A 117,997-nucleotide genomic window follows, 5' to 3' on the forward strand; every position below is an offset into this window, starting at 1 on the left:
AGTTTTATCACCTCAAACACGACCGGAAATGTCACAAAATTTCATTGATAAAATACCCAGTTTTATCGGCATAAACAAAGCTGGAAATGTCACAGCGTACCGTCAAAAAACACCCCGTTTTATCGGCACAAACACGGCTGGAAATGTCCTGACATCTCATCAAAAATAACCACATTTGTTGTCTCGAACAGCAGTCTGCTGTTTGGCAGCTGTCTTGCCTTGCTGTCACTTATATATATGTAATCTAAGCTATGTCTCTTTAGAAACACTAATATGATACATAAGAAATGCACAAATGAAACATATTTGTGGTTTGCAGAAACATACAATGCCAACATGTAATTCTGGCGACGGGGGTGGAGAAGCCACAGCATGTCTGACACAATAGAAGACTAATCAACTGTCAACTAATCTGTTTTTTTTTTTTTTTAAATTAACTGATAAGTGTATAAGAAGTCCAAAAAGTACTGCAAAAATGTGCATCACAAGTGTCAAGGTGACGTCTTTAAACTTGTTTTGTGTGAAACCCAAAGATGTTTAACAGAGAAAAGCAGCAAATTCTCACATTGGTGAACCTGCAACTGCAAAAAATGTTGAAGTTTTTCCTTCAAATATTATTTAAAGGAATACTTCACCCACAAAACGACCATTTGTATATCAGTTAGTCATAATGTTCTACCTTTCATTTGTGAAATAGCTTTGTTTTTCTTGCAACTATATGAAAACATCACTAAAAAAAACACAGTACTGGAGTCTGGGTTTAAAGAGAGCATAGAAACGTTTTAAATAGTGTTGTTTTGGGAAGTACGATAGGACACATGAGACTCGGATTAAACTGCACTAATTGTGTAAGAATTTGTAAACAGACGCTTTGATATAGTTTCGCTGGTCTCCGATCAATCATTAAATAAAAATGCTGGCCCTTTTCCGTGGAGGCATGAGAGATAAACAAAGTTCTCTCCACAAACTCAAGGTAACACATTGTGACTAACTGATTTACAAATGGTCATTTTGTGGGTGAAGTTTTCCTTTAAACTAATACACTGACAGCTAAGTTAGTGGATCAGTTAATGGACTACTTGTTTGAACATTCAAATTGTTTAAAGGGACAATCACATTCAAAGTACCCCAAAATGTAGACACTTTATGTTACCAGCAGAGACAAGCACAGCACACAGCGTTACGTAAAATGCATTTTGTATTACAAGTCTTTCAAACTGACAGGTGGATGGCAGCAGATTTCGTCCAAAGGGAGAATTACAATTACGTCAAGTCAAAAATGTCACTTGTTTTTTTTTTTTTTACAAAAGAAAAACCTCTAGATAATACAGACAAACATGGCTTGCCATTCACTGAACCAAAATCCTAGTAGGTTAAAGTTACTCTGTTGTTCACGTCGGACTAGTACCTCGAGAAACGGCCTGAATCTGACCCTGAAACAGCAGGTTTGATACAAGCTCGGCTTCCTGACAGTAAAATAGGAAGAGGCTCTTCCCACTCTGACACCAAACGAAGCTAGAATGTTCACTGAAAACTGCTAAAAAGTTCTGATTGCCATCAAGACGCACTGCAGAGGAAGTAGGGCTCATCAGTTGGCACAGTCACAGGAGTTTTCTTAGGGAAGGCACTTGACATGGGGGTCGTGGGGGTTCCCCATGCAGCGACAGAAATGCACTAAGGTCCTCGTTTTGTGCACACTGAGGAGGGACATCGTCAGCTAAGTGCAAGTTCCATGATAAATCCACTTTCACCAGCTCGGAGAGGGGAAAAGAACAAAAAATATAACGTTGTAACACAACTCCAACACAGTCCACAAATACAGTATCTCTGCGCCTCTGGGGTCACACTTGCGCTTTTGGGGAAATAAATTGTGGGGATCTGATTTGAGTAACCTGTGCAAGGCTTGAGCGGTGATTGATACGTTTATGAGCGATATTTAAGCGCCTCCTGCCCTTTCACTTCAGCACAAAAAGACCCTAGAGGTGCCCTAGAAGCACCGCCACCTCCCCAACACAGATGGACCCAGCCCAGAAGATAAACAGTACAACAAATTAAACCGCAAAAAAAAAAAAATAACAACCAGAGAAGAGGTGTCTCTTAGGTTTCACAATAAGACATTCCCATTGAGGCACATTTCCAGAGAAGTGTCATATACAAAGCTATAAAAAAATCCCAAAACATTCAAGTACTTTGTCATGTAAACACTTTTCCAGACTATAATACATAATCGATTGTTGTCGTCGTCGATTTGTGTTTGTGTGCAACAATAAGACAACAGTGTGAGGAGAGAGAATAGTTTTGCAAAAAGCCTGCAGGACAAGTTAGAAGCTCAAATTCAGCCCGGATGCACTGTTTGACTATGTGTGTTTTAGAGCAGGACACATGAGCAGCACTGGTCGCCACCACTGGGAACAGTGGAATAGTTCATCTGTCTGACTATCTCTGCAAACAGCTCATCCACTGATCCTTTATTTTTGGCTGAGGTTTCCATAAACGGGCAGTTCCAGTCCTGGGCCAGCGCCTTGCCTTCCCCGGAAGACACCTCTCTCTCCCCCTCCAGGTCCACCTTGTTTCCCACCAGGATCATGGGCACCCTCTCGTATCTCTTCACCCGGATGATCTGGTCTCTCATGGGCTTGATGTCCTGGAAGCTCTGCTGGTTCACCAGGCTGTAAACCAAAATAAAGCCTTGGCCGTTCTTGATGTACAGGTCTCGCATGGAGGCGAACTGCTCGGTCCCCGCCGTGTCCAGGATCTCCAGCACGGACGGAGAGGAGTCCACCTCGATCTCCTTCCTGTAGAAATCCTCTATCGTGGGGTCGTACTTCTCGATGAAGGAGCCCGTCACGAACTGGACCGTCAGCGCGGATTTCCCGACTCCACCCGACCCCAAAACAACCACTTTGTACTCCCTCATGACTAAGGGGTAAAAAAAAAATAGGCAGACACCTCCTTTTTTTTTTCCAGCGACGAAGCCTGCTCTGCTCCCACCCGCTGACCAGCCCCGATGTTTTCAAACCCAGCAGGCTGGGAAGGCTGCGCTCTCGCTCGGATAGGAGTCAAATCCCACGCCGGCAAATCCTCCTAACCTGCTGTGGAGCGCAGATCCGAGGAGAATGACCGCTCCTGGACATTAGCGTGGAAAATTAAAGCACATTTTGATGGCGCTGTATTGTGCAACGCTGCTGGGAAGCGTGATCGCTTCTCTCCTCTTGCATGGCGTTTCCTGCCCACATCCTCAGCGCGTCAAAAGCCGAGGCTCAGTTCCGTTTTCTTAAAGGAGCCGTCACCCGAAACCCTCAGTCACAGCCGTCAGATGACCGCACAGATACTGCAGCCGTGTGCATGTCTGACTGCGGCCCGGCCTGCTGACCTCTGTCCTCATGTAGCCTGCTTCCTGTGTGCACCAAAGGTCACTGCTCTCAGCCGACAGCATGTCCCTGTAGTTATGATCATTAGGGAGCATGTATGAGGTCATTCTGTAATTTGCATATGTCATCTTTTCCTCACAACATGGGCAGGGGAGTAGCACCAAATTCTGGGCCCTGTGCATAAGCAGTCTCTGTGGCCCCCCCAGCCTTCCTCTCTTGATCCATGTCACTCCCATCCAGCTTTTTATTATTATTATTATTTAACAAATTTCTTTCTTTCTTTCTTGGAACTAGGGATGTTCCTGGCGACTAATTTCCTGTCGAAAATTTTAATTAAGGCCAGTCGACTAGTTTAAAGTGCAACTTGCAGGTACATTTTTAAAAAAAATATATACATAACCTTGTCTGAACATTACCATATGAGAAGTTAGTTCAGAATTTATTATGGTTCACACGACATAAGGGCACAAATTCAGAGGAAAAAGTAGCTCTTTTTTAGCTCCTCTTCTTAAAACGCTTTTTTTTTCCACATCGCCTGATACTACGTCACGAGAGGGACTCTGCGTCCTTGACCCTGCCTCTGTCCAATGCGCAGTAGTAGGTGGTAGTTAGTCTGAGCAGTAGTAAACTTGTGAGTTAGTATTTTTTCGGTTGTTAACAGTGCATTTCACCATTTGTGATTATGCCGAATTATTGTGTTTGTGCAGGTTGCACAAACTCGAGTCTGTCAGGACATCGAGTCCACCGTTTCCCGGTCGTGTGCAGCGCTCATTTTGGACAGGAGTATTATGTTCCTGGCGGAGCCCGCCCGCCCGCCCTCACACATACNGGAGTATTATGTTCCTGGCGGAGCCTGCCCGCCCTCACACATACCCCCGAGGCGCGGAGAGGGAGACCCGAGCCTCGGGGGTATGTGCAAGGGCGGGCTCCGCGGAGAGGGAGGCCTCCGTGTTTGAGACGGGAGCGGGCAGCGTGAGAATTGATGGGCAGTGTGAGGCATGTTATGTCTGGTCTGGGGGTCAGATTCTCCACCAGAGCCCAGAAGGCATCCACCTCCCTGCAGCACATACTCTCCACAGCTGAGGACATGGGCTGGCAGTTCCCACACAAGCACCTATCACACAAAAAATTTTCAGGAAATCTTCGTATCTCTCTCTCTCTCCCTCTCTCCCCTGCGGACATCAATACACCATAATGCGGAGTTATAACACGCATAACAAGATACGTCTGATACAAGCTGATATTTGCGCATTAGTTGCTGTTATGGTTAAGTAGCATTAGTTATCTAATACTGGCAGAACTATTGGTAGCTTTGTTATAACCTAATACGTGATGGCAAACTTAATGTTGTGATGTGAACACAGCGTTAGACATCTTTAGCTGTCGTTAGCTAACGCTGGTCGCTCACCAAGACACCTGCCCAGTTCTCCACTGGTTCTCCTCAAACCACAGCTCTATTTCTCTCCTGTGGCCGTTATTTCTCCTAACCCTGATCTGTTCCTGGTCTCTTGGACGCCTAGCAGGCTCATAATTATAAGCCTGTGGGCCGTCGTATGCATATGAATGTACATTTTCAACCTCTTCAGTCCGTGTGGTATGAATGTGAACATGACGGCAACTCAAAAGTTAACCACCAAAATAACATCTAAAATAGATAAATTGCCTCTGAAATGTGGTGCACATTGATCCTTGCAGATTATCCGACAGAAATGTTTGCAATTCACTTTAAAGTTCATAAAACATCTAAATTATAATTAAATTTCAGCTGAAATAAGAGGCATTTTGCGCTGTGCAGTATGAATGTAAACCCTGCACATTATCTGACAACAACTCACTGAAGTTAACAAATAATATAACCCTAGCATTTTAAGTCTTGTGTGTGATTTATCCTGGCTTCATATGAGCAGAGGAAATCTCTGTTTGTCTCTAGGCTAATTTATACAATGTAAAATGCCATAGGCTTGTGCTAATAACATTAGCATGTTGTATTTGTTTGGAAAACGTGTTTAGTAAAAGACGGTTGTTTTGTCAGTGAACCTTGTGAGTTGTAATGGAGCAAAATTTTGTAACGTTACCTTTGTTAAATGTTGCTGTTGTCCCTGATTTTATATGAGAAGAAGAAAAGATTGCTAGCTGCTAGGCTAATTTATACAATGTAAAATGCCATAGGCTTGTGCTAATAACATTAGCTTGTTGTATTTGTTTTGAAAACATGTTTAGTATAAGACAGTTGTTTTGTCGGTGAACCTTGTGAGTTGTATCAGAGCCAAATTATGTGCCGTTACCTTTGTTAAATGTTGCTGTTGTCCCTGGTTTTATATGAGAAGAAGAAAAGATTGCTAGCTGCTAGGCTAATTTATACAATGTAAAATGCCATAGGCTTGTGCTAAAAACATTAGCATGTTGTATTTGTGGGGTAAATGTGTCCAGATAAAGACAAATACATTGTCTGTGAATGCTGCGAGTTACAGTGAAGCTGATTTGTGTACTTGTGTTTGAAATTGTAGCTATTAAGCCATGTTTAATGTGTGTTTAATGTGCGTTTTGGGTGTGTTTTGAATCAACTAAACTTTACAGCACTTCACAGAAACCCTGCCGCCGACTAGGCTATGGCGGTACGGTAGGCTACACACTTTAAACATGGCGTAATAGCGACAATTTCAAACACAAGTTCACTTTCACATAGCTATAGGTGAACTTCAACAACGTAGCCAACAGTCAGTGTGGGTCAAAATGCCATAACAGGCTAATAATAAATTCAGGGTCCCTAACATCACCATTATAAAAGCAATTAAAAGTCAGAGTGTCTTGCTGCAGGGGGTGTGGCGCACCAATCTAGAGGCCGGTGCACTGGAAGTATACTATCTGTGGATAACCACAACTACACACAAAATAAACCCCTTTTCCAACAGAAAATCACCCAAATGAACTCCCACAGCATCAGCCACTCCCGTAACCGGAGGCCAACACCAACTGCAGCACCAAAAGATAAAAACATACGTTAATAAGTTCAATATACTTAAATACAGCTAAAACAATTTACAATGAAAAACATAAAACATAAAATATAAAATAAATGTCAGTCATCACTCTGCCTTCGTCCAACCACAGGCAAACATTGTTTAGTATTAAAAACACTCATACCTTTCCTCTGTCACTTTCCCTGGACTGTTAGGACCCTTTACAGAAACAAACAATAAGCTGTTGGCAGACCCATATTTTGTAAATGTCATTTTTGTAATAAAAAAATACAACAACTTCAATATTTACACTAAAAAATACTTCAGGGTGTGTTTGCTACCGTCACAATGAAATCTATGTAAAACACAAGGTCTGTTCAGTTCACCAGGCGAGCATGTGCACAGGAGTGCTCACAGATCAAGAATGAAGCTCTCACACCTGTGCTCCATGAGTCTCTTAACAACTCAGGTGCTCTCACCTCGATTGGCCAAATTTCTCCTGGGTCCTAGTCATATAAAACCAGGGACAACAGCAACATTTAACAAAAGTAACGTTACAAAATTCGGCTCCATTACAATCTCACAAGGTTCACTGACAAAACAACTGTCTTATACTAAACATGTTTTCCAAACAAGTATAGCATGCTAAGATTATTAGCACAAGACTATGGCATTTTACATTGTATAAATTAGCCTAGTGAGTCTTTACATTATTGTTTCTTACCTGTGAAATCAAAGTAAATAAAAGCCTTGTTTCCACTGAGGGAAATGGTTTCTCGTTATGGCATTAAATATTTGCAACAAAACCACACTTTTCATGGGCTACTGGTGGAGGAGGTACTCAGACCTTTTCCTTGTGTTAAAGTAGAAATAGTTTAATTTTATTTATTGTATTTGATATAGACACCATTGTTGCACTAGACTTGCTCATTTCTGCACAGGAACCTGATGCACTCTGTTGTAGCAAAATGCTGATCTGCAACACTTGTTCACAGGAGGCTTTTTAAAAAAGTTAAAATAGTAAAAAGAAAGAAACATCCACAAGTACATAGCCTACACAAAAATACACCCACAAACTGGCAAGGACACATTCACAAACACACAGAGATACGTCCACACAAAATACAAACTACTGTTGTGTCTGCTGTAACATTAAGTGTGAGAACAATGCTGCTTCTCTTTCAGCCACGATTTAACACCTCTATTAAAAATATTGTGTTACATTGCAGTTCAGTTGGTAGACAGTTCCAAAGTTTTACTCCTTGTAATACTGCAGTATAAAAGTGCTCCTTTGAAATCCATTGCATTGAAAATGTAAACGGATCAAAAGCAGAACCCATAATGCAGATAAATGGCCCCTGTACTGTGTGTGCCTGCTATTCTGCTGTCTGTTGAGCTAATTATAGCTAATTTTATATACTGTTGGGTAGTTAAATCTATGACATATTTTGCATCACATTTTATAAGATATTTATTTTGTGTGTAAAATCTTAACCCTTTCCTCAGTGAAAATATATTTCTATTTAATACTTGTTTTATTCACAGGTTTCCAACTTATCAAACGTCCTCCTACAACCAGACGGACCCTGCATCAGTTTCATTGTAATTGCATTTCAAGAGCATTTTCCATGTTATATTTAAATTGTTGCTGAATAAATACAGATTTAATGTAGCATGTGTCACATGATCTTCTTTATCTTTTAAGTGGAAGCTGTAAAATGTGTTAGTGTGACTACGTATGTAATTTGTAAATGTTTTTTCATTTACTATTTTAAGACGTTGATTGAACAGTTACATTTAGACAACACATTCTCACTCCGACCTTGTCACATATTGACATTTGGTCATGGACTATCCACGTGCATATACGACGTCCAAGGTACCCTGGGTGTGTTGGTTGTTGACACTCTGGGACACCATGTCAAGTTCTGCCTGTTACATGTGTTGTGTTCTTTCAAAATACACTTCTGTTTTCACAGGAAATTTACCATTTACACACAGTCTCTTTCAAAATAAAAGCACTACGTCGGCACAACAACATAAATTGACATTTTTTTCTTCCAGTAACAAAAACATGTGGTTAGGTTTGGGGATAAAAGAGCAGGGTTTGGCTTTATAATCTTACAGGAGGTGAACAGCGCTCTCTTGGGTGAAAGTTGGTGTTTCTTGGACCCATCTGCCACTCCTCCCACCCACACCAGTCGAACTTTCGCCGCCTTAACTTTCGTTTTTCCCTGACGCCACCGGGCGCTGTTAAACTATGACAGCAACCAGCTGCCTATCATGCTGACGTTAGAGGACACCTTTTTTCGTTGGTTTCTGATGCTGCAAGTAACTGCCCATGACTTAAGAGTGAGACCGGGCTTGTTTAAATCACATTTCACCGGGATTTGCAATATTGACTTTCACCTGAGAAATTTGGACGTGATTTCTTAGTTCGGCTTCAAAATGACAACAGACTGTTACTTCTCTATTCAAATCTCACTATTGCAGATCTCGGTAAAATATGATATAAATGTATACGTTCATGTCTTTAAATAGTTGGTGAAAAACGTTGAACCATTTCTGAACGTCTTTTTACCGGTGACCCGCACTATTTAATGTATGTTGCATTCCTCTACTGACACGGGCAAAATGTTTTTTACCTTAATTTTTTCTTTCTTTGACGAGGGTAGGTGAGAATTGGTAGGCAATTTTGGGCGTGAGACAACCTTGGTTTACGTCTGGATTACAGCCTGGCAAACACAACTGACAGTATGAATAAGATACACATGCCTGCTGAACCTTATACATGCTGTGTTGCACTTATAACACCTGTCAGCAGCTTTAACATAATACCCATCATTTATTTTATTATTTATATTTTCAACTGTGCAATTCTGACTTACTTGTGCAATAATTACACTGTGCAATACTCATACTTATTACAACATTTATACTGTACATTTCGACTAATATTTAATTCTTATACAATCTCACATTTGTAATTAACACACTTATAAATCCCATTTCTCAGCATTTTCTCTGTGGTTATATTTAGTGGTACAATGCACACATTTTTACATATTTCTTATTTTTCTATTTTCTCTCTATATATTGTATTAGGCTACTTATTACAAAATGCACACATTTTACTTCTAATTTCTCTATTTTCTATTTCCCTATAACTTCTCTATGCTTATATATATATATATATATATATATATATAAAAGGGCAACAGCAACACACAATTTTCCCACCAGGAATCAAAGTATTCCTGATTCTCACCCCTGATGTCTCACACGCAGTACAAGGGAAGGCATGTTGTGAGTTCATGTGGACCTCATTTAACCTTTTATTATCACTTCTGACCCACATATTGCACGCAATGTCATTCAAACTGCCTTAAGCACAATGAATTTAACCTTGCACATCTGTCACACATCAGTCTCTGTGGAGCTGCTCCAGTCTGTACCCTCAAGGTGACGACAGTTGTTCACGAGGTTGTCGCTCAGATACAGTGTCACATACGATGTCCTAGATTGTCCCCTTCTCATATGAATAAGATTGAATATAATGGGAAATAAACACCTGCATGAGGGCATCAATGTTTATGTGTTAATAAATATTAAAGGGACAGTTCACCCCAAAATCAAAAATTCATATTCTTCCTCTTACCTGTAGTGCTATTTATCAGTCTAGGTTGTTTTGGTGTGAGCTGCCAAGTGTCGGAGATATCAGCCATAGAGATGTCTGCCTTCTCTCCAGTATAATGGAACTAGATGGCACTCGGCTTGGGGAGCTCAAAGCGCCAAATAATAGATTTGTAAAAAACTCAACAGCAATGTCTCTTTCCAGAAATCATGACCTGGTTACTCAAGATAATCCGCAGACCTTGTTGTGAGCAGTTTCATTCAGGAACTACTGTCTTTCTACTGAACCTCACCTGCGACTGTATCGCAGTGCAGAAGGAAGCGTGCATCTACTCCTGGACGAGGGGTTTGGCTCGTGCAACATGTCCTCATTGGCTGAGCTGTAACGTTAGCTAGCTCAGTGGTGCTGGGTGAGCTAGCAGTAGATGCAAACTTCCTTATAAGAAAATAGTTCCTGAATGAAACTGCTCACAACAAGGTCTGTGGATTATCTTGAGTAACCAGGTCATGATTTCTGGAAAGAGACATTGCTGTTGAGTTTTTTAAGTGTATTTCTTTAGCGCTTTGAGCACCACAGACATCTCTACGGCTGATCTCTCCAACACTCGGCAACTCACACCAAAACAATCTAGACTGATAAATGGCACTACAGGTAAGAGGAAGAATATGTATTTTTGATTTGGGGCTGAACTGTTTTGTGTAGCTCGTGACAAAGTTTTGATTTGCAGGTATTGATTTGTTGAGGGCCTCAAAATTGTTTCAACCTACTGCTGTGGCATGATTATCTAACCACTGTCAGCTGTGTAACTGATTTGCTCAACCTAATGGTGTAGCGTGATCACCTAATCATCATCAGGTGTGTAACACAGGTGTGGTCCATATGACAGATCAGTGTACCTGTGTCTCAATATGCTTGTTGAAACATCATCAAATAAAGAAATGGATATGGAGCCAGAGAGTGGGACACCTCACACATCAGCACACACAGACGCAGTGACTACACACCTGTTGCATGAGCAAATCAAATATTGTTTTATTCAGATTTCAGATTCAGATTCAGAGTCAATTATGGCAACAATAAAATGTGCATAAACAAATCTGAAGACAGAATAGTACATTATTGTGTGGCAACTGTTAGCAAATACATAACTGGTGGTTGCACTTACAAGTAAAAAGCAGTCAAAGCGTTACATGTGCCCCCAGCAGGGAAGAGAAACCATGGCTCCAGCCAGGAGACTGAACATCTGGTTTGGAGAAAATGGTGCTTTGGTTTTGTAGCAACTAAACACAGCAGCCGCGAGTCAAAAACACGTTGACCAGTTTGACTGTTACATTCATGTCAAAGACTAATTTGCCAAATACGCATTTGGTGTGGTGAGCCTTCACCTGCTGAGTGCACAGCTATGATAAGCAGGAACAACTTTCCGTGAGTCAGTGTCGACTGTAATTATATGGCTATGAGAAAGTATCTGGGGTGGATGAGTGCTAATATTTGATCATTCTATAAATAACATGTTTGCTTGGAAAATATTTTTTTATCACACAAGAGTAAGATGACTTGTTTTTGAAGTATTATTTCTCCCCACTGTGTATGTTATCTACTGTATTTGAAATAAAAAACATATCTCACTGTGTATTCTGTAATCTGAATGTGTTATCGTTCTTTACATAACTACGCAGTTTATTTTGTTTACATGTTTGTACTTTTACATGCAGTCAAATCAAACTATAATAGAAGACAAATTTTTTGAAAGTTTTATGTACCATGGGAGCAGCAATACTGCATGACCAAGTCTAACAAATGATATATGGATATTATTGGATATGTCATCCCACAGGAGGGGTGGAGTTAGCATGACACGGGGATATCTATTCCCCAACGACATTCCCTGGCAATACTAGCCACTGATAAAATAAGACAAAAAGCGCATAGCTTTCTCTGAATGCATTGGCCAAGAAACTAGTGCCCTTCTTTGCAAGCAATTTTTTTAGCTGGTCTTCTAATTTAAGAATTTAAATTAATCTAACAAAATTCCTTATAATTATAGATCTTTTTTTATTCAAAATAATATCTCAATATGATACACATTTTTTTCTCTGTTCATTTGACTATATACAGAAGTGCAAAAAGTCAACCTTCGTCCCTTAGGTTAGAACTCATCATCTGCAGCATTTCAGACCTCTCCAGTCTGGAGAAGTCTTCGCTTTCTCGCTCCTAATCTCACTACTATCCACCAAACATCCAAAGACCCGTCAATCTCACTGCTCGTTTTGGCCTGACATTCAGGGCAAACTTAAGAAATATTCAAACAAAAGTACATATCTTTTTTTTTTTTGAAATGGATACAGTAGAAAATAATTTTTACTCTAAAACATGGACAATCTATATCTCAATACAATATATTTTCAAACATGATCTCGACATGTTACAAGGAAAATTTTAAGTTGGTTAAAACATTAGTTTTTCTGTTTGTCTGCTCAGAGATGCTGCGGTGGCAGCAAATTAATTGATCTCATTCCTTGTATCAAAAAAGTCTTTCATCAACAAAATTAACTGATAATGTAACATCATCTGAAAAAAGACATCCAGCTATATGAATGAAGTGAATATTTAAAACTGACTCAACACATTATCATTTATATGGTTTGAAAAAGTTATGAATGTCATATTACCTCAAAATCTACAACGGCTATATCAATGTTGTCAAGTAATATATAGTAAGGCAAAAAAAGAAAAATCTACAACTACATACCTCAAATAGATTCAAATCCTTAAGTAGTACATAACACAGAAGTTCAATGAAATTTAAGAGAGTAATTGTTACTTTTACATAGAGAGAAAGAACATAAAAAGATCATAAGCGGCATGTGAGAGAACTATAAAACATCATTGGTGTTCTTTACCTGCATGGTGATTGAAAGTACATTTGATTGGGCTGGGACCCATTAATTGTAATCTAAGGCTTCTTTAGGTACATTACAATCGGTAAAGACACACTACACACCTCTGTGAGAACACAAAAGGGATGTGATCATAAAATTGACAGATGAATGAAAGGTAATAAACATGTTTCCTTAGTTAAGCCTCGTGGGAGATGCTTCTGTAACCCTTTGTGAAGATGATTGAGAGGAAAACTGTGCTTTGGTTTCTGTAGTCAGATCTACAAGTGAATGAGAACCTTCGCGCTTTGCTCGGAAACACAAACACACAACGTGTCGCATTGCCTCAAAAGCGAAAGTTCACTCAGGATGAAATTAAAACAGGGTGACCAGACAGACAATCATTCAAGTGCACATGTGGTTTTCAATGACCTAATAGACCTTTGGGCCTGTTGTTTTTAAATTCCCATCGATACATGGCTCAACAGTGCTTCTTGGAGACACAGTTTTAGAGTCGCTCCTCTTTAAAAGACGGAGAACAAGGTAACGCAATGTCAATTGAAGCTACACCCTCTACTTCACCAGGCTTTAGAGTCAATGGACTTGAGCAACAACTTAATCCCAAAACACAAACAACACTAGTCTACGAGAAGAGGTATGACAAACTTTAGAAAAAACCCTCCATTTTTGATTTGAAAAGAAAAAACAAACAAAATTAAAAACAAAAATTTGGCAAGAACCCCACTTCTAAAACTGATTAATTAGAGAAAAGTAAAAAAAAAAAGAAATCAAAACAAAACACTCACAATGGAGATTCTGAAACCAAAACAATACAAAAAGAGCCATACAAAACTTTTACCTTCGGTAAACAAATAACACTGCTGAGATAACACTCTGGTTTTAGCTGTATGGCCTTGATGGCACATGACAAGGTGAGAAAAGCTAGCCTGGCTGTGCTTTCAAGGTACACAGGTATGTTGGTTTACCCAGAACATTCATATGTCCAAGACCCTCATTTCAACATCTAGTTTCACTAGTAGCCGTAAAAAAAAAAACAAAAAAAAAACCACAATACTGTACATGCCTAATTCTTTTGGCGAATAAAATTCCTGTTAAAATCATTGTGCCTTTCAGATTTCAATTCAAATTCAAGGTGCATGTTTGCATTACACTTGTAAACTATGAAATATGGCTATCAATTAAAAACAAAATAAAGCAGAACAAATAAAAAAGGAAAGACAGATCTTGGTCTAACAACGTACCAGCACTGGATGTTGCTGTTATGCAACCACGCTCTTGACCTTCTGTGCGTGCGGTAATGATAATAATTAGAACAAATTGAGTGCTATGATTTAGTCAGACACAGAGGTGTTATGTGAACGCTTCCCCGCAGAGGGAGAGACACACTGACCCCGGCACCAAGATATCCTCCTCTCTCGGCTGGACGTTGAATTTGACAACAAATCCCTCTTGACGTTGATATGTGGGGAGATGGCACAGATCATGTGTTGCACCCTTGATGTTTACACGTGTGATGAGACCATTGTCGTGGACCGGCTAAGAGATGGCAGACCCTCCTTGTCGTCCCATTGCTTGACATTCTGAAGGTTATGTACATAAAGGCTGAACTCTTTTGGCTTGGACGGTGCCAGCACACATTCATTTGATCTGTAAGACATGATGGATTTCTCTTCAGTAAAAAAAAATGCATTAAAGCTTGTGTTGTACTCTGTGTACACGAACTGCAGCTAAAATGTTTCACTCACAATAAGCAAACTTTGTAATGAATGGAGGGAATGTGAGGATTGAAATAGGAACTCACTGTTCTTGAGAGGAACTACATTTGAGTCAAGTACTTGTGACTACTCAGATGATCTGCAGATATTATTGGAATCTGGGGGTAGAAAACAGACAGGGATCAAATGAAGCATCCCGAACCGAAAACACTCAAAGCGGACGTTGGCTGGCAACACAAAACACAGATCAACACATTTTAACCACATCCTCTCACATTAAGAGTTCATTACTGAAAGATGAAAAAATAGAAAAAGCAATTTGGCTACAGTTTCAGTTGTGACATGTCATTAAGAATCAACTTCTGTACAGCGGGGTGGGGAAGAGGAGGGTTGAAGGGAGGGAGGAGATGAGGTGGGGCGAAGGGAAACTGTCAGTGAGGTGGCTCCCCCATGCAAATCTAAGTCCTCCATGTTGTTGACCTGCACACCTCAGTAAAATGCAGAAAACTGGTCCTGGGTCAAGGCTAGTAACATGATGATTCATCCTACATTTTCACAAGTCTTTTCTCCCTGGTATTGTGAAATTGTGCAATGTAACTAGCTGCTTACAAAACGCCTTCAACAGAACTGAAAGCAGAAGGTTGCAAATCTTGTTTGACTGTAATAATAATGAATATGTCCAGCTTTAAAACACGAGGAACATGGTAAAGCTTTGCTTTACAAGCTGGGAGCAGCAGCGAAAAAAAGAAGAAAAAAAAAAAAGCCAAGCACCAAAGGGCACAGATAGCGACTTTTGCACAAGCTGTGCGAATGGCTCTAAAAATTTTGGAAAAAAAACTACCTCATACATACCAATTGCATGTATTCGTTGGTAGTCAACTTTGATAAGGAAGAGTCCTCAAAATGGGAAAGGACAAAAATCGAGGTTACAATGAGGACAAACATTAAATGCAGTACAGTATGTTTTTTTCAGAAAGACAGATAGATCTGAGAAATGTATGAATATTGTGGTTAGAGTTAAAACTTGTCACAGCATGATATGTGTTTACATGTTGGACTCTAGTGTAGGCCAACAAGAGGGAGTACCGCCTTTTACCCAACCCACCCCTCGCTGTGAGACACAAGCATCCCCAGATCATCCATGTGCATTGAAAGACAGAGATGAGTGAGAGACAGACAGAGAGACAGACAGAGAGACAGACAGAGAGTAAGAGAGAGACATAGAGAGATACAGAGAGAGATAGAGTCTAAGGCGGTAAAGGTGCAAACCTGATTGGTGGAGGCAGTTGCGAAGGGGCTTGTGGCAGATGTGGTGGCTGCAGACACAGTGGCTGGAGTACCACCGTGCATCATGGGAACTTTTTTGGAGGGAAAATCATGTAAGCAAAAATACACGGAGGAGCAGTGTAGCCACATACACACCAGGCAAATGAGGGAAGGAGAAGGAGCAAGAGAGAGGGGGGGGGGAGTCAGCAAGGGATTCGATTTAACTGGTTCCCTTTCTTCCCTCTGCCAACTCTGATAACAAGTCTTGTGATCTGAGAACTTGATGTGACACAGTGTAGCTGCTGCAGCAGCAGCGACTTACTTCCACATTTCTGTGTTTTATTTATAATAAAATGACCAACACTGTACTTTCTTGGTAAACTCAAGATGAGTGCAAACTTTAAAAAGTTCTACGGTAAATAATATAAATAAAAGTGCTGTCACATGAGTCTTTAAAGGGATAGTTAAGATCTTCTGAGATGGGATTGTGTGAGGGACTTACCCATAGTCAGTGTATTGACAGAAGCAGGCTCGAGTGCTGATATGAAAGCTTAGCAATGCACTGCTATGGGTCAGGGGTCAGCAATAAAACATATTTTAGCCCCCTAAAGAGAGTCCCACCTAAAAGAAATCTATATCAGTTTAAGTGTGCACTATATCAAAAATATTTTCACTGCTTATCTGTGCCGGCAGACAGTTATTTCCAGCGGGGAACTGAAGCTGTAACATCAGTCTCTTCACAGCCAGATTGACAGTGATTTAACATTGCTGAACACAGGAGCTGCTGGTCTACCTCTGCCTCGATCAGTTATGTTGTTTGTGTTATTGTGTGACTTTGGCATTTAAAAGGGTTAGTTCAGAGTCACCGAAGTCACACAATAACACAAACTAACTCACTAATCGAGGCAGAGGTAGACCAGCAGCTCCTGTGTTCAGCGATGTTAAATCACTGTTTTTCTCAATGGAGTCTGGTTGGTATGACGTGAGCATAGATGTGAACTGAAGACATTAACGGGCTGTCTGCTGCAAGCTAAAGTGGAGAAAATATTCTAAATATAGCATACACTTGAATTGTTATTTATTTTTTCCGGTGGGATTTTTTTAAAGTGGCTAAATACTGTATGTTTTGCTGCTGCCCCCACAGCAGGACACTCCTGCCCCTTCTCCAAACTGGGGGCATGCTGACAGACGTCACACAGACGTGTGTTATACACTGACTATGGATAAATATTCCATAAAACCCCACTTTAAAAATTCAGAACTATCCCTTTAAGGCAGAGAAGATAAGGGGGAAGGTTATAATTGAACTCCCTCCATTTTTAAAACCTTTTTAGAAGGATTTCAATAGGTGTCAGGTTAGACCAGCCAAAAGCCAAGTTAAGAGCGGGCATGAGAACGACAGTGGTCAAGCAATATATAGTAGGTGTACACAGAGAAATTAACAGTATTATATATCAGTTAAATTGATTATGAACAACATTAGCTGTCATACAGGTTATAAACAACATTTAAATGTCACAATATTTGTCTTTCCTTATGTGGACTTTTGCTTATGCTTCAAATCACAAAAAGTATCTTCACGCAACCAAAACAGCAACTCTCAGGTCACCAAAATCTGGCTATAAGTACAAAACAGTAAATCTGGCAGCAGGGGTCAATTTTGATGACGTGCGAGTCACAGACATGAAGTTACAGACAACTGAAGAAGGAAAGCTGGAACCTACCAACGCTGGCTGCAGGTGTCATGCACAATATTGAGCCTGCCCATCATGCAGTGCAACAGGAAGTGGATTGGATAGGGAAGAGAAATCAAAACAGCCCGTCACAAGGTTCGTTAGAGTGAGGGGGGAGAGATAAGGTGGGAAAAAAAAGGTTAATATCTCTTGGACACAGTCATCAGTGATTGGAAAAAGGCGAAGTGGTGAACTCATCGTATCTGTTAATCAAATGAGAGTGAGAATCTGAACTTTTGTCTCAAGTGCATTGCATATGAATGTGTAATAGAGTGATAGTGCGGTTGAGATTGTAACTATCAGGTATTAAACATTATATACACACTCTAGACAGAAGTGCGGAGAGCAGCAGATGTGTACAGAAGCTGGACTCTGCAGCCTGCTGTTTGGCGCCATTAACCAACCCATCCAGCCCCGTTCATCCCAGCCCAAGCCAAAGCCCCAGCAATGGTTTCTCATCAAAATATGAGTAATCACACCATGAACACTTTAACCTGACAAACTATAACTAAGTTCTGTCCTTTCTCTCAAACATTCATGCCTTCCTCATTCAGCCTGCAGGTGGAGCAGGTAGCTATGTGGAGTTTTAATAAAGCATTAGTACACAAAACACAGTCTAATCTATCTGAACAACTAGTGGCCATGCAGTGCCATACAAAGCATAATGCAAACATTTGTTGAAGCATTCTAACTGCACTTTGAGACCCAAACTCTGACTGGCCTAGAATGAAGTCTTTAATGGTGTGTGTCTATATTTGTAAGTCTACTCTATCTGAAGACAAAAATAGTCCACAACCAAACTGCTCTGTACTGCAATCTACCACATTGCCCAACCCCAGACAGGCAGGAGCCAGGTTAGACTGATCCAGGCATCCTCTGGGCAGTCAGAGCACTAGTGGCGGTTGCTTTGGGAGCCATACCTGATGGGAGGAAAGCAGCCTGTTGCTGAAACTGCATGCTGGCCAGGGCCTGTTGGTACTGGAGCATGCCGGTGTTAAACACGGCAGAGGCCCCGTTGGCCTTCTCCAGGGCTGCCCGCTTGGGCAGGGGAGCCATGACACTAGGGGCGATGCCCTGCCCAGCCAGACGGAGGGAGGTCAGTGAGAAAGAAAAAAAAAAGCAGAGATAGAAAGAAAGAGAGAAAGGTGCGTGGAAAACAGAGAGAGAAAGAGAGAGAGAGGGTGTGTTGGAAAGAGGCAAAAACGGGAAAGAAAACAAAAAAGGTACATACGTTAGAGGACATCATATAAACAGCATCACAACATCCTTGTGTGTACAACAACAACAACAATATCATCATATCATCAGTAGCAAGCAAGCAGCAGTCTGACACAAGTACTACACAAGCAGGAGCATGGTGCCTACTGGAGCTACTGGCTAACAAGCATTCATATATTCATTATTTCATCAGGAAGCTTACTTGGATTATTAACTTTGTACTCTTAGGGCTGACTAAATGCAACATGAGCAAGCATTAACTATTAAAACAATAAGGCTGCTAACAGGAGGTGGAACAGGTAGGAAGCACAGAGAGAGGGAGGCTGCACTGCTAGCTCCATGATAAACTGTGTAAGCCATGTTTAAGTGATGGTTCACTCTCAGACAAGTGTCAAAAATGGTCTCAGGCCAAAGGACTTGAGTCAAATGTTAAAACGTATTTTTTTCGGGTGTGAATATTTACACCGTAAAGCGCTCTGTGTGTGGGTTTTATCTTGACATGAGGCCATCCTTGAGGTCTGAATATCTGTGACAAGATCTGATGATGGAGTGAACTATCATTTGAACTGTAATCATCTGTTATGGTGGGATCACTCCCGTATGGTTTTAAAGACTGTTCCTCTTAGCCCCACCCTTATCCATCTGACATGCACTAGCGACACAGACATGCACACATTTGGTTGAGCTGCTCCACAACACTGACCACTGACTTGGACGTAAGACTGAAGCCATGCCACCATTATAGAAGCTCTACTTCCCTAGCCCTCGCTGACTTTTGTTAAATAGGCTACAGGTGATGAATTGATTGTGGCTCCTGATCACAAATTCTGCATTTAAATTTGTGTTTGAGGTGATTTCTACGTAGTCGTTTGGTGCTGGATGCAACCTGAGCCCAGAAAGCCACAATCATTTTATCACGGGCAATAATGACAGATCAACAGGAGGAAAAAACAGACATTGCACTGAGACAACGACAAACAAAAATAGCTAGGTATCTTTGGTTAAAACACTGCTCTACAACAAAGCCACATGCCAAGCTAAAAGGTGAAAGGTCATAGTACCAGGTCAAAGGTTGCGTCGAGGGGTCGCTTCAGTGATTTGACAGCCGACTGAGTCTTAATTAGCAGGCAGCGAGCACATGATGGCAATGGGCCAATGGGGTTCAAGCGCATTAACATAAACCAGCAAGCAGAGGTGCATCATGGGGGCAGCAGTGCAGTTTGGGTATAGGTGAGAAAAAACAAAAACAAATAAAAAACAAATCATTGGAATGCAATATACAAGGGGATAACAGGACTAAGGCATGCACAGTGTGGACACTAGATCTACTGCTCAACAGTTAAAATGATCATCAATAATCAATGATAACTACCAATCTACATTAGTTATTGTCACACAGAGATGGATGAATATAGCGGTGAGAATATTATTCAATCATTTCTTTTTCAGTGGGTCTCAGTTATCGTATATATCAGACAGAAAATTACATGGAAGCACAATTCACAGGTTTCTGTTTCACTGTGCACATCATAGTCAGTGTCACATGACAACAAAGCTCTCAGCCTCGCTATGTCAATAAAAGCATATAGAAAACAACAGACAAGTGTGGCTGAACAAATATTCACAGGCGCTGTTACTGCGAGACAGCACAATGAGTTGTTTTTTATAACGTCAAGAGGAAGAGAAGTAAAAGATCGGAAGTACAGGAACAATGGTGTCACAAATAAGACCTGGCCGTCAGAGAGAGACAGAGAGAGGAACTGCTCCTCTGCTTGTGGTCTTGGATGAGATGAACAAGGAACATGACTTTTTTTTGTTCCAGATCAGAAAGGAGACAAGCTAATTGAGAGTAAAGCACCATGGTCCGATCCTCCTTCATATCATCCTGCTGTGAGCAGATTTTACCCTAACCAAGTTGCACCTTTACAATTTGACGTGGCAAAAGCAGAACGGAAACAGCTAAATAACACCAACCAGGAAGGTGAGACACTTTCAAACAATAATATGAGCCACAAAACATATTTCCTACTGGGTGACTGAACTTATAGTAGCCCTGATATAAATGTAAGAACTAAATTGCTCCTTAAGCGTGGTGTTTGTGTGTGAATGAGTGTGGCCACAGTTGTACAGACTGCTCACCATGGCCGCGGCGGCTGTGGCCTGGTTCACCTGGTGCTGGGCTGCCTTAATTTTGGCCTGCAGATGGGCCGGCGGGTGGAAGTACTTGCACTTTTCCCGAGAGCATCGACCCTTGATGTAGTCCATGCACACGGTGACGGTGTTGTCGTTGGTGTCTATCATGGTGCTGTCTGCGGGGTGGGCGAAGCGACAGTCGTTCTCCCCCCGAGAACAGTTGCCCCTCTGATATTCCCGACACACCTGGAAACAAGAGGAGAGGAAGGGCGTCAGGAGAAGACCTGAAGTTACCTACCAGCATGTGGATACAACACAAGATCAGTCCCCACTGAGACAGGATGGATTACTGAACAGGCCTACTGGGCACAGGCCCAAGGGCCCAAACTGTCAGGGGGCTTCCCTGGCCTTCACCTTTAATATGTCACTCAAATGAACACATGGGGAGCTGACCAGGAAGAGACTCAAACTGACCACAAAGAGTTCAAAAAATATAAGAAATTACCTCAAAGATACAAAATGACTCCAGAGACAAAAATGACCCTAAGGAGACACAAAATGACCCTAAAGAGACAAAAATAACCTCAAAGAGACACTAAATGACTCTAAAGAGACAAAAATAACCCTAAAGACACACAAAATGACCCCAAAGAGATAAACATATCCTCAGAGAGCCAGAAAATCACCTCAAAGAGACAATAGATTAACTTCAAAGAGACACAAAATCACCCAAAAGAGTCAAAAATAACCTCAAAGGGACACAAACTGACTCCAAAGAGACAAAACAACCTCAAAAAGGTACAAAATGACCCCAAAGAGTCAAGAAATAACCTTGAAGAGACACAAAATTACCCCAGAGACAATAATAACCTCAAAGATACAAAAATCACCTCAAAGAGACATAAAATCACCCAAAAGAGTCAAAAATGACCCAAAAGAGACAAAAAAAACCCTCAAAGACATACAAAACAACAACAAGAAAGAGGTAAAATCACTGCAAACTCTGTGTATCTTGTTCCTGTGTAGAAGAGGTGGTAGGGCCTTTTGCAGATCTGTACCCAGGGGCCAATTATTCGACAATCTGCCTCATTTATAAAATATTTCCTGCATTGTGCATTTGCGTCGTTATGTAGAATACATCAAGTATGACTCATCAAGCCTTCACTCTGTCACAATAGAGTTACAAACATCCATTAAGCTTAAAAATGCATGAGATCTGCAGTCCAATAAATAGATTAAAATGCTTTGCAAGGTCACGTTCCTCTCGCTGTGTATGCCATTTTCTATGCCTTCCTCTGTGCTGTAGTCTTTCACACCGACCACGAGATCTGCACAGATACATACACACTGTACTTCCTGTTTAACTAGAACTGTGAAATGTTGAGTTCCTGTGCTTGGTCCTGAATAAACATCACACTAAAGAAGGTGCTGCAGCTTTAGCACAGGAATAAAATGTCATGATAATGCTTTTTTTAATAAAGACCTATGATGTGTTTGTCGGAGCTGTGAGTCTCAGACATGTTTCAAAGTCTATATGTGAGACACCAGAGGGCAGCACCTTCCTTTATATTACATGTATCATGAATGCATGGGCACTGGTTACCTCCTATTCACCCTGCTTTTCTGCAGTGTGTCAGCAGTGTGTGGTTGACAGATAAATGTGTGCTTTTTAATTTTACTGACATAATTTAAAAGAGGAAACCTGTTCTACATCAGGTACGCTCTGCTGAACACACACAACTGATTTTTGATGATGTACAGTATTTCTGAGTCGACCCTGATTCTTTTTTTTTGTGAACAAGTGATATTGAGATATTTCCAGTGCAGCAACAACAAAGTTTTATTTTGGTGGAGGTCTCAAAAGGCTTTTTTCTAGACAACACTTGGCCATGGCAGAGGAGGACGACACAGTAATTTCTGTGCTGACAGTAGCCTTGATAGACCTCAATGCAATGCTGGCGCATCGAATGTTATGCTTTGAGTGGGAGTTACGGTTTTACTTGACTAGAAAGAACGTGTTTCTTTGCTGTTGCTGTACTATTGCCGGTGCTGTGGAAATCGTCACTGCTCTCTCTACTCAAATAAATATTCAACAAGTTCAGGCTCATCTCCGGTGCTTGTCTAATGGTGTTTTGTGAAGCGTACGGTGTGAAAGCACAAACTGTACTAGAACTAGATGAGGCAGATTAAGTGGGAGTGGGTTCATGGAAAAAAAGTAAACAAGTCTTAATTACAAATCATCTCTTGGAATTCACTCGGCATCATGAGCTGGTGAAAAATTACAACTTATGAGCTTCTGACGGTTTTATTTGCATTTCCCTTTAATTAGCTCCTACTTTACATAATGGTACCTGCTATTAATATTACAATTCAGTTTCTGAAACAATTTATGCATGTCCAATAAAGGGTGCCGTTATTCTTATGCTTGTTAAACAACTTGTTAACAACACTTGTCTTGTTTACAGGCTCATTATCATCCTGGGCAACTCCACTCCCACTAAGAAACACATCATGAAGTAGATTTTATTAGTTTTCCTGGAACTCTTAGGGGGAGCAGGTTGATTGTATGCTCCATAAAATGTTGAGGAAACCAGGTTCTTTTCATCAGTGTGTCTCTTACCTCAAGTCTATCTGTTCTCAGCAGTTTCTGGGCCGCAGCAGCGGCAGCGTTCGGGACTTGGCTGACGGTGGGGCTGGAGGCCATGAGGACAGGGGTGCTTTGCATGATCTCCTGGGGCATCAGGCCTGGTGACACAGGGCTCAGGTAGGGATTAAAGGCTGCGGCTGCAGCTGCTGCTGCTGCACTGGCGTTGGTGGCCAGGCCTGGCGTCATTGAGAACATGGGCTGGAAGAGCGCAAACAACAAGCAACGGAATTAAAATACTACGGATAAAATGTACACATAAACCACAAGCTGTGAGCTTTTGGTATGGGAATAGAGACGGACTGACGGGGGACAAATCGAAAGACGGCAAGAGCCACGCACACAGTGAGGGAGCTGTATATGTGTGAGCCTTTAAGTGTATGTGGTCTCACCGTGGGCAGTAGCTGTGGTATGTTCATACGTGTGTGTCCTCTCACCATAGGTGGTAGCTGCGTGCCAGGCATCATGGCATTGGCAAGCTGCATCTGTTGAGCGAGCATGGCCATGTTCTTCTGCTGGATCAAGTTGTTCCTGCCATTGATCTCCAGCTGGGTCTTTAGGTGGGGAGGAGGGTGCAGGTACTTGCAGTTCTCTCTGGAACAACGGCCCTGAAGTGACAAAATGGGGCAACAGAGTGAGAATGACACGTACTGTATACTGCATTGGCTGTATTCACACAGGAAACATGGTAACCATCAAATTAATGGACAAGTATATGTTAACACTACTGGGGTGAAGTTCTTTTGGGAGCATCTTAGATACGAACATCACTGACTGAGGATGTTTGTGGGTTTGTGAAGTTCACCTGAGCTTGTGAAAAGGACACTTCACCCTTATAAACACTATTGAGGAAACTGTGACACTGTATGCTAGGATGTAAGTGAAAAATGTACTGTGATTTGACCTTGTAACACCCATGACGACCTTAGGTTCTTTGTTTCTTACAGAAAAACAAAGTAACAAAAAAAAAGGATACTTCATCCCCAAATGATCATTTATACGCCAATTACTCGCCCCATGTTATGTTGAATTTGTAAAGAAATTTTGTTTTTCCTTGCATGCCTCTACAGTGATGAAGAATCCAAAAAGGCAAACATTCTTAATAAACTGAAGTCATAGGGGACCACTAGATCACAACATCCATTTACAAAATCTCGCACAACTCATGCAGTATAATCCAAGTCTCATCTAGCCAGTCGTATGCTCAGTACTTTCAAAACACATGCATTTTCGCTAAAACATTACCATTTAAAACATGTCTGCAAAAACAGAGCATCCACACTAGTTGTCCTTGTCTTTTAAGTAACACCATTTTAGTAAAAACGCACGTATTTGGGAACTACTGAGCATACGACTATGAGTTGTGTGAGTTTGATGTTTTGATATAGTTTTGCTGTTGTTAATCGCAGACCCCCTCTACTTCAATTTATGAAGCTCTTTTTTTCATGTTTGGATTCTTCGCTCACCCGAATTCAGTGTAACACAGAGTGAGGATTTGACATACAAATGGTAATTTGGGGGGTGAGGTATTCTTTTAAGCCATGGATGGCAATGTTGGTCTGAAACGTCTCAACAAATGTAGCAAATGCTAGCATGCAAACCTGCTAAACTAAGATGATGAACATGATAAATGGACTTAAATTTTTATAGTGCGTTTGCAGTCTTCTCACCACTCAAAGTGCTTTTACACTACCCATTCACTCACATTCACACACTGGCGGCCAAGGTTACCATTCAAGGTGCCAACTGCTAAACATCAGTTAAGCATTCACACACTCAAAAATCAGGGTTCAGTATCTTGCCCAAGGATACTTTGACATGCGGTCAAACCGCCGATCTTCCAATAAGTGAACAAACTGCTCTAACTCCTGAGCCACAGCGACCCACACCTGCTAAACATCAGCCTGTTACCGCTGTCACTCATGTTAGCATTTAGCTCAAACCAGCATTGTTCCCACGTCTATGGCATGGCCTTTCTCATCTCATCGTACTCCAACAGTCTGTGCTATCCCTCAGTACTGACTAATTAAAACAGCATATTGAGCATTAAGACATTACACTATGGAAATGGCAGACAGTCACGTTTTTGTTACGTGCAACATCTTAACATCAGAAATGGTGTAAATGCTCAATGTCAGACACTCTAATTCTCATTAGGCCCGGGCTGAGTCTTGCACTAATTGTTAATGGCTTGCTATTTCTGTTAGTCCCAGCAGGGACAAGTGTACGTGTGTGTGTTTGTGTGTGTGCTAGCCCCAGTAGGTCGTGACGGACACTGTTGCTGCTCTCCAGACGTCCATCTTAGCTACATGTCTAACTAACGCTATAAATACCGTCCCCTCATATGATCCGTGTATATATTGTATCAGCAGTCACCCGGAGGTCACACTTCAGAGTCTTCGAATAATTATCTCAGACAGGGATCCCTTTTTGCTGCCAGCTGTGAGTATCCAATTATACCTTCAGTCTGGAGAGGAGGAGTCTACGAAGATGTCTGACACACACACACACACACACACGCACATTCTCATGCAAGCAAGAATGCGTATACGTCGGGGGTCATGTTCGGATAACAGGTGGCAGACACACGTCACACAAACACAAGACAAACACACACACACAAACATGTCCACAGTTTAAGAAAGACGTGTATTTACTTTCAGCCCTGCGGCACAGCTGAGCTGACTGTGGCAGCCTGTGCTTTCCCTCGCTGACAGAGCCGTGCCCACTGGGATTCATCCCTATACCCCGTCATGACTTCATTCCCCTTTCCCATCTCCTTCACTTTCACTGACACTGGAGCACCGGACAGGTGCGAGGGGAAGGGGGTGGGGGATAAGGAGCAGAGAGAGGGGGACACTTCGCTGGAGGGGGGAGGGGGCTCTTAAAGATTTTTATGTCCACTTATCTGAAGTTGCTATCTCAAGTTCTCATTGGAGCTCCTTTTAAAGTGATTCACTGAGGATTGTGTTGCACAAGGCAGGTGACAGTAATGCAGAATCCATGGAGCGGGACCACAGCCATGTCTCCTCTACTTTGTGTGCCTGTTATCTTTCCTACTGTCTCAGCAACAGAGGGGAGAGCACAGATGAAGAGTTTGTCACTGGTCTGCTTCCATGTGACAGCTGGGGTGAAGAGTTAACTGATATGAGATATTACGTCCTACTTTTAGATGATAGTGGAGGTCTATATTCAAACTCCTCAACGACGTGAAGCAGGAGGTATTTTCCTTTGATGGAGTATCAAACAAAAGACAAAGCGCACACAGACACATACGTATGTATGGCTATAAAAATGGCACATCTGGATTTTTTAATGACCCCTCAGAGTGTGAGTGATACACCTTCAGTGAATCAGAGATACAAGCAGATATGGAATATATCACAGTTTTTTGTGAAGTATGGAATAAGGCTGTGACGATAACCGCATCACAGCAATGCCGCGGTCACGTTTTTTTGTCCTTTTTTAAAGTCGATATAATACAGTCACTGAAAGATGCACTACATTGGCTCTGATGCTGCCCCTCTTTCCGCAGTCACCACTTTGTAGCCTTGCTCAATGTCTAGCCCACAGCAATATCACATCACAATTGCTAGCCTATCAACACAGAATACTGCTGTGCCACAGACGGCAAAGACGGAGACTGGAGCTGCTCTGGTCAGTGAGTGGACTCGGAACTGTGTGCAGGATGTAAAGCCTCGATTTTAGCGATCTTATAAGTTAAGTTCAAGTTACACTGTGCAACATGGATATGAAAAATTAGGTCCAACATCAAGTCTGATGTATGCAGAGTGTACAATGACAGCGCCTACTGAATCGCAGACTACAACGTACGTCCATCGATGTCAACACGCAAGAACAAAACGTCATCATCCATCTACGCCGCTGCAATAGTAAGGGAATCATGAAAACAAGTATGAATCAAGCCCTCGTTATAGTGGCATTTATGTGTCTAGAAAAAAGTCTGAAGAAGAAGAAGAGAAGATATTACAGAGGTTGTAATGACCATCACAATCTCTCACACTAGCATGTAATAGCATGTAATTTTAGCTGAATGAGTCCGAGAACTGCAAAAGGAGGAAGAGGGAGTGAGACTGCGCCTGGATGCAGGCAAGAAACCAGATTATTAAAGTTTGGAAAAATGCAACGCAGGGACAGTACGATCGCTTTTTCATCGTGGTAAGAAAAAAACCGTACTGTCACAGCCCGAGTATGAAATGAATAATGTTTATAAAACTTACAAACCTATTCAAAAGGAGAATTTATGTTCACTGTTAAAAGATTAAAGTAAAATTCAACAGAAGCATAACTTTCCATGCTGAGGTGAAGATCTCCCGTTAACTTCCAAGAATGACCATGAGCTGAGCTGGCATTCAGAGGAATTCTGACACTGACAACACTCAGAGGTGTGTGCGAGTGTGTGTGTGTGTGTGTGGAAAGTGGGCGAGTGTGTTGCACATGTGTGTGAGCAGAGAGGAGCTGAAAGCAGGTTCTAATAGCACTCATCCAGAGAGTGACAATGGCATGCAGCGAGGGGAGGGTGAGAGCGTGTGGAGCGAGTGTGTGTTTGCGTTACGTGAGTTTGAGTGTGTGTGTGTGTGTGTGCAGAGGGGGCTGCAGAGGCATGGAGGATCATGTTGCGTTCACCCCGCATGACCCGGCCCATCGACCGCCACATTTACAACTGCAGCAGTTACTGTGTGGGTTAAGGTGGGAGGGCAGTGTTTGAGAAAGAAACACGTGGCTTTGACTTTAGCACATTTGCCGTTCTGTCGAATCATGGAAAGAAAGATAGCATCGACTAACACCGGCAGCCATTTTGAATAAAGAATCAGGTCCCAGAAGAGGAAACGTCAAGCTGCATAAGTGGAAGAGGGAGAGAGACATAGTGAGTCTGTAGCGAGAGCCGGGCTGCGTCAGGGAAATTTTAGAACTTGCAGAAGAAGTGATTAGTGTGGGTCAACGCATGCAGCGAGCAGAGAGAGAAAGAAATGGAGATGCAGACGGAGAGAAGGAGAAGAAAGACGCTGCCTCTCTCACATCATGTTTGTGGCTGTTATTGTGACATCAGCGGCCTTGAGGAGCAGCTAGAGACGGTGTCCACGGCAACAGAGCAGCCAGACACTCCTGCTGTAACCACACAGTGATTCCTGGAATCTTCCTCATCGCTGGCAGAAACAGGAACTAAGCAAAGAAAATACTACGGATACAACCGACCCTGAAACTGCAACTAATCCAGGAGAAAAGGGCAAACAATCATCACCTCTCTCTGTCCTGCTGTGTCCTGGCCTTTTTTTGTGTCTGTGCTGCTCATACAATCATCACGAAAAAGCTGATTCTCACTGCAGATAAATGATAAAGACATCATCTTTAACATCTCTTATCGCTGACTGGCTTTTTTGTCTCAATCAGGGTTTCAAAACTGGAACACAGAATTACATTATCTCATTAGGCGAACACAATTTAAGGGTAATTATGCAGATAGAAAATTGGATGTGCTACGGAGACCCATAAAAGGTTTAAAATCGTATTTTTCATGGCACTGTGAGAAAATACCTGATGAGAATGTGATTAATAGTGAATAAACTGATTTGTCACTGCTGTGTGATTATGCCAGAAATGAGGAAAACAACAAAGTGAGCAGCTTCAGAGCGATTCATCCACATCATTAGTTGATTCCCCCGTGTCACTGCAGGTTGATGAGCAGAGAGTTGTTACATATTTGTCTTCATCAACCAAACAGTGGCGCTCACAGATTTTTTTTCATAGGGGTGGCCACATGGAGCCACTGGAAATCTTCAGAATCAGAAAGCCAGAACTGAATTTCAGAAATTTGATTCTGCTGTTGAAATGCAAAGGTGTCAGTGTGCAAAATACTTTGATTTCTCATTTTTCAGTTTATAGACTAATACAGGTACAGTTAACATTTTGAGCTCCACAACAATCCTGTTTTAATGTGTTTTATACAACAGTTAGTTCCGGCCCTGCAATCTGATTGGTCGAGAGACAGTAAAACCGTGATGATATTGGAGTACAACATCACGGTTATTTCACTGTGTATGTATCACTCCGCCTCACAGCTGACTGCAATCAACAATCAAATCAAAACTGACGGTTAGTGTCAGTTAGGTCAGCAGTTGCGTTGTAGGCTAATTAATTCATCCACTGTCAAACAGCCAAAAATATGGATTTATTTCCTAAAATAAGTTTTGAATTGAACTATGAATGGTCATCAGAGGAAGATGAGGGAGAGGAGAAGCTGAATCCATCTGAGCACACATCCAGGTTTGTCAGTGTTTCATCAGCGGAGCTCAATGACTTGGAGAAAAGCAACATACTGTCAGATCAGAAGGCAGAGTCGGCTGTGCCTGTGAAGCGACAGTCCACCATGCAGTCACCAGAGACTTATTTCACCGGCTGCACAATTAATGGAAACGTGCAGATAAATGTGTATAAAGAGTAAGTGCCTGGCGCACCATGTCTGCGTTACATAGCAACGGTGACAGCGGAGTCCTGAGGGAACTATTTTTGTTGGCGGAAGACAAATAAAATGCTTAAATTATCTATTTTGTCCTCATTTTTCAACATTTCTTAATCAGCCTTGCTTATTTAACTGTTGAACTGCTGTATAAAAGCAATATCACACTCGAGCTCGTGATGTTGTACTGTGATATCGTCACGGCTGTGATTCGGTCGTAGGCACAAGGCCGAGGCTGCTAGGTGATTAATTGTTCTTCAAATAGGCTGGTTTTCCTTTTCCATATAAAGAAATATGCAGCTTTAATTTAAAGGAGAATATTGACTATAAGGAACAAAACATTTACTGGGAACTAGCCCTCTCAAGTTTAGAGGAGAGCCGTGAGTACAACCAATTTTCATCCAGATATCTTGAGGTGACAGTTCAACGGACATGAACACAGCCATGCCAGTGGTTCCCTCACCAAAATTTAACCCAAATTTGGTGCATTACTTAGCCCCCTCCCTAACAAAGCCATGCCGACGAGGCTGTTACCAATGGATGCCTTGGGTTGTCTAGTTTCACAACATACAACTCCCTTTGGGCTAACTTAAAAAATAAGTGCGCCACCGTTTTGTAAGTACAGTTACATCAGCCTCTAATTATTTTCACCAGGAGGGACCAGTGGGAGGGCTATGGAGACCCATAGAAGGATGAAAATCTAATTTTTCATAGCACAGTGAGAAAAAAGCTTATGAGAATGTAAATAAACGTATCTGTCATTGCTCTGTGCCAAAACATCACCTGTGGATGTGCCAGTAAATTGCACTTAAGGGAGCCAGAGTGTGTGGAATTTTTTAAAATTGTTTCTGTGCTTATGCCAGGAATTGTAAATAAGTTTTGGAGCAATTTGTCCACGTCATTATGTGATTCCTCGCTGTCAGTGTAGGCTGACCCTGAGCATTTGTGTCATGGTGGTCATGGCCCTCCCTGGTCCCCCCTTTGGGACGCCACTGCATCCAAAGTGTGTGTCAGGAATGTTTTTTTCAGAGCTGCTACCATGCTAAGCATGACAACAAGTATTTCATTATAATAGATCCTGACCACATTGTTTTGGTTTGTTTTACGATGTGCTGTTAAAAGGGTAGGTGTTATTAGCTGTAGCCTCAGCCGGCACCTTTTTCAGACTGCAGAAGTGTCTAAGTTAGGTTAATTTACTTTACTGTAATGTTTTGCATTGTACTATTTAAGTATCTGGCATTTTCTGTGAGAGGCTGTGACTTTATCTACATGAATTTGTAGATTAATACATTATGTTCTTATTACTTTATGCAGTATGAAATAAATTCTAAATTCTTAAATTCTTTTTGTTTCATCAAGGGCCACAATTCCAAAATGACAAAACTAAAATACATTAGAGAGAGCAACATACATACATTACTAACTATTGATTACTGATAACTGTTTCAGATCACATTTTGTAAAATACTGTACTTAGTATTTGCTTGTCATATATACTTATGATAACAGAAGTGCGGATGATGGATCACAAAAAATAACTTCATGTAACAACTTGATATATATTTTTTACAGCTATTTAAAAAGGTCATTAAGGATGAATCCAATTTATTATCAAGCTCTTTAAAAATGTAATGATATATATTGTGTTGTTATATTTCCAACTCTTTAGCAAAGCGAGCCTTGCTTTTCTCCGGCTGCACAAGTGAACTTCCCCTCCTCCTTTAAGTTCAGTCCAGGCTGTGTTTTGTATTATTAGTGGGGGTCTGTGTTTCTCCTGGTGAGATCAGACTTGCCAAACTCCAGGCAGAACAGGGAACAATAATCCCACTGGCTACCGTGCAGTCTGATTGATGATAAATTGTAATAACATGTCCCACCCTGATCGCTCTCTCCTCTAACCCTCTGCCTCTCGCCTGTAGACACACACCCTGCTTTTGTGACTGTGCGGGATTTAAACAAACAATGAACCAATGTGTAAAGAATGCTGGGTGGGGCTGCATCCCATCCTTTTGAGGAGAAGCGATGAGGCATGCAGCAAGATGTGTTCATGCGCATGTGTGTGCAAGAAAGGGAGAGTGAGGCAGTGGAAAGGTGAAGAAAAACTTGCCTCTACTTAAGGGTCAGAGTAAAATACGCCCAATACACCAGTGGTTCCCAGCGTTTTTGACATGCAACTCCTCAGTACTGTCAGTTTATAGTGCGCTGAATGACTGAGGGCCAAAATACCTTTTTTGTTCTGTACCTACACTTTGACCCGTCCAGACCTCTTGGGTGGTCCGGTACAGGTTTGTTTACTGACCTCAGGGTTAAAACAGAACATGGAGAAGCATCTCAGATTGTTTTATTTGAATAATTCCTAGAGGTCTGAAGAGGTAGGGCTGCCTAGCTTTTCATATAAACACAAAAATTAAACAAAAAAGTAACACAATTTTGTATAGCAGAAGTATTTTTCTTTCCTGTCCTGTAAAATGTCTCAAGACCCATCAGACCTATCTTATGGCGATCAATCTAAATTTCCTATGGGCTTCAAAGTTCAAATTCTCACTTGGAAAATAATTTTTGTCACACTAATAAACAGATAGTGTTTGTCTGTTTAATATCACTAATCTGAAGCATCGCCTCTGCATATGTGTCCTGAATGTCATAATGTTGATCATATCACGCAGTTACAATGTATCCAAACCTACTTTCCCTCTTATGTTTGATGCCCCCGTGTTGTGGTGCCATGTTCGGGTGTGAGACTCAATTGTGCTGCTTTGTGGTGTGAAGCTACCCTGTTCTCTGCCCTGCGTTCCAGTGACTTCTGTCTAAACATACGCAAGAGATGAAAGCCCTTTCTCCTTGCACACACTGTGAATGAAGCTTTGTTTTGCTGGAGAGCAGCAGAGACTCAAAGGGCCGAGCTCGGCGGTTGGTCTCTTTGTCTACTGTGCGCTCAGATATGGCATGAAATATAAAACATATCAAGCCAGTCAATAATCTGACGACGTGCAGATCGTCTTTACATTGCACCGGAATTTCCTGAGAGGTCAGTGAGGCAGCATGCAAATCACTGGGCCGAGAATATTCAGACGTGTTGGCGTGGTCTTACTGTTTGTGTGTTTGCAAGTATTGAGCCACCAAAAGCAAGGAGCAATTCACAATCGATAACACCCTTTTACAGTAAGGTACAATTGATTTTCTTTTTGTTTTTAGCCACTTAATTCTGCATTAAATTAGCAGTAAAGTTTTTAAAGAGGGCAAAGAAGACATTAGAGATCTGCACAGTTTTAACGTGATGCGGTGTTGCATCTCGCTGTGACTTGCATTTCTATATCAGACCATGAACGCACATTCATACCCTTGTGATTATGTCTCTATATCTCCCTGCTGGGACTCAGTGTACACTGTGATCCATGCTGCACAGCTTAGTGATCAGGGAGTTTATGTGACCTGTGGAGCTTATTGAGATATGGAGGAGGGAGGGAGTGTTAATCTATGATAATAGTTACAGTATGCCCCCGATGACGCATTACCACCCTCACCAAACAACGACGGAGAGAAAAGGATTATAGGCTACGACACACAGACCACACAGAGAGTGATAAGGTCAGCCAAATAAATGTACGATTCTGTGGACGGAAAGTTTGAGTGGATTTTTTAAGTTTTCGGACATAATTTAAAGAAATGCTGCGCAAACTGGAGATGACAGTTAATGTTCCAGTATAAATACACATATGCATTAGACACAGTGGTAGCCGGACAAACCTCACTATTTATATAGACACAAACAGAGAGACACACACACAGCAATGAGTTATTCACACTTGAGAGGGTGTTGGTTCTCAGAAATGCCTCAGGTCAGATGTCACGTACACAGGAGCCCTGGATCCAAACTTAGACCTCTCTGTTTTTCTCCTGACATGCCCCCCTCTCTCGCTATCTCTCTATATCTTATCACACGAACATGCTTTCATGTGACTTTATTTACACCGCTGTTTTCTCCACAGTCTCTGTTCAATGCAGCGCTGCCTCTCCTCCCGTTAGGGCTAACAAGGTTAGTTCCGTACTTTTCATTATCAGTAATAACAGAGCAATCTCGCAGGTATCGATTTGAGCTGCAGCACTTTATGAAAGCCATCCAGTACTCGCAGTGTGAGTGCGTGAGGAGGCCTGGGAACGTTCATTTAATCATCTCCGAGCTCCGCTTCCCAGTGGGAGAGAGAAAGAGGAGTCATTGCGCAGAAATCACAAGGTCCGGGTGGCGGCGAGGCGTCAGTAACGACACTATTGTTTCTGAAATGACTGAGGTGCGCTCTTTCTCAGTGTCTGGGGGCCTCTCCGGCTGAGGATCAAAGTCTGACATGTATCTCAATCAGCCATTTCGAAACTTGAAAGATGAGTAATCTGGTGATATGCAATACTAATGATTAAACACTGCTTCTCGTGCCTTAGCAGAACATCTACATCAACAGCAAATGAACTTATATGACTCCCCACCACATGGACATTAATAGTGTATTTATTAAAATCATTAAAGCTACTAATATGCTTTAAGATGAGGATTAGGCTGCCATAACAGCCCTACATAGCACTACGAATCACATTTGTTAGACAGATAAGAAAAAAGGAAAAAGAAAAGTGATCATATAAATCAAAAGTAACACAGGCACACAGAATAAAAAAAAATCCTTTGACCAAGATAAGAAAAGTGTACTGTATGCCTTCCCGATCTTTCTCATCTCTTTCATGCAGACTACACCCTTGTTTCCACCTCTTCCGAGTGGCAGCTTAGCAATGCATCTAAAAAACTTCAAAAGCTGAGAGAAAGTTTAGAGGCATGTCACTACTCCTTTTCTCTTTTATACGCTGTTCTTTGATCCCGCCCGTTTGTTCTCCCTCTCTAACCCTCACCACTACCTCCATCATCTGTACAGGATTCATTTCCCTCTCAGTTTTGTGACACCTGGATCGCAGGAACACGCACAAAAAGTCTCTTCCATCAATAGCAGAGTAATAACCATCAGGCAGATGATTAATTTGGTTTGCAGCACTAACAGATTTAATCTGTCATGTATTGTGCTAATCTGATTTCACAGACTGTAATCCTATCCACAGCTCTAATCCCACTGTCAACTGGCCTAATCCTGTTTCTGCGTGCGATTATCTCTGTCGAACTTGGCACTAGCACAAGCAGGATGCTTTCACTCTCTTTCTGTCTCTCTCTCGTTGCCTTTCAAGAAGAGATTTTGCCTCACGTTAACTCCTCAAATTGATTCCCTCTTGAAAAGTGAGAAATAAAACCGACAGTGGAATAGGATGATTCAATTTATTTCTGAGGCTTGTTTCTTGCTCCACAAATTCTTTACCTGTGTTAATGTGCTATAATAAGGCAGGAAAAGCATCAAGTGGAATGATTCTAGTTTATTCTTTCCTTTTCAATCACTCAGTGGCCACAGGTCCTTAAAAAGTATTAAACTGTGTTAAATTCAGATTGGATGGGTTTTAAATGTTTTTTAGTCCCATGACTGTGTGGATTTCTGATGTTGGCACTTCAGGAAACATCATTTTAACCAGAGGGAAACACTATTCAACAGGGGAACAGACTTAAACACAACACCTGCGTGCACTCAATGCCCCTATTTTCACCCTCCTCTATGCATTTAGATCATGCAATAAATATGCATCATTAAACTTTGGTCTTGCTAGCAAGCCTGCTGTTTAGTTTACTCTTTCTGTGCAGATGCAGATGTCATCAGTGTCATTTTACCTTACTGTTAATTTTGAATTGACGTCAATGTGTTTACTTGGAAAGAGCTTGTTTTACTTTTGGCGGGCATTTCCTTCGCAATCTTAAGTGCTACATCGTAGGTAACTGGACGTTCCTTGAAGAAATTTCGACTCTCATCCAAGACGCTTCTTTAGTTCTGATGTTCCTGGCTGAGAGGCGAAACGTCTTCAAGAAACGCAAGCAAGTCCAGTTGCCTACAATATAGCACTTTTTAACCATGACTTGGATGACTGAGAATATTCACCGACATTTCCTCTTAAATTTAATCTGAAGTGGTATGAAAAAGGTCTTAAATTTAACTTGTATATATATGTAGAGACCCTGTATAAGGGCAAGTTTTTTACCAAAATAAATGTACTCTTTTCCAATAAATAAAGAGTCTGAATTAAGAGTGAGTCAAGTGAGAATAGCTACAACAACCAATCATATCTGACCAACAAATCAGCCCAAAGTCCAGTCCAGCATCATGTAAATGCAAGTAATGCTAATGCAAGTGCTACCAGTACTCATGAGATATAGATTAGCATATTATCTACCAGGTGCCAGTATGAGTAATAGACAATGAGGATGCAGTGCAGTGTGAGGGAGTGTAAACAGAGAGCCCAGCAGTCCATTCATGTCACACAAAACTAATCAGGGCTAACACTAATTGGACCTCAGGTGGTGCCCCTGTTTCAGGTCAAAAAACAAGGACACATGATGGATCACGACTAGCCAAAATGGAGACATCATCTGTGAGTGTGCTGGTGATGTGCTTCCTCCTCACTTGTTTCACTTCCCAGAGTTTGAGCTCAATGTCAAATAAAAACTTTGTACAATGAGTCTGCTGCAATCAGCAAAAAGGGAAAGTAATTAAGACCAATGCCTTGGGTTTGACAGGCCCAGACACTGTGATTCTGGGAAGGAATGCGTTTAACAAAAAAAACCCAAGTTAGACACAGAAAGAGCAATTGAGCAAGTAAAAAGCAGATGGACAGCTATCAGCTATGCTTTTCCTTGTTGCCTAACGTTCTCGTGCCTTTCACCACCAGCGGGCATTTCACCGTGTAGCTTCTCGTTCATGTTTTGGCATCAACGTAGAGATAAGGGGGCAGGGTATAGCTGACTGATGGACCTAACAGCTGGCGAGAGGGAGGAGCGGCGTGAAAAGGTGTTGAGAGAGCTGAGTCTAAGTGAGTGGCTGTGCCCTCAAGCTCCTCTTCTCCACTCTCACCTGTCTAATGGGAGGATAATGGCTGCGCTGACTGACTGGCTGTGTGACTGTAAGAGGTAATGAAAAAGTCGACAAGAAAGAGGGAGAAACAGAAAGTTTGAGACGGGGATGGATAGAGGTAATTAGGAAAAGCAAAATCAGTTTTTAGGCTGAAGGTACATTGAGACTAAAACTATTTCACCTTATAATATTCAGTTTTATTTTGAAGGAGCTTTAAAGTCCCTTAGATTCCCTTGAGAACAAACCCCATTTTTAATACTAGTTTTGTTTGACCTATGATATCTGCAATTAAATCAATTCACATCCAGACATTTTTGATTTTTAATTATTGGTGGCGGAGTCTGCCATTCCTGTGCTGGATTTAAACTACCTATCTAAAAACAGGGGATTCACAGGAAAATCATGCATGCATGTAATCTTGGAAACGCTAGGTGTTTTTCAGTGCCGTTAGCCTCAAAACCACAAGCAATAAAAGCGCTGTTTTCTGTAATATTTTCTTTAATAAAGCAATGTGAGTTTGTTTGGCTGCACTGTAAACCGATACACCTTTTCGTCCTCTGTTGTCGTCAGTAGCCCCTTTTACACTGCCTCTTCAAGGCAGGAATTTACCACCGTTATGCCGCCTTGCTGTTCTGTAGAAAAGGTACAATCGCTGAATGGGGGGACAGAGTTGTCCTGCCTTTAAAGTGGCATCAGAGGTAGTAACAATGTCAAAACAACGTCTGTGTTAACGGGACAGCCAGCAGGATGGGATCATGGGCAGCACTTGTGTGACGTTTTGATGATGCATTAAATGTGCAGCCCACTGCAGGAGAATTAAAAGGTAGCTGTTAGCTGTTAGCAGCTAACTCAAAGAAGAAGAACAGCGGCTGAAAATTTGGGAAAACAATGAGGTGCGGGAGCTCTTTACCCTCCGAGCAGAGAACGATATCAGCTACTATATTGACAAAGATGGTAAATAATAGTTATTGTTTAGAAAGTGCTGCCAACACGTATGTTACATGTCACACTAGAGGTCATCTACATATCACGCCTGTCAACGCCTCTTTTGCTTCCATGATGTCGGCATGCAGTCTAAAATCACACATTGGAGCTGCATGATTCGGCCATGGTTTGGTGCTGTGTAAAAATGCAAAGGTGGCATAAAGTAGGGACTTCGTAGTGGCCCTATAGCACAATCTCTGTGTTAAAAGCTTTTATTGCAATGCCATTTTACTAAATGAAAATACATGTATTTTAGATGTAAGTGGCTGCATTTATTTTCCTTATACATTTTTTTTAATTCAGTGAGATGCAGTTATATTGAAAACTCTGGGCTCTCCACCTGAGTTTAAAATTAAGTTCCACGGGTTTGAAGAATATGTGGCTGCATAGGGGTCATTTCTGGTGAAGACAGAAATGTTTTCATGCTTATGTCTGCAGGACGGAGCCAACCATAACATCTGGCTTGAAATTCCTTTGTCACAAGCATTAAGAAGCTACGCCTATGCAAAACTGGTTTAAAAATTAGGCTTGATGAGGGCTCATTCTTTTCTACAGTATGTATGGATATAAATAGCTTTTAATTTGATTGTGTAAAAGTTTAAATAAATGTTAATGTTTGCTCTGATGTAGTTTCCTGCCTTTAATAGTTGCTTGTAATCCCATTTTATACGTTTTATCCAATAAACTCCTGGAATCCATCAATACAAACCGAGTGACATCACCAGTACCTGCGTGTGCATGCATGTTGTTGGAGTTTAAAATTATGTAGAACTGCAATCTCGGCTTTGATCTGTCAATGTTTGTTAACTGGTGAAGCAAACAAACCCTCAGGCTATGTGAGGTTTTATGGTATGTCTGTATGTTGAAGAGAGAGACAGAGAAGCGAGAGAATTCATCATTGTATCAGTGGTGTTATAAAGAGGCCCACTGTGATGGAGGGACAGGGACGGCTGACACTGAGAAGAAAAGACAGGCTGTTGTCGCTGATCTTCCGTCACATAAGCTCACAGAGAAGACGCGCAGCCAAACTGATCTGACAAGGATGCACACACCATGGAATGAGCAGACCAAAGAATGTCTCTGTGTATGTGTCTATGAGTGTCTGTGTGTGAAGGCCTGGATTAGACTGGTCCAAACACAAATCGCTCTAGCATGAAAGTGAGACATACGAAAGAAAAAACCCCTCAACACCAGGACACGGAGATGTAAAAGATCCTACTTAGTGAAATAAAAGCCCCTGCAATGTGACTCAGCTCTTATCAAGTGAAACCTGCTCATTTTAATCAGAGGAGACTGAGCACAGCCAAACAGATGACACTGTGATATGAATAGCTCTCTTCTAGTAAAAGCCGAATGTTATGGATGACTGAATCCTAGCCTTGTTAATTTAAAGCAGAGAATTTTTCATTGTGGATGCACCCACAGATATCCCATTAAAAATCCAATTAGGATGGAGATCCCGTGCGCTGACTGCAGAGGAGAGGAGCCCATATGGATCCAGGAAAATGTCTGTCTGAACTATAGCTTCACTGCAGTACCCCGACTTGAGATGAGCACGGTGCTCCTGAAAACAAACCTTGCTGATCAGAGATGTGACGAAACTTTCATCCCGATAACACATTTGTCTTGGTCAGACGCTGACATTATAACACTCTGCACAGGTGTCCTATTTCCTTTTTTTCCCTCAGTCTCGTCTTTGGGCTTGTAACTTTTGGCGAGAAGCCAGAGAAGCAAGCAATGTGAGGATCACACGTCTAGAAGTGGCTTTGGATTCCACACGCCCATCTGCGGCTTTTGTGCAGATAAACAGTGCAGTGGGGTTGTGTCTGAATGTGGCACAGAGCTATTTAGACAACAATCCGCGGAGGGAGTTTAATCTGTTTATGTCATATACTGTAGACAGTTTAACGTGTCTAATTATTTCCTCACAGGTTTATTTATTATTCCCACTTGTGTTTATTATGTGTTGGACAGGGTTCCCACAGCTTAAAGCAAGTTCACTTTAAGCCTTTTTAAGCCTGTACAAATGCCACTTGGAATAAAATTTAAGACCAATATTACAATAACAAAAAATAGAGACGAGTTTTCTTTGTGATTATTTGCTTCTCACTCTGTATGTGGTATTCCACTTAATAGATTTTCGAGTCTGAAGAACTTTTTGCATAAACTTTTTTGATCTCTGTGACATTAATGTGAGAAGCATTTAGTAAATTCTTTAAAAAATAATAAATAAATAACATAGATGTTACCAATTATTTCAAGATGTTACAATCCAATGTCAGAAAAAAAATCATAAAATCCTACTTCCCATGTCTGTATTTTTAGGTTAATTAATTAATTGCCTTTTAAGACCTTTTACGGATCCACAGGAACACCGGTTGTAGCATCCAGAAAAAAAAAACATATAACTTTTTTTGTTAAATAGTAATGGACTTGCGCCTGTATAGCGCTTTTCTAGTCCTTCGACAACTAAAAGCACTTTCAAGACATGCATATCATAACAACATAGGAATTTTAAAATGGGCTTTAAGCTAGGATTAAAATGAAACTATACTGAGATAAATGACACACTTAAACTAAACTCTGCTGCTATGGTTTTTGTCACTGGCTACATAAATGACAACTGTTGCCTACACATGGCCATGTGCAGTTTGTGACAACACTGTCAAATATACATTAGCCTTCTGAACTCATAACCATGTGCTTATACACACACAGACACACACACACAAAACATGACGTGTTGATTTTACTGCCCAGAGATTGGCTGGATAGTGTGTTTAAAATCATAAAAAACACTGTCGACTAGCAACGCAGCTAATATTTACCCCACGTCTGTCTGGCCAGCCACCTCTCAGCGCATGTGTGTGTGTGTGTTTAGCCTGACTGTTCCATCTAACCACTGAACATAAACATGCTGTCAAAATATGGTCAGCAACATGAGAGGAAAGACAGATAGAGACACAGACAGCAAGAGAGACAGAGAGATAGAGACACAGAGAGAGATAAATAAGAGGTATTTGCCCGCCCTCTGCTCTGCAGGAATGTAATCTTGGCTCAGACCAGTGTGGTAACACAAAGAAACCCGCTGCAACAGCACTACTAATACAGATACAACACACACACACGCACATGTGCATGTGCGCACACTTGATCTCTTTCTCTCAGACATGATGACAGTGGGTGTGTCACACTGGCAGGTACACAAAGTACAAGGTCTATGCTGTGTGAATGTGTATCCAAACTGTTCTCTACGGTTGACGGTTACCACTCCTTTTTTATGCCACTGACAGCAGTGTTGGGGGGTAAACAAGGACCTGCTGCTGCTCCTGGGTTCAAACAAGGTCGACTGGTAATACCACTGCAGACCCTAAACTCATGCCACATAAGTTTATGAGTGTGTGTGTGTGTGTGTGTGTGTGTGTGTGGGTATATGGGTCTGACAGGGTGTAATGTGAACCACCCAGTCCAGGGATGGGTGTGGCCTGGAGTAAATGAGGCAAAAACCAGACTGAGCGGGAAATCAAGTAGCTACCAAGATGGGCGGAGAATGAAAACAAGCAACGCGGACTAGAATAGGCTTGCATCAAATGAAAATGGGATGGTACAGCACTTGAAATAAGCTGGCAGTTTACCTCTGCGTGGGTGGGGTAGAGCTGCAGTGTTACAGTTCATTTACTGTAGAGAGCACTCTATATTATTTCAGACTCATTCTAGTATAAACTAATGAGGGAGGCATTAGTTGGCTTGCTTCTGCAACCTGAGCTGACTATTATACGGCAATCTGATTAGGAATGCTTTAGTGAAGCAAGCAGAGAACTCGAGTGATTACAACTACTGAAGGTTAAAAGTAGGTTACTTCCTCAACACATCATGTACCTTTTAAACTCTTCTTCCTGTAGTTTTGTCAGACACGCTAAAGCTCAAAGGAGCATATGCTGCACCACACTTTCACACCTGCCTCATCGGTTATTCTGTTTGCATTTACATCAGAGCAGATCTTAATATTTAGCTGTAAATACAAACCGTTTATACAGATTTAGAATCAGCATATCTTACCTAGCCTGTCTGCTTAGACGTTAATCATTAATAGACAAAGTTACAAAGCTGACTTTAAATCAGGGAGTTCTGGCAGCTGCTATCCTTCTCCAAATATTTACCCCGCTCTGACATTGCTAAGCTGTCTGTGCTGCACCAACCAGATACACAGGCAACGGAAAGCGCTGCGCTCTGAGGTTAAGGCCTAAGTTTAAGGCCAGTGAACACCCACACATGCATATTGTAAGTGCATGGACACATACACACACATCGCACACAAACCACAAATTGGTTTAAATTCTGTGGCCTAGATGAAAACTTGGTTCTGATTGATTGTCTTGCTCGGGGGTATATGATCCACATCTGATTACTGCCACGAACATCTTCCCATGAAAAATTGTGTTTTAACTCTTTTTACTATTTCTGGTACAAATATATTCCCTACTCTGAGTCCCAAAGCATGGACTGTACAAGCATGGTTTAGTGCAGGACACATGTTTTTTGTGTGTGAGGCTATCTGTGTGTGTGTGTGTGTGTGTGTGTGTGTGTGTGTGTGTGTGTGTCCATGTAAAAAGGAGGCCAGAGAGAAAGAAAAAGAGAGAGAGAGTGGCTGTTGGGAAAATGACTGGGTTTGGGTGTGACCTGCTCAGCTATGCACTGGTGATCATGTGAGACCTGTTCTAATTATACACTTCTCAAGAAGAAGGCCGATCCTCTCTCATGGGCAGAAAGTGTGTGGGTGCAGTGTGTGTGTGTGTATGTGTGTGTGTGTGTTGTGGGTGTAGGGGGTGCAGGACTAGTAATGGGGCATGATGTGGCTTCATGTTACACAACTAAATTGAGAATTTGTCCTATTTCAACCGCTGAACGTGTGTGAAAGTAGAGTAGGACATGTGATTTTTCAGTGTGTGGGTTTGTGGGTCTATGTAAGAGGAAAACCTTAACGATGCGGTGAATGTGTCACTGCCTATGCGTTTGTATTTTAGGTCTTATCTTCTGGCGTATATGTGCAGCTAACAGCTTTCGCTTCTAATTTCCTCTATCCTTTTTTAAACTCTCTCTCTCTCTCTCCTACTGTTTCCACTGTGGGTTTCAGAGACCTGCTCTGTTTTTCATTACCAGTGGAAAAAATGGGGCGCACGGTTAAAAAAAGTATCACCCATCTCCATTAATACACAAGTCCTAGTGGAAAACGAGTCCGAACTACGAAAATAGGCCCCTTGGTTCCCTCAAAAAGCCTCCATTTTTCTGCCAGCTACTCCTTTCCAGTAGCTGACCTTTACCTCAGCGTGAACGTCAGTTTAAACATACGTATCTAGAGCCCTCCGCCTGTAGAGAAAAGCTCTACTGTGTTGTCAGTGAATGTCGACATGTGGTCACCGTGTCAAACTGAGGGGGGCCTACGACATCTAGATAGTCAGGAGAACATTTGTGTTTCAATATCTTGCACCTTGGGGCTTCTTTTCATAGCTTTGACCACCATTTCTATTGGTTAACATTTAAATAAATATTTGACATCTAAAAAACAATGCAACATAACTTCAACTAAGTTCAACGGGGAAATAAATGAGCATTCAGGTGATCACAAGTTGTAAAAAAAGCCAACAGTGTAGCTGCTTCTTTAGGCGAAACTGAAAATGAGCGCATAAGAATTGTTGGCCATAATCACTTCCTGCATTGGAAAGTTGTGTGCGCACCAAGCGGCAGCCTCCGGGGCTGAAAAATGAATCCCAATAGGCAACCATGTTAAAATGCCCAACTTTACAACAGAAATAAACATGTTTACAGCCTGATAGGAAAAACAGTTTTGGTCTCCATAGCTAATATCCTTATTAGTGACAACTGTATGGGAGATGAATTTATACATAACTCACCCGTTTACATTTTATCAAGGCTTAAAGTTAGCATTATTAAGGGTGGGGTCGCTTTGAGTGTCAGGCTGTCTGCTAGGTGTCACTATTGTCTATAAATCAGATCCACTCATTGCTCCTCCAAAACCTCCAACCTCCTGTCCAAATATGGTCACTTCTGGATCCAAAGAAATAAGATGGTGGCGGCCAAAATGCCAAACCTGAGTCATCAAACCAATGGGTGACGTCACAGTAGCTACGTCCATTATATTTACAGTCTATGGTGTGCACACAACTACGACAAGCATGGTGCACCAAAGCTGAACTGGGAGGTGGGTCTATAAACTGGGTTGGATGGTTACAACATATGGTTTGGGTATTCATTTTAACACCTTTGTTTTCTCTCCCTACTCAGTTTGTCTAAACTAGGTTTATTTAAAACCTGTATGAGCATGTGAGTGCGTGTGTTTCTTGGAAGATCCCAGGAGATTGAAGACAATGATGGTGGAAATCTCCATCGATAGGAATGATGTCCAAAACCATGAAAACAGTACTTGAGATTTAATAAACAAGAATGACTTAATTTGGCCTGTAATTTTGAAAATCACTCACATACATGCACAGGCGTTAGCACATTGTGAGGAAACTTGGGGAGAGTTCAGCCTGGGCTTCACAATGTTCCTCTGTCCACATCTGCCTGTAAACACTGTTCTCTGAGTCGACTCACACATGCTGTCCTCATCCTAACCCTGCCCTGTTCACACACTGCCAATGACCACGAGTCACCAATGTCTGCAGGGGCAGAACACAAACAGAAATAATAAAAAAAAACACACACAGCCAAACCTGTGAGGGTGTGTGTCAAAGCTGGAAATTTTGGGTTGAGGTACGCCCATCTCTAGAGATCTCGTGCTCCGATAAAAGACAGATTGTGAAAGAGAGAGAGAATGAGCTGGAGACAGAAACAGAGGTGTTTGCTTTTCTGCTTTCCTGCTGCTGCCTAAAAATGGAAAATTACTGCATACGCTGCCCTAAATTTGCCCCCAACTTTGCTCTAAAATACACACACGTCTATAGAGACACATACATACAAACCCCCTCTAACTGCCCCTAGGCCTCTGCACAGGAAGTGGTTTGAGTGAGTGAGATCTACATGATGACGCTATCGCTGTGTTCCTCTCTAGCTGTTGAAACGTGTTGTGCTCAGGGCATCCATATGTGTTTGTACATGTGACAGCCTATTCATCTGTGTTTTCCTGTTCAAACACTGGCACACAGCACAGTTTTTCACTTCCAGAGAGACTGTGCTGATTTAGTAAATTCACGCAACACTGTTTATGTACAGTGTAATCAGTCGGAAATGAGGCTGACTTCTACATGACTGCTGAAATAAGTGCAGTAAACACCACCAGCCAAAACACTTCAGCCTGTCCTAGAAAATTCCACAGTGCAGTGTTACAAACGCCTGACTTCTGCTTCCCGAATCGAAAAAGCTGCAACTCCCCCCTCCTCCTCCTCCTCCTCCTCCTCCTCCTCTCTACTCTTGATCACATGTTCCAGTCACCTGACCAGAAATAGGTGGGCCCAAGGAGAGCACATGCCATGGCCAGATGGTGCGCTCTGGCGTGATATAGACTGTAGACAACAGCTATTTCCAGTTTGTAACTCCATATATTCACTCAAATTGCCTGTCAGACTGAACGTGCTCAGTCTCTTATCCGTGGCCAATCTGTCTGTCTGAGATCTGACCTCCAGACTTCCTGTTCAGCACTTCTCCTTCCTTACCTTGAGTGAGTCAAAGCAGGCGATGACCCGTCCGTTGTCCACCTGACAGCTCTTGGCCGGATGAGCGAATTTGCACTCCTGGTCCGAGCGTGAGCACGTGCCCCTCTGGAACTCCCTGCATACCTCGAGCGTCAGCCACTTTGTGTCACGGATGTGTGCCATGTTTGCCATCGCCATGGTGACACGCTGGCAAAAGTTATTCCGAGCTGAAATCTGTTCAAGCGTGAATAAAGTACCTCTTGTGTTTTAATCCACAACTTAAAGGTCTTTGTTTATTTATTCGTTGTTAAATTCTCTTATACGTGTATGTGACCTTGAAATGAAACATTCAAAATAAAGTTCCTATTGATTGAGAGGGCTCCTTTTCCGAAGTGAAATGTTGCAGGACGAATGTTATTGGATGAATTTCCTGATCAATCAACCAAAGAGAAAGTGTTTATATCCAGGAGACGATAACCTACAAATGAAGTTGCTGCTCTTGGCCCGACTTTGCTTGCCGAACATACAACATTCACAAACAGATGAACAGGCCAAATCAAGAGCCCTCTGGTTAGGCGCAGTGACGCAGGCAACAAAGGTGATAGTCTGGGTGTAGCCTGCTACAGGAAGGTTAAGGACACTGAGGACCGAGTGGAGGCTTAGAGGGTTGAAGGCGAAGGTTAAAGGCAAGGTGGGTGAGATGCTGCGTGGGCCTGGTGGTGTGTTGCGCTGCTGTGGTAAGTGGTGGAGGGCAGTTGGCAGCGGGGCCGTCTGGTGAGGAGAGCTGAGGCTGGAGCCCGACTGCGTGGAGTGGATGGTAATGGCGGTGGATGGACGAGCAGGTCGGAGCGTAGGCTGCGAGGTGGGTACGGCTGCTGTCCTTGTACTTGTGTTACTGTGGCAGCAAGCGAGCGAGGCGGGGGGCAGGGAGGGTGGAGCTTCAGCTGTAGAAGCAGGTCGAAGCTGCAGCAGACATCAGGGAAGGCACTTCCTCTGGAGGGCAGAGAGACACAGAGAAGGAGGGAGAGAAACATTAGGCTGATGATACACATCCAAAGAAAACTTTCAGGTTTATTTCTCTTTCATTCATCTTTCATAGGAGGTTCTGACCTGCCGCATTATTTAATCTGCCGCTAAGCTATGCAGCTGTGGGAATGAAGAATATGTAAAAATGTCAGAAATGCAGGGGTGTCAGCTAAAACAAATAAAACGTTCACCCGCCCTGCGCTCTAAACACACATGGCGCGCACACACACGCTCATCACGCCACACCACACACACACAGAAATGCACAAAGCAGCCATTCACAACTTTCCACCTCTTCTGGTCAACGCTGGAAAATCAGATCAAATCCTGTATCGCTTACAGTCGAGCACAGTAAAGCCGGCCATTGCGAATCTGTTTAGAGGTGAAAGAAAGGAAGAGAGTGAAAGCAGAGGGGAAGTCGAGGCAGGGCAGGAGGGAGAAGAGGTTAGTCATTTCCCTTCTGCGAAGCGGTGTGAGAGTGGGGACCAATGAGAGTTTGCAGAGTTGCAGCAACATTCTGGGCTGAGCGCCAGGTGAGAGCAGGGGGAGGAGCAAAGAGGAGGCTGACCTGCCCGCTGCTAGAGGAAGAGAAAGAGAGGGACAGGCTGAACTAATCACTCCACTCGCTATTACTATGACTACTGATTTATCATAAACAATAATTTAAACAAACAGCCTTTCATGAAAGATCCTAACTAATATTCTCCATGAGCTAAAGCATTTTTAAATAAAAAGCACCATCATGATCACAGCAATGCTGCAATGACCTCACACAGACATGTCTGCTGTGATCATACCATGTGTATTTCCCTCATAAACAAAACTTGCCATTCATCAAATGCAGAGAGAGTGTTTTTTTAATACTTATTCGGCAGTGGTTTCTATTTTGAATCCGTTGTACAGCATTTGCTCTGGGATTTTGAATGATTGGGCTCCCGTGGGCCCAGTCGGCTCTTATCGCACAGGCAGGGTAACTCACCACACCCTGTGTAGAGAAATCGCTTTTCCCAGAACAGCATGTGCACCTTCAGCAAAGCTACGAAGAGCTTCTAACTTTACAGCACTGCAACACTGCAACACGCTATATCAGAGTCCTGCAGCAGTACAGCCCAGGTCATGATGACCCAGCAACATGGATATATGTTACAGAGTGAAGGGGGAAACTGCTCGGTTTCACCTTGGGTGACCCCTACGCTAGCAAAAGTAGCATTACTGCTACAAATGACCTTTGGAGTGCAAGCATAATCATAACACAAAAGCTACAACTGCCCTGCCCCCACAACACACATACCAAGCACACACACACAGAGCAAATGATCTTCCATATCATGCACTTTAGAGACTAAAATAAATGAACTTTTTAATTAAATTTAAAGCAAAAAGATATATCTCCTCACTGCTAAATATTTTTAAATGACAGATAACATTTTATTAAAAGCTGCTGTTTCTTTTAATAACAGGCAGTAATGTTGTTTTTGTCAGTTTAGAGGTGTTTTCATGCCAATTTTTTTTTTGAATAAGCGTGGCTAGATTAAATGTCTTGTTATGGAATAACAATTCATAATTTTATCTTCATTGCTGTGTAAGTGTCAAGTCAGCCAAGTCTAACCTCTCTATGTAACCCTATATGGCCCAGGGCTGTGTTTTTAATATCATATAATGCTGATGGTACATGTATTTATTGCTACAGCTCAGCCTGACAGGACCGATAGCAACACACCTTTACTACCTAAATATACTTTGTAATAAGTTGAGTTCCAGTGAGGTCACATCTGAACACAGCTGGACATGAACTAATGAGGTAGAATACAGATATCCATTATAAAATGTTTTAAAATTGAAGGTGCCAGGGGCTGTCTTCAATCAAATGAGAGAATGTGATGACTTGGTGCATGAAAACGCCCCCTACGTTCCGTCTGGCTGCCTAATCTGTTTCTATGGTTTCTATTAGTGTCAGATGAGAACGTATCTTTGAGAAGGGGAAAGGGAGAAGATGTAGTATGGCGTAAGACAGTGCCAGAGCGATAATGAGCGCTCATTATGATCCATCATGTCTGGACATGGGTGTCCTTACCCTATTGATTTCTTCATCTCTGTGGTCTTTCTTGTCAGTATGCCACTCCCTCTATCTAATTCCACTTTAACTGTCGGTGCTCTTTGTCTCCAAAGCATCCATTTCAAACAGATGGCTGTTTAATAGGATCTCTTCTCTAACCAAAGAATTGATACGGTGTTAACGAGTGGATACTGTACTTTGGTCTTCCTGATTTTTTTTCCACCGTCCCCATCTCCATCCATGCCTCTGCCTTTGTGCCCTCAATGTGACAGTCTGGCCTGCGTTCTCTTCCAGCATCCTCAGCAGCACTCCCTCAGACTCCAAGGTCTTGGAAGCTGGTGCAAGGTCAACCACAGTGGAGGAAGAGAAGATGGCGAGAGAAAGAGAGAGACAGAGAGAGAGAGAGAGCGCAACCGTATGCTTCCTATCACCCTTTACAACACGTGGCAGAAACACTCCATGGCTGCAAGAAGAGGAAGTGTGTGTGTTTTCAATATCGGAGCATCACCATCAGCTCATGGTCATGTGACACCAGCATATGCCTCAACGGCACAAACGGTTTCTGACATGAAAAGCAAGCCTGCTCCGTCTTTTACTTTCTATTGGTTATGAGTCACAAAACAAATCTGTTCTCAACGAGTCAAACACGCTGTCAAAATATGGACTGTGATGGATGGCGCTCAGCTATATGAGGTCTTCTTGAACACAGAGAGCTGTTTTGAGGCATGTCTCAACTGATTGAAAAGGTTCGAGCAATCAAAGCAACATGCTTGTTGCTAACCTGGACTGGTCTTGAACTTGTCATTGTGACTAACTGCTAGAGAAAAGAGGGAGTGGTTCACAGTTGTGGTGAGACTTCCTGAAAAACGGCCAAGTGGCACACTATTAGTTTACTTTAGCATGCTTAACACCATAGGTCAAGAGCTGCCCAAGGCTCTATTCTGAATAATCGCATATGAAATACTACACTGCTAACTGCTGCAGTATGACTGGAGATTAAGCGGAAGCAAAATGCTACTTATTATATTGCAACATCTGCTATGACAACCTCACCAACAAACATAGCTTCTAGCCGGGGCTCCTATTTTCAGCTTTGACTGCAGAGGAAGAGGCGTTCGTCTCTTTTGGTTCGCTGCTGTTTAGTAAAAGAAGTGGTTTCAGCACATTGACAGAGGTGGAGTCAGGGTGACAGTGTGCTGAGACAGGTCATCTCAGTGGAGGACGCCAGAGGAAATGCAACACCCCGGGCCTCGCTCCTGCTGCTCCATGTGCTCAGAATATAGCATGTCAATATTGCCCTCGCTGACCTCTATCCGCACACATACACACTGCTGCACATATGGACACGCGGACATGTTCTCCTCGCTGTCTCTTGATCTTTCTCCGTCAGACACACGCACGCTGAGAGGCTGAGGGCTGCTATACACTGTAGCTCTTGCAAACAACATACTGTACATCCCTGAGTAAGATGCTTTGTTTTGGGGTGATGCTATGTTGGTGGAGAGATCGCACCCAGTAAGGTCTGAATAAAATAAGTATAAGGGCTCGGGCAACAGCACATTGCATTAAAAAGACATGATGGATACACATATACTGTATTTCTTGGGTTTGTTATGAGTAGAGGGTATGGACGAAAAGAGCTCACACTGACCAAAATCCTCCACAGGGTGTTGCAAAAATAAAATTCATCATGTCTTGCTAATTTGAGTATCACCATTGTTTGTATTGTTAGAGCCTTTTAAAGTTTTTTTAAGATTATTTTTGGATGTTTTATGCCTTTATTGTTCCTACAGCCGAAGATTGGACAGGAAATGTGGGAGAGAGGGGGGATGTCATGCAGCAAAGGGTTGCATGTTTGAATCAACCCTGGGCCACTGCAAAGCACTGAGCCTATGAGTCGCACGCTCTACCCAGTGAGCTAAAAGTTTGTTTGGACAATTTGCTGATATCACAAGTACAATGACAATAATTTCGATGCAATTCAACTCAGGGGCCCACAACTGATACAAGACAATATCAGTAAATATCCTCATTGTCTTTTTCTTGGCTGCTTGCAATTATCTGCTGGCACTAGGTGGCTAGCACTGTTTGAATCTTTAGGAAGGAGGTGCGCCTGGATGGAAATGAAATTCAAAATAAAGGCTTGTCTTAAAAATGATAATACAAATTGATGTTTTCACCTTGCATCAATATTACTGGCTCCTTGATTATTGAATCAATATAGTGTTCCAGATCAGTGTATTGTTACACCCCTATTAAGAAGCTCCTTATCGTCATCGGTATCAGGTCGTCATCTCCCCTCAACTATTAGTTTAACTGACTTATTTGTCATCAGGTTAAATAACGTGGTTCTGAAAGTGAGTCTTAGGCCAGGAACGAACAACAAACAATGCCTATTGATTCCTCTGAGAGCAAACCTCCAGAGACAATTAGATCTCTTGTTTAGCATACATGGACAGAGCTATCCACACACACACACACACACACACACACACACACACACTGACAAGACACACAAATGCAGACCTATACAAACACACAGACCTCTGTATATCCTGACAGAGGGTATTCTTAAGCTAAGTGAATATCTGACTGTGTGTGCAACACTGCATCTTTGTGTGTGTGGATGTGTGTAAGGATGTGGTGAAGTCAACGGACAGTGAGGATAATGGCCGGCCTTATGGTTTAATGAGTGGCTCATTGGCTCACATTTATGTTGTCTATGTCAATGTGCTGGGGACGTGGTCAGGGTGATTTCCACATGTACAGGCAGGTTACAAAATTTAAGAGAAACTCAAATAAATGAGAGGAGGAACATCTCCAAATGCAAAGGATAAGTGGTCTGATGGGTACTAAAATTATGTGAGTCATATGCCATGACCTTAGCAGTCACCAACTGAACACCTGTGGGAGATTTCAGACAGGTCTGTTAGATGAGGGAATATCTTTCAGAGGAATGTTGCTCATCCCTTCAGTAGAATTCAGAAATGTGTAAAATCTACGCCAGGTTTTACTGAAGCTGTTCTGGCAGATCATGGTGGACCTTATTAAGATGCCTTATGTCGTTCTTTTCCTCTTATATTTTCATCCATCTGTGTATACGGCATAGTTGTTATCCAATATATGGACATAAATATAAACAGGAGGCTGGGAGAAATCTTATATTGTTAACATAATAGTTGCTGTGGCTTGTTGACTTTTCCAAACACACTAAAGCATTTTTTCTTTTTAAGACAACAGCTTTGCACCTATCTATATAATACTTTTGTGTACACACATAGCAGAATCTTTTTCAGTCCTGAGCATACGCCATCATGACTAATCACGTATGCCACATGCACAATTAGATAAGTTGGTTTAGCTTCTTTATCAGTACCGGTACATTACATGCAAACATACCTCACCAGTGACCAATTTTATCTTCTGCACTAGTTATAATTCTAATCGAGTCAGTCATTTTCATGGAGGGCAGGCCATGCTAATGTAACCACATCCACTGGCTCTTGTTGCGGCCTGCTTCTAATATACCGAGGCAAACAGACCCAGCTCAGTCACAATGATAGAAACAAAGGCAGCCATGTAGTTAGAAAGAGACTGTGAGTAGGAGAATGTGACCATTGGGGCCGGCGTGTGTTATTAAATGTTACAGCCATCTATCGCCGCTTCAGAGATGGAGAGGTTTAAGATGTCGAGGCTGTAAGCAGGAGCTGATGCAACTGGGGTGAAGGAAAACAAGGACAGGCTTGTGTTGACATGTGTACCTCTGGACAGAAAAACAAAGAAATAACTAGACGCTTATTACTGACTCCACGAGCAGCAGCTTCGACATGCTGCTCGCTCTGCTTATTATTGCTGCTGTGTGGTTCAGATGCAGGTGGACCCTGGCTTTGTTTCCTCTTTACTGCAATATCTGATAAACAATTATAACTGGCTAACTAAAAGTTATAAAAATAGGTGAATATTGGGACAAGTTAACGAATCACCCGTGTCTCTGACAGGAGGTTGAAGTTGATTCATTTTACCGTAGCTTAGAATTAGCTTTAGTGTCAAACTGTTGCTCAGAGGGGTTGAAATGTGGTCATAACACAGTAGGAACATACAGAGAAGCCCTCGTGTAATAAAGGCTTAACCTGTCAGCACAGATTCAGCCATGCACGTAATCCTGTCTGTGGGGCAGATCCTAGATCACAGGAAACACACATAAATCCACAGCAATTTGCACCTGAGTTCACACACACATGTACAACCTTACACAGAGTGACCAATGTCATCTCTGACATTATTAGCCATAATATTCACGTTGCCAACAGCACGTTCCTCAGGCTTCTGCGAGACAGAAATTGATAGCAGCGGAGGTACCATGGGGACTTAGAAAGTCTTGACAATGCAATCTGCCACACATCTGTCTGTGTTGCGCATGCTTGCGTGTGTATACATACTTGTGTGTGTGCTACTGTCTGAGCCACCCTGAATCCCTCCAAGTCACAACAACAACATTCCTCATCATCGCCCCAACCACGGACACACCACCAAGAGGAAACCCAGAGAGGCGAGGGGGAGGAGGGCAGAGGTGGTGAGGAAAGGGACAAAGAGGGGAGAGAAGGAAGCCTAAAGTTTAAGCTCTGAAGATCCTCTGGCTTTCACAAACCATATTTTACCAGAATCACGTCCTGCTGTTATTCAGACAGTTTTTGGACTCTCCGAAAGAATCAATGCCTAAAAAAACATTTGAAATTATTGTTTCGGACAAATAGCCAGATATTATCGCACGTAGGCAAACACTTTCAGTCCGTTTACCTTCGCTTGATCCACACAGACAAACTTAACTCCTGAAAGAAAGAAAAACATTATGGCTCAATCTCCCGTTATCTCCTAAAGCCTTAATAAAGTACGAAGCTACTTACTTTCACTCCAGTTTAAACATCGACAAGTAAAATCCCTCCATTTACTGGGTCTCCTTCGCCCTGTCTCTCTCGTTCTTGCCCCTCTTTCCTTCTGTCTTCAACTTTCTTCCTCTCTCTCAGTTACTCCCCCTCTGTCAGACGCATGAAAACACTCACTTAGTCACACATACACACACACACTAACACACACACACTCCCACAGACAGAGTCACCCTCTAACACACTCTCTCCTCCCGCGACCCGGAATGCTTGGCAAGATCCAACTGTACTGAAATACTGTGCTCGCCATATAAGGTAGCAGCAGCTTCACATGTCACACGTAATTTACATGCGGCGGGGCGGGAGTTTGCCTTACACAGCACACACACGTAGAGACACACATACACACATGCAAAACCATGCTTCCCCCTTTAGGCTGACGCAGCAAGGGAGGGAAGAGGTACAAGGGAATCAAATTTTACCATTCCCCTTGTTAACCAAGCCCTGCAGGATAACTCCCAACATGTCCAATGTTGAGTCAGACGAAGGGAATGAAAGCTGAGTGGGCGATCTATTGATCCTCTCCACTGCTTCCTGGAACAACCGTGGCCCTCCAAACACACACACGCGCGCACACACACCAGCAAATTTTCTTGCTAACTAGCGCTACCCTCAGGAAGTAGCTATTGTGTGACTGTCTGCTTTGAGCCAAGAATGTGTCTTACTGTGTCTGTGTGTGTACGTGCATGTGTCTCTATCTATAAAACAAGCCGTAACAAATCAATGTTAACCCTGTGGCCCACATACTGAACACACACACATGGCAGACACTAAGGCAAACAATCCCCATATCTCTACCAATGTTCCAATGCACAGGCGCTTACTTTGGAAAGTAAAGACTGCAGCACACACAGGAGGAAAGATCTAGATAGACCAATGAGACAAGGAGGAGGGTTATGAACCAAGCTCTTACCTCTCACATTGCTCTCCAGTTTGTGTGTGTGTGTGTTTGCTTCCGCGTGTCGATTGACTCTGTGTTTATGCGTGTGTTCAGACAGGCCGCGACAGCAGACCCCCAGGCACCGGCTGGACCATTCTCAGGCAGGCAGGCAGAGCGCAGCAAGGCAGAGCGACTGGCAGAAGACAGGCAAGCGAGTGAGCGAGTGAATCAGCAGCGAATGAGTGGAGGAGCTGTGCGGAGCCGAGCACCAGAGTGAGAGAGAGAGAGAGAGAGAGAGAGAGAGAGAGAGGGAGAGAGAGAGAGAGGAGGAGTGTTTGTCTGTGTGATTGTGTGTGTGTGTGTGTACGTTGCAGCGTTGGCTGTGTGCGCTAGTGTCTCCCCTCCCCTGCCTCTTGAAGTGGCTGAGCTGGGCTGTGCTGAGCTGAGACGGGCTGGGCTGTGTCTCTACTGACTCCCCAGCCTCTGGATCGTCTGTCTGCTGCCCAAGGAAAGTGGTGCTCGCTGGGTGGCAGTAGCAACAGCTGTGGAGGAGGAGGAGGAGGAGGAAGAGGAGAAGGAGGAGGAGGAGGAGGAGGAGGGAGCCCTGACTGCACTGGGCATACAGATCCTGCAGTCCCCTCTCCCTCCCTTTCTTCCTCACTGAAGTCTAGCCACGCCCCCCCTAAAACAACACCAGGAAGTGCTGGTTCAGTTACAGCAACACTGCCCTTGCCTATCCAGTGAAGCTGAGGACAGAGAGAGGGAAGAGGGAGGGAGGAAGGAAACATTGGGAAAGCACAGCAAGAAGATAAAGAAGGGAAAATCATAGAAGCAAGGAAATGCCATGCAGAGTGATGAAGGGTATCAGAAATAACAGCTGGGATTATTAAATACTGCCAGTGAGGACAGAGAGAGACAGAAACAAGTAAAACAATGTATTTAGTGACATATGGACGAAAAACGAGAAACACAGCAGTTGGAGAGAGTTAATAGTTTAAGGGATGTGCAGGAAAGAATAGTGAAAAGGAATTTACGCGGAGTTTGCTGCAGATTAGGCCTGGCTTCTGTCAGGATCCTCTCTTCTGCTGTGGCATGCAACCCTCAGACACCTCAGCTCAGCCTCACACTTTTTCCACACTAAAAAAGCAGCACCGATTAAACTGCACTAAATCCAGCTGGACTACGCCAGTAAGTGGTTATACATTGAGAGTAACAAAGAGCGCATAAATACTCTGGCAATTCCTATTCACATAGATGCAGACTGATGCAGTTCGGTTGCAGGTCAGCAACATATTACAAAAAGGCTTACCAAGACAACACTGAGGCAACTGCTCTTGCCAACTTTCCTGTATTGTTGTTGACCCGAGGTTTCTGCCGCCACAACCCCTGCATCCAGGGAAGAGCCAGCGAGGCTAAAGAAGCCTCCAAGAATTTGATTTGGACCTGATGCTGCAATATCCGGTAGCCATGGAGATAGTAGCCTTGGCATCTGCAGGAATCTTTGCAGATTTTGAGCTGTGTGCTGACGCCAAGTTTTCTGTCTGATCCTGCATATTGTCTGTGACTCACTTCATTTGATTGTGATCAAGGAGAGAGTGCATTCATAATGCTGCCTGGACTGAAAATAGCTCTTTAATGTAGCTTCATTTACAAAGAAAGCTAATTTCACACACTGCAGCCGAATTCAGTTTGACTGAGATCGCACCTGCATCCGTATTCGTAGGGAGATGGAGGAACCTTCTCTTCCTCTGCTGTATTTGCATATACATGTGCAGTATAGTGCTGCAAGAAATATGCCAGTGCTTCCCCTATGTAAAAGTGTCACGCCTGTCTTTCCACTCCATCCCTTCCTTCTCTCTTTGGACCGGTTCCTATTGCTGCACAGCTCTGTTTAATACAAAGCTGGTGATAAGTCATCTCTAATTTACACAGCAGGCCCTTAAACCCAAGGTGACAATCTGTGGTAGAGCCCCAGCTGCAGTGCTAACCCTTTACCTAGCCAGTGTCATGGTGCAATGTGCCTGCATACTCAAAACATGTTGTATATCGTGAACAAAAGAAAGATGTCACGGGATGCCATAGTACTACTTTTCTAAGTTGACCACATTTTGATGGACAGTGCCATTATTAGCTCCACCATCAAACTGCATGCCTTGATCTATTTCCAACCGTCATTCATTAGTGATGGAAGGAGATCTATTTTCAACCATGGAAACAGCCCCGCTAGAACACATACAGTATGTCTTTTAGATTAGCAGAGCAATCTGTTTGACTGCTGATCAATGGAAGCAGCAGGTCACTCTAACCTCCAAATGGAGTTTTCCTTGACCCATAATGAAGAAACATGGTGATTGATGCTGCTCTGGCTCAATAGGAGACACATTAGCAACGCCTCCAAAGATCTGGGCTTTCTGCGAACCTCAGACACTGACGTGGAATTTCCCCTCTTGTGCTGCAGCTGAGTGTACGCCAGTTGCTTCTGCTCCTTTCTGTCCCTGCGTATTTCTTAAACTCCTCTGCCCTGCTGGTCCATATTTCCTATTCATTATCATTCTTCATATGTTCCCTGTGAGTGTTTTCATCACATTCTCTCACTTAATGACTACATCTCAAGTCCACTAAATTTCCCCTCAAACAACCACAACCACTTGTCTATGTGTCACAGCCCGCAGAGCCATATACAAATATAGAGCCGAGCTTTGCAGTTACCAGATGGCTTGCTCGTTCAGTTCCACGAGTTTTATTCTGCATATAATCTGATCAAATGTACAACAGGAGCCTATTTCTCCTTTCCTACTTCTTTTTTCTTTATCTGAACTGAAATCAGCCATACATTTTAACTTCCTGCTCGCCATGTCTTGTGTCTCACACAGATAAGAAGATGGCGTGACCGTTGTTCTCTGTAGGAGATCAACAAGGCCGTAAAGCTGTTTAGATATGAGCCAAGCGCGACAAAAATCAACATCCTGGGGTTGAGCAAACTCTTCACACATACTCATGTTAACCAACTGAAAACAGGAAGAGGTGTGTGTGTGTATGCGGTCTGTTAAAGGGGAATTCCACCTATTTTACACATCGAAATCAGAACTAACTGGAGAACGTCTGAGAAAGTAGGTCTAGATTTTCTGTTGCATCGCTTTTGATGGCTCTTTTTTATTATCTGTCTGTCATGAGTTCTACAAATTTATGAAAGTGAAACTGCTAAAGAGCAGAGTAATTTTACAAGGAGGACATGAATATTCTGGAAACTCCCTAACACTATTCTACATCAGTCACACTGACCCTAAACCAACACAGTGTGGCATGAGTGACCCCTCTGCCTCTGTCAGGCCACCAAATCCTAACCCTTCACCTTAGTCCGCCCCATTTTCTCTCCCTCCTCCCTGATGAATGCAACTTTCCACCTTAAGCTTCCCTATCATCTCAGCGCTCTGCTATTTCCCAGCACTCTGTAAATGACACTGGCTGGCTGATGTGAACTCTCACTCCACTGAGGAAATGTCCCAGAGCTTTCGTGAGCCAAACTCTGACGGCTCATCTATCACTAAGGCCGCAAATACACATTACACTCCCATTACAGACCATCACAGCAACAACTGCAACAGTACACAGTCCTGCGGAAAGGCCCACAGCAGGGAGCTGCACTCAACGTCAGCCATTTTACTATGGCTTATTTTGGAGGCTGCAGAATGAGAAAGCAAAATATTGCTTTGAAGTAAACAACTTCTGCTTTTGTTAGGTATCACTTTAGAATACAGGAGGAGTATCCCACATACACGAAGATGTTAGAAATATGCCGCTAATTACTATAACTATACATGAAAGTGGGACAAATTATGACAAACTACTTTTCCAGTGTGCATACTTGCAGTCATATTTCACTGCTGCATATTTGTGGTTTCTCTTAACTTCTCTCTACTTTGACGCAGTGAGGGGAAGCAGGTGCAATTCAAGCTGTTGGGTTTGAAATACAGAGAGGAAATAGCACACTGTCTTGTCCCCATCTGACACCATTGTGTGTGTGTGTGTGTATGCACCGTTCAAGCTTGAAGCTTATCTGGGAGATAAAATGAAAACGAATGGAAACACCCTTTGCAAAGAGGCCTTTCACTCCAGCTTCCAGCTATTTTTCTGTCTAAATGTAGCCTGCAGATATACTGCTGCAAATATCAAATAAACTCCACTCACATCCCAAACTTCTTACAAACCTTGTATCTCTACGCAAAGTTACATCAAGAGTAAAACACTGCAAATACTGGCTTTCCTAGAGCTGACAAACTTCCGTCTTTGCAAAACATTTGACGTGTTAAAAAGAGGGAATTATTAATATTTAGACAATTACAAAATCGTATAAAAACAAATCAATAGAAAACACCAAATAAAACCTAAAGTTGTTGATAGACATTAATCCTACAGAAAATGATATAACAGCTAGTGAGCTTACCTGTGTGTGTGTCTGTCTATCGCTGACGTGCCACTGGGACAGACGAAGCCACTTCAACACAGGTCACACAGACGCAATGCACTATGGGATGAACTAACATCTTCATTTCTCTCTTCCCCTACTTCTCTCACTCTCATCTCTCTCACTCTCATAATAGCACCTTCTGCTTGGCAACGGCCATACCACAAATGTGGTCAGGTTTACAGCGAACCATCACTGCGCAACATCAAGTCTCCATGACAACCACTCCTTATCTAATTTGCATCTTCTGCTTGCATTATCTACTGATGCCAAATACGGTCACCTTGTTATTTTCCCCGCCTCTCTCTGCATCCCCTTTGTATAACTTCCTCTTTCCCTCCATTTTCACAACTGTGTGTACTTTGTGTTGAATGTTTCAGTGCACACAGACATGTACGCATGCGTGCAGCCTGTGAGTGTGTGAAAAAAAGGAAGTGCCTGTGACATTAGACCAGTTTGCAGCCCGAGAGATAAGCAGTGAAGCGGCTTTTTAGATCAGGAAGTGGGGTGTTGTAAAGGTTGCTGTTGAGGGACTTAAAAAAGAAAGGGGACCTGCAGTATGTTATCATAATCCTCACACAGCAGGTACATCATCACAAGATTTCACTTACTCCCTCGGTTCTTCCTCTGTGAAGTCGGCACGGGCATTTGGCCTCCTCCTCTTCCTCTCCCCAAGGACTGTGTCTATCAAACTATCGCTGGAATGTTGAACCAGGCCCCTGGAGCCCACACATACAGCAACACTCAGCAGCACTCAGCACCTGTCTCTGACTGCCAGCAGAGAGAAAGAGACGCGGTCAATCACACTGGACAGCACAGCAAAGAGGAAAGAGCAGTGGAGAGTGGGAGGCGGACAAGCATTTTATCAGCAGAAAAAACCCCACACTGAGCAGGTTGCATGTTGTGTGGGACAAATCAAATGACGGCTTAATTTCTTGAATGTAATATGTTATAATTAAATCAATTATGAAATCTTGGAATATTTACCATAAACAAAAAAAGTCGAGACAAATTGCAGCCTCCTCTGTCACCACTGTTATTGTGTTTTCCAAATACGAGACCACATATTGCACAAATACTGCATGTTGCTTCCTGTTGCAAACATAATGTTACTGTCACACTACATACTTCAAATAACTAAGCATACACTGAATATAAGGAGGTTTTTCAGAGCAAACTCAGATGAAATTCTCTTCAAAGATGAAGTTGACAACTTCAGGGACCTTATTTCTGGTATTTTGGCGCCATTTTATGCTTAAAACAAGACTAAAAATGTATCTTAAAAAGGTGCATCTACACTACTTAGCGACATTTCACAATTAAATTTGATACCATGAGGCAATAGTTCCCAACTAGGCATCTGGACCCCAAATTCAAACCTAAGGGGTCACCAAGATGATGAAAAAGATCCAAAGATACAAAATCATGTCTACTTCCTTTCTGTGCTTTTTTTTCTTGTGAAATAACGAACAGTTAGACCCATTTAGGCCTCTAAAATCCCCAAGAGGAAACTATCTGAGAAGAAAATAATTTATCTTTAGTTGGTTGGCTGATACACATAGCCTTATTTGCTAAAAGAAAAGATTTTTGCACACTTGTGTTTGACTTAATTCCAAGCTTTTCAGTCCATCAGGCCTTCATCAGACTCAACAGAAAGGTAAAGGTAACCAATCCCATTCTAATTATTGGCATAACGCAACACACACGTGCAAGATGCTAGTGGTACAAGCTCCACCTCTTGGGAACTGTAGTATTTTAAGTACTGAAAGGAGTACTGTAAAGCAGACAAATGGAAGCTAAATAAAAATACATATATATATATATATATATATAAATTATATAAAATACAAAAAAATTTATATAAAACACAAAAATACAAGAAAGGGTGGAACACAGCAAAGAAAAAAATAAATACAATCAGGAATCACCTTATAATCGCACCATATATACAACAGGTCACAAGCCAAAAAGGTTGGGACCCACTGCCATGCAGCAATATAGCAGATTAATTTATGGAAAAACCAACAGAGCATATTGTCTTGTTTGTTTAGAGTAGTTATACTTTCATTATACTATTCATATTTCTTTCTATTTACTCAAATATTATCAGGAGATGTAACCTCTCATCCCAAGCTTTCTAGACATATCATCTCTCCATCTGCCACTTTAACTTACCCAGGCAGTGTCTGGAGAAGCTCCGAGGAAACATCAGAGGCCCTGAGCACCAGCCGGCCTCTCCTCCTCTGGGCTGCGGGGCTGCTGAGACTCTGGGGATTGGAAGTCAATGAAACCAGGCCTAATTTAGCCTCCGCTGCTCCACGAGCTGCCAGGAATCAGAGTGAGACTCCTTCCCTTTTTAGGGCTCCCTGGACACTGCAGTCTGCAAGTGGCACTACAACATTCCTATCTGCACTAAGAACCTGGAGGGAGAGACGGAGAGAGGTGACAGTCAAAATTGTTATATGGAAGCGCTGTTTTAATTATTAACTAGGTCTACAAGTCATAAACGTGCACTGTGGGACCTATGTAAATTTAAACAACGCTCCTAGTTATTGACTTTACTCATGCTGTACACTTTTTTTAACCTGCCAGTTTGGACACTTTTACAATCACCTTATCTTTACACCACTTTCACTTGATATGTGTGCAGCTTGGTCCTGTAAATGACTGAGACACGTTGCCCACTGTCACAATAGCTTGCCATAAACTCACACCAGTAATTAGGTGTGAAAAGGGGACTAATCAGATAATCTGTATTTACACAATCCACTCAGCCAGGCCCTGACACTGTGTCATGTAATCTTTAATAACCTCGGTCTGCACTGAAACTAGATGCTGCTGGCCAGGAAGTGTGTTGTTTTTTTCTCCATCGTGATCCTGCTGATTTTCATGTGACAGAGAGAGAAAGAGAGTAGACACTCATCTTCCACTAACACAGGATACATAGCATTTTATTTTAGTGTCTAAGTTCAGACTGTTGCTGTGTGGTATACTGTAAATAAGCATGTAACTAAAGAAAACAATTATAAATAAATTAAATAACCATGAGATGCAACTATTTGCTAAAAATAAAATTCAACGTGTTGATGTTAGTTACGCTAAAAAGTAAAAAGAGACAGTAAGACAGCGGCACTCATGAAAATGATGGACACGTTGCTATCTATTAACCATGGCAGCCCTGTGTATTTGAAATAAATGGATTAGATGAGGATTACTCATTGAGCCTCTACTCCCTTCCCATCCTTGTGTTTTCTTCTTGTGATATGACTGCACATGTATTATTGAAGACAGTGATCACATAAGACATGCTATGGAATACACAATAGGATTATCTATGGTGGAGAGACTAAGTCTCATCTTCACCTCCCACCTCCTATGGGGAGCACACAAATACAAGGCTGCCGTTTTTACTGCAACTCTGTGAAATGGCAAACGGCAAAGACCAATTCAAACCGACACAATCCCATTAGTCTATTCAAGGTCCCTGTCTGACCACCCTGCATAATGAGGAGATAAAGGCTACTGGGGCAATATCCATTAGTAACTGTTTTTATAAAGAGAATTAATCATGTCTCTTGTGTCATGGACAACTATTAATTCAATTAACCTCCCCTTGCAGGAATTGCATATTACAATTTTCCAAGGAACTTTAGTGATTTAGTAAGTCTGTGGCTCGAAGTCAAGCCCTTTACTAACTGTTACAATGGTTGTTGAGAGACCTGCATGTTTATACTGCCTCCTCCATATCTGACTCCAGCCTTCTCACTCCCATATATAGTGCAGTTAACTGGAAATTTTTGCAGCTCCTTGGAAATCCTTCTGACATCATCTATTTTTTTGTGAACAATGAGCTCACTAACTGTCATCACCTCATCATGCAATTAGATCATGACTAGCGGCTATTATGTGACAAGTGATTTCAATAAAACATCAAATTATAGTCCTCTGGTGGTATTTAAGTTGTGCATGTCATGCCAGTGCATTCAGATAACAGCCAGTGGTACAAAAGTGAATTAATGATATACAACAAGTCCTGTATCAGTCATCCAACTGCTCTGGTAAATATCAATTATTGTAATAGCTGAGGTTTGCTCATTTCTTTTAAGATAACTTCAGATGCAAACCTGGGTTCCATTATGTTTTACAGTGCTGTTTGTTTTTAATCTGGGAAAAAAAAAATCAGGATTATTTTCATGAATTTACTGCATCTAAAGCCGAGGTGAACCGTTTTCTTTAAATGAGGTATGCAGTGTTGATCACATATCAGTGAAATTACTCTGCCACGTACACTGAAAATGTGACAATATTTAGATGATGCATGATGGTCCCTCAGAAGATATTTATGAACAAATTTGGAGATGTGATCAATTACATCACATCTGCAATGCACCCTCTGGGGTAGAAAAACAATGTCCATGCTATATCAAGAGTTTAAAGGACAGGTTAACAATTTTTCAAGTCTTTCTTAAAAGAGCAGTCTGGTGTCCATGTGAACAGTGGTGATGCATTTACGTGTATTCTGAAAAAAAAAAATCCTACTAAGCTCTAAACATGGCTAATGAAAATTAATATTCCACTAATATTTACAATTACATGCAGCTTTGCATACTCAGATTTAAATCAAACCCTCAAACTATGGAAAAGTAAAATGGCTGGAGCCAGTTTTCCACTGGTAGCAAACTTATTCAACTGTGCAAACACAGCCTCCCTCTTTCATTCCTCCAACCACCTTCTTTAAAGGTCAGCGTTGTGATATTTGTACATATCCAAAAACCTGTTAATATCCAAGTCTTTCATAATGTTTAAAAGTCGGTGTGTTTCTCCTTCTAACTAGAAATGTGTGCTTTTCTTTTGGGCATGCCTCTCTACCCCAGCCTTGCAAACTGTTGGCTGGTTTGTGTGCAACGCAACTGAATTAGCTGTATACATGCCCAAAAAATGCTCCTAAAACCCTAATAATACTGGCAGATCTCACATCTTTTAATTGGAAAATGCTTAATTTGAAAAAAGCCCTACTTCTCAACTCAATATCCAAACTGACCTGTATCATATCAGTGGAATATTAGTGTGTATGTAGATGGAGTCATTGAAATAGTTTAGCTGCAATCATTCCTCCTGTTCATACTGGCCTTTGAGATGCCTAAGAGATTCTTTCCTAAAGTGCTTTCAGTGGAACAAAATTCACAGTCCTCGTCCGACACAAAATTGTGACCCTATCCTTGAACACAAACAAAATCCCAGGCAGTATCTCGTCTAATATGACAATATCAGTGATGAATAATTACATTTCCCAGTGCTGAGTAACTCCATGTGTGCCTCGCTGGGCTGAGGGTAAAAACAGAAAAAGGGTTCAATCACCAGAATATCAAATACATTTTCTATATAGTAAAGACCCTCCACTTGGTATCATAGCAACCAGTGAACTCAACATGGCACCTATTGTAATTCTAAAACTAGCTAAGCTGAGCGCCAGACATAATTATATCTCTCTTCAACCAATCACAGAAGCCTGAGCCATAAATAACAGACTGCTCCCCTACAGAGCACCAGTCTGTGCTGAAAAGTCAACAAACACTTTCTCCAGTAGCGGCTCTTGCTCACTACTGGATTGGCCGTGCTCAGAAGAGGACAAACAAGAGAAGGAGAGAGACAGAGGCCCGTAGGTTTACAGAAAGAAAGAGCAAGAGATATAGAGTAGAGAGGAAAAGAAAAACAAATGTAGCCTATGATTACTGAGTCATAATGAGGGCTGTTGAATGGGACTGTGGCTATGAGCTATGTCATTAAAGACAGTGCAGAGTGGCTGGAAAACCTACAGGTCTCTATTTGAAACACTGGCATGCTGGAAGACAAGGACGCATAGCAGAGGACTCAAAAGTCCTTTCAAACAGCTTCTTCAAAGTTATTACAGCATTTCACAAATATTGCACTATGATCTCAATAGCAGAAGCTCTCTTGTAAGTGGCAATGGCTCCACTTTCAAGCCTTATTACCCTGTGTGTGTTTCTGCCAGACAGCTACCGCAGCGCTCTGCGAAACAGCTTAGTCCCCGGGGCCTTATATTTAGATTTTACGACCAATATTGAATTCTGACCTAAGATGTTTTCACCAGGGTGATTTAAGGTGTCACCTCGATGGGGCAACAAGTTATGGCTGCAATTACGTTCAGATCACATCACATCACATGGCTGGAGGAGGACGGTGGTACATTTGTTCCCTGTGGGTGATGAGTGATGGGATTGGGAATGTGTCCGCACATAACACATGTTACAAATGAACAGAACACTTGTTTTACTTAAGGGATTTGAGAATTTATCTAACCTCTCAATGTAATGTCATCATTGTCATTGTGGTGATGAGTCACAATGACAAAATGGCTGCATGGACGCAAAATGACCAAGCAGTTTGTGGAAAGATCAGATAATGCCTCATTTTTAAACTTGCTCCAAGGCTTTTCGAAACACACTCGGTTTTGAAGGAATGTGATAATGCATCAGAATATCACGTTTGGTCACATATCTCCTGAGATATGTAAACACAGCAAGATAGACGTGCCACGAGACATCCTTGGCATGTATCACATAATAAAAGCAGAGGTGTCCTACATTTCTCCTGCCCTCCTATGCTATTTGTTTTATCTCGCACCTCTCATACTGGGAGGTGATACTTTCTAGACTTCAGTGTGACATATCCAGTGAGTCATAATCTTATCCTTGTTGGTGACATATATTACGTAGGTGCACATGGTTGACTAGGATTAGGTGTACTTCGGCCAGTTGTATCATATGTTGCCATGATGGGGTTAACTCCCTGTCACAGCTAGTCTTTTCCACTGTGAGGGGGGCAACATTTTGGGGAAGCAAAAAGCTCTATACTTCCCACTGTTCAGACTTTATACCATGAAACACATTAAGAGCACAGTGTTGACCTTCAAAGCCCTCACCTTACCTGTGATTCTAAGATTTTTATCATTATGATGTTGTTATTACGAGATTTTGATGTATACAATAATTGCAGTTAATAATAACTGCTTGGTAACATTATCACATGATCTGTCACCCCAGTACCTTAAAAATAATATTATTTATGCAAACCTGAAGGACAAAAGTGTTCCTGCAGAGGTGAGGAGACTGTGTGCGATGCTACAGGCAGAACAGCCTGACCCCTCTCTCAGCTCCCAGGACGTTTTCTTCAAGCCTCCCTATTGGGATTCTGGTAGCCTACATTCCCTGCTTCAAGGTCGGCAGCAGTGGCAAATTAAATTACTTGTCCTGTTTTGTGGTGTTGGCGCCGGGTCAACAGCAACTTGGCTAAAATGATGAGTGCGGGATTCTGAAGGGAGCCGCATTTGTCCTGAGCCTCTGGTGTCATGTTTGCAAAGCAAGTAGCAGCGATGAAAAGAGCTGAAATCAAAAGCAGTATATTAAATTCTGCTTCTGTAATCACTTGCAAAAAAAAAATCAATTACCTCTGCTTTAAAATGCACCACTTTATACTGTTGTCCTTTGGGTTTACCCTGCTCTGGAGGATGCCTTGTGCTTGCACATGGAGTGAAGCTAGACTACATTAGGCCCAATTTGTTAAACTCACACAACAACTCACGCCACCTGCTGGGCATCTAGGGTAGGATATGTGACAAAGTAAACGTTAAATATATTGTTTATTGATGCTGTTGTCATTGTGGTTTGTGTGCGTCTGACCACAGTTAATTTAACATCAATTTACATAGATGTCTTTCACTCAGCAGGGTCTTCTCTCCACAGTCAAAATACATTTCTGTCATGTGGACTGTCAGCATTTCGTGTTCGCTGTCTCTACAGCAGCATGCAGAGTTTATCTCTCAGTTGCTGAGGGGGTTGTTATCAGCAGACAAACAGCTTACACACCACACTGTGGAATGGGAGGAACTTAGAGTATGTAATGTGGTGTCAAAACACGACACGAGCAAACAGACGACTTGATATTATGCTACCCTGGGCTGTTCAAATGTGTGTCACAGGGGCCTGTTTGCAATGGACAAATCAATGAGGAGTCCACACATCACCATATATTAGATATAGTTGTGTGTTTTATCATACCACTGTAGGCTGATGTGTAATTTGCCCATGATATGAAATGTGCTCACTTTCACAATAACAAGAACATGACCTCTGAAGACACATTAGGGCTATAGCTGCAGCACTTCTGTGTGCAAAACCACAGTTCACATGACACCATCGTTGTTGCCAATATCAGAGAGGATGTGAGCTATGCACTCCATTTTCTCATCCGATATATATATATATATATACCCAACACTGTAAGTCATTTTCTATTGTTACATGAACAATGGCTAGGCTGAGGAGAAATTGTGATGGGTGGTCAGGCTTCAGCTCATGAGTATTCCAAAGAGGAAAAGAGCTAAACATGAAAACTAAGAGGACAAGTACTGCAGGCTGGAGTAACATCATGTACAATGTGTGGCCATACTGTATGGAGCAGAGGGTTTCTTGGCACTTCTACAGGAAGTTCAGTCCCATAGTCATCTCAGACATCCATAGTATGTAGAAGACATACTGATAAATACAGATAAATTCACTGAAGCAAAAAACCGAATCCTAACAATCAGAAAAACCCACTGTTGATGTGTATAACTACATCAGAAGGTGCATTAAGTTTAAGTTTAAGCATTGTATAAAACTAGAAAGCCTCCTAGTTGAACGCAAAAACTTTGACATCCTTGGAGTATTATGATCTTTCAAATTTGTCACTAAATATGACATTATACATCCAAACAGTACTGTCTTTAAGAGCACATCCCCTCAATGATTAAACTATTGCTCTTAAAGTGTTTATGTGTCCATGACACACATTTATAAGGCGATCTAAAGCAGAGCTAGTGATATAGTAGGAGTAATATTGAGGTGTAATCAGTTAGTATGCCTTGACATCACTGTTGCAGTTAGTGCTCCAACAGACTTGACAGTTTCAACCAGAAGAGGTCAGTAAAAACAATGGTTTTCTACTTGGTGTCAGGTTCCTCTTTAAGCATGTTGCTGGGGCACTAGACACTAGAGAGCAGCAGAGCAGCACCAAACAGACACTCAGTGACTCATGCGCTCTCCTCTTAACACCACACATAGGTGTTCTCACTATGAAGTCTCATAAGTACACACAAACAGCAAACATCTATGTATTCATTGCACTTACTATCACTGTGTTATGAGCTAAAGTGAGTGTTTTTAGATTTGTGTGAATGTTGTAAGGAGGATATTGGTGTGGAAACTGAGTCTATTTTGAACCTGTTTGGGTCTCTATGTCCATTTTAACCACAATGAGAAGTACTCTGAGTTAAAAGAAGAAGCTCACCCTATCTCTTTGACACAGACTGTTAGACCAAGGACTACGCCTCTCCCAAGTACCTATTGTTGCTTTACGTTGAAAGACTAGATGAATATTTAACAGGAGGAGGGAAAGTGGTAGGCATCAGATCACTAAGAAGAAAATAACACTCTCCCCATCATGTGACCAGACTATCAATGGTCTGATGAAAGACTAGATTGCTGCTTTTGATTGGCTGCTTATTTCTCTGCTGGCCCAATGCTGAGCTTTGGAATCAACTTTGAATGAAAAAAGGACATAGGTGTATGTCTACTCTGTGTGTTCACAGGTCAGATGGGGTCGTGTGGTGGGTTGTATGGCTTTGATGCAGGCAGGGTGGTAAGGTGTGCATTTGGCACCATGGACAGCGAACAGAGGCTGATACAGGTGATCAGTGCGATGCGGATGGAAATCAGAAAACTGGAGCTGGAGAACATGGGTCTGAGGAGGACAGCTGGAGCTCATCTCAGAAAGAATGCAACTGTTCCCATCATGACACCAGAATGCAGAGGTATATATGCTATTATTAGCCCTATGTAGCTTTGGCTGGACTAGACTGTAAAATGTGCATATGTGGTGATTAATTTTGAGTTTTTGTGGCTTCAATCTAAGGTAGATTCTTGGTTTAATAGTCTGATAGCCTGATAGTTATTAATCCCATTTAACTTTTACAATAATATCCTTAAATTTAAGTGTCTTACTTTTTATATGGACTCACCTGCTGTTATATTTTCCTCATCCTGTCATTCAGAGAGCATCGTCATGAAGGTGAGAAGATACTCCATCTTCCAGCCGCTGGTCACTCATCGGAATTTGCAGCTGGACGATGCTAAAACAGCAACTGGAAAACAGAAAAGATGAAATTTAGCATGATATTAAACTGTAACTTACCTGACACTGACACAGAATGTTCGTGTAACGTTGTGCTGTCTGTTTAAAAAGTAACGTTAGCCTGCTAGCTGTTGTGGAAGGCAAAACTAGCTTAGCGCTAACTCTATTTTAGCACTTGAAACCGTTAAACAAAATAGTGCATCACTGTCACCAAATAAAGATTTTTTTCTGCCCTCGGTGTGTTTTTGTGAATAATTCTTATGTTAAATAATTCAATTTGACGCTGAAAGTTTCTTAAGTTCTTCGATACTTACGGCTTTTCATCGAAATATTAATATCAAATGTACTGTCAACGTAACCGCTATGATAGGCAGTTATCAACCTGTGGAATGCACCTGTCAGTAAACTGACTTTACTCTCGCGAGATTTCGGCGTTGCGCAGTGGAGTACAGCCGTCCGCCATCACTGCATACAAGCTAACATTAGCCCAAAAACACTGAGAAGAGAGCGAGTGACAACAACACAACAGACACATAGACCGACCTAATTCCTGAAGGGGAGGTCACTGAGTTTCCCTGCCGCTTTCCTGGCGTAGAAAACAACCTAGCAACTGCCTTTCATGTAGTCTTTAAGTCAACTTAGCAACGAAAGTCGTTCTAACTAATCATGTCCAACCTCAAAGGCGGCACCAAGAAGGACACCAAGATGAGGATACGAGCCTTTCCTGTAAGTATTTACCGGCTCCGTGAGCGCTGAGACGCTAACTATGACACTCGAGTACCGGGGATGACAGGTCTCAGTGCTAGCAACTGCCTGCTAGCTAGCTGGTCAAACGAGAAAACATGTAATTGTCACATAAAAACTGATATTAGTTGGACAAATTACCCCGAAGAACATTAGCTGTGTTATCAGTTCAGTTTATTTAAGGTTAGCTAGCTTCTTGCTCTGAAATGCTATCGTCATTTGACACGGGCTAGTGTTAGCATATGTAACGTTAAGGAAACTTCCTTAGTGACATATTAGCAAACGGTAGCTAGCTAAGTAGCAGGCCTGGTAACGTAAGCTAACCTGGCGCTAGCTAAGTTACAGTCAGTCAGCAAGTATCATTACGCTATAGTAACGGCTAGCTCTTTTGGCTGTTGGTGTTTTGTTGCACCACGCATTTGGTGTAGGCTGTTACAGATGGCAATTATCACATTAGCATGTAGTGTTAGCTTGAAAGCTAAAGCAACTTCAGCCTAACGTAAGGGTAAACATACATGCCTAAGATAACTTGAGTAGTTAATGTTGATGTCAGCCCAGCTACCTACTGTTAGTACTAACGTTTCTGTCACACAACATCTGCTGGTCACTGGGCTTAATGACACATTCACCCACTCAGTCAATCTCTAATAATGAATGCAGTTGTCATGTTGGAAATGCAGTCTTGTCTAAGTTGCCTAGCCCTTGCAACATCATTCAATTTCTTGTTAAGATTGCTGGTGTGAAACACAGACAAATGCTTTTTCTTCTGTTAGATATCCAGGGTTATGAGTGGGTGTATGGCAGAATGAGTCAGTGAGCAGATGAGTGAGTGAACACAGTTAATCCTTCCTCAAACATTGAGCTTAGATGCAAGTGCAAGACCAGCCAATTGGACCACAGTGTAGCCACAACCAGGTAATCTTAGTCAATATGATAAGAAAAATTAATTATGGGATTAATATTGATTGATCCCGTTACAGCTGTTGTAATTTTTGTTGCCATTGAGACATGCTCATCTTGTGATGTGAAAAAACTGACTAATAATTTGAGTTGAACTGGAATTTGGCCTGGTCAGCTGTCAAGCTAGAGTTACTGTTCCCTACCCACCCAACATTTTGTTTCCCAAATCTAATTCTATTGATTGCTGATCTGACACTAGTATTCTCTTTCCCAAATTTTAAACATGTATACCTCAAATGTATCAGGATCATTTTTATGTAAAGTAAACATGAGGCTAAAGATTTAGTTGGCAGACATGACTGATTAAATGAATGCAAAGGATGTAAGCTGAAATACTGAATTTATAATGACAGTGACACAAAACTGTATAATATGGATCAATCACATCTGGCTGTCACTCAGTTGGCTTATTAAGATCAGTATTGAGGCAGACAATGTTGAGGTCATCCCTTCAGATGTATGGTGGGAGACACAGAAAGTGACCCCCACCAGGGCTTGGCAGTTTTGGCAGAAATCACAATATATCATGGTTAAGATAATAACTGCATGCTTACCTTTTGCCCTCAAATTAAAATTTAAGATCTGGTTGAACATGTCAAAGGTTGTAGAGAGGTTTGGAACAATTCACAGCTTCTTCTCTCCATTATCTGTACAGCTTTTGTGGTACAGTTTGGGAGAAATTGTAACAATAAGGTACTTTATGTCTTGGTTTAGCATCTTTATTTACCTTCTTCAATCCATCATCGTGGACACTCCAAAAAAGAGAATAATTTGTTGCCAGGGTGTTTGGTAAGCCCACCTGTTTGCTGGGATCAAACAGCACTTGCTTTGTTTTAGGATTGTGAAGCTTTTCAAGCAGTGTGGTCAGAACAATAGGACAGTATCACAACCTACACATTAGGACGAGTGGCTAACTTTCTCCATGATAGTTCCTCAATTTGTTTGTTATGGCTCTGTTTCTGCCACATGATTGACAGAAATGACATCAATGATGATCTTGCTGTTGCTGCTGACAAGACTACACAAGTATAAAACGGTGATATGATTGTGGCTTTCTCTTAACCAAAACTGTAGTTGCTATGCTGCTGCATTTAAGAGATGTTTGGTCATATTGCTTTTATAAGCTTGCAAAGTTATCTGAAGGCACGCAGAATCATCGAGACATCACCTGCATTGTATCGCAGAGGGAACTGCAAGTAACAAATGTGGCTTACTTCCATTCCTGCTGTACTTGAGCACCTAAGCTTTACTGTGAAATCATCAATCGGACGTGTGCTTTCAAAAAGCTATATCTTCTCTGTCCACACTGCAAGGTAGAAATTGCCTGCTCAGTGTGGAAGTATGTCTGTACATATGTTATTGTATATGTTTTGAAATCTTCATGGACATAGCTTTAGAAAGCTTCAATACTTTTATTCCTTTACAGTGCAGTACATATACTGAACCTGTATTATGGATCTTTTTCACAAGTGGTCTACTATCTTGTATTCAGTGATATCGCAAAGAATAGTCCGTGGCTGGCATGACTGTCGTCGTCTACTTATACTATGTGGAAATAATAAGGAATAGACATTATCCAAGAGAACACACTGTCGTCTTTCTCCCTCCTAGATGACAATGGATGAGAAGTATGTGAACAACATCTGGGACCTTCTAAAGAATGCCATCCAAGAGATCCAGAGGAAGAACAACAGTGGGCTAAGCTTTGAGGAACTGTACAGGAACGCCTACACCATGGTGCTCCACAAGCATGGGGAGAAGCTCTACACAGGCCTGAGGGAGGTTGTCACAGAGCACCTCATCAACAAAGTAAAGAAACAGTTTCCTTTCTAATGCAGCTCTTTTTTTTGAAAACCGAAAAGAAACTTTGGATTGTCAATGATAATTCATTAACGTGCCTCTTAAAATGACCATTTGTACCGCGTGTTGCTTGAATTTGTGAATGATACTTTGTTTTTCTTGCTTGTTGCAAAGACGAACAAAGAATCCAAAAACAGGGAAAAATTTTGATGAATTGAAGTCATAGGGACTTTAACAACAGCAAATCTGTATTAAAACATCCATTACAAACTCAAACAACTCATGCAGTGTTATCCAAGTTTAAGTTATCCAGTCGTATGCTCACTGCTACTCAAAGATGCTTTTTCGCTAAACTTAACTATTTAAAACACTTGAGCATAAACAGTCTCAGGTGCATATAAGGAGTGAGCCTGGACATGCATCTGCATTTGAATCCTGCTCAACAGAATGTACAAGCAGAGTTGAAACACACACACTTGCCATGCGCATTATGAAAGTGTTTTAAATGGTAAGGTTTCAGCGAAAATGCATGTGTTTGGAAAGTAGTGACCATATGACTGGAGATATGAGACTTGGACTATACTGCAAGAAATGCGTAGGTGTTTGTGAACGGATGTTATGATAAAGTTTTGCCTTTGTTAAACATGGCCCCCTTTTACTTTAGAGAAGACAGAGTAGTGCGCACATCCAATCCTGCTTTAGGTCAGGTGCTGGATAATAGGGGTCCATGCAGAAAGAAGAAGAAAATCCACACACTGAATTAGAGCTCCCAGTAAGTTTTTAATGACTAAAAAAGCAACGTTTCGACCCAAGACCATTTGGGTCAAAAGTTTTTAATGACTAAAAAAGCAACGTTTCGACCCAAGACCATTTGTGTCGAAACGTTGCTTTTTTAGTCATTAAAAACTTCTTCCCCCCTTTACTTTAGTTCATCTAGAATGTTCACTGTTTTTGGATTCGTAGTTAACCATTAAGGCATATGAGAAAAACAAAGTTGTCTTCACAAATTCAGTGTAACACAGGGTGAGTAATCGGTATACAGATTCTCACTTTGTGGGTGATGTATTCCTTTAGGTCTCAAGTCTTAAGGCTACTGTCACTGATAAATTAAAAAAATAGAATTGCCCCTTGTTGGCAAACAAATAGCGGTAAAACGTCTAACAGTAAAGAACATGTTTGCAGGATGTTGACAACAAAATAAACAAGCTTAGACACACATTGTTTACCAAGCATAATACACAGACTGTGAATGGACTTTGGTTACTTTCCAGACAGCAATGACGTCCAAAGCTGTTGTAAACTCTCCATTTTCCTTTCAATAATTTCGCCAGTGCTCTTGTGACCTAATGATGATCAGTCACACAAGAGATAACTTGATGTGACCTCAATTCTGTCAATCTGTTTGTGTTTTCAGGTCCGGGAAGATGTCTTAAACTCTCTAAATAATAACTTTCTGCAAACACTGAATCAGGCCTGGAATGACCATCAGACTGCCATGGTTATGATCAGAGACATCCTCATGTACATGGTAAATAAGCTGGTTTGCTCTCTTGTCATATCCATTTTGTATAGTTGTTCTGTAGCTATAGATGCATTGCTGTACAGAAATATTTAACATTTCCCAAAGCAGTGTTGGCTCTTTTTTTTTGGTCACTGGGACCAGAATTTCTATGTTTGTCCTATGGGTTATGTCGCTTTGCAAGGGGATTATGGTGCTTGTTTCCTGTCATGAATAATTTTGTGCTTTTAAATAAACGGCCTTTTGTTTCCAACTCTGGCCAACCTTCACCTCCGTCCTATTCTGGACTTTGTAAGGTGCTGTTTTATTTGTGGTCCTAACAATAAGCCTCTGTTGCTGTATTTATTTGTTTTGTTGGAAAACTGGCAGGACTAGTTCATTTGCTTTAGCAGCAAGTCCAAAATGTTAGCGGGGGTGTGTGTGAGTGAGTGAGCCCTCGAGATAGGCACAAGTGTAGGCTAAACAATGGCACAGTCAGTACAGAGACTGCAAAGCTCTCCTGGGGTTCTTTTGTTCTGCACTCTCCTTTTTCCTGTCCTGGCCTTACCCCGGACAGTTGGCTTTCCGGGGTTTGACTACGACAGGCTCCCCACGTCTGTGCAATGAGAGCAGCCTGCTGTTGTTACCTGCCTGCTGACCTCTACAGGAGAGCCAGACAGATGCAGCAAGTGTGACTTTGCTTTTCTCACCTGGTGTATTTACCTTTTAGAAGCCACTGCCTGTGTTTAGGCCCTGGAGACACTATTTGTCTAGGAGAGGTAGGGCCATTGTAGATTTCCACGCAGTATTCATTCATTTAAATGCTGAGCACACGTATTATATTTCTAAAACTTTTTAGCCTGTTATCTGCTCTCTATATATTTTTCATAGTAATCTAATCTAAGAAATGCAAAGTCATTCAGTAGTCAAATGGAAAAAATGGAGAGGCATCAGAAAGCCAAACCCCATAAGCTCATAAAACAGGCTTTTGGAAATTGGCAGGCTTGACAATAAGCGCTCTTATATGCAAATAAAAAGACAAACAGCCACGCAAATCACATTATGATACCATGTAATATCCTGGAAGTTAGTTGTAGTTTGCACTTGTTAATATTTGTCATTCTAGATGTTTGCAAATCTTGTTACTGAATGGCATTGTAAATATTTTATCACCCACATCCCTCATAAATATTTATGCTTTCTGGATGGAGCTTATGTTGTACCCCTGTGTTTTCTGGGAATAGTTCAGACACCTACCGGGCATTAGTTGCGACGCTCTAATGACCTTATAAAAGCTTTGCACCCTGGCAGTGAGATTGTATAGTTTATAATGAAAGGTTTGCTGGCAATGAAAAGAACTTTGCACCACATTGGATGTAGTTTTTTTACACTGGTCAGCACACAGGATATTTGCCTAAGGAGTGGGATTGGGATGATGCCTTACATATAGTGTTACCTGTGCTTTTAAATCTCTCAACATGCACACATCTATATGAATGTAAGTGAGTCAGTTTGAGCCATATTACTTCTTTCCATATAACAGTACTTAATGTATTTTTCACCCCATTCTGTCTCGTCTCCCAGGACCGGGTCTATGTTCAGCAAAACAACGTGGAGAATGTGTACAACCTCGGCCTCATCATATTCAGGGACCAGGTGGTGCGCTACGGCTGCATTCGAGACCACCTACGGCAGACGTTACTGGACATGATTGCTCGTGAGAGGAAGGGAGAGGTTGTAGACAGGTATGCAGGAGTACAACCAGTACTGCTACTAGTATACGACTATATTGTGTATTATTGCTTTGTTCAGTGCCTCCTTGCCCCGCTTTCGCTGTTGCGCTCTCTCTATCATGGCATCACTGTGGGAGTGTGAGCTCCGCACCAATCACGTTGAGAGTTCGCACACACAGTGACTGAGCTAACTATTAGCATCACACATCACATGTAACCTAGGAGGTTTAACAACAGAGTCAAGCCGTTTCAGTGTCTGTGTGAGTTTGTTAGGACCGATTTACAGTTTAGTGTTAGATGTTAGCCGCTGCTGCTGCTGTGTTAGCTCAACCGGGAAGACACTGAATTGACTGCTCTGATATAGGTGTCCATCTCTGCCTCATTCACCTGTTGAGGGGTGCTGTAGTTGTCTCCCAGGAGCAACATCATGGCATTGCCCTGGCAGCCTTGTACAACTCCAGCCTGGGCAGCACATTGCCACTCGCGTAGTGCTAGTTTATTATATTTAATTTAATGTGTCAAAATTCTTATGGTCAGTTAACGGTTAAACAAATTGAGAACATCCCTAGTTTCAGCTAAAGGCATGATTATAATCCTTACTTTTTGTTGCTTATTTTTTGTAAATCTCGTTGCAATATATTATTTTCTGATTGCTAATATGGAAGCCTCGCCTTTTCTGTCATCGATTGCAGGGGTGCCATCAGAAATGCGTGCCAGATGCTGATGATTCTTGGTCTGGATGGCAGGTCTGTATACGAGGAGGACTTTGAGTGTCCTTTCTTAGATATGTCAGCGGAATTCTTCCAGGTAAGTCTGCGGTCGATTTTTCTTGGTGTCTCTATGTTTTTGTAATCACTGAAAATCTTAATAGTCTAACAAACAAATAATTCCTGCTCTTTCAGATGGAGAGCCAAAAGTTCCTAGCAGAAAACAGTGCCAGTGTCTACATTAAGAAGGTCGAGGCCAGAATCAATGAGGAGATTGAGCGAGTTATGCACTGTCTGGACAAGTCTACAGAGGAGCCCATTGTCAAGGTGGTGGAAAGGGAGCTCATTTCTAAACACATGAAGACCATCGTGGAGATGGAGAACTCTGGCCTCGTCCATATGCTCAAGAACGGCAAGACAGAAGGTAAAAGCTTCATTTTGTTGATGTTTCCAATAATTATGATTTTAAGATAAAGATGTAAGCATAATCTGTCCCCGTCATGTTTTCCTTTCAGACCTGGCATGCATGTACAAGCTGTTCAGTCGTGTGCCAAATGGCCTGAAAACGATGTGCGAGTGTATGAGCTCTTACCTGAGGGAGCAAGGCAAAGCTCTGGTGTCAGAAGAGGGAGAGGGCAAGAACCCTGTCGACTATATCCAGGTATGCTGGTTGAACAATGAGTCCACGTATATCTGCGTGATAATGCCTCGCAAGCAACCAATAACTTCACACATGATTGCAAAACAGGCATTTCAGGGGAAAGTGAATGACATAGTGGTGCAAGCTTCATCTCTCAAATGATTGCCGTAGTAGGAAGGTTTGATGATGTCATTCTGCATCATAAGTAGCCATGTGCTTCTCTTTGGAAGAGTGTGTTGCATATTTTCAGAGAAATGGGCATTTGTTTTCAGGATAACTGTCCGTCGTAGAAACGGGGATTTGGTTTGCTAGCTCTATTGACAGCTATTGCTGGTCGTTCTGTTGCCTGAAGGGGAGTCAGGAGTAACAGGGCAGTGATATGGAGGGTTTCATGGAGGAATAGTTCTTTTAAACCTCAGGATGTCCAGGGCTTCATTCCAGTATCTGTCGGCACCCAACGACAACGCTGTCACAGCATGTAGGCAAGCTGTCCCTGTCAGAAGGCGTCTGGCAGTCGGGCTGTATTGACTGACAACTGGGGCAGCCTACCACAGCAGCAGTACAGCCAGGCAGCCTTCAGAGTTTTAAACAGACCGCTCCAGCGCTATATGATGATTAATCTGCTCCTGTGCAGTAAAGTATGATGTGGAAAAATCATGGATGTATGGGTCAGACGCACAGGAAGTCCGATATGATTGTTCTCATGGCCAGTGATCAGATTTATTGGATTTAGGACCACACATGAAAGTGGCCAAGATCTGATTGGAAAGAATTGGATTTCTATGTCCTCTTTATGCTGCAAAAAAATAAATCTGTGTGATATGAAAGCAAAAAAATCTGATTTGGACCACATTAGCTTGTAATGTGAACGTAGCCTTAGATTTGGCGAGGCCTACTTGAAATAGTGAATGAGGGGGAAGTGTGTCTTAATAGATAATATCATCTCTTTGTACTTGCCTCCTCAACAGGGCCTGCTAGACTTGAAGACACGATTTGATCGTTTCCTCCTCGAGTCTTTCAACAATGACCGACTCTTCAAACAAACCATAGCAGGAGACTTTGAGTATTTCCTCAACCTCAACTCCCGCTCACCAGAGTATCTATCACTCTTTATTGATGACAAGCTCAAGAAGGGTGTCAAAGGGGTATGTAGCTTCGAATTTTCTTCCAGTGCCTACCAGATATTTTTTACGTTTTTATGCCTTGCAAGAAAATCATTTTTACATTGGCTCATTATTTTTCTCCCTGTCTCGTTTGACCAGTTGACAGAACAGGAGGTCGAGTCGATCCTCGACAAGGCCATGGTGTTATTCCGGTTCATGCAGGAGAAGGATGTGTTTGAAAGGTACTACAAGCAGCACCTGGGCCGCAGGCTGCTCAGCAACAAGAGTGTGTCAGACGACTCGGAGAAGAACATGATCTCTAAGCTGAAGGTAAAAAAAAATGAGAAAGTTTTACGGATGTGTATGTCTATCTCTTCTCCTGTTCCCCATTTCTTCCTCCTCTCTGCTCATGTTGCCTTGCTTTCACTCTGTCTAAACCCCCGTCAGCAGTTTCAGCTCACTGTTCTGTCTTTTCCCTTCACAGACAGAATGTGGCTGTCAGTTCACCTCCAAACTGGAAGGGATGTTCAGAGACATGAGCATCTCCAACACTACCATGGATGAGTTCAGGCAACACATACAAACCACGTCGGTAAGACAGTCAGACGCCTTTTCAGAGAAACAAAACACTAATAATTCTTCACAAGGGACGCGTTAAGTTCAACACACGATCCACATGTGTATAGAAGAACGTTTAAAACACAGGACTGCAAGTATTGTATTGTGTACCTGTTATTCTGATATGGAGATGTAATAACTGTTCAGTCATGTCAAGTCAAAGTGTATATTGAAAGAAACTTCCGTGCATCTCTCTCAGGCATCTCTAAGTGGTGTGGACCTCACAGTAAGAGTCCTCACTACTGGCTACTGGCCCACACAGTCGGCAACACCTAAATGCACCATCCCCCCCTCTCCCAGACACGCCTTTGAAGTCTTTAGAAGGTAATGCTCTGAAATTCAGTCAAGTGTTTTACTATACACAGGGAGCAGAGGTGTCATGATTCTCCTAATCCATGACTTGATTTGACTTGAGAATTTAAGGTCACAATTCGATTCAGTTTTCGAGTTTAAACTTTTTTTTCTTCTGCACCAAAGTCTATGCCACTATGCCATTGTTAGACTATCAAGTTTTGATTTCTAAAGGCCAGTTCAGACCACAGATTAGCAACAAGACGAAACCGTTTTAGAATGTTGCAGAGAAAAGTTGCAGCGGTGTGAACTGACCCATCTGAGCTCAACTCGAGCTGGCTGATGGTGTCACCTGCAACTCCACTGGTCAAATCACCATCAGCTGGTTTTAGAACGTAAAGCATGTCACCTGTTTCTACAGCCAATCAGCTTGTAGTGTGAAGGCAAAATAACCACAGACGGCGTGTCCGCTTGCTGAGGCAGGTGCTCTGTCCTTGCCAAGCCCTCTGTTTCCATCCTTACGTGGTTGTTCATATTACTGTGGCATATTTATCATGAATACAGTTCATCTGATGCTTGTTTTGTTTCTGTTTTTCACCGTTTCATCTCTACTACAAATGCAGCTGTAGCCAGTGTCTCACTATCACTATCCTCATTCATATTTTAAGAAGCTACAGCCACAAAATAAGCCTGAAAAGCTGCAAATCAGAACAGAAGTACAGAGAGTTGTTGCATAGAGAAGATACACTGTCTCATCTAGTTGCATTAGTGTGAACCGGCATCTCATCACAAATCTTCGGTCTGAACTGGGCTTTAAGATCAACAGGTTGTTAGTTTTATGCCCCGACAGCGGTCATTTACATGTTCAGTATCTTTAAAAGGACAGGCTACATGGTATCAAGTGTGATATAACTGCTATAGTTTTGGGAATGTACAACACTAAGGCCATATGTTCAAATTTGAATAATGTATTTAAAATGTAAAAACATGAAATGATTCATCGCCAATCCTGCTTTTGATTTCAATAATTGCAATTGAAAGCTCACTTCGATTGATATTCAATTTAGAGTCAGAATCATGACACCTCTAACAGGAAGGCTCAGTGTTGTTCTGTGTCGTTTCTAAAGAACCTGGTCCTGGCTTTTATTTGAACAGGTTTTACCTCGCTAAGCACAGCGGTAGACAGCTCACATTGCAACACCATATGGGCGGGGCAGACCTAAACGCAACTTTCTATGGAGCTATTAAAAAGGTATTTATAAAAGCCATTTGCTTTTTTTATTATAAATCACATAAATCAAGATACAATGTTGTTCACTATGTTCACTATTCCAAAGTATGGCGTTTCACCATCCTTTCTACTTCATCTGCAGGAGGATGGTTCAGAGGTGGGTGTGGGAGGTGCTCAGGTGACTGGCTCAAACACACGGAAGCACATACTGCAGGTCTCCACCTTTCAGATGACCATCCTCATGCTCTTCAATAACAGAGAAAAGTGCACTTTCGAGGTGGGGACGCAGTGAAGCACCTTTATCTTAACCTCATCTTCCCATTCGATCTTTTAGTCTGTGTAGAGATTATTTCTGCTCACTGTATGACTTGTTTGCATCCATGTCCTTCCCCGTTTACAACCACGTCACCCATTCTGTCCCCGTCTACAGGAGATCCAGCAGGAGACAGATATTCCTGAGCGGGAGTTAGTGCGAGCGTTGCAGTCGTTGGCCTGTGGGAAGCCGACGCAGAGAGTTCTCACCAAGGAGCCAAAGTCTAAGGAGATCGAGAGCGGCCATGTGTTTACAGTTAACGATCAGTTTACTTCCAAACTGCACAGAGTCAAAATACAGACAGGTGGGCAAAGTTTGTGAACAACACATACAGTCACCTGGTGCAGCTTCTGTCCAACACATTGTGCTGTGTTATCAATTAAGAGGTTTCATTTCTAACCCTTTTTAATCAAATCTAAGTATTTATTAGCGTTTTAAGTACATTGTGTACAGTAACAGATAAACATTTAGCTCAGAACATTATTACAGTACCCCAGTATCATTATTCAGCCTTTCAGAAACATGGCTTTGTGACATGGCAGTGGGCTGGGACTCTTCCTTTCTGCTTATACAAAACCATACCTTGAGTAATCTTCTCCATTTTCTCCCCGAACCTTATCTTGTCCGCTTCTCCTACTTTCCCAGTTGCTGCTAAACAAGGGGAATCAGACCCCGAAAGGAAAGAGACACGGCAGAAAGTGGATGACGACAGGAAACATGAGATTGAGGCAGCCATTGTCCGAATCATGAAGTCAAGGAAGAAGATGCAGCACAATGTCCTGGTGGCGGAGGTAAGGAGCTTCCTATTAGAATACACAGTTTGGTCTGTTTCACTTAAATAACTGGCATAACTCTTCTTAATATTTTATTGTGACTCCATGTTCTCATGTTTTCGTACACTTTGTGACTTTGTGTTTTCAGGTAACTCAGCAGCTCCGGGCACGTTTTCTTCCGAGCCCTGTCGTAATTAAAAAGCGTATAGAAGGACTAATAGAAAGAGAATACTTGGCAAGGACACCGGAAGATCGCAAAGTGTACACCTACGTTGCATAAAAGATGAACTGTGGATGGGAGGAAGAAGAGACTGGATTGGGGGGGGGGGGGGGGGATTTGTTTGTTTTCTTTGGACTGTTGTTACGCATGGACTGGAAGTTTCTTTTAAAGACAAATGCTGGGAACCTGATTAATCCTCCCGTACAAAAACACAGTAAACACACGTAAAATGGGGAATGAAATGTCGGCGCAGAGAAAAAAAAAGAATCCATCAAAACTTGTAGATGATTTTTAAATCAGGCCCAGTCTTCCTCTTCCCTGTGAGTTTTAACATGGATGGATCCAGCTTCAAGCTTTTCACTGTTTTACCCTTGTAGAGATCAAACTTGCAAAGAATCCCTTGGGAAAAATGTGAATGCACCACATTATTATTATTTTTTGTTTCAATACTGTATAAAAAAAAATAAAATTATTAAAAACAGCAAATGTGGATTGTTACAAAAGGAAAATAAAAATAATGAGTATTGATGCTCTGTAGTTTCTCACAGAAATGCTCTGCTGATCTTCTACATTTGACTCTTACATAACCTCATTGTTATCTCACACTGCAGTCAGTATGAAAACATCTGTTCTGACCTTTTTCTGAGTCCAAAGAATCAACTGAATTTTATCTTCCAAAATGCTCACAGCAGTGGTATCTGCTCCAGTTTGTTATACAAAGAAATACGCAATATTTTGAGCCCAAATCGGCTCCTTGTGAGGACTGAGAAATCTGAACAGGAGCAGATGACTGATGCCACATTACATCCATCAGACTGGGCTTTAAATGTCCCATTATTAACACTGCAATTATTTACTAACTTCAAAGGGGAGCATTATCTAGATCGGTGGTTCTCAATCAGGGGTCCTCTTGGGGAGTTCTGAGTGTCCCCAGAAAAATAGTTAACAGTTTATTTTCACTATTTAATACACTATGAAAGTGAGACTGGTATAAGTAAGAGTCATATCAGTGACAAGTCTGATCACAGGACTCACTTTGTGCATGCTTATCTCCTCAACTATCTTTGAAAACTACAGAATTCAGGTTTTAATCATATCTGACGACCAAAATCTTTTCAGATGGAGGTCACACAGGATTCTGTGACCTAATGTGTGTCACTTTTGAGAATGATTGAGAGCCACTGATCCATATCACTGGCTTGAAACCTGGGATCCCAGCGTCCACTAGGGGTCACCAAAGCTTCACGGGGTGTTTCGAAGCCTTCCTGATTTTAAGGGTTATTAGAAAACTTGTTTAAAACCAGTGGTTCCCAACTGGTCCAGCCCCAGGGTCCAGATTTCCTCTTAGTCATTAGTTCAAGTCCACAGTTTATTACAGTTAATGTCACACTTGCATTTGGCCATGTCGTTGAGCTAGTTTGCTGTTCGTCACTCACTCTACAGCAGGAAACAGCACTTCAAAATAAAAGCTCTGTGCCAGAAATTCACTGTACTTGAAAATAAAGTGTTTTTCACAAACTTGACATGTTTCAGAGTCACTTGCGGATCCATTCAGAATTAACCTGTGACCCACCGTTTGGGAACCACTGTGTTAAACCACACAGTATGCCCGTATCTTAGCACGTCATTCATTTCTTTGAAGAAAACTGAAAGAAATTGACATTTTTTAAAGTTTAGATTATTATTCAAGCTACAAACTCAAAAAGATCTCACAGGAAAAGGGTGCACTGAAGACCCGAATGCAAGCTATATTCACACATCTTCGTCCCACATTATGGAAGAAACCCCTGAATTTCTCCATAAATAAAGCCTTATGTATGTATCGTTGTTAAAAAAAATTAAAATACATATTACAGAAAAAGAACTGTGCAAAAAGTTCCCAAAACAAAACATGAAAACTCATTTTCTGATGCAATATTCACAGGAAATGATCAGCCCAAAGTTCTTCCTGTAGGTATTGCGTTCACTATTTAAGGTAATTGTACAGTTTATCAGTTGTTCTGTGCTGTTATTGTTACAGTGAATATAATGTGAAATATCTTTAATATAGTGAGAGGTCAGTTTACTCAGTGATAGAAAAGGTCTCCCTGAAGGAATAAGTTTTGGAGCCACTGATCTAGATAATAGACAGGCATGTTTTGTGTTCAGTAACTGCTAATGAGATATTCAGTCTAAATCAATGACCTTCGTCTTTAAATCAATAGAGCCTGACATATCCCATGCAGACATTACCACATGATGACATCACAAATGTCATCACTGAGCTATGAGCCATCCTGAAAATATGGCTGTGTAGAAATTAGGCAAACAAGACTAAGCATGACAACTGTGGTTTGTTTTCCAGGAGTTGATGTTATTGTAATTAATGCTTTAATGGGTTACGTATGGTTTAACATTTGAATCAGCTTTCAGACAAACTGAGGTCTGGAGGGACCGTTAAGCTCTACGTCAGGCTGTGACTGAACGGCTCTGGCCAAAGTTTCCAGCTGAGTCATGAAACTCTGGATCTCTTCAGCAGAACTGTGAGTCCAGGCCAGAGGCAGGTGGACAGGAACAGGTTTACGATCTGCAACGCAAACAGTGCCTACTGTCAGAATTCACATAAGAAGACTGAAAACAAATGAAAGGAGCATCTGTGTGTGTGTGTGTGTGTGTGTGTGTGTCGTGGAAGAACCTGTCACACTTCATGCTGCTCACCTTGAAAGAACTGCCCGCTGCGTGTTCTGGTAGCAGCTCTAGACAAGGCCAACCACACGACGGTGTCAGCTCCTTGCTCTACGCCACGCAGCCTGTCACCCATCATGTGGTGGAACTGAGGCATTGATGTGGAGACAGCTAGAAATGGAAAAAACAGCCAGGATTAGTAGTGTGTGTGTGTGTGTGTGTGTGTGTGTGTGTGTGTGTGTGTGTGTGTGTGTGTGTGTGTGTGTGTGTACACTGGATTTATATATTTACCAAAGAGCAGCCGAAGAGTTATCTCTTTCTAATCAAGCAAATGGAACTGAAGATACAGAGAGATTGATATGAAAAATTGGCATCTACCTCATGTCGCGTATTATCCTCCTGAGACCCTGTGTCCTCATATGGGACATCAAATTTTGGGTTTACTTGACTTTATACTTTATTCCTCTTAACTACAACCTGTCGTCCTTGTTCGTGGACACTTTTCGTGCCATCTAGTGGCAGTAAGACCACAATACACTGATCCATGTAAAAACAAGATGGCAGCCATCTCTGCCAAGTCAGTCTGCAGCTGATACTGACACAAAAGTGGACAAAACCTGATCACATTTTATGGTTGGAACGTGTTTATTTATGATTAAGAGTGTTTGCAGTTTGTTATGGCAACACATTTGACCAATTTTAGCAAAAGTAACACACGCTATTAATTAGGAAGTACTCATTTGAGGACATTGGGACTTAATAATCAATGAAAATGTTTGTTTTTTATTCTGATCGGGTCCTACTGATCCCAAATAAATCAAAGCAAATTTATCTATATAGCCCATTTAAACACAACGACAGTTGACCAAGGTGCTGTACAAAATAAAAGAATGACACACAAATATATAGCCACATAAAATGTACACAAATATAAAACAGAATAAAACTGGTAAGAACAATTACAAACATGAAAAGATAAAACAAAATACTTTGATTAATTTGATAGGTAGCCAGTGCAGGGATGCCAACACTGTTGTAACAATGCTAGCACTGTCTCTTTCTCTGGCACCAGTGAGGAGTCTCACTGCAGCGTTCTGCACCAGCTGCGGGCGAGACAAAGATGACTGGCCAACACCAAGGCACAGAGAACTGCAATAGTCAAGCCTTGAGGAGAGATGATGGACTTGAATTTTGCAATGATTAGGACATGGCTAGGAGAAATTAAAAATACATACCAAACAAAAGTCTCAGGAGGTGATAGCTCAAAATCATATATCAGCTATTCCTTTCGCTCGAGGTGTCATTTCCACTTTGGACGGATATTGCATTCACTTCCAAAACCTTGTTTTTTAACACAAAATTGTGCTTAATATGCAACTGTTGGGCCAGCTGTCAGATTCTGCCTGAGAATCTGAGTTTAGCTGCTGACTTTGCTCTGATATACTTAAAAAATGCCACAAATGAGTAACATATTTAACATATTTAGGATTATTCTGGCAGAATTTAGCTTCATGACTGACTTAATTATTTTGTTTTGTTTCCATAGTGCCAAAATAAATGCAGAAAATGGGATTCAGATCACAAATACAGGGTGTATAGTCACACACTGGGTGTTAGGGAATTTAATTTCCAAAGCAACCAAACAGGAGTGATAGTCAATAAGCAGATACAGCGCACACAATAACACTGAATTGCTTCAAGGCGTTGTTTGTAAGATTTCAAATGAAGACTAAATTAAAAGATTAAGCAATTCAGCCCTCCTGCGTGCAGTGTGTCTGCTTATTGACTATCAGCCAAACAGTATATTTACTTGTCCAGGTCTAAAGATGGTGGACAACAGTCTGGTGAACTCTGGTTTGGTTGCTTTTTAATGTTACATCAAAAAATAAATGGATAAAGCTTCGGTCTTTAGACATGTACCATAGCACTGCCATCAGGACAGTTGTCACAGACAGGCCACAGTGTGTGTGTGTGTGTGTGTGTGTGTGTGTGTGTGATTTTCTGTTCATTGAAACACTTTTTCATGAGTCAGTACCTGGTGTATCGACCCAGCCTGGATGCATCACAGAGAAGTGAATGACTGGGTTGGCTTTGGCCCACTGTTGTGTCAGCACCACCTGCTGCCTCTGAGAAGAAACAACACATTGTCACCTCAGTTTAAAAACACGCCTCTACAATCACTACTTCTGTAAATGTGTTTTGCATAACGATATTATATCTTTTTTATTCTGTTCAGCCACATCACACAAATCCAAACCCAGTGAGATGGATAAAGTTGCTGAGTAAGGACTCAAACACACAGGTTGTGTTATAACCTGGATGACATTCTCCTCTCCTACCTTGTTCTGGGCGTAGACCATGACACCATCAAAGCTGCCCTTCTCTGACTGCAAGTCATCGACTAGGAGTTTCTGGACCAGCATGCCGCCCGAGGACACAGTGATCTAACAGACAGGGAGAAAAGAGGCACAGTGTGCTGAGACAACAGCCACTACAGCCGTGGACAAAAGTGGCTTTATGCTGTCCGCATGATGCAGATGAGCACTTTGTTGGTGTGTGTGTGTGTGTGTGTGTGTGTGTGTGTGTGTGTGTGTGTGTGTGTGTGTGTGTGTTCATACCACCCTTGGATCCCGGCTCTTCTGTATAAGTGGTATCAGACTCTGGGTGAGGATGTACACCCCTAAAGAGATGGAGGAAAGTCACACGTATAAAACTGTTGTGTTTTTTGCCACTGTAATTTAGTGAAAGAAAGACATCCTGTTTGTGCGTCATAACCATTCACATCATTACTCTTCATACATTTTTTGCAAGTATGTAAGCAAAAACAAAAAAGGGAAAAACTCTAAACAAAACCACAAAATTATTTTATAGAAATACTTGCGTCTGACTAAAGTCATGATTCTATTCTATGCTATTCTAGTATAGTACTATACCATCAGACTGAGGTCTCACCCATAGTGTTGGTAGCAAAGTTCCTCTCCAGGCCCTCAGCATTCAGCTCTCTCTTGTGCACCATACACCCTGCATTATTTATCTGCCATGAAAGAAATGATGGAGAAGTAAAATCAAACAGCAGCAACATTATTGGTTTATGAAGACAAATATTTGATGAGGATTAAATGTTCAGTGTGTAAGATTTAGGTGGATTCAGTGGCATCTAGCAGTGAGGATTGCAGATTGCAACCAGCTATAAATTCTCCTGGTTAGATTCCTTTAGTGTTCATTGTTTGGGATGTTTTTACCAGGAGCTGAGTTATCCGCAGAGGTCTCTTCCTCTCCAAAACAAATGGATAGGGTGATTAAAACTGGTAAAAACATTGTATAAAACAGTTTTACATTACAAATCAGATGCTATTTGGCATGTCAGAGGTGAGGGGTTTGCCCACCATGCTAATGTGTGGTCACCTTTTCTCTCTGATAACATAAGATCGAGATGTTCAGGAGGTTTTTACCAGGAGCTGAATTACCCACAGAGGTCTCCTCCTTTTCAAAACAAACAGATCTGATGATTTTAACTGGTTAAGCACTAAATACAGCAGTTTCATGTTACAAATCAGTGTTTTTCCGACACTGCACATCGCAGATGGGCTTCCAACTTGGTGGGGATGCAAATCGCTTTATCTAGACCCAGTGTTTGGTTTGTCTAATCTGGGCTACTGTTGAAACATGGCGGTGCAACATGGCAATCTCCATAAATGAGGACCTTCTCCGTATGTAGATATAAACGGCTCCTTTTTAAGGTAAGGAAAACACAGCAATTTTATATCTTCAGGTGATTATACACTAAAAAAAACATACTTATTCCATTCCTGCCAGTATATCCCCCTACATCCTACACACTGGACCTTTAAAAGAGACGGGAGTCACCTACCAGCACATTCAAGGATGAATGCTGCTTCCTGAAGGCCTCTGCAAACTCCCAGACTTTGCGTGTCTCCGACATGTCCACAACATGGATGTACACCTCCTAGAATACCCAGATGAGTATAAGCCTCTCCCTCACACATCATGGAATCTGTCACTGTGTTCAAGGTGAACAACACTCACCATGTTCCCAGACTTATTGACAATATCCGACCTGGCCTCTTCTGCTTTGTCCCTGTTCCTACACACCATGTGGACGGTCCCACCTGGAAACAACACACCAAAGATTTTCTGTCAGTATAAAATGAACGGCAAAGAGAACACCTCTCTAGTATCTTACCTTTCTTGGCTATAGCCATGGCTGTGGCCCTGCCGATCCCACTGTTGGCTCCAGTGATCATAAAAGACCGTCCCACAACTGACACGTCCAGGTCTTTGGGCTCAAAGCCTTTACATGCTGCCTCATATCCCTTCCTGAAGGCACATGGAAAACACACGAATCAGTATGTGCAATGTTTTTGTAATCTTGTATTGACTCATACTCTATTTCTGTCCATTTCCAAAGGATGGCTATGAAAAAGGGGCTCTAACAAAACTAAACACACCTAGAGAGGTAGAGATAAAGGCTAAAATGAAAACTTTATAAATAAAATGTTATGGTTGAATTATCCTAACAAAGTCCGGTCTAAAAGGTTTAACACTTTGCATCCATTTTTCCCAGAGTTGTATGAAAATGTCCGTCTTTAGGTGACCTTTTTCCATCATGTAAATCTCCACTGTCACATCTGTCCAGTCATTTATTGTCGGACCAACATGCGTCATCTATTTTCTGGTCAGAGCCTTTGTCCCTGCTGCCAGTAATATACCCATTATTTTGCCAATACCTTTTACTTTGGGGGGATATAGTCTGTTGAAATACACAGATATCTTGCCATTCTTCATCTCTCATCGTCAAGTCTCCTTCCTTCTCCCATCTGACCTTTATATATTTTGTCGAATAAACTTTTACACTGTGGAGAGATTTAAAGAGTTGAGAGATGACCCCTCGTTTAGTATCTGATGTATATGCATTTATAAATAGTTGAATAAAGGGTTGACTGGCTTCTCTGATATTCTTCTTTTTGATTTTTTGGTTGTAATAACGTCTTAATTGGAGGTATCTATAAAAAAAAAATGCTTCTCTGATGAAAAAGTTTGGAGGGACATAACTTCATCTCTCCGTATAATATTAGACATGGATGTTATGATTAGTTTCAGTGGAGTCAGGTGATGCGAATGTCACCCACAAGACACATCAGCTGTCAATAGAGGTATTGTAATAGCACATAGAGGGCAGTTTGTGTGGTGATGTGCGCCATACGGTGATCAGACCTTTGACAGCCCTCTGTTCAGGAGCCTTTAGGCTTACATACATGACATGAAAAACATTTTACAGGCTTAAATCCTATATTTAGACAGCCAACAAGCAGGACTAATAATTCAGGGTATATAGCAGACAAAGGATCCCCTGAAAGCAGATTCTTTACATCTCTCCAAAGACAGATCCAAATATGTTGACTGACCTTGTATATTGGTGGATCCCATTCCAAAACCAGATGGCATTTCGGTACAGAGACATGTCACCAATCCCAAGATGTGCCCCAGTTTGCCAGTCCTGGTCAACCACTGTGACAGATCAGCATCACATGAGGCAGACACAGAGGGAGCCCTTGCTGCTCTCTGCCGACACTCCTTGGACACAACACTTCAAAAACACTCAACCCTGACAGTCAAGTGACATTAGTTAAACTTTCATCGGCTCATTCATTAAAATGCACCGTGCAAAAGTCACGTGGTAGATCTCTAAAGGCTGTGATGGGCTGCGTTCATGCAACACAAACCCACAGTAGCCAATCCAGATGGTTGTGAGGTGTGGTGACGCGTCCAGCAAGCACCGCTCCTCCGGCGGCCAGCAGGGCGGAGTTAAGCAACTTGCACACTGACTGCTGGAGTCAACGACGGACAGATATGCGTTCAGCCGCACCAGCTGACCCTTTGTGAGGGTTAAAGTCATTGTCTTTGAGTCTCCAGAAAGCGTTTATAGCTCCTGGCGCAGCAACAAGATGGTAAGTGTTTGGCGGGTGTTGTTTTTTACGCATGACTGTAAAGATAACGTCAGGCTGTTCACCTGTTGCACCTGTCGTCGCTGACAGGTAGCTAAAGCTAGGACCTACACCTACTCTACACCACCTCCTTTAACACACAGGCCTGTTTGTCCTTGTCAGGCCGCCAAACTGCAGCTGTATTTGGTTTCTATTGTGAGGTTTAATTGTGTTTAATCTCTTAAAGCGACAGCCGGAAGTAAGGTGTACGTTTCGTCAACCGGTCTCTCAGTCAAACAGGTTTCGTCACTTTGCCTCGGTCGGGTCCTGCCCTGGTGGCAGTTTAATGCTTTCCATTAATTTGCCTGTGGGCTCAAACTGGGGATACACACCTGGAAATACCAGTATGAGGACTGGTTGTGGGCCTGCTGTGTCTCTGGTGCCATGGTGGTTTGTGTCAGTGTGGTTGTAGTTTTGTAATCCTGACAACGTTTCTCCAGCAGTGCTGTTCTTTTTCCTTCCACTTTACAGGTACTTCCTCATTTTAATGGAAACAAACTGAGCTCCGACACTTTCCTAAAGTGGCTACAAAGTTAGAGAAAATGTTTCTACTCCCTACTTTACAACAGTGTGCCGTACTTTAAGGTTTTGGTTTCTCCAGCAGTTCATCACATCCATATGGAAATATGGGAAATACGTTGTGCATAATCATGGGCAGATTATAATAAGACAATAGGCCCCCGGGCACAGATATGCAAAAGGCCCCACCACCTCTCCTACACAGGAGTAACACAGACGTTTAGCACCTTTTATCTTTTTTGCCTCGAGTCTCTTTGTAGTTGTTTTGTGTCTCTTTTGGTCATCTTGTGCCTCTTAGTGGTAGTTTGGTGTCTCTTTGTTGTCGTTTTTGTCTCCTTGTGGTCGCTTTGTGTCTCTTTGTGGTCGTTTTGTGTCTCTCTTTGTGTCGTTTGGTGTCTCTTTCTGGTTGTTTTGTGCCTCTTTGTGCCGTTTGGTGTCTCTTTGTAGCCGTTTTGTGTCTCTTTGTGTCTTTTGGTGTCTCTTTATGCTGTTTTGTGTCTCTNTGTCTCTTTGTGGCTGTTTTGTGTTTCTTTGGGGTTATTTTGTGTCTCTTTGGGGTTATTTTGTGTCTCTTTGTGGTCGTTTTGTCTTTTTTGGTCATTTTGTGTCTCTTTGTGGCTGTTTTGTGTTTCTTTGGGGTTATTTTGTGTCTCTTTGGGGTTATTTTGTGTCTCTTTGTGGTCGTTTTGTCTTTTTTGGTCATTTTGTGTCTCTTTGTGGCTGTTTTGTGTTTCTTTGGGGTTATTTTGTGTCTCTTTGGGGTTATTTTGTGTCTCTTTGTGGTCGTTTTGTCTTTTTTGGTCATTTTGTGTCTCTTTGTGGCTGTTTTGTGTTTCTTTGGGGTTATTTTGTGTCTCTTTGGGGTTATTTTGTGTCTCTTTGTGGTCGTTTTGTCTTTTTTGGTCATTTTGTGTCTCTTTGTGGCTGTTTTGTGTTTCTTTGGGGTTATTTTGTGTCTCTTTGGGGTTATTTTGTGTCTCTTTGTGGTCGTTTTGTCTTTTTTGGTTATTTTGTATCTCCTTGTGGTCATTTTGTGTCTCCTTGTGGTTGTTTTGTGTCTCTGTGGATTTACTTTGTGTCTCTTTGTGGTCATTTTGAGCCTTTTTTTAGTCATTTTGTTTTTTGCAGTTCCTTTGCATGTTTTCCCAGTAGTGGTAATGTTAAGTTTTTACCCCGTCAGTACCTTTTTATATGAGTAACATTTTGCAGGTGATGACCGGGGGGGGCTGACACTTCAGGCCCCTGGGCCTATTCAGTAATCCATCCAAGTGCATTATAATGTTTACACTCCCTTATAATTAACTCTTGACTTCTTAGCTGTTTTTTGGGGAAATTTTAGTGAGTTGAAACTTTGGTGCGTTGCTGCCTAACATGAGTTTAGGAATTATCTGTGCACTGGTGGGTCTGTTAGGGTTGAAGAGGTTATTTCACTTGCACAGATTAGTCCATTTTATTTTATTCATGTTTATTTACACTTAAAGGTGCAGCACAAAACACTCTCTAGACCATTAGTTAATGTTTGACTAACCAGGCAAGCATAAGGGGAAAAAAGAGTAACAACAACGGATGATTTAAAAAACAAACAAACAAAAAAAAAAACAACGGGAATCAAATACCAAGGGAAAAAATGTGTAACATTGTAAACACTGGGCAAATTTAAACTAAAGTAGAGCAGTGCAAGCCTTATGTGCAACATCAAGAGTAAGGTACAGTCGATAGATAGTAGATATTGATTAGTATGCCAGAGTTCCTCAGGCAGGTTGTTCCGCATCCGCTCAGTCCCCTTTAGTCTGTAAGTGTGAGGTGGGAACAGTCAGTAGGTCAGTGCCAGAGGATCTCAGCTTGCACAATGGTTTGTACAGGGACAGCAGTTCAGATATATATTCTGGGACCAGGCCATGAAGGACTTTAAGGTTGGAAAATCTTAACATCAAACCTAAACCAAATGTGCAGCCAGTGTAAGGTCATTAAAGCTGGAGTAATGTGTTGTCTAATTGCCTCTCTTACACCAACAATGAGAGGAAGACCTAAAGGAAGCTGTGTGTCAGTGTGGCTCCAAGAGAGATGGGGGAAAATTAATGTCCATTTTGATTTGTAGCCAAATCTATTTCCAAAGCTAGGAAGCACACTCTGTAAACATCCGAACCCAAACTCTTTTTGCTCTTTTGAAAATCGTAAAGGAAACGCCACCAACACCAACCACCTCTTCCTAAATCGTATGTTGACCTTCACATTTTTTCCTCCTCTCGTGATGTGTTTGGTCAGTGGAGTTACTCTTTAATGAGCCGTGACAACAGCACACCTCTTGTTTGACCCTTGGTTTGTGTGTTAGAGGGCACTCAGTGTCCTCTGCAGTGACTCACGTCTGTGCAGACATGAGTGGGTATTTGCAAATACAAGTTAGCTCCTTGGTTCATGTGTGCATCACGGTTGCCCCTCTGACCCTGCGGTGTGTTTGTGTCGTTAGATGCGCTTCCTGCTGCTCTTCAGTCGCCAGGGGAAGCTGCGTCTGCAGAAATGGTTCACGCCCATGTCAGAACGTGAGAAGAAGAAGATCACCAGGGACATGACCACGATGGTGCTGGGACGGCAACCACGCTCCTGTAACTTCCTGCACTGGAAAGACCTGAAGATTATTTACAAGAGGTGGGTGGCTGCTGACCCTGGCATGTTTGTTCAACTAGTTTAAATTCATTTATCTGCTTCTTAAAGGTCCAGTGTGTAGGAGTTAGGGGGATCTATTGGCAGAAATGGAGTGTAATATTAATAAATTGAGCATAGCATCCCAGCTACCTCAGCTGATCTCAAGCAGCCTGATCAGCTGATTGATGGAGGGGAGTCTGCTGATAGATCGCATGATTCCTTTCTACGCAACCAGTTGGCAAATCTCATTCAGGGCGCCCTGTTTAAACTGCTCTGGCCTGCCTACTGTTGCTGCTTCCTCTGCAAGCTGCTTTGCAACCCGCCTCCACCCCAGCTCCTCCTTTTCATGCAGTATCTGACTTATCAGTGTCATTTCTGTTTGTCATTGATGCTGCTCTGTTCTGTTCCCGGGGGGTCTTTGCTGCTGCTCTCCTTACCTCAGGCTTTCTATGGAGGCGCATGGAAGGGCAGGGAGGTTTGCTTTCTCTGCCTCAGGCTTTTCTCGCATGCGCATGGAAGGGCAGAGAGGTGGTGCAATCTGTAACCTCATCTCTAGATGCCACTAAATCCTACAAACTAGTCCTTTAAGCAGCAAGAACCCCAGTCTCTTGTCTACTCACAGTTAAACATGCTGTATATATAATTTATAATTCCTCAATATATTGATATCAGCTGCAAGTCATCACTGTGTCACTCTTTCCTCAGGTATGCAAGCTTGTATTTCTGCTTGGCCATTGAGAACCAGGAGAATGAGCTGATAGCCTTGGAGGTTATTCATCGTTATGTGGAGCTGCTGGACAAATACTTTGGCAATGTATTTCATCGAGTTTCATCCTCTTTAATTCAATATGCAACTGCAGCCTGAAGTGTAGCTGTTGAAATATGATGGTAGCTTAAAGGGAACCTGTAGTTCTGTTTATAAATATAGATTAATCCTGTGTGAGTTGCCAAGTGTTGGAGATTTTGGCAGTAGAGATGTCTGCCTTCACTCCAGTATAATGAAACTAGGTGGCACTCTGCGTTTGGGTCTTTAAAGTGCTCAAAAAAGAGATGGGAGATGTAAACATTAATTGCGTCCTCCTCCTGAGCTGTAACATTAGCTAGCTCACTGGTGCTAGGTGAGCTAGCTCAGTAGATGCTCGCTTCCTTCTGCACAGCGTTACAGTTGGCGGGTGTAGTTCGATAGAAAATAGTTCCTACATGAGACTGCTCACAACAAAATCTGTGAATTAACTTCAGCAACCAGGTCATGATTTCTTAATACAACACAAATCAAATCAGATTGAAGTAACATAACAATGATTCAGCCTTATATAGTGTGTGTCACATGTCATACTGATCTGCTTAACAGTAGAGTGTTAACATGTACAAGGTCTTTATCTTACAGTATCTTAACCTTCAGACACCCTGGAGCCTCCTCACATGCCTGCATGCAGACAGTAAAGGACATTGAGGCCGCTGAAATACCAAACTATGACTGTGGATACATCATACATTCATACAATAACTATTATTGTACACAGTGACATTCACATACTTTCATATTTGATACATTTTCCAAGACATACTTTGAGCACCACAAGCCGAGTGCCATCTAGTTCCATTATATTCAAGAGAAGGCAGACATCTCTACAGACGATATCTCCAACACTCAGCAACTCCCACCAAAAAAAATCTAGATCGATAAATAGCTCTACAGGTAAGAGGAAAAATACGCATTTTTGATTTTAGGGTGAACTGCCCCTTTAAATCAACGGCATTTATTGATGAACTAGACCAGGGGTCTGCAACCTTTACTATCAAAAGCTCTCAAATAATCTGCCTGGAGCCGCAAAACATATTTGAGCATTATAATGACGGTAACAGTAAGTCTAGATTTGCCCATTAACATTACTAATAGGTCTACATCAGCCTTTATTGATAAGTTTTACCAGAAGGTGGCTACTCTGCAGTGGGTTATTTATGATTGTTTGGCACTTTTAACTTTGCAGCGTTGGCGGTAAAAGGGTACTCCAGCTTCCTCCGACAGTCCAAAGACATGCAGGTTAATTGGTGACTCTAAATTGCCCGTAGGTGTGATTGGTTGTCTGTCTCTGTGTGTCAGCCCTGTGATAGTCTGATTACCTGTCCAGGGTGTACCCTGCCTCTCGCCTAGTGTCAGCTGAGATAGGCTGACAAATGAAAATTAAAATGTTAGAAAACAGCCATTATTAAGTGGAGGTGGTTCGAGCATCTGATCAGGATGCTTCCAGGGCGCCTCCTGTTAGAGGTGCTCCAGGTATGTCCCACTGGTAGGAGGCCCAGGGGCAGACCCAGAGCATGCAGGAGGGATTACATATCTCGTCTGGCCTGGGAACGCCTGGTCCCCCAGGAGGAGCTGGAAAGTGTTGCTGGGGAGAGGGACGTCTGTGGTGCTTTGGCCTGCTGCCCCTGAGACCTGGCCCTGGATAAATGTATGAAGATGGATGGATGGATGGATGGATGGATGGATGGATGGCCATTATTATTTCCTATATAAGTTTTTGCCAAAGCCACAGGGAGCCACTGGAGAGGGGCAAAAGAGCAGGTTGCCTACCCCTGAACTAGGCTGTAAAGATCATATCACACTGCAGTTTTAATGTAGAAGAGAAAACAATGTTTTTATAATAATCGCACTAACTTCCTCTCAGGTGTGTGAGCTGGACATAATCTTTAACTTTGAGAAGGCCTATTTTATCCTGGATGAGTTTCTAATGGGCGGCGAAATACAAGAAACCTCCAAACAAATGGTGAACCGCTCCATCGAAGCCTCGGACATGTTGCAGGAGGTGAGAAGCGCAGACACACTCTCATACACAACACAAAAACAACACACAGCCTGGTTTGCATCTGTGGTGTGAGCATGTAACATCTGTCGCACGGCTCGACAAAATTTAGACAGAGGGTGACATGTGGATGTAGTTTAGTGTTGATTGTGTCTGTTTTTTAATGTCGGCGGCTATGGGGTACTTAGACGGATCCAGATGCCTGAAATTGGTTCTTTATAACACTTATCATGAATCAAGCTCCAGTTTGGGAACATGCTCATTTGTGTGTGTGTGAAATTACCGGCAAACATCCTCAGTAGTTAGTGTGATAATGAGTTCAATTAACAGTGGTGCTGCTGAGTCCCTGGTGTGGCTTTCCTTCTTGTAGCTTATAGGCTTGCGGATATTAGCTCCTTTTTGTATAGATTTGTGTTTGTGCTGCTGTTTTTCCTCAACCCCCCCTCTGTGTGTGTGTGTGTGTGTATCTCCCTCTGTCTCTCTCTCTCTGCCAGTGTTATTGGGAGTGAGAGACAGATTTCCCTGGAACATGACGTAGGTTTAGTGTTTGGCTGATGCTTCCCTGCTCTCCCTGTAGGCTCATGGCTCTGTGTGGTACAGTAGTTAACTGGGTGTGTTCTGTGCTTCTGAGTAGGGCTGACTAACACTTTTTAATCAAGAGTTGGATTATGTGCAGCGTAGCCTCCCATTCATTTTGACCATTATCGCTTCAGGATGACAGCAGTGAGTGGTATGAGGTGGAGCTGTTTGGATGACCTTGAATATGGACAGAAAGGTTAGATGTTCCGCTTGTGTTAGTTGGTGTGCTCAGAACTTAATACCAGGGTATGTGTGGATGTGTGCCTGTGAATACTTCTTGTACTTCAATGCATTTTTACAAACAGCAGAACCTGACATTTAAACTAAACTCTCTGTGCTTTTTTTCCAGACCATGGAGGAGTATATGAGCAAACCTGCATTTTAACCCTGCAGGGGGAAATGGCACATAAAGGAACAGAGGGGAGGAATACAGGAACCAAATGTACTGTGTATGAGTCAAAGAAGTTTCTGAATATAGATATGGACTTTCCTTTGATTCTGTTGAACATTTTCCCAAGAAGAAAGGGACATATTGAATATCTCGCCTTCTGCCTGAAGCTTTGCCGCAATGTAACTGCATTTTAGAGTGAGTCTAATATTTGCTCAGAGTCATGCGCTCAACTGAAGGAAGGGGGAGGGTTGTTTTTTCACATTGATTATTGTCATGTAAATGAAGTAGTAATAGAGGATCAGGGATGTAAAAACTGATTTTATGTTTGTGAATGTGTTGAGTTTATATTTAAATCATGTATTAATATATTTGATGTGACACTACCAGTTGATTTTGGAGGAAAATGTGCTAATCTTCAGTTATATTTGGGAAAAAAAAACAGTCTAAAAAAAAACCAGATTTCAACAGACTGGACTGATTGTGATGAATTTCTTACTGTTTTTAATCTGTATATTTCACATGTGTGGGTCCGTTAGTCTTTAGAAGGAGCAGTTGGTAGTGTGGGTGTCAATATCGCTGTTTTTTTTATCGTGCAATTTGTGATGTCGGAGCTTTCTGTATGATTAAAATGTGTATTTTGATAAAAACAGTCTGCTTTGAGTCATCATTTTCATCAGAATTGTGACTAAAATTAACCAAACCTTGTGGCACTGTTTTCACACCTGGTCCTTTTCAGCCCTCTAAACAGACTCAAAGCGGTGACTCAGCATTTTTTGTGCATATGTGAACACGCCAAGAGACCTCAGATCCCTCTGGAGGTGGTGGTCTGACTCCTGTCATATACTGTATGTTGGGTTTTTTGGTCCAGTAGTTGACCAATATACTGTATCATGTGACCTGTGTCACACAGCTCCTACATGAGCTCTTAAGTTGCACACCTGCTTCCAATGCATTTTACACCCTGATGAAGATTTTCTAATGCAGGGGTGTCAAGCTCATTTTAGTTCAGGGGCCACATACAGCTCAATTTGATCGCAAGTGGGCCAGACCTGTGAATCCACTGCATAATAACCTATAAATAACAATCCATTAAATTTTTTTTTAGTGTAAAGTGGTCCATTCTGAAAATGTTCATACATTTACAAAATACATGATGAACAGCCTGCAATATCCTCAGAAAAATCTGTGCAAACTCAACAGTATGTCTCAGTTTTTCCACATTCAGTCAGTCGACTACTCACTGTCACTACATGTGCATTTTTTTTTCATAATTTACCCCTAAAGTAGAAGCAATTGAAGAAGCAGGTGAAGTCATCTGCTGCCTTACAAACCATTTACAACTTTTGCATGGTTTGCATTTTTAATTTCTCCTAGCTATTTGGGATCAGTCGGACCTGATGAGAACAAAAACCCAAACATTGTCAACAAGAATTAAGTCCCACTGTCTTCAATTGAGTACTTACTGTTGCTAAAGTTGGTCAAATTTTTGCCATATCAAACTGCAAATGCTATTAATCATAAACAAACAAGATTCAGCCATAAACTTGATCAGGTTTTGTCCACTTTTGTGTCGGGATCGGCTGCAGACTGACTTGGCAGAGATGGCTGCCATCTTTTTTTAACATAGATTAGTGTATTGTGCTCTTACTACCACTAGATGGCACAAAAAGTGTCCACGAACGAGGACAACAGGTCTAAGTTACGCAGAATGAAGTATAAGGTCAAGTAAATCCAAAATGTGATGTCCTCGTATCAGGAAGTATTCATTGTGAAACCTCTCAACCTTCACACGTGCACCAACATTAGTCATGCAAAATCATCTAGTGGGCCAGATTGGACCCTTTGGCGGGCGGTTCTGGCCCCTGGGCCGTGTGTTTGACACACCTGCTCTAGTCGAAATGCGTTTGTTTATCCATGTATTAGTAAAGGATGTTTAACTACAGTCAGAGTGCCTTGGATGCATTTTTGGAGTGCTTGCTGAGTGAGCTGGCCAGTCGCTGTTTTTTTTTTATCTTTAAGTGACTCTTTGCCCCGTCCTTTAAGAGCACCAGACTTTTTTTTTTTACTACTACTAACTACGCAGAGCCTTAACCAAGTGCAGCACTACCTATTTTTCCTCATAAAACATAATAATAATAATTCTTTTGAGGGGGTGGGGGCGCCATGGGAAGCTTGCCCAGGGCCCCAGACGTGTTAGCTTCGGCCCTGCTTGCATGTACAGTGTGATTTTTAATAAGGCAACACAACTCAGCAAGAAGAAAAATAATACCGCTGATGCTTTATTCATCTGTGATTCATCACACATTATTGAACATGTACAAAATGGTTTAAAAATGAGCATACATAGCACAACCACTGGTAGGCCAACAAATACAGAGCTTCGTAGTATGAAAGGGTTGGAAGGCAGGCGACGGTCTGATATTTAGACTTGGAAATAATTATCCATAATAATAGTAATAATAACATTAAATCCACTAACCCTGAATATATCACGAGTCACAACAACACTCGTTCTCAGCCCAGCACGCTGCCCTAACGAAAAGTCCCTATAATATTCCTATAGTACTCCTGTCACCATACTGTGTGTGTTTAAAGGCCCAGTCAGCATTATACTTTATCATTTACAGATATATATTAACATATGCAATCGAATAGTTTGACATAGATGAAAAATAAGCGTTTTTACCATCACTCTGCTGATTATAATTGAAAATATAGGCCTGTTTACAAACACCATTAACGTAAACAAACCGTCAACAACATCACAAAACTTTAATAAGTTGGATTTCATTGTGATTTGATATAATTGGCAATCTGAGAGTGACAAATCAAACGAGGATACTTTTGTTGTGTTTTTGTTGATGCACGGATTGCACCTTTAATCTATGATATCAATATAATATTTCTATAATGTTCTTGCAGCAAGTATAGGGACTTGTTTTAAAAATGTTTTCGAACCTGTAAGATTGCTATAGTTCATTTTCGTTAGGGTGATATTACCAGCTATAGTTCATATGATAGAAATCTGTAAACTAGATCACGTCCACCAAACTTTATTTTTGAGACAGTATAAATACTATATTCATAATTTCGTGCGTCTTGGGGCGCCGGGCTACATCGCAGCCGCTGTTTTCTCACGGTGCTCCTTCTCCTCCTCTTCATTTACGGTCTGTGGAGCCGAGGTCTTGGCCGTGAGCTCCTCTCTCCCCTGCATCTCTGTGGGCTCAATTTTCTCCTCTGTGGCCACCTCGGTTTCCCTCTTGGACACTGGCCTCTTTTCAGCGTCCGCTTGGCCCAAGTAGTCCTTCATGACGCGCTCGTACAGCTCGTAGGGGAACTGTCCCTTCAGCTGCGCCTGGGTGTCCCGCTTGGTGATGGTGTTGGGGTACTCTGTGAGGATTTTGGCCGCCAGGTAGGTGGTCACCTCGTCTTCCACGTCGCCGTCGTCATCTTCATCATCTGCGACATCAGCCTGACGTTTCAGGGGCATTTTGTTGAGCTCGGATAAAAAGAGATTCTCCCTGCGCCCGGAGGGAGGAGGGATTTTAACCGGGCCTGAATTTGCAACAGGATTGGACGCCACTGGGATCCTGTCCGAGGATGGAGAGGTCTTCATGGGTCTCTGCACCACGGGGTACTCGTTGCTGATCGTCTCCACGCCGATGATGTCTAAAAAGTCCTCTCTGTCCATGTCATCAGGAGCGGCGGCGGGCTTGCTCTTCAGCGGCAGTCTGCGGCTGTAGTACCTGATCTTTGGGGTCGTGCCGGTGGTGTAGCGAGTTGAAGTCTGGGGTTCACGGTGGAGCTTCCTGAGCTCCTCTGTGAGCAGCATATCGATAAGGTCCTGTGGAGGGACGTGGAGCTTCAGGGAGAGCTGGAGCAGCTCCTTTACAGTCCGGGGATCCACGATGGAGGGACGGATCAGCCTCTTCCTCTGCTCCCCGGTCTTATCCCGCTTCTGCGTCTGGTCGCTCATCTCCAGCACCTTCAACAGGTAGTAATCAACCAGCTTGGTGTCATCATCAGCCTCCTCTTGGTTCGCCCGGCGTTGCATCTCCTCCCTCTCTGCTTCCTCCTGCTCACCGAGCGCCCTGTCCATCTCTTCGTGGCTCCCGTTCACCATCTCCTCAGTCTCCTCCCTCTCCTCCACGGGCACCCACTCCTCTCCTCCGGCCACGTCCTCGTAGGCCTGGCTCCTCAGGCTGAACCCGTCCTCTTCCTCATCATCGTCGTCCCCGAACACGTCTCTCTTCTGGCCGGCGATGGTGGGCATCCTCCCCAGCTCTTCAAAGATGGAGCGTAAATTGGCGAGGCTCTGGGGCGTGTACTGCTCGTCCAGGTCCTCTGTGGCCCGCTTGGAAGCGTCTGTGTTCTCCTCGTCCTCAAACATCAGCGGGTATTTCTTGTGGGGTCTGGGGAAATTACCGTAGTCTGCCGGTGCGCTCTCGGGGACTTCAGTTTCTTTGGTGCGGTGCCTGTGCGTGCGGCGGTCGTTCCTGGGCGCCGAGACGGGGCTGAGCTTCGCCTCCTTCCCGGCACGATCCTGGAGAGACTTGAGCAGGGCTTTCATCAGCTGCTCAGCGGTAATGTCCTGCCTCTGCATGCCGGGGGCAGGCTGACGGTCCCCGGGGTTCTCGTCCTGCTGCGAGGCGAGCTGAAGCAGCACCCTGAACTTGTCCACTTCGTCATAATCCACGGGTTCAGGTCGGCCCCCGTTCCGCTGCTTCAGGTTCTCAATGTACTCCAGGGCTTTGATCATGTCGGAGCTGGGTGGGTAAGCAGCCGGCTGCCCCTCACTCTCCCCGCCTCGGAGCCTGTAGTGGCGGGGGAGAGACGCAGCCTGCACAGCGCATCCATGGAGGAGGAAGGCGAGCAGGACCACGGCTCCCCCCGCGGGCAACTTGTGGTGGAAATGCAGCATTATAGGCAATTTATTACCTGCAAAACCAAGAGAGCACAACATCAGTAAAGCAAGTGAAAAACAAAATGCACCAAAATCAACCAGGATCTCTTTTTTCTTATTATTTTGGCGAAAAACTTACTTGAAAGCGACGCGTAAAAGCGTGCGCGAGTGTGTTTTTATCCGGGATTTGTGTGTCTATCAGGGAGTTACGCTCCGCAAATTGAATGAGACGATGGTGTGCGTGAGGAGATACATTCACATCACTGGATGAGTCATTCCCCGCGTTGTTATTGGCAACCTCAACATCCGATTCCCCGTTAACACGCACAAACCTTCATTAAAAATCCTCAATAATTCGCTGTAGCAACAGCGCATTGTAATCATCGATTGTTGAGGATGCGTTTCATCACATTGGTAACCCCCTGTCTAACATAACATGTCGAGATCTGCGCAGAGCGAATGCACAAAAAACAATATACTGCAATCTAAGACAAACTGATATTCATTTGAAGTGGTAAAATAATTAAACAATAAAATATACGCGTCTTACCTTTGGCTATGAAGCTCAGACAGCAGTGAAGGTGTATGGCATCTCCTCAGGAGCGGTGCTGATCTCTTCTGTTTTCAGCACTTGGACAGCTCCCCTCGATATATGAGGCAACACCTGACCACCGCGTCATCGCACAACACACGCAATGGCCGGGCCTAAAAAATCCATATAAATGATTCAGGTTTATGATATGGCATACTAAAAAGATCGCTGCATTAAAAATAGTTCTCTGTGCTGTCTGTTGCACAGCTCTGGAGAAGATATTGAATGGAGAGAGTCTGGGAGCTGATGACTTGTGCTCATGTCTCACAAACAAAGATATGTTTATGTGGATACCTTGCATGAACATTTTTAGGCTATTTTAAAAACATAGATATTAAATCAGAGAGACAATAAGAAATATTCATTTCCAGTTTCCAGTCAACATCCAGACACCAATTTTACAAGACTTTCTCATCATAAAAATACATCCTACCACAAATTCCTTTTCACACAGACACAGAAAAAGCACTTTTGCTCATGTTGGTGTTAAACATGCGGTTTTACCATCACTGCCACCCTCTCCATGGCGCGCAAAGAGTTAAACCCTCTAGCGATGACTCACAGGCTCAAACCACCGCGGAGTTGCTGTCGCAGTTCAGCCGCCTCCCCCTTCTCTCCCTGCCTATTTCTCTCCTCTGACAGAGACGGTGAAAAACTCCCTGCTGTCGGCTGGGGGGCCAAAGATCCGGCATTCCGCAGGTCGACATGATGAAGGGGACCACAGCACGGCACCTGCCGATAAAAGGTCAGGGATGGGCGGTGACAGAGTTTATGGTGAGATCAAAAGGCTTTCTGAACAGGTGAAGTACTCCTTTTACCAGTCAACATCTGTGGTGACCATCAAAACATGGCGTCATCGTCATGTGCTTCATTTTAAGGGGCACTTTCACACTTTAAAGGTGTTGTAAACAAAAAACAGCTCACCACTGACTCAGTCACATTTAGACATTTCAATTTCTTGACGCAATTTCTCTGTGGAAGCAAAACAAAACTAAACATGCTAAAGTCCTTCATGATTTTGGACTTTTTTCTGCTATAGAAAAAATTAAGTACCTGTTTTCTTAGATAGGCATATGGTCTCACCCTGAACTCGTCGAAATCCGGTGCTTGAGCAGTGACTTGTGGCGTCAGACACTGACAAAAAAAGCCGCCCTTTAACGTAGGCATGATACATGGCCTGTTGTCTTTGCGGTTTAATGGCGCTCGGCAGCATCGGGGGGAAACGCAGCAGGACAAGAACGAAAGGTAAGGTGGTGAAAGTCCAACACACACAGACTTTCCGCAAACAAACACTGACTTTCACCCGGGAGAGCTGTGTTTGCATCCAGAAAGATTCTAAAGCCAAACCCAGTTCTTTTTTCCAAAACCCAACCATGTACGTTGGTTGTTGGAGGAAAAAAATGAAAAGTCAATTTGTGTTGTGCCGACGTAGTGTGTTTATTTTGAAAGAGACTGTATGTAGATGTTAAATTTCCTGTGAAAACAGAAGTGTATTTTGAAAGAAGACAATGCATGTAACAGGCAGAACTTGACACGGCGTCCCAGAACGTCAACAACCACCCAGGGTACCTTTCACGTCGTATCTGGACATGGAAAGTCCATGGTCAATATGTGATGAGGTCGACGTGAGAATGTGTTGACCTATAGCAGTGATTGTTGGGTGGCTCAACAATGCAGATTATCAGGGTATTTTTATGCCCAGAAGGTCGAACTTTTTCTGGACTTCATGCCTCACTGAGCACCTTTCATAGGATTAGAAAGAGTGAGCAGTGTAGGCCTATTCAGTTCTCTCTATACATGCATGGGTGCTAACTCCATAAACAGCGCTAACTACGACAACAGTGCTGACAAAACATTGAACACTGTTAACCTGGGGTTGCACCAAAGGGTGGGCGTTATGCTTCTGTAACAATGCCATCCTACCACTGTGGGTTGGGTCAGTGTTAGCAGCAGTAACCGCCTTATTAGCGCTGTGCAGAGCGGTTGCGATTAGCTGGCCAGTGGGACACACTCACAGGGACTCACATGCACACACAACCAGACCGTTTACCAGAACAAAGAACAGAGAAGCTCGGATTACAATGCTGACACACAGTTAGCGTGACTTCTTTCTTTCCTCAGGATGTCACCGATGTTCTGAATGTGGCATACAGCAACTTTTAAGTGAGATATTTAAATTTGATTTAATATTCGTAATCCAGCACTCTTGTTTCACACTTTCAATACTTTAGTCTTGTATCTCCCTCCAAGCCAACCAAACGGCCAGTCTATTGCATTAGGATGATTTTATGCTCCAGCAGCATCTCAAGTCTCCTTCATACCATCTTAAGTGATTCTAACTCTTGCACTCAGTGTCCTCTGACACCCCGCACACATAAGTGCTTTTCCATTTCAGACGTGCTCAGACTGCCCATCTCTACCCCCTGTCTATTTTTATTGCACATAATCGCATCCATTGTGCTCTTTATTTATTCCAAGTTGTAATCCTTTCACCTTCATTAAACTGGTAAAAGGAAAAAAAAAAATTCCCACAACGTCTGTGCCGAGCACACGCTGTGTCATCAAACAGAGACGACGACATTGGAGGTGCTTTTTAAGTTGAATGTGCCATCAGCTGCCTGCTCTCCGGGGCTGAGGAGCTGCAGAGAGCCTCCTGACGTTAAAAGACACATCCATCTGCCAGGCTGCTGATGTGAGTGCTGGCTTGTTTAAGTTCCGCTCTGTGCGTGTGTGTGTGTGTGTGTGTGTGTGTGCGTGTACAAAATAGAAGGAGGAAAAAACTGAATCACAGATCAACAGACTGATAGAGAAAGAGACGGAGAGGCGTGGTGTTGTTTGTAAAATGTGTTGTATAATCCCACAGCATCACTCCTCTGACATCACACACGTCTCCATTCAGAAACAGCCTCCACCCTGAGGGACGGCTTCATCTCCAGGGGTCATGTCAGCCAGCAGCGCGCTGCAGCATCCATCATTTAAAGGTTACATTCTCGTGCGCACCCATTAAGACATGGATAATAGAATATGCTCATTGTCTGCTATCAATTTTACTGAAAATGAACAAGTGCCTAAAAGCTATCTGAAGATGAATTTAATTGTTCAGGTCGTTCTGTGGCCGGGCCACTGACTGATGAAAATGTCATACTTCTTGGAAAGATTAAGGGAATATTTGTGCGGCTCAAGAGCCCTCTAATATTCGGGTTGTGTCCCTTTACAGCCAGGAGCACAGTGAAGCACCACAGGCGTGCACGTACTTACTGTATTTTATGTGTCTGAGTCAGAATGGTTGAGTTTTTTTAAAAGCTAAAAATAACTTGTCATATGGCTGCTGCCGTGTGTGACTAAGTGGTTATGCACCACAAGAGGGATATGGTATGTCTTCAAACTTACCTCTGCAAGTGTCTACGCTATGGATCAGTCAGGAATCAGGCTTGTTTTTATTCATTTTATTGTATTAAATGTGAGTGAGTGTAAAATCCTAATCCAAAAAGTAACTAAAGCTTTTAAATAAACAATTATGGGGTAAATAGTACAACATTTTCCCCCTGAAAGAAGAGTAGACGTATGAAGTAGCATGAAAAGGAAATGTACAAGTACCTCTTTAGCACTGGGTTTCAATTCAGTCGTAGATAGATCCTTTATCGTCATTGTGTGTTATACAACCAAACTTTGTTGGAGCAATGCAGTCAGCAGCATGTGATTCTGTACACATGCACCAACACACACTTTCATAAGCTCATCACATAATAAATACTGAGTAAAAACACAGAGTCCATTGTGGCACTCCGGGGGGAAGGTGTTTGAAGTCTGTTGGTGCGTGTGATGAGGGTTCTCAGTCTGCCCGAGGAAAGGGTGGTGAAGAGGGGGTGTCTGTGGTGTGTGAGGTGTCCTGTCTTATGTTTATGGCCCGTATGAGAAGATGGCCTGAGTGGATGTCACAAAGGTTTGGTCATGTGTCAGAGGAGAGCATCCATAACGACAAGCTGCAACCCAGAACAAATGTTGGCATTGTACGTTTCTTCTAGTCATGGATATGTTACATTTGCACATTATTATATAGCGGATACGTTGAAATTTTACATTTCAACAATGCTGTGGTTAACGTGGTTGGGTTTAGGCACAAAAGCAACTTGGTCATGGTTAAACAATGATCATATTTTGACTTAAAATACCCGCTTTTGGTGGCATAATCCTCGCTGGAAAAGCTGCAGTGTCTCCGTAAAAAAACAACAGCTTTTCATGGCACTATCCCAGCAGGAAAATCAGTGATGTCTGGGTAAAAAACAGTTACTTATTATGGCACTATCCCAGCAGAAAACGCAGCGGTGTCTTAATAAAGACATGGCTGGAAAAAGATCATATTCTGACTGAAAATCCTTGCTGGAAAAGCAGCTGTGCCAGTAAAACAACCGCTTATTGCTGCACTATCCCTACAGTAAAAAAACTATTGTCTGGGTAAAAAACAAATTTCTTTTCATGGTACTATGCTGGCAGAAAACGCAGCGGTGTCTCAGTAAAAAAAACAACCCCTTTTTGTGGCACTATCCCGAAAGGAAACGTAGTAATGTCTGTGAAAAATAACAGCTTATTGCTGCACTATCCCAGCAGGAAAAACAGCAGTGTCTCAGTAAAAAAACAACTGCTTTTTGTGGCACTATCGCAGCAGGAAATGCAGGGATGTCTCAGTCGAACAATCACTTATTGCTGCACTATCCAAGCAGGAAAAACAGTGATGTCTCAGTAAAACACAGCTGCTTATCATTGCACTATCCCAGCAGGAAACGCAGCAGTGTCTCAGAAAAAAAAACAATCGCTTTTTGTGGTAGTATCCAGCCAGGAAATGCAGCGATGTCTATTTAAAACAAGTACTTATTGCTGCACTATCCAAGCAGGAAATACAGCAATTTCTTTGTAAAATAAACAATTACTTTTCATGGCACTATTCCGGCAAGAAACACAGTGACAGGTTGCTAAAAAGTACCAAAGTTTAGTGGCTAAAAAGTTGCTGGAAAAACAGTGACAGTTTACTCAAACACAACCTTTATTGTTGTTTGTAGTTCTTGAGCAGTGACTCTAGTGACAAAGTGAGCTCATACATCAGTCACTAGAAACGTTGATATGATACATACAGTATAAAATGTACAAATCAATGTGTTTGAGAAATGTACAAACAAAAAATCAAACAAAAGGCACGCACATCTCACCGTGGAAGGACAGGTGCTGAGTCGATAGTCGTAGATGAAAAAAGGATGAATGACTCGCAACACTGCAGGACTCTGCAGAAAAGAATTATTTATTGCACCGTAACGTACGTTTTGAGCTGTATGCTCTTCGTCAGAGCGTTGTACATTGAGAAATGTACAATGCCAACATTTTTTTCTGGCGCCAGGGCTGCAAATTCCAAATAAAATGTCCTCTGTAACAACTAAGATTTTCATCTGGATGAATACAGTAGAGTTATACTGAGGAATCTTAGCTTATCTACATTTCCATCTGTCTATCTGTTGTTGTTGTTTTAATTTGTTGTGTAAGTTATACCAGCCCCCTGGGCACAATGAGGATTCTGAGTGATGGATCAGAGGTTTTTAAACTCAAATCCCAGCAGGTTCCTGGTGGTGGAAGATTCACTGTCTGAATCTGTGATTCCTCTCTGGGGCTTGATGTTCTGTCTGTGTGCATCGTTCCATACAGACCCACACAGTTACTTGAGACATTAAAAACAGAGGAAACATTTCCAGTGACGAGTACGTCTCCTTCTCTTTCTCTCCTTCTCTCTATTTGATGAGAATTACAGCAGGAATAAGGGGAAATCAGACTAATTAGATTAAGAGTCCTTAGTGCCAATCTCAGTCTCTCGCTGGCTTTCTTTCCTGGCTCGCATTACTTTAATTCTCTCTTCCTCTTCAAACGAGCTTTATTGCTATAAAATACCACATCATTTGATAGAAAAGCACTGATGACATGAATTGCCATTGTATCACCATTGTTAATGTTTGCCACCATCCACGGCGCCTCCCTCCTTCTCCTCCTCCTCCTTCAGTCTCCAAACCCACAGCCGGCAACTGGGACACTGCTGCTGTTTATCCACATGTCAATCAAAGTAGCGGGGAGAGAATGATATCAGCTCAACGACGGCTTGTGTGCGTCACAGTGGAACAAAAGCACGCTCCCATATGTTCACGTGCATGTGCTCACTGAGAGCCGACGACAGAGGTAGCTACAAATGCACAAACAAGCTGCATCATTTTGATCCTTTGAGTGGGTTCAGATTCTTGCTCTCATACTTTATCCTCACATGGACCCATGACTCAAGCAGTCAAGGTTAAGGAGCTGCAAAGGCGAATGTCATAACAATCAAACATGATGCTGTTACATCAAGCAGTGTAAGAAAAAACATTCACTGATCACTGTGACAGAGTGAGAAAGGCGTCAGGGCCACATGTGGTCGTCCTCCCCCTCCTCCTTTGTTTGTTTTCATCCTCCTCCTCACCTCTTCACCCCCCCTCCATCACCCCATCATGAGGTGGGGAGAGAATGGCACGCCCGTTGTCATGGCTCACCTTCTTTTCAACCGACGTCTCCATGGTGACGCTGCCTCACAGCCTTTCATCTGCTCCCACCACCATCCTTTCCCACAGGTTTGGTGTCCTCCTCTCCTCCATTAGCCGCTTCCTTTCTCAGGCTAGACATTTTCTGTGGTGGCTTGCATTCATTACTTTTCTCCTCTGTTGTATCCATCCGGCTCATCTCTCCCCTTGCGCCAATTACTGCGGTTAAAGCGTGGTCCTTGTCTTCAGGAGGCAGGAGGTTTGAGCCAGGAACAGAGATGGGGGTGATTAGGGCTGCGATGTGTTGTCTGAGCCATTAGGACAGAGGAGCAGAAGTAAGGATAGAAGTGTGCTGTCTTGAGCAACATAGGGAGGAAAGAGGACGACTGAAGGAGAGTATGAAACGAATAAAGGTGGAGATTCAATACAAGCTTAGCCTTTTTGAAAAGGGCACACGTCCGCGTAATGCTACAGGAATGCAGCAGAACACCTGCACATCTCTGTATTAATGAGACTGAGTTCAGCACCTTCTACTAATGGGCAGTTTTTGATTTCATCTGAAGGAAAAGTTTGACATTTGGGACACATGTATTCACTCTCTGCTGAGAATTAAATTAAAAGGTTGATACCACTCTTATTTTTTAGTGTGGTATCGATCTTCTCAACTGACTCTCAGCACAAAAGAGACTTCCTGTAACTCTGCAGTATAAATGGATACTTCTCTTTTTATAGATACGTATGTTTGGATATTTTGTGTGTGTATTAGACAGTTGGGAGATGCTAGAAAACGGGAGGGAAAACATGCAACACCCCAAATCAAAAATACATATCTTTTCCTCTTACCTGTAGCGCTGTTTATCAATGTGGATTGTTTTGGAGTTGCTGAGTGCTGTAGAGATGTCTGCCTTCTCTTGAACGCAGTGGGTGAAATAAGTATTCAGCACGTCAATATTATGGTATTTTTTTGGGGGGGGGCCATATGCAGAGCTATTCGCTCCAAACATGCCGTGCTGTTTTACATTGCCGAAAAGCTTGCTTGAAGTTTGCCGCACAACATTTGGAGAACTCTGTAGTAAATGACTGGGAGAATAAAAAAAAAATCAGCCTTTTCAGCAACAATATGATGCGTCATGTTTGGAGGACAAATGTCTCTGCACATGCACCCTAAAAATACCATACCTAAATTGAATTTCAGAAGTTGAGGCATCATGACATGCAGCTGTTTCTCTTCTCATGGCACCAGCAAATCCAGATTATCAAAGGGAAGATGAATGAAACCATGTAGGAGGGAATCTGTTGCCAACCACCAGGGACGATGAGGATGAGACGCAGATGGACCTGCCAGCAGGACAACAATTTATAACATACTGCAAGGGATACTGTGTTGAATACTTATTTACCTCACCGCATGATGGAACTAGATGGCACTCGGCTTGTGGTGCTAAAAGTGCCAAAAAAGTACAGTTGAAATTTAAACTCAACAGCAATGTCTCTCTCCAGAAATCATGACTCATTTACTCAAGATAATCCACAGACCTTGTTGTGAGCAGTTTCATGTAGGAACTATTTTCTTTCTACCAAACTACACTCATTTATCGTATCACCATGCAATAGGAAGTGTGCATCTACTGTTAGCTCACCTAGCACCACTGAGCTAGCTAACGTTACAGCTGAGGAAGATGTCATTAAAGAAGTATTTCACTGCTGGAATGGTCTCCAAGAAGGTCTTTTCATAAAACTAGGCTGACTATGCAGCAGAAAGATGCAGATACTTTGAAATTGCTGCTACGTGACCGAAGAAAACAGAGGAAAAGGGCTGTGGCGCTTGCTTTTACTCAAGAGGCAGAAAACCTGCAACTACCACAATGCACTGCACCGCACCGGATCAATGAACGCTCCCACTGGTGGATGAGGTAATGTGAGCTTGGCTGTTTTTCCACAGGACACAAAATGGCAACTCACAGGTAGCGAACAATCTTGAAATGCAGTTAAACAGTACACTAAAATTTGTCTCTGAAAACACTGTAGGTGATAAATAGGCAACACATTGTTAGCATCTTGGTTTATATTTGATCAGCACTGCTTAGTTTTACTGTTTGATCCCAGTTTTTTCAGGAAACAACAAAGAGAATATCATGGTGCCCACTTCATGTTCACAAACTCTCGTATTACAGCCAAACAGTGCACTAAAATATGTTTCTAAAGACATTTTAGGTGAGAAATAGGCAATACAGTAGCAGAATATTGCTTCATATTTGATCAGCACTGCCCAGTTTAACAGTTTTATCTGAGTTGGAGAGAGGGGGGCAGGTCTCTCTCTCAAACCGCTTCTATACTCTTTGTATCTGTGGTGGCAGATATATGAAAATGCCAAAGTACAATCTGTAACTCAAGCAACAGCCCAGGAGCCAGGGAGGGGGAGAGGAGCAGGAAGATTTTACTATGTTCATTTACACATGCTGCCCACGTTGTTATCTTACAAAGCTGTTTGAAAATTGGCAAAGTATCCCTTCAATGTTTATATCTCACACTCTCACAAACACGAGCCTCTTGTCCATGAGTAGATGCACACTTCCTTCTGCTCGGTGATACAGTTGGCAGCTGTAGCTTCACAGAAAGAAAATAGTTCTGACATGAAACTACTCAGAACAAAGTTTGTTGATTCCTATGGAATTACATCAACCACCAAAGGGAAAGTGTACTGGTCCGGTGCGGCGCAGTGCATTCTGGTAGTTGTAGTTCGTCTTCCTCTTGAGTAAAAGCAAGTGCCACAGCCCCTTTTCCTCTATTTTCTTCGGTAATGTAGCACCAATTTCAAAAGTAATTGCGTCTTTCTGCTGCAAAGACAGCTTAGTTTTATAAAAAAAAGACTTTCCAGAAGACCATTACAGCAGTAAAATACTTCTTTAATGCTTCTCAGCTGTGACGTTAGCTAGCTCAGTGGTGCTAGGTGAGCTAGCAGTAGATGCACGCTTCCTTCTGCGCAGTGATGCAGTTGGCGGCTGTAGTTTGGCAGAAAGAAGATAGTTCCTACAAGAAACTGCTCAGAACAAGGTCTGTGGATTATTATGAGTAACCGCTTCATGATTTCTGGAAAGAGACATTGCTGTAGAGTTTTTCAAATGTCTTTTTGGTATATGTATGTATGTAAAATGTAATTTTTTGGCGCTTTGAGCACCACAAGCCGAGTACCATCTAGCTGCATTATATTCAAGAAGGAGCTGACATCTTCAACACTCTGCAACTCACACCGAAACAGTGCTATAGGTACCAGGAAATGCATTTTGACTGGGGGGTTAACTGTGCCTTTAACCCTTAAGACACCAAGGTTCGTCAAAGCTCTACTCTTGAGCTCATTTTTACACTCCTACTTCTCCACATTAAAGTCATGATTTCAGTCTTCGCTTCCATCAGAAACCTGATTCTTGTTCTCTCTCGTCGTGTCAGCAAACATTCCCCACTTTGTCGCACTGCTCCCTAAACTTACCTCCAGTTTCAGCTCCTATTTCCGCTCTGCCTCCCACTAACCTGTCAACCTCCATTTTTCTCATTATTACAACCCTCCACCTCACTACTTTTTTTTTTTTTTTTTTACTCTGCACGTACTAAGGGCTGTGAGTGTTCACCTTGGCGTTCTGACTCACTGCCCCCCCCACTGTGCATGTGTATGTGAGCACACGCGTGCACAGATTATGTTAGTGTCTGTGGTGAGGGATGCAGCGTGACGCACTGACTGACGTCGTCAGAGGCAGAGGCAGGATGTGTTTTTTGATGAAGAAATCTTGACAATGAAAAGAGAGCGGAATGAGTAAGTGAGCATACCAGTAATAATGCACATATTTGCAGCAAGAATGATACAAATGATCATTATTACATTCATGTTGTAAAGCTCCAAGTAGTCTTTCTGCCTCTAATTGGGTTTTCGGCTTTTTGTCTCCCTAATTGGCTGCAGTGTAACTTGAGATGTACAGCGTCTAGGCAACCGTGGTCATTTTTATGTTCATTAAAATCTGCCACCTCCTCTGCATGACTCCATCTCACCAGTGTCTAAATGTGATGCTGCAGGGTGTGTGTGTTTTTGCAGATGTGTGATATTGGTCACATAACAGCTCAGATAGAGACAATGTAGATTTGTTATCAATAAACCCACAGTTCTTACGTGCTGTTGTCCCTGCAGTGTGGCACGCCCAGCAAGATTGTTTATTTTTGTGTGAGATTCTTTTTAAATATGCTCTTTGTCATGCCAATGCTGTTCTATTTTTGTCTCCCCTCCTTTTCTTTCACAGTTCATTCTCTCATCTTTCCATTATGTCTCGTTCACCCACCCTCCTCTCCTGCCTGTTTTCAAACCTCTTCCTCCTCTGCTTTGTCCCTCCCACCATCCCTCTCTTTCCCCCTTTCCCTCCTCTCCACCCCCATTTTTCTTCTCCTGTGCTTCATCTCTGCGGTCTCTGTCTCTCCTTCCACCACTCCCTGTCGGCGGTGTGATGATGCCGTCCTGGCCGCCTCCCAAACCGCTTGCCCCTTCGCTCCTCCACCCCCACACCTCCCTCCCTCCTGATGCTATAAATACACAGCATCGGTGAGTCATCGCCCAGACGTATTGGTTGCCTCTCCCTCTGCCTCTCCATCACCCCTCTACCCCCCCCTCCAGTTTCTCTCTGCTCAAGCTCATTGCCAGGCCTCTCTCCCACCTCCACTTTGGCCTTCGCATCATGATGACCCAACTAAGCAGGGGCGTGTGCCTGGCGTGGTGCTGCTGGCGTTGCCGAGCGCAGCAGCCAAAGGTCAGCTTGACACTTAAGGACCAAAAACAAAACCAGCAGGAGTGCATACAAGACGGGAAACCAAAAAAAGTACAGCGTCACATCCACTAACTTTCCAATTAGGGGATGTGGCTCGCCTTAGATGCCCCCTGAGTAGCTTCATAGTCAGATCAAACATGTTGTCCTGTATCTTCTTGTTCCAGTGCCTAATTACTGCTTAGTACATCAGAGGAAAAAGTCTTGTGTTTGGCCTTTTATCAACATGTTTGGCATGTTTGGATGCCTTTGAATATGGATTTCAATTTGAACTCTGTGTGCCTGAGCAGTGCTTTATCACACAATATGAGTTTTTAATGAAGGGCCTGCTAATGAGGTTCAATAGGTCAAAGGGGTTAATGAAAAAAACACAATGGAGACATTTTAGGGAGCTACTTTGCACATGAAAGGGCAGCAGAAAGAGAAAGAGGGTTGCTCACCTTTTCCTACCCCTCCTCAAACATCCACACTTCACATCCCTACTGCACCTGAGTGTGTCGTGCATGTAAGTTTAACAGTCCAGTGTCATATCTCTGTCCCAGTCCTCGCTATACCACCATCTTTCAGCCTCAGATGTAATTATTCTCAGTTTCTCCGGCTACCACCCACCTCTCCAGAGTTATGAGGCAGCTCCGGTTCAGCTCCGCTCATCCTTGGGTACACTCCAATATGGCTTATTGGCTCACACTTGTGAGTGCACGCATCAAGCTCAAACACAGATAAAAGTTTTTTTTTTGCGCACTTCTGAGTCATATAAGTCGACAGGAAGAGGGAGCAAGCAAGGCGCGCGAGGGAGACAAGGGAGTGAGAGAGTAGGAGACAAAAAAAAAAAAAAAGTTGGACTGAAGTGTCAGAAAGCAAAGAGAAGACAATCAAAGAAAAGACAAAGACACACAAACCGCATTCACACAATATGGATAAGATGTCCTTCACACTTTCAGGGCTCCTTGGTGGTGCTGTTGTTGTTATCTTTGTGGTGGAGACACACTGTGTGTATGTGTCTGCGTCAGAATCAGTGGGCTAATGAAGGGAGCATTATGCCTCTGACGCACTCTCCGGTCCCATAGGGTTGGATGGAGGGAATAGAGAGGAGAGGAGGGGTTAGGAGGATGGCTCGTCTCTCTCTGTGGTCTTACAGATACTGTTTTATTTTAAAATGAAATGCAAAAGCAGCACGGACAGGAGCATCATGCAGGATTTTACCCACCTATGTTGTTTCAGATTGCTTTAACGTGAGAGGTTTGTTGCTGCCAGTCAATGTTTTCTTCCTCTGATACATTGAAGGCTCAGGAAGCTTTGATTTCACTGCATTATGCAGCAGCGTATACTCACTGTGATGTGTATTGAAAGCCCAAGTGCAGAATTTATTAGCTCACAGTGTAACTTGTATGTATTGTATTTAAATTATTGTATACAAATTATTTAATCAAACATTTTATAGCCTCAAACCTGAACGCTGTGAAGCAGATTATGACACAACAAATTAAATTAATCAGAGTGAGAATGATTTCTGATTACAGCTGAAACATGTAGCCCATTAAAGGACCTATAGCCTAACATTCAGAGCATGTCTATGATTCAGAGCCTGGATTGTCTGCACATGGCTCTCAACATGAAGGCAGCTAGCAGCTAGCGATGCTAACAGCACGAACACCGCTAACAACGCCAACAGTGCTGACAAGGCTAGTGGTGTTAATGTGGAGGAGAGGATGGGTCAGCATTATCAGCAGTAACCATAAGGAGGTCAAGTTGTGTGGCCTGCGGTGAGGCCTAGCTCATAGCCTGTCAGTCAAAGTGACCACACCCTTAATTATGCAGAACTTTAAGCCTTAATAGCAAGCTCATAAAAAAATTCACCCCTGCAAAGTTGTCATGAATGATAAAATAAGCCATAGAGATCAAAACCGTTTTTTGTACCAGGCTGTAAACATGTTTATTTTAGCTGTAAAGTTGGGCATTTTAACATGGGAGTCTATGGGGATTTCTGTCTTGGAGCCAGCCTCAAGTGGCACTTCCTCATCGGCTTCAGTCGTCAGCCCTGAAAGTTGCCGCTTGGTCTGGGCACAGTGCAACAAAACACGACAACAAAAAACAGAGAAGCTCAGATTATGTGATATGTGGTTAGCTGTCACATATATTCTATAGATAAACATCTACAGACAAAGAGAAACAGCTAAATTGTTGATTCTCGACTAATAAGATGTTGAAATGTTTCACATAGGCTACTCTATAAACCAGTAGTTCCAAACTGGTCCAGCCACGGGGTCCAGATGTCACCTTTTGGCCATGTTGTTGAGCTAGTTTGCTGTCTCTTCCAAGTAGCTGTTCATTAGTCACTTGCTGTACAGCAGGAAACCACACTTCAAAATAAAAGCTCTGTGCCGGAAATTCACTGTATATAAAAATAAAGTAGTTACAAACCTGACCGCCTGCAAATAACTTGCCGTGCATGCAGAATGAACCCACGACCCACTTTTGGATCGTGACCCACCAGTTGGGAACCACTGCTATAAACTATCTGTGGGTGGATTATACCTATAAAGTGTTGACAGGAAACTAAGTTCTGTTTAGTTTGGATAAAAAATGAATTAGACCCAGGGGTGTAAATATAGACAGTGCAGGCAGTGTGGTTGCACTGGGGCCTGTGAAGTGACAATGACAATGTCTTGGCCCTTATGAGTGACTGTCACCTTAGAACGTCTCTGTCATTTTTTATTTTTTGTAAAATAGTCAGTAGCATCTATAACAAAATTATATGCCTTTTTTGTCTTGTACAGATGTAATAATGATTGCTGGGTAATGTATATGTTGATGTTGTCCAGTGTTAAGTCTCTGTTTGATCATGTGACGAGACGATACGTGCACAATAGCGTGCTCTTGGGCCCGTTGTAACTACCTTGTGCCACTGATTCGACCCCATCTGACATGTTTGTCATTTTTAGAGGAAAAATACCAACAATTCTCTCATTTAGTTTTCTCAGATTTGAATATTTGTTGGTCAAACTACGATAGTAAACTGAATATGTTTGGGGATTTGGGGTTCTGGACCTTAGTTAACGAAACCAAAGACAGTATAAAAATAATGGGCATAGCCATCATGATATCACCGAATGATTTGTGGACTGTGTTTGGCATTTTGGGTGTCGCCATCTTGGATTTTTGGAGCCAGAAGCGCCCATATGTGGATGAGATGGTGGAGCTGTGGAGGGGTGGATCTGACTCACAGACTGTGGGGATGCTGAGCAGACAGCCTGTCACTTCAAGCCTTAATAAGAAGTAAACAGGTGAGTTATAAAATAAAGTTAAGCATTTTAACACGGGGGCTCTGTGGGGACTGACTTGCCTTTGGAGCCAGCCTCATGTGGCAGTTTTTGGCACTTGAGCGCTGGCTCAAAGGTTGCTGCTTGGACAAAACACGCAATTTAAATGTGACAAATTGGGCCACTGGAAACTGCATTTGTCATTGTTTTCTGAAATGTTATAGATCGAAAATGAACTGATTAATTGGGATACATTTTGATGGATGAATTGATACTGGAAATAATCGTTAGTGGCAGCCCCTCTATTGTAAGATCAGGACCTGAGATCCAAGATGACTTCATCATCTTCATCCTAAAACATGCAGACACTGCGCTATAATTCTGGAATCATGGCCCATTTAAATGCACACGGCAGCAGGTATAC

At 42.4% G+C, this 117,997-nt stretch overlaps 6 protein-coding genes across 31 annotated transcripts; 2 read left to right on the forward strand and 4 right to left on the reverse strand.

The window, feature by feature from the left end:
- Positions 1–1,123: 1,123 nt before the first annotated feature.
- On the reverse strand, positions 1,124–3,296 carry LOC126383079 (ras-related protein Rap-2b-like). Its single transcript, XM_050033497.1, has one exon. It carries the CDS (start codon positions 2,915–2,917, stop codon positions 2,369–2,371), a length of 549 nt encoding a protein of 182 aa, XP_049889454.1. The 5' UTR covers positions 2,918–3,296; the 3' UTR covers positions 1,124–2,368.
- Positions 3,297–10,972: 7,676 nt separating this feature from the next.
- LOC126383076 (muscleblind-like protein 1) lies at positions 10,973–69,242 on the reverse strand. 23 transcript variants are annotated; one of them, XM_050033473.1, is made up of 14 exons: positions 69,120–69,242; positions 61,217–61,461; positions 59,653–59,812; positions 45,693–46,664; positions 23,967–24,182; positions 23,551–23,775; positions 20,937–21,176; positions 19,859–19,912; positions 18,500–18,653; positions 17,571–17,606; positions 15,850–15,938; positions 15,433–15,477; positions 14,667–14,738; positions 10,973–14,512 (listed from the first exon to the last, which is right to left on the reverse strand). In XM_050033473.1, exons 4-13 carry the CDS (start codon positions 45,867–45,869, stop codon positions 14,682–14,684), a joined length of 1,293 nt encoding a protein of 430 aa, XP_049889430.1. In that variant the 5' UTR covers positions 45,870–46,664; positions 59,653–59,812; positions 61,217–61,461; positions 69,120–69,242; the 3' UTR covers positions 10,973–14,512; positions 14,667–14,681. The 23 variants fall into 23 exon arrangements, with proteins under 23 accessions (XP_049889430.1, XP_049889431.1, XP_049889429.1 ...); XM_050033474.1 differs by lacking the exon at positions 59,653–59,812; XM_050033472.1 differs by lacking the exons at positions 59,653–59,812; positions 61,217–61,461; positions 69,120–69,242 and adding an exon at positions 59,021–59,177.
- Positions 69,243–69,679: 437 nt separating this feature from the next.
- Positions 69,680–82,391, forward strand: LOC126383075 (cullin-3-B-like). Its single transcript, XM_050033469.1, has 16 exons — positions 69,680–69,958; positions 72,548–72,745; positions 74,151–74,264; positions 75,819–75,979; positions 76,660–76,774; positions 76,870–77,098; positions 77,190–77,335; positions 78,283–78,459; positions 78,577–78,747; positions 78,902–79,009; positions 79,235–79,359; positions 80,482–80,578; positions 80,700–80,834; positions 80,988–81,174; positions 81,516–81,661; positions 81,792–82,391. The coding sequence occupies exons 1-16, from the start codon at positions 69,899–69,901 to the stop codon at positions 81,921–81,923; spliced, it is 2,301 nt and encodes a 766-aa protein (XP_049889426.1). The 5' UTR covers positions 69,680–69,898; the 3' UTR covers positions 81,924–82,391.
- A 160-nt stretch (positions 82,392–82,551) lies between these two features.
- On the reverse strand, positions 82,552–90,256 carry LOC126383078 (dehydrogenase/reductase SDR family member 12-like). 2 transcript variants are annotated; one of them, XM_050033495.1, is made up of 11 exons: positions 89,954–90,256; positions 89,276–89,401; positions 88,732–88,865; positions 88,575–88,657; positions 88,399–88,494; positions 87,480–87,561; positions 87,146–87,207; positions 86,867–86,971; positions 86,563–86,653; positions 84,561–84,698; positions 82,552–84,429 (listed from the first exon to the last, which is right to left on the reverse strand). In XM_050033495.1, the coding sequence occupies exons 1-11, from the start codon at positions 90,007–90,009 to the stop codon at positions 84,272–84,274; spliced, it is 1,131 nt and encodes a 376-aa protein (XP_049889452.1). In that variant the 5' UTR covers positions 90,010–90,256; the 3' UTR covers positions 82,552–84,271. The 2 variants fall into 2 exon arrangements, with proteins under 2 accessions (XP_049889452.1, XP_049889453.1); XM_050033496.1 differs by lacking the exon at positions 89,276–89,401.
- An 85-nt stretch (positions 90,257–90,341) lies between these two features.
- ap1s3b (adaptor related protein complex 1 subunit sigma 3b) lies at positions 90,342–98,115 on the forward strand. 2 transcript variants are annotated; one of them, XM_050033498.1, is made up of 6 exons: positions 90,342–90,496; positions 93,519–93,697; positions 94,400–94,508; positions 96,364–96,501; positions 97,212–97,273; positions 97,427–98,115. In XM_050033498.1, exons 1-5 carry the CDS (start codon positions 90,494–90,496, stop codon positions 97,251–97,253), a joined length of 471 nt encoding a protein of 156 aa, XP_049889455.1. In that variant the 5' UTR covers positions 90,342–90,493; the 3' UTR covers positions 97,254–97,273; positions 97,427–98,115. The 2 variants fall into 2 exon arrangements, with proteins under 2 accessions (XP_049889455.1, XP_049889456.1); XM_050033499.1 differs by lacking the exon at positions 97,212–97,273 and having other exon boundaries at positions 90,343–90,496.
- A 1,615-nt stretch (positions 98,116–99,730) lies between these two features.
- Positions 99,731–103,030, reverse strand: scg2b (secretogranin II b). 2 transcript variants are annotated; one of them, XM_050033692.1, is made up of 2 exons: positions 102,922–103,030; positions 99,731–102,406 (listed from the first exon to the last, which is right to left on the reverse strand). In XM_050033692.1, the coding sequence occupies exon 2, from the start codon at positions 102,387–102,389 to the stop codon at positions 100,581–100,583; it is 1,809 nt and encodes a 602-aa protein (XP_049889649.1). In that variant the 5' UTR covers positions 102,390–102,406; positions 102,922–103,030; the 3' UTR covers positions 99,731–100,580. The 2 variants fall into 2 exon arrangements, with proteins under 2 accessions (XP_049889649.1, XP_049889650.1); XM_050033693.1 differs by lacking the exon at positions 102,922–103,030 and adding an exon at positions 102,511–102,618.
- Positions 103,031–117,997: the final 14,967 nt, after the last annotated feature.

The sequence above is a fragment of the Epinephelus moara genome, chromosome 21 (genome assembly GCF_006386435.1).
Source record: "Epinephelus moara isolate mb chromosome 21, YSFRI_EMoa_1.0, whole genome shotgun sequence".
Lineage (NCBI taxonomy): Eukaryota > Metazoa > Chordata > Actinopteri > Perciformes > Serranidae > Epinephelus > Epinephelus moara.

Excerpts from the sequence above, each read along its gene's own strand:
- LOC126383079 (XM_050033497.1), bottom strand. The coding sequence starts at position 2,917 with ATGAGGGAGTACAAAGTGGTTGTTTTGGGGTCGGGTGGAGTCGGGAAA.
- LOC126383076 (XM_050033474.1), bottom strand. The coding sequence starts at position 45,869 with ATGGCGATGGCAAACATGGCACACATCCGTGACACAAAGTGGCTGACG. Across the intron at positions 17,607-18,499 it reads GGCTGCTTTCCTCCCATCAG|GCTCAATATTGTGCATGACA; the intron begins GTATGGCTCCCA and ends CATGATGGGCAG. Across the intron at positions 14,739-15,432 it reads CCAACGAATACATGCAATTG|ATTCCAATAATATCTGCAGA; the intron begins GTATGTATGAGG and ends TTCTACCCCCAG.
- LOC126383075 (XM_050033469.1), top strand. The coding sequence starts at position 69,899 with ATGTCCAACCTCAAAGGCGGCACCAAGAAGGACACCAAGATGAGGATA. Across the intron at positions 72,746-74,150 it reads CAGAGCACCTCATCAACAAA|GTCCGGGAAGATGTCTTAAA; the intron begins GTAAAGAAACAG and ends TTGTGTTTTCAG. Across the intron at positions 81,175-81,515 it reads CAGAGTCAAAATACAGACAG|TTGCTGCTAAACAAGGGGAA; the intron begins GTGGGCAAAGTT and ends CTACTTTCCCAG.
- LOC126383078 (XM_050033495.1), bottom strand. The coding sequence starts at position 90,009 with ATGTCTCTGTACCGAAATGCCATCTGGTTTTGGAATGGGATCCACCAA. Across the intron at positions 88,658-88,731 it reads CATGGCTATAGCCAAGAAAG|GTGGGACCGTCCACATGGTG; the intron begins GTAAGATACTAG and ends TGTTGTTTCCAG. Across the intron at positions 86,654-86,866 it reads TGGTCTACGCCCAGAACAAG|AGGCAGCAGGTGGTGCTGAC; the intron begins GTAGGAGAGGAG and ends GTTTCTTCTCAG.
- ap1s3b (XM_050033498.1), top strand. Across the intron at positions 93,698-94,399 it reads CTGAAGATTATTTACAAGAG|GTATGCAAGCTTGTATTTCT; the intron begins GTGGGTGGCTGC and ends CTCTTTCCTCAG. Across the intron at positions 94,509-96,363 it reads TGGACAAATACTTTGGCAAT|GTGTGTGAGCTGGACATAAT; the intron begins GTATTTCATCGA and ends ACTTCCTCTCAG.
- scg2b (XM_050033692.1), bottom strand. The coding sequence starts at position 102,389 with ATGCTGCATTTCCACCACAAGTTGCCCGCGGGGGGAGCCGTGGTCCTG.